Source organism: Gopherus evgoodei, chromosome 2, assembly GCF_007399415.2.
Source record: "Gopherus evgoodei ecotype Sinaloan lineage chromosome 2, rGopEvg1_v1.p, whole genome shotgun sequence".
Classification (NCBI taxonomy): domain Eukaryota; kingdom Metazoa; phylum Chordata; order Testudines; family Testudinidae; genus Gopherus; species Gopherus evgoodei.
In genome coordinates, this window is record NC_044323.1 from 136,328,886 (window position 1) to 136,473,064 (window position 144,179).

Below are 144,179 nucleotides of genomic sequence, written 5' to 3' on the forward strand. Positions count from 1 at the left end.
ACCATCAGCTATACAACTGAACCATTGAGAGAAGGCAGATATGCCTTGCCAACTACAAAACCAGTTTCTCCTCCCTTGGTTTTCACACCTCAACTGCTAGAACAGGGCCTCATCCTCCCTGATTGAACTAATCTCATTATCTCTAGCTTGCTTGCATATATATACCTGCCCCTGGAAATTTCCACTACATGCATCTGACGAAGTGGGTATTCACCCACGAAAGCTCATGCTCCAGAATGTCTGTTAGTCTATAAGGTGCCACAGGAGTCTTTGCTGCTTTTACAGATATGCCTTGTAACCCAGTAAAGTATACAGGGACTTGCCCATGTGACTCCAGACTCCATTTTGCTGTAATTTTCCACAATAAGAACAAAGAAGTGTTCTTACACCTGGAAAAGACTATAAAAGGCTGGTGCCTTTCCTCCATCTTGTCTTCAATCCTGCTTCTTACCTCTGGAGGGACTTTGCTACAAACGGAAGCTTTACACAAAGGACTGATGACCCACCCCAGCTGGGGATGTACTCCAGAGACTTGATTTGAACCTGCACTTTATTCTATCACTGCTACAAGACTAAACCAAAAACTTTGCCATTACTATATGTCATTGATTCCATTTAACCAATTCTAGCTGTCATCTGTATCTTTTTCCTTTTATGAATAAACCTTTAGATTTTAGATTCTAAAGGATTGGCAACAGTGTGATTTGTGGGTAAGATCTGATTTGTATATTGACCTGGGTCTGGGCCTTGGTCCTTTGGCATTGGGAGAACCATTTTTCTTTTACTGGGGCATTGGTTCTGATAACCATTTGTCCCCATAATGAGTGGCACTGGTGGTGATACTGGGAAACTGGAGTGTCCAAGGGAATTTCTTATGTAACTTCTCTGTTTGGCTGGTTTGGTTTCCCTTAGGGTGCATAGAAACCCCAGCCATGGGCTGTAACTGCCCTGCTTTAAGCAATTTGGCCTGAACTGGCACTCTCAGTTGGGTCCCTCCAGAACCAGCATTGTTACAAGGTCAAATATTTTCCTGCAAACCTAGGGAGGGCTGTGCCTGTTAAGTCCTCAGAATCATGTCCTGGAGTTAATCCCCAGGGCACTTCTGGGTGCTAGGCAGATCCCTCAGAAGTGGGATGGGGAATCGTCCCAGGTGTAAGCAGCAAAAATCTGCTAATGGAAAATAGTGTCATTTAATTCCTTGGGCTGGAATCGCACCAGAAAACTCTGGCATCAGCACTGGGTTTGCAGTGCACAGTGTAGAGCCCTGGGCATCCAGTTGCAAACACAGCACACGGCCTTCAGCACCAGATACTCTGGCATGTGCATCTGACCTGGGGACCCCTCCCAGGACCCCAGTGTGCTCACTCACCAGCAGGGGGGACAGCACGGTGCATGTGCCCTGGCTCACCAAGGGAATTCTGCTCTCTTGGGTGACAGCTTCACCCACCAGCATGAGGCTTCTCAAAAAAGCAGATCTGACCAGTGGGTCCTGGGCTCAAAGGCAGGAGGGGGAGAGAACAATGAGGAAACAGCCACAGACAATAGAGAACAGAGACACAAGGCTACAGGGCAAGTCTCTACAAGGGAGCTGCTGTCCCAGGCTGGATTGCCCTCACGCCCTAAACAAAAGGACGTGGCTTGCTGAGTGGAACATCTTTGCATTCCCTAGGGACCATCTCTGGAGATGGATGCAAGGAATGGGCTGTTTTCCAGAGGTGCTGAGCACTTGCAGTTCCCAGAGCCATCAATGGGCCCTGGGGCTGCTCATCTCCCCTGACAATCAGGTCGTAATTATCTGATCTGGGACAGGAATCTGCTGCTCTCTGGAGCTGGCTGGGCTCTCCCTACTAAAGGCGTCCATTCTGCCAGGGGAACATTCAGTTCAATGAACTAGCATCCTCTCTCCTTTTCGACTGGGATGCGCATCTGGGCATTGAACCAGTGCAGGACTGAACGGTCGGCTCAAACCTCCAATGGCAAGAATACAACCTAGAGTTATCTCAAAAATCCCCCTTCAGCACCAGAGCCTGTCAACCAGGCTAGGGGCCTGAATCCTCCGTGCGCCTTTTGTGCCCAGCTACACCATCGACTGCAGCGTGTGGGGAAACAGGTCCTAAATCTTTATCTTCTGATCCCTGCGTGCAGCACAAGCCAAGAGGTACCAAACAGGGAACAGTCGTCTCTGGGACAATACCACCAAGTGAAGCTCAGCTACACTCTAACAAGGCCCAGGTGGGAGTTCTTTCATTAGCTTCCATGGGCCTGGAATCAGAGAAGAAGCTAATCCAGATGGGGGAGTCACAGAGAATGGTGCTGTTCCCATGTCTCCTCTCCCTCCTTGGGCAAAGGGCCAGCCCTTGGAGCTGAGTTTATGCAAAGACATAGCTCTGTGTTGCTGTGCACGGCCCGGGTAGGTGCTGCGTGGGCGGTCAGGGGAGGGCTCTGACTTATGTGTGGGCTCAGAAAATAGTGTTGCCACATGAGAGACAGGATCTTGCAATCTGTGCTTTCTAGGATGAGATCCGTGGGGCCTGAGTGGACCACGTGCCCATAGGTGAGGAGCAGGAGCAGGAGCAGGAGGCTTCTCAGCTGCTCGATGGAAGCTGATTCCTGAGAATTGCAAAGGAAAGCGTGAGGAGACGGGATGGCCTCCAGCTACTCCTAACTCACAAATGGGGCCAGGGGAGGAGTTTTCACTCAGCCGACTTAGCAACTAAAGGCTACTCTGCTGAGATGAATTGCCTGGACTCTGAGGCCTTTTCCAACTCCCCGGGACTGGGGTTGAGGTGACCCAGCAGCCGAAGGGGATGCACTAGCAGCTGCTTTAATTCACCTAGCTCCAGAGATGTCACTGGGACTACAGTGGATTGCCCAGGCCCAGAGAGTTACTGGGAAGGTGGTGGTGGTGGTGCGAGGGGAATGTCAGACATGCCATCCCTGGTGAGTCTGCCAGGAAGGTCTGTGAAATAGCCCAGTTCAGGGGAAGACCAAGAGTCTGTTCTGCTGAGAAATGTGTCAGCTGGAGCCGATGGCATGGCAGTGTCTTTTGGGCCTTCTCTGAGCCTTGTTTATGGGGCTGCATGGAGCATGTCTGAGCTCCCCAAGAGATACCCTGGAGAGCTTATACAACAGGACCCACCTTCCCCCCTGGATCCACCCCATTGTGCTGTGATTGCAGCTCCATGGAGGAGTAAGGAAAGGGCTTCCTCAACAGAGGCTGAGCCACTGCTTGGAAATTCAGCTCTTCGCTGAACAGGCTTCTGGGAACCAGAGTCCTCCCTGGCAGGTCCCTTTACCTGCAAAGGCTGGTGAAGGAATGGATGAAAGAGCAAAGATGCTAGGTGGGACTGTACCTCCAGAGAGCCACCGGCAGAAGGCTGGAGCTGCACCCTGCTGATGAACTCCTTCCAGTGCTCCAGGATGGCAAAAATCTTGCCTAAGTGTTGCCTGGCACACAGCCCAAGCGCTCGGGCGAATCTCTGAGAGACAGAAAGATGGAGGTTGGGAATGGTGAGCAACAAGCCAAGGGGGCCAGGATTGGCACAGAGATTCCTCTGTTCTAGTATCCCCCAGGACTGTAAATTCACCACCCCATGGGAAAGGGGGTAGGAGGATGAATGGCCCTAGCTCTCTAAGATGGCTAGCAGAGAAAGGAACATGCCTGTACTATCCTAACATGCAAGACAACATGCATATTTCACCTGTGTAATGGGGTTTCAGATCACTCAGAAGTACAAATTACATATTTTGATCAAGTGTCCACCATTTGTGCCTTTACTTATATTGTGTCACCTTCAGAACCACAGGTAATGCACCTCAAAGTCATTGCCATGGGCATGGGTATAAGGAAGATATTTTAAATCCACCAGACCTTGTCCAAGGCAGAACATACACATGTAGCATCAGGGGATTGACAAGGAATGAGGGATCTCTTGACCATGGAAGAGCAAAGACCTCACTTCTCTTTCCTCTTCTTCTTGGAAATTGACTATCTCCACCAGAAGCCATAGCTGGGGCTTGATACTCTCTGATGGAAAAAACATCAGCACGGTGCCCCAGCACTTGTAGAGAAAGCTCTGTGAAAGAGACACCATCATGCTGGATGCATTGGGTACAGCCTGGTATGCACAGAGCCACTGGGTATAGTTGTCTGCTTCACTGGCCTCAAGCTGCCCCTGGGTAGCGACTGCTGTTCTGAACTAGGCACTGACCCCCAATTCCTTCCAGGACACTGACATTGTCACCAGACCGTTTATCACTGTGGGCAGCTGGCGCCTGATACTAGCGATGAACCAACCCAGCCAGGTATGGTCCGAGATGAAGACGGCCTTCCAGGACCTGCCAGGGAAAGAAGAGTCAGTTAGATCCGAGAGGGGCCAAGAAACTGGTCGTCTCAATAGCTCCAGCCAGGAACCCACCACAGCTGGGAGGGAAGGGGAAGAGGGAGCATGTGCTGTAGCCCCTCACGTCTCTCCTAATGCTTGTGAATCCTTATGAGCTGCCCCTGGTGCTTCTCCAGTTGTACCTGCTGGGCTCAGCCCCTTCCTCTGTCCCACAATGCAGTGCTGTTGAGGGGCCTCTTAATCCTGCCTCAGTGTGGGCGGGCTGGACTAGATGACCTCTTTAATTCCTTTCCAGCCCTCCATATCTCTGATCCTTACGTGCAGCAGCTGCTGCTCCCTCTCCCTCTGGCAGAAGCAGGTCTTGTGATCTGGAAGAGATGGGCAGGTCAGTTTCCTTTGTGTTTAGACCCTTCTACTGGGGAGCAGCCTACAACACAACTACTGTTTGGGGGAGAGGGGTAAGGAGGAGCTGCCGACTCACGGGCCCCAAGCGGAATCCATGGCTCTTTGCAAATTGCTGATGGACAACAATGCTCCTCAGACCCAGAGCCCTTCATGTGAAATACCCAGAAGTTCTGCTTGCCAAGATCCTTCCCCAGAGTGTGAGGGGTCAGATGAAGGTTAAATACGGTCCCGGAAAGGATCCTTCCTGTCTCAGCACAGGGGGCTGGGCTCGATGACCCAAGGGATATGATCCTGACATGATCCTCTCTGATTCCAAGGTCACAACATCATATTATCCTGAATTCAGAGGGAGGCCCTAGTCTCTCCCTCTCTGAGCCCAGCACCACAGTGTCCCCTCCCTTTGCTCCTGCAAGGGGAGACACTACCTCCTCACCTTCCAGGTAGAGGAGCATGTCCGTCATGTAGTTATCCCAGAATCGGCCTGACCCGGCCTGGAACATGCTGATCAGCTGGAAGGGGAGGAACATGGCTGCCCTTCTGACCTGCACCATCATGTACGAAGATGCAGCGAGCACTTGGCGGACAAAGAGGCAGAGGTGGCTGTACCCCTCCCTTGCAAGGTAGTGTGAAAAGGGAGCTCCCACAGGTGCAGGGGGAGAGCTCAGTGATGGAGGGAAGGAGACAGCAGAGAGGTGGAGCTGACAACCAGGACAGGACTAAGATGGATCTTTCAGTTGATCAGGGACAGTCCATGGACCAGCTATTGGCTCCTTCCATCCTCTCACTCCTGGGTTGGCTCCAGCTCAGATGAAAGGAGAGAGGATTATCCAGAGGCCGTCAGGCAGCTGCTGGGTCAGACCCTTGGCCTAGGTCAGAGCAGCACAAGGGGAGCTTGAAGCAGCCCGAAAGAGGCAGCTGAGCTATAAAGGGAATCTCCAGCTGCCCCTTGGTAAAGGAGGATGCTGGAGGCCTGGGGGCAGGAGGGGGCCTGCACAACACTCCCTAAGGGCTCATTCCAGCTGGTTTATATTGGAACCGTCCGAGGGCTGCACTAACTTGTGCTGGGAGACCTGGTCCAGCCCCAGGATCAGGGGAGCCAGGAAGGTGGCTGGCTCAGAGAGCTTGCTGGTTCTGTTAAATGCCTAGAGGTGCTGGGTCGATGTGCAATGAACCAGCAAGATTCCATTAGAGATTTTCGCCCAAGAGGCCAGGACTTCCCCAACTCTGCCTGTCCCCGCTTCTCTAGTTAATGACAGATCTCCCGCAGGGGACAAGGAGAGTACAGACAAGGCTGGGATGGCAGTTCTGCATTGGGGTCCCATCAGAGAATTGCCTGCCAGTCTACAAAGGCTAGAAATGTCTAGGGGTTTAAATAAAGCTAAACTGCTCCAAGGAATCTTGGAGAAAACAAACTTCCTGACTCCCCAAGAACATGGAGATTTATTTCATGCAGATTCCCAGTAGTCCCCTGCAGGTACCTCTGCACAGAACAGCAATGTGGGGAGAGGAGGGTCCATTTCTGGGCAGAATTCCTACTCACCTACAGACCGGACCAGCAGTTGACAGAGGTGACCGTAAAGATCCATCACAGCTCCTAAGACAAGAACCAATATGAATGAGTCCCTGGGGCTTCCTTCCCATGACACAGACCTCACCATATTCACACATGGTTCTAGATGGGCCAAGGAGACCCAGACTTAGGTTTTTTTGCTGCCTGTCTGGCTATGAGGTGGTGAGACCTCAATATTGATGTAAAAAATATTAATAGCATTATTATAACTTATTTTTATAATGTTAGGTCATTACAAACGTTTGTGCCTTTACTGAACATTCATATATACCTATAAGTATATTATCACCAGGATGCTTGAAAATATAAGAGTAGCCCAGTTTTAGTTAGCTAGGTTATAAAATGTTCACACTGATCAAAGAAATTGCAGAAGGCTTCAGCTTTCGGTCATCCAGAAATAAGCAAATGTCCAGAAAATAACATCTCCTTGACCGTAAAACTGTCTTGCAAGAGTGTCTGTACAAGCTTAAAAAGGCAGCTGTCCTCATTTTAATCTGCTTTAACTTTTATACTATTTTCTTTTTGTGCTGTGCTTAAAATATGTGTTGATTATTGGCATTTGTGTTTTGTACAAAATATTTAAGAGAAGTTTAATTGCTATAACAAACCACTTGTAACTCTAAGGAACTTGGGTCAAGAATCAAAGCACCCAAAAGAGTCTTTTATCTGCACCAGAACACCTCCCTCTTCTATAAGCTGCCCATTTATTATAGATCCAATCCTTTATCTCAGTAAAACAAACATAAAGACAAACGTAAAGATAAATGTTTTAGGAAAGATTTGGCCCCGTAGGAGAAGGTGAGGATGTTCTTTATGTTGGATATTCCAAAGTGAATTTAGGGATATGTTAGAACAATAAATCTAGGCTGTAAAGTGGGCTCTACCATCCCCTCTTTGCAAGAAAACCCTCCGCTTGTGTCCTTAAATTTTTAGAGAAAAATGTGAGTAGTTGAGAAAAAGTTTTGTAGGAAACCTTAGCTGATTTCTAAAATATTGCAATGGCAAACTGTTGTGGAGGGCATACTTGCAAAGTATTGTAATTGAATGCAAAGTCTCCACTGTGGTTTTCTAATACCATTGCTACATGTGGTAAAATGCATTATGTACTAACATGAAATCTAATGACCTTGCTCAGCTGATTACCAATATAAGAAGACATTTAAGTCTAGACTATTTATTATATTAATGGGGAAGTAATTAGTTACTGGCAGAGCTCTAGCCACTCCTTCTCCCAACTCAGAAAGACAACAAGAAGCATCATCCACAATTGTTCTAGAGAATCAGCAACTTCTTCAATCACTATTTAAGCTAAAGACTTGTTAAGAATGATTGAATTAATATCTCGGAAAATGAACTGAATAAGTTAAGAGTTAAAAGACTAAGTTTGAAGATGCTCTGAGAATCTCTCCAACAAAAACAAAGGAGCTATAACTGTCAGGAAAGACTTACAATCCTAACACATATAAGCATTAACAAACTACCTATCCATAAGATGAAGAGGCTCCATGAATATATGGAGCCAATGAAAAGGCGAGAGAGGTGTGTTTTCCTATAATTGCAGAGAAATAGGGAAGAGACAAGTATAAAAACTTGAAGTGAGCACACTGCACATGCTCTGCTACCCTGCTCAAACTCAACTCAACCTCTCCCTTGCTACAAGCAAGCTGACACAGCCAGACGAGAGAAGACTCACGAAGACACCAGACCAAGGAAACCTCCTCAAACCAGCCCCTAACAGGAATGTTTCCCCCAGATCAGCCTGCAGAAAACCTGGAAGATCCCCACTTCTCTGTGGAGTATCTGGAAAGGTCTCTCACCCCTGTGCTGGGATGGTCGAGCCACAGAAGAATTTTGATGTCTCACAAATAATCACAGATGACAGTGAGGATGTGGATTCCTCTGCGAGTTCTGTGTAAACAGGTGCTATACACTCCAAAAAATGCTCCCATTCGTCTGAAAAGCAGAGCCCAGACAGCCGTGTGCTCCCTCCTCCAGCTCCCAGAGCACACTGAGCCACAGGCTGCCTACCCCCTTTGTGACACAGGGCCACTGCTGACATCACAGAGGAAAGATGGACTGGGGCTGACTGGCTAGGGCACATGGCACCAATGCACCTGGCCAGCTTTGCTGTTCTCTGACATATGGGTAAAAAATTCTTTCCTCGCCCCTCATTGACCATGGAATCCCTGAAGCATGAGATTGGACTGGCCGTCTGTCTCAGCGTGAGGCGCTCCAATTGCTAGTCCAGCCACAGCTGCATCGGTGCCCTGGGCTGAGAGAATAAGAGGGCTGAGAAGATTCTTTCCTAAGGATACACACAGACACTAAATCCCATTCCTGAAGGCTGCAATAAAGGCAATCAGAGCGCAGGATCCATGGGTATTTATTGTGTCCCAATGGCATGCTGGGGACTGTACAACACAGGGGAGGGCACAGGCCCGACCCCGAAGAGAAGCGAATCTCTTGCTTGGTTTATTTGATTTCCCATTCATCTGAGCAGGATCTTGTGTAAGAAGGAACTTGAAGGAAGAGAGGGAAGTTTAGGGCAAGAGAAAGAGAGAATAATGTTAGCCTGAGGAGCAGAATAGCAGTGGGTTGGCAAGGGAGAGCCAGGGAAGTACCCAAAGGGAGTGGCTGGGAAAGTGGCGGGGGAATGAGCCCGGAGAGTTAGGTGGCGAAGAAGTTTGCAAAGACTCAACAAGGAGCTGCAGTCGGGTGCTGAATGGAGCTGAGTGAATCAGTGACTTTTCAGTTTGGGGGCCAGTCGGAGAAATATAAAAAAATGTAAATATTGCTTTGGTTTTGCCTGAAACAAAATTGTTTTGGTTTTTCATTTCAGGTTGTTTGTGAGTGTTTTTCAAACACGCTCTCCCGCCCCAAGTTTTTTAAGTTGCCTCTCTCCCAAAATGAAAAGTGACATTTTTCTGTGGAATGGTCCAAACAGACTGGTTTGACTTTTAAATCAAAACAAAACATTCCCTTTTTGAGTGTGGCTGAAAGAATTTGCTGAATTCATGCCTGATTTGGGTGGCCCTGAGAGATTCTTTTGGAGGAATTTGCTAGATCTAGCACAGGACCTGCGAGGGAGCCAGGGGAGGGATCAGAATGGGCTGGTCTGATGGGTGAGATGATTTTACAGAGGGCTCTAAAAGGGAATGAGAGGAGATGTGGGGGGAGGGCAGAGTTAATGAGATGGGTGATGAAGGCCTGGAGCAGGTGGGCTGGAGAGGACGAGGGGGATTGTAGAGATGTGGTAAAGGAAGGACTGTTCAGGAAGGGTAGGCAGGGCAGAAAAGGTGGGGGAGTTGCACTGTATGTAAGAGAGCACTATAACTGCTCAGAGCTCCGGTATGAAACTGCAGAAAAACCTGAGAGTCTCTGGATTAAGTTTAGAAGTGTGAGCAACAAGAGTGATGTCGTGGTGGGAGTCTGCTATAGACCACCAGACCAGGGGGATGAGGTGGACAAGACTTTCTTCTGGCAACTAACAGAAGTTACTGGATCGCGGGCCCTGGTTCTCATAGGAGACTTCAATCACCCTGATATCTGCTGGGAGAGCAATACAGCAGTGCACAGACACTCCAGGAAGTTTTTGGAAAGCGTAAGGGACAATTTTCTGGTGCAAATGCTGGACAAACCAACTAGGGGCAGAACTCTTCTTGACCTGCTGCTCACAAATTGGTAAGAATTAGTAGGGGAAGCAAAAGTAGATGGGAACCTGGGAGGCAGTGACCATGAGATGGTTGAGTTCAGGATCCTGACACAAAAAAGAAAGGAGAGCAGCAGAATACAGACCCTGGACTTCGGAACAGCAGACTTTGACTCACTCAGGGAGCTGATGGGCAGGATCCCCTGGGAGAATAATGTGAGGGGAAAAGGAGTCCAGGAGATCTGGCTGTATTTTAAAGAATCCTTATTGACATTGCCGGAACAAACCATCCCGATGTGTAGCAAGAATAGTAAATAACAGTGCAATCCTGGCTGATCTTAAACACAAAAAAGAAGCTTACAAGAAGTGGAAGACTGGACAAATGACCAGGGAGGAGTATAAAAATATTGTTCAGGCAAGCAGGAGTGAAATCAGGAAGGCCAGATCACACTTGGAGTTGCAGCCAGCAAGAGATGTTAAGAATAACAAGAAAAGTTTCTTCAGGAATGTTAGCAACAAGAAGAAAGTCAAGGAGAGTGTGGGCCCTTTACTGAATGAAGGAGGCAACCTAGTGACAGAGGATGTGGAAGAAGCTAAAGTACTCAATGCTTTTTTTGCCTCTGTCTTCACGAACAAGGTCAGCTCCCAGCAGGGCCGGCGCTTCCATTAGGCGACCCTAGGCAGTCGCCTAGAGTGCCAGGATTTGGGGGGTGGCATTTTGTGCACTCCCCATGGGGCACACAGGAGCTTCCAGTTCCACTCCCGTCGCACAGCCGAAGAAGGACCTTCTGCTGATGTGCGATGGAAAACAGCCGCAGGCAATTGAGCAGCTCAATGACTGCTGCTGTCGCCTGCGGCATTTCGGCAGACGGTCCTTCTTCGGTGGTGCAATGGGAGTGGAACTGGAAGCTCCCGCACGCCCCGTGGGGAGCGCACAAAATGCCACCCCCGGAATTCTTCCTAGGGCACCAGGAACTCTGGCACTGCTCCTGGCTCCCAGACTCCTGCACTGGGTAGCACAGCATGGGGAGGAGGTGACCAGCCCTCTGTGGAGAAAGAAATGGTTCAGGACTATTTAGAAAAGCTGGACGAGCACAAGCCCATGGGGCCAGATGCGTTGCATCTGAGGGTGCTAAAGAAGCTGATGGATGTGATTGCAGTGCCATTGGCCATTATCTTTGAAAACTTATGGTGATTGGGGGAGGTCCCAATGACTGGAAAAGGGCTAATGTAGTGCCCATCTTTAAAAAAGGGAAGAAGGAGGATCTAGGGAGCTACAGGCCAGTCAGCCTCACCTCAGTCCCTGGAAAAATCATGGTACAAGGTCACCAGGTCCAGGAAGGACACGGGGCCAGAGGGCAAGCTGATCACCGACCTGCAGAGGGCACTCCAGGCTGGAAATTGAGCTAATTCCCTGAGAGACCAGCAGGAGGCACCGCAGGGGCGAGTCCGCATGTTTACACCCTGCATGGTTCTGTTTGGGAGTGTGTGTGTTTCACATCTGTGTGTGTGATTTGCATCTCTGCCTTTCTGTAGTCTGTCTTAGGTACTCCTGTGGCCTCAATCCTGAAGGAGCTGAGCACCTCCCAATCTTTAAGGTCTTTTTCCTCACACCACCACTGGGAGGCAGGACAGGGCTGTAACCCCCATTGCAGAGGTGGGTAACTGAGACACTGAGAAGGTAAGACTTCAATGGGATTTAGGTGTCTAAACCCATGAGGATCTGGGCCCAAGTGACTGGCCCACCGTGGCACTGGGAACCTGCAGCACAGCAGGGCCTCGTTCCCATAGCAATGCCAGGGCTGACCCCATGGCTGTTCACAGCCGGCAGGGTCAGCCCACAACATTTTGGCACCTGAGGCAGGGAGCTCAAATTACACCAAAATTTTGAAAGGTCTCAATTCTGCCTTCTTCCTATTCTACTCCTCTCATGGTACTGTTCTGCTACCTACCCCAATAAAGGAGAACTAACAACTTAAAATGCCTTGTTCAAAAATTGTAAGTAACACTTAACTTTCAAATGCCTGAACAGCAAAGGTAACTTTTCTTGTCTGCATAGTAAACACTGGCATTTTTATCTGTTTGAATAATCAAAGTGGTGCTTTCCATGCCTTCTTGGTCGCAAAGATTTGAACTGCTGAAGGTCCACAGTCTGGGCCAGCTCATGCTCTATTGAGATGGTTGCAACATTGACCAGCCTCTCCTGTGTCATTGTGGAGCGTAGATGTATTTTTATTAACTTCAGCTTGGAGAAGCTGCATTCTACACTTGCAACTGTTACACGAAGTGTTAGAAGTATGCACAGAGTAACAAAAGCATTTGGAAAGAGGGTGGTCATCTTATTTGGGCACATATATTCCAGAAGAGCCTTTGGACTTGATCCTGCTGAAATGTATCTTGAAAGGGCTTTCAGTTCATCACCTAAATCACTCACATCAATATTGCGCATGTCATCATGTGTCAACACTATCTCCAGTGCACTGCATTGCTGGTGTAGGTCTTCTTCAGGTAAAGTGAAGAGTTTTGGAATATCATACAACATCCTAAATGTACTGCTGTGTTCCTTGAGCTGCATGAAACGTTCTTCAACTGACTGTATTGCACAATCTAGCACCTGGTTAAAGAAATTCAACTTTGAATTGTTGTTTGGGGTCTCTTATGGGATTATCCCATGCCTCGTAATCAAAATGTCTTCTTCTGCTTCTTGCTTTTTTGAATGGGTGGGAAAATAGCTTCAGTGTGAAGTTCCTCTGCCAACTTCTGTGCACTCTTCAAAACATTTTGAAATCCCTTATCTGACCGGGAAGACTGTAGGTATGACTTTGCTTTGTCCAGTTGTTCCATTGCTCCAGCTATACCAAGGTCAACACCTCAGAGTCTCTTGCTTACAACATTAATTTCAAACAGTATGTCATGCAACAACACTAAGCCACGCAGAAATTTGAAGTTATGTACGTTTCTGGTGATTCCATTTCCCTCTGCCACTGTTCTCCCACGAACAGTTCCTGTCATAGCATTATCCTCCATAATGGCAAATATGGCATCATCTATCATCCCAGTTTGATAGGCTTTATCATCTCCGCTCAACTTTCCCATTGTGTGGCACTCATGGTTTGAGTGTCAGAGAGGATGTTGCTTTGAAATTTGCCATTGATGAGTTGATGCAGAGAAAAATACATAGATACTTTGAATTACATTAAAAAATTCAGCAGCCTCACTAGAAGCTGATGCTGCATCACTGACCACCTAGTTCAATGAAAGAGAACTGCACGGGACAAAAAAACCTCGAGGGTTTAACTCTCGGATCCGTGTCTGCACTCCTCTGTTCTTTCCTCTCATGTTGGCACCATTATCATAGCCCTGACCTCACATGTCAGCTATTGCAATTCCCATATCTTCCAGCTTTTTAAGACGCACATTTGTCATACCAGCTCCTGTAGTTTCAATGTCAATAAATTCTAGAAAAAGCTCTCTGACTGTCACTATTGCAGGGACATTTTCACTAGGTTCTGTTGTTGTTACAAAACACGCCATTAAAGTCATTTGTTCCATATGGCTAATGTCAGGTGTGCAGTCCAGAATAAGAGTAATATCTTGCTGACTTCAGATATGCCACAACCTTCTGTTTGACTTTTGTTGCCAGTAACTGTATGATCTCATTTTGAATTGTTTTTCCAAGGTAGTGAGGTGTGTACATTTCTTGGGTGGTAACTCTATCTAGATGCTCCTGGAGTACAGCATCAAATTCAGCCATCAGCTCCACAGTTTTAAGGAAGTTTCCATTGTTTGGCACATACAGCTGATGTGAAGTGCCACATGGTGCTAGTTTTTGGGTAGCAAGCATTCTCACAATGGCAATGAGCCTTTTCAGAACATTTTGCCAGTAAAGAGACTCTGATGCAATCTTCTCTTGATGCTGATCATCTATGGTAGCCTTTAACTTTAGTCTCATCTCAAGCTCTTTCCACCTATGGAATGCTCTCTGGTGATTTGCTGCCTTCTCATGGCATGCCAGATTTCTAGCCAGATTTTTCCAGTCCTTTGTTCCTGTAGAACCCACATGTGTCTGGAACATTAGACTGGAAGAGTTTGCAACCAAACCAGTATGCAGCATTCTGGGTTTTTGAGTACATAAGCCATGGCCTCTCCACTTTGTCACCATTGGGGATTTCACGCCAGTAATGTGTTGGATGGAAACTTCTATTTTCATTGTCTTTGGGGAACAGGAAGTTTTTCACTTGCTGAGGCCTATGCAATACAAGGAAGTCCCTCAGGCTACTGCTCAAGTGGACCCACAGTCCTGGATCATCTTGACTTAAGGAACTAAACTTAGCAGCAGCTGTTTCTTGCGCCTCCACAACACACTTCTCTGATCTACACTTTTCTTCAGGAATGTGCACGGTTACATCCATTTGAGATGGAGATATGGATGCTGCAGTAGATGCCAGGTCACCTGCACTCTGACTAACTGGAAGATCAAGCATCTCCTCACCACTCACATCCTCACTGGGGCTGGAAGGCTCACCGTGAACATTTGTGTCTATGTATCTCAAGAGAGCTCCTTCCTGCTTGGATAGCAAAGCTTCCTTTGCTTGCTTTCTCTTTCTGAGTGCTGCCCCAGAGGGGCATTTTCTCCTTTCATTCATGACTGCTGTTCTGTGACAGCTATCATGGCTCTCTTCACTCAGTTGAAGGGGACAAATAAGCAGGCTGGTAGCAGAGCCTGAGTGAGGGAAGATATCAGCATCTTAAGGGCCTAACTGGCTGCTACTACTTCAGTTGACTGCCTGTTCTCCTCAAGTGGGTTCAAGGAAGCAGCAGGAAACAGGAAGCTCCCTGAGAAGCTGGTGTTAATCAGTCCAGGCTCTTGGAGGTGCTAGAGAGGTACACAAGAGACTCCTTCTCCTCTCTCTCCCTGCAGCTCCTGCTGCTTTCTATTATTCCCTCTCACCAATTCTCCTGCCTGCCTGTTACATCTCTTGTGCCCTCCTTCCTCCAGCATAGCACTCCACCATCTCTGTGCATCTAGAGCAGAGAGAATACATATGCACCAGCACCAGACGCAGTTTTCTACACTCTGGGTCCTAGTGACGCCTGCCCTCCCCCGTGTCTGGCACTTGAGGAGGCTGCCTCAGTTCGCCTCCTGGTAAGGCCAGCCTTGACAGCCAGGCCGCGGCCCTTTCCCAGAGCAGTGCGAGGGACCCCTTTGGGGTGTGCTTCCCGCTCTTTCCCTGCAGCAGCTGCAGGGGGGAGCCCAAGCCAGGAATCTGGGGCAGGGGAACGGAGGAGGAGCCCAAATTGCCCATTGCTAGGTGACAGGGAGAGGCGGGACCCAGGCCCTGCCCCCGAGATGGTCACTCCTCACCAGGCCCCGGCACCGCACATTCGCAGTAGCCCAGAGGGACCAGCTCCCCCTGTTGCATGTTCCAGCTGTGGGGGTCAGTGCCTAGTTCAGAACAGCAGTCGCTACCCAGGGGCAGCTTGAGGCCAGTGAAGCAGACAACTATACCCAGTGGCTCTGTGCATACCAGGCTGTACCCAATGCATCCAGCATGATGGTGTCTCTTTCACAGAGCTTTCTCTACAAGTGCTGGGGCACCGTGCTGATGTTTTTTCCATCAGAGAGTATCAAGCCCCAGCTATGGCTTCTGGTGGAGATAGTCAATTTCCAAGAAGAAGAGGAAAGAGAAGTGAGGTCTTTGCTCTTCCATGGTCAAGAGATCCCTCATTCCTTGTCAATCCCCTGATGCTACATGTGTATGTTCTGCCTTGGACAAGGTCCGGTGGATTTAAAATATCTTCCTTATACCCATGCCCATGGCGATGACTTTGAGAGCCCATCCTGGCCCCTTGGCTTGTTGCTCAGCATTCCCAACCTCCATCTTTCTGTCTCTCAGAGATTCGCCCGAGTGCTTGGGCTGTGTGCCAGGCAACACTTAGGTGAGATTTTTGCCATCCTGGAGTACTGGGAGGAGTTTGTCAGCAGGGTGAAGTTCCTGCCTTTTGCCGGTGGTTCTCTGGAGGTACGGTCCCACCTAGCATCTCTGCTATTTCATCCATCCCTTCACCAGCCTTTGCAGGTAAAGGGACCTGCCAGGGAGGACCCTGCTTCCCAGAAGCCTGTTGAGTGAAGAGCTGAATTTCCAAGCAGTGGCTCAGCCTCTGTGGAGGGAGCCCTTTCCTTACTCGTCCATGGAGCTGCAATCACAGCACAATGGGGTGGATCCAGGGGGGAAGGTGGGTCCTGTTGTATAAGTTCTCCAGGGTGTCTCTTGGGGAGCTAGACATGCTCCACGCAGCTCCATAAACAAGGCTCAGAGAGGGCCCAAAAGACCCTGCCATGCCATCAGCTCCAGCTAACACATTTCTAAGCAGAACAGACCCTGGGTCTTCCCCTGAACTGGACTATTTCACAGACCTTCCCGGCAGACTCACCAGGACTGGCATTTCTGACATTCCCCTCGCAGCAGCAGCACCACCACCACCTTCCCAGTAACTCTCTGGGCCTGGGCAATCCACTGTAGACCCAGTGACATCTCTGGAGCTAGGCTGAATTAAAGCAGCTGCTAGTGCATCCCCTTTGGCTGCCGGGTCACCTCAACCACCCAGTCTTGGGGAGCTGGGAAGGGCCTTGGAGTCCAGGCAATTCAGCTCAGCCGAGTAGCCTTTGGTTGCTAAGCCAGCTGGGTGAAAAATCCCCTATTTGTGAATTAGGAGCAGCTGGAGGCCATCCCGCCTCCTCACTCTTTCCTTTGCAATTCTCACCAGCCAGCTTCCATCGAGCAGCTGAGAAGGCTCCTGCTCCTGCTCCTCACCTATGGGCACGTGGTCCACTCAGGCCCCACGGATCACATCCTAGAGAGCGCAGACTGCAAGATCCTGTCTCCCATGTGGCAGCACTATTTTCTGAGCCCACACATAAGTCAGAGCCCTTCCCTGACCACCCATGCAGAACCTACTCAGGCTGTGCACAGCAGCACAGAGCTATGTCTTTGCATAAACTCAGCTCTGAGGGCTGGCCCTTTGCCCAAGGAGGGACAGGAGACATGGGAACAGCACCATTCTCTGTGACTCCCCCATCTCGATTAGCTTCTTCTCTGATTCCAGGCCCATGGAAGCTAATGGAAGGACTCCCATGTGGGCCTTGTTAGAGTGTAGCTCAGCATCATGGGGTACTGTTGTCCCAGAGATGACTGTACCTCTAGGCTTGTGCTGCACTCAGGGATCAGAAGATAAAGATTTAGGGCCTGTTTCTCCACACACTGCAGTCGATGGTGTAGCTGGGCACAAAAGGCGCACGAAGGGATTCAGGCCCCTAACCTGGTTGACAGGTTCTGGTGCTGAAGGGGGATTTTTGAGTGACTTCACAAGGGCCTTTGGCAGGAACTTAGCCTATTGGGCAAAGGTGGCGAGGAGGCTGTGACCTCACACAGCACCCTTAACCTTAGCTAGGCAGGACAGGAATGCAGGGTAGGGGGAAACTCAGAGACCCCTGTAGCCTTGCTGCAGTAAGCCTCCTTCTTGCCGTCTTAGTCCTCTAGGAGAGAGGAATTGTGGTCACGCACCTGAGTACCAAGGAGGAGCTTATTTGGGAGTGTTCTCCTTTCTGTGTTGATTGTGTAGAAAGCAGACATTCCCTGTGTAGAAGATTCTCAGTGAGGGTTGGAACCTGTTCAGCTGTCCATATGTTGCCAGCCGAGTTTTAGGCTCGTAAAACAGAAAGTAAGTTGGCAGAAAAATGTCCCACCTAGGACTCCGCCCCTTAGTAACTGGCTACTTAATAGGTCTCAAAACGTAATTGTGAATAAGGAATTATCGAGTGGGTGCCTTTCTAGCAGGGTCCTGCAGGGATCGGTTCTTGGATGTACACTAACATTTTGATCAGTGACTTAGTAAAGTTATTTAAATTAAATAATAAATACTAAGAAGTCCATGTTTGCTGCCAAGTTTTAATGGAAATCAAACCACTGAACTCGTGGCAGTCTTTAGCTGGAACCAGAGTTTGCTGAAATGGTAAACTAGCTTTTGACAGCAGCAGCCTCTTCTGCAGGCACAGAAAGTTTTTCTTTTTTTTCTTTTCAGTTGATTCAGTTAGTTGAGTTCAATAACAATATCATTCAAATTTCAGAAACTGACAAAGGGGAAAAAGAAGGAAAGCTTGTTTTCCTCTTCCAGTCTATAAATAAATACTAGACCTGAGGGGATCAGATCTGTTAGTTCTAAAATCTGACAGACATGATGACAAAATATGATCAGTTCATTTCACTAACTGCAGATACTTCCTTAAATCACTTAGTTTTCGATGAAAAATATATTTCAGTAAATCCAGCACATTGAAGGTAGTTTTATTCAATTAATAAACAAATGGAAAATGTTGTTTTTGTGCATTTTAAGTGCATTTGAATTTCCATCGAAACAGTGCATAGAGTAATTACAAGTTAAAAAATCCATCATCATCTAGGAAGTAAATGTATCATTTGCCATTTTCCAACATAATTAAAATGTAAACATTAGATACAAGAATTGTATATTAAGGCATATAACTGCTTAAATATATGTACATAGATATACTGTACCATCATGGTTAGTGAAAGAAAAAGCACCACATTTAGTATAAATACTATATTTAGTTGCAAGTCAAGATTTTTTAATGATTCTTAACTAATGAGAATCAACCTATCATTAGGAAAATACCTAAAGTACAAATTGAAAAGCTGATTAATATCAATGGTGTAAATCAATCCACCTGGATGTCTACTTCTGGGATTCTGAACTTTAGAGGCCAGACTGAGACCCTCATTGACTAGGAACAGCCAGGAACCCAATAACAAATTCCAGTCCTGCTAGTATCCAAGGCTCTAAATCTAAAAAACAATTGAAGGCAGTAGACAATTGAGGGGTGCTGAGAATTTCCAAACCCAAACGTGATATTGGCTCTGGATGGGGGAGAAGCAGGAAGTCACCAGGGATTCTTGATAAATCACCCATTGTCCTTTGGAGCTCAAAGGTGTCTAACACTTATGACCGACTCAAATCATACTACTGCTAGGAGTTAGAGAAGAGTCTCTATCCCGAACAGAGGTGGTGAAACAGAAGTAAAGAGCAAGAGTTGGTTACACAGCAATGCTTTGGCCTAGCCAGAAAGAGAAGCATAAGAAAAATATTCATCAAAAATGCTTTGCATTTAAAACTACCTGATTTCTTATAGCAAGGAAATACTATCTGTAGTTAGTGAACTGAATTGATACATTCTGGTCACCATATCCTTCCAGATTTATGAACTGGTAGATCTCATCCCCTCACATCTAGTGTTTATTCCTAGGTTGAAGGAAGAAAACAAGTTTGCCTTCGTTGTCAACTCCCAACATGTTTCTTCAATTCAATTAACTAGTCATTGAACTAGATGAATAAATCGAAAGGAAGCAAATATTCCTTCTGCACTTCCAGAGGAAGGGTTACTGCTGTCTAAAGCTGTTCTAGCACTTCCACTAACTTTGGTTCCAGGTGCTTCAAGTAGTTTGATTGTCCTTAAAACTTGACAGTAAACATGGACTACCTAATATGGACGTTTTTCTACTGTCTTGAAATTATTTTAAGAGATTGTAATAAATTTAGGCCTTAACATAGGTTGTCAAATTCAAATTGAATTTTAAGCAGGTTTATTTTTAACGAAAAACCTGTGGTGAGTTTAATTTAAAAAAACTCAGTTCCTATTTTAAAAATCCTCTATTGTTAATCCACCTGGCTAGGGATGGAAAAGCCTCCTGGCTCATTTCCCACCCCAGGAAGGGCTGAGCCTCGATCCAAGGTCAAGGGCTGGGCTCCTCACTCTGTACTGGACTGAAAGCCTAGATCTAAACTCTAGGAATTTGGATCTGATCATTGATGGCCAGTGCTGCATAGCACTCACAGAGCGGCTTTTCCTGGGTAAATCTCACAGCGCTTTACAATAGTGAGAAAGTATTAGATCCTCATTTTACTGCTGGGGACTGAAACACAGAGAAGGGAAATGGCTTGCCCAAGGTCCCATAAGTCAATAGGAAAACTGCCAATGAAAGCCAGGAGTCCTGACTCCCAATCCCCTGCCTCAGTAGCTCCAGCAGGTCACACTCTCTCTCAGTACCAGGGAGACTGGGAATAGTGTCCTGCTTGCAATTGCCATCTCTAGAAATGAATGTTCCTCTAGTGATCAGTGCAGGGTCCTGGACACTGGACACAGGCCTCCTTGGCTCCATCCCTGGCTCTGTCACTGCCCAGGCCACAGTTTTCTGGAAGGAGGAGGGCCAGGGACAGACCAACACTGAGCATCTTCCATCGAACACTGTGCCATTTAGAGCTAGTGAGTGGCATAGAGCATTTCCTCAGAGGCTTCCCTGTTCTGCTGGGGGAGGGGCAGAAATGGGAGTGGGGGATCTCCTCCAAATGAGACTAGATTTATTAACACAGCCCCTGCAGCCCTTCACTCTGGGCTTAGGCAGCGTGTCACTTGCAGGGTGTTCTCCAGAGCCAACTCTAGCATGGTGGAAATAGCCCAGCAATAGGGCTCCCAGCCCTTCCCTTGTAGGAGACTGTTCCCCAGGCTGAGAGTCTCTGGGCGGTCAGACCCTGCCAGCTGCTGAACAGCCACAACCCCAATCACTGGGAAGTGAGGGGGACTCATGCCTCATAAATTGGGAGCTTGTGAAGTTTAGCTGGGGATGAGTTCCTAGGAGAAGCTCAGATGCCTTCCTAGGTTCTGTTCTTTCTCTAGCCTGGGAGGGCCTGTGATCGGGGGGTGGGGGAGGAGGTGTCCAAACAGCCTGAAAACCCCACTGCTCTCAAAGGATGAGAAACCTCCCCCGCCCTGTTGTCACAGTGCCTCAGTGGGGAGGGGGAACTTTGGGAGCAGCCTCTGTTGTGACCTGCTGCCAATGTGTGTAGATTGCAGTTCCTGTGACCTGTGGTGGGGTGTCAGTGAGGGGATGCTGCCCCAGCAGAAGGGAAGTGGGGGAAGAGCAGGCAGGCCCATTAGTGAGAGGCTGCCTATTTCTCAGACTCATGGCTGATCCCCACTCAGTTCCAGGATGGATGCTGGGGAAGAAGGCTGTGCAAGTGGCTCCAGAACCAGAGGGAAGCAGCTGCTGCCTTCCCCAGGAGGAGAGCTGCCCCTCTGTCCCCGCTGGTGGGGAAGCAGCTTGTGGCCAGGAGTCAAGGGGGAAAGGGCTCGGACAGCCAGGGGTTCCTCACCTCCATAGCAGGCAGCTCCCCTCTGCCTGGGGAGGATGTTTAGCTTGGGACTAACTGGGTTCTTGGCTTCCCAGCTCCAGGACTGCCTGGGGAGGCTCAGCAAGAAGGCTGCCCTGAAAGAAGCAACTGATAGGTCAGAAAAGGGCTGGAGCTCTACCTATTATCCCTCCCTGCCCCATGAGTCCGGGGCCCAGTGCCCCTAGGACCCATCCCCGATTTCAACATTCATTTGAAGGGGACAAATAAGCAGGCTGGTAGTAGGGCCCCAGCGAGGGAAGATATCAGAATCTTAAGGGCCTAACTGGCTCCTACTACTTCAGCTGACTGCCCGTTCTCCTCAAGTGGGTTCAGGAAAGCAGCAGGAAACATGAAGCTACCTGAGAAGCTGGTGTTAATCAGTCCAGGCTCTTTGGGGTGCTAGAGAGGTACATAAGAGGCTCCTTCTCCTCTCTCTCCCTGCAGCTCCTGCTGTTTTCTGTTATTCCCTCTCACCTTTTCTCCTGCCTGCCTGTTACATCTCTTGTGCCCTCCTTCCTCCCTTGTCAGGAGGGGTCTAGGTGCATCTCCCATCTGCCCTTCACTGCTGAAGCAGGGGTGCCTTTCATGAGTCAGGCTGGATACTGCACGCTGGTTCCCCAAGAACACAGAGCTGACTGGTATCACTGGGGGGGGAGGATGGAACATTTTACAAGTCTGAACTTGTCATGGTATAATTCCCCAATCTGAACCTTAGAGTCCAAAAGATGAGGCACCAGCATGAATTCCTCTAAGCTTAATTACCAGCTTAGATCTGATAAGCTGCCACCACCCAAAAATATAGTGTTTTGGGGTACTCTGGTCCCCCCAAAAAACCTTCCCTGGGGACCCCAAGACCCAAATTCCTTGAGTCTCACAACAAAGGGGAATAAACCATTTCCCTTCCTTTCTTCCTCCCAGATCTTTCCCGCCCTGGATACACTAGGAGATCACCGTGATTCAAACTCCTTGAATCACAACACAGAGAAATCAGGTTTTTTCTCTCCCCTTCCCAGGCTTTCCCTCCCTGGGCTATCCTGGAGAGAGAGACAGAATCAAGCTCCGTGAATCTAAAACAAAGGGATTCCACCTTTCCCCCCTCCCTTCTCTCTCCCTGTCTCCCACCAATTCCCTGGTAAGTACAGACTCAATTCCCTTGAGCCTCAACAAGGGGAAAAATCAAACAGGTCTTAAAAAGCAAAACTTTTAATAAAAAAGAAAGAAAAAAAGTAAAAGTTGTCTCTGTAATTTAGATGGTAAAAGTTACAGGGTCTTTCAGCTTATAGACACTAGAGAGAAGCCTCCCCCCAGCAAAATACAATTTAAAATACTTCCAGCAAAATACACATTTGCAAATACAGAAAACAAGCAAAAGACTATAACCACCTTTTCTACTTAATACTCACTATTCTGAATATATAAGAGACTGTAGCAGGGAGATTGGCAAGAAACCTGGTTGCACATCTAGTCCCTTTCAGGACCCAGAGAGTACAAAGCAAAACCCAAAAAACACAAACAAAGGCTTCCCTCCACCGAGATTTGAAAGTATCTTGTCTCCTGATTGGTCCTCTGGTCAGGTGTTGCAGGTTCACTGTTTGTTAAACCTTTACAGGTAAAAGAGACATTAACCCTTAACAATCTGTTTATGACAGAACTTTACCATCTTTCTCACCCACACCTATGTATTTACTTAAAATACAAAACCTCATAAAACAACCAAACGAATAAGCAAAATATATTTTACTGGGCTTCATTCATCCTTCAGTCACTGATGCTGGTGAATTTTCCTTTTCAGCTGTCTCCTTCCTTTTTCTTTTGAGCTTGTTTACCCTCTGGTCTAAGGATCTCTCACGTTTTGACTGTACTGTGGAGCAAACACCATTATGGTAGAACATATGAAATCATCATGTAAACTTAAAAAATAAAATATTCATTAGGGTGTTTTTCTATTTAAAAAGTCATAGCTTTAAAACAAAATAATCCATTTCAGGCTGTACAACAAACACAGGTTTTGAGTTCATTTCTACCACTTTAAAAAAAAAACCCACAAACATTTTTTTTAAAATACATCTCATTTTGCTGAATAAAAACCAAACTTCTTTTAATATCCATTTAAAAACACATTTTGCACAAAAACCCTTGTTAGTTTGAAACACACATACCACTAGTTTAAAGCACCCATAGTTTGCAACCAAATACTTTTCAATAAACCCACATGCATTTAAAAAGCACATGGTCTGCCTCCCCGCCCACCATGTCTGTTTGAGCCTTCAGGTTAAAGAACAAGAAAAATGTTTGTTAGTATTATCCCCAAATGCATCAAACCCCTATAAACAAACAACCCATTCTAAAAACACAGCACATTTGCACATTAAAATTATATATCTATATCTATCTATCTATATATATAGATAGATATATCTCCTATTAAACAGTTTGCAACCAAATACTTTTAAATAACCCATACCTATGTTTTGCACAGACCTCTCTCTCACACACAAAAAGAGCAGCTTTATAAACACACCAAACCAAGTTTGCAACCAAATACTTTTTAATAAACCCACATGCATTTAAAAGGCACATGGTTATTCTGTTTCCCCCATGTGTTGTTGGGCCTTCAGATTAAAGAACAAGCAAAAATGTTAGTTAGTATTAACCCCAAATCCCTATGCCCAGGCCAATGGGAGCTGCTGGAAGCAGCATGGGCCAAGGGATGTATTGGCTGCCGCTTCCAGCAGCTCCCATTGGCCTAGAGCAGCAAACGGCAGCCACTGGAAGCCGCGATCAGCTGACCCTGCTGACACGGCAGGTGAACAAACTGGTCTGGCCCGCCAGGGGCTTTCCCTGCACAAGTGGCGGAACAAGTTTGGGAACCACTGTTCTAACTTAATCCTTTTTGATTTCTTACAAATAAGTCTTTTTCTTAAGCAGGGTTCTGTCATTTTTGTGTGGACTAGATGGTCAATATAACACTGTAAGCAGGCACCTTCCGGTTTGGTCATGTTCTTTAAAACACGGTCGGGATCTCCACTTAATTGCACAGCATTTAACAAGGTCACCTCCTGCACTGCATGTTCTTGGGTCAGGCACAGACACTGCATAGCATAACCTATGGCAATAACAATGTTTAATAAGCTTTCCAAACACAGCTCAGCATACAGGCCCCAGAGCTTGCAGTTTATAGCCACTGAAGTCCAAGTCACACAGTCATAGTGCCAGTGGGCTGGTGCATCTATGACACAGCCCTCACAATCTTCAAAAGGCTTTTCCCTAAGGCAGTGTTTAAGGATAGCATAAAGAGCAATGCCTACAATAGTTCGCATGATTTTTTTACGCTCACGACATGGCATTGGTCAGTTAGTTCCATGCCAAGCCTCCTTCTGAACGCCTCATAGCCATCATCCTCTTCAACAATTTGTATCGGCGTTGAGCAAAAACAAGGTGGGCCCAGTTCATCTTCGCTGCTTGATGCAATGCTGTTCAGGGTCTCTGGGGGCTCTAGAAAGGCAGCGTCGAGCTGTTGAGAGATTTTTGGACAAGAAACAAGTGTAAGTTCTTCTTCGAGTGGTTGTTCATGTCCATTCCAAGCAGGTGTGTGCGTGCCGCGTGCACGCTAGGTGGAAGATTTTCCCCTAGCAGCGTCCATAGGGTTGGCCCTGGCGCCCCCTGGAGTGGCGCCACTACGGCGCCCTATAAAGGGGCCGTCGACCCTCCACCCCCTCAGTTCCTTCTTACCGCTGGTGTTGGCTAGCTGGAACTTCTCTTGCGCATAGCAAGTTAGCAGTGTCCTATCCTCATGTATACTCTGTGTATATAGTTAGTTTACTTAGGTCATTTGTATATAGTTCTTGGTAGTTGGGGGGTTCCCCCCTACGTTTCATCACCTGTTGGGGCCTGCCTGGGTCCCCCGGGTTTAAACTCTGCAAGGACTGCGGGAAATTCATGCCCAAGAGTGACCCGCACTCTGCTTGTTTGAGGTGCCTCAGAGAGAGCCACCAAAAGGACCGGTGCTCTATCTGCAGAGGCTTCTGCCCAAGAACTCTCAAATACAGAGCTCAAAGACTTAGAGTCCTCCTGATGAAGGCTGCCCTGCAGCCACCCTCGGACCCGGAACTGGCTGAGGCGGTGCCCAGCATGTCTTCCTCGGTGCAGAGCGCCCCGGCACCGGCATCAGAACTTAGGGCCCAGCCCAAGTCTTCTAAAACCCGGCACCGAACGGAGTCAGGTCATAGGAAATCGGTCTCAGTGCGGCACTGCTCACTGTCTCCAGTGCCCGCTAAGAAGAGGAAACTGGTGAGGGAACAGTTACCCCATCAGGACCCCCAGAGGCCAACACTGTCCGCGGGCGCAAGCGGACAGGCTGGGCTACAGCTCTCAGCTGCTCCATCGACTCCCGCACCTCAGAGAGGGCGGTCGAGTCCGGATCAGCCTAGATCCCCGGACCTCAGTGGAGACTTGCGCCTCCCCTCGACACCAGAGGCATTCGAGATGGCCTCAGACTTGATGGGACTCCCGGCGCCGGCCTCCCCGCACCGTAGTAGGGAGCTACCTACCACGGCCCGTCCCCCAGTACAATCGAGGGGCAAGCCGGCCATGCTGTCGCCTCCCTCCCCACCCCGTGGTGTTAGGGTGGCACCAGACCAGATAAGAGGCTCCCCGCCGCCTCAGCATCGCTCTCCAAGGGCACGGGGTGCTGCTCCCCCCAGGTCCTCTTACTCAGAGACTTCAGACTCAGAGGCAGACTCCTACCGTTCCAGCCGGTTGCGGAGCAGGAGATCGATTTCGGGGGTGAGCCACCAGCATTACCCACAGTGGCAGCAGCAATGGCACCCCCCCACAGTGGCTATTTTGGACCCCCTGGGCCTACCACCAGTCGGTAGGCCAGGTGTTTGGTCCTCGATCAAGGTCGGCCTCGGTCTCCTTGGCGTCAGTGGCCCCGGCGCAGTTGCCTCCTCCATCGGCACCGTTGCCAGGCAGGAGTGTGCCATATTCAAGTTCAGCACCCCCTAGCCAGGCAGCGGCACCGGCAGTGACTACAGTTTGGGCTCAACAGGCACCACCCAATATGCCAAGCCGCTCATTGGCGACCCCGGTATCAGTCCCAGTGCCCATTTAGAATCGGAACCGGCCCTGCAACCACAGTACCGTGTGCCTCAGGACCCCAAAGGGCTGCATGCACCTGAGGAAGGGCTGATTCAAGTAATTTCCTTGTCTTCCTCCCAGACAAAGCGGTCTCGGGCATGACTGCGGCACTGGCTCTGGAGAACATTCGGATCCTCCAACAACTGCTCAGGTGAGCAGCAAAGAGCCTCGCAATCCAGGCTGAGGAAATAGAGGTGGATGCAGATCCAGTAGTAGACATCCTGGCTCCCTCAGGGCCATCCAGGGTGGCTCTTCCGTTAATCAAGACCATAGCGGATATGTCCCGCACATTATGGCAGATGCCAGCCTCACTGACCCCTACTGCCAAGAGAATGGAACGGCATTATTTTGTCCCCTCTAAGGGGCATGAACACTTGTACACCCCTCCCCGGACTCTCTGGTGGTGGACGCAGCCAACCAACGGGAGCGTCAAGGGTTTCAGGGGTCAACACCAAAGAACAGGGATGCAAAAAGATTCGACCTCTGGCAGGCCTACAACTCCGTATTGCCAACCAACAGGCGGTCGATTGTAAGCCGATATGGTCATAACACATGTTCAGCCATGTTGAAATTTACGGAGCTCCTCCCCCAGGACTTGAGGTCAGAGTTTTTGGCCCTGGTGGAGGAGGGGAAACTGATCTCTCGAGCATCTCTCCAGGTGGCCCTAGATACAGCGGACTCAGCCTTGCGTACCCAGGCCATGGGCCTAGTCATGATGCGGGGAGCCTGGCTCCAGGTCTCAGGTCTTCCCTATGAGGTCCAGCAGACCATTCAGGACCTCCCCTTTTAGGGGCAGATGCTGTTTTCAGATAAAATGGACAAGCGTCTCCATAGCCTAAAGGACTCGAGGGCCACGCTTCACTTGCTGGGCTTGCATACCCCTGCGACCCAGCGCAGGCAGTTTAGGACGCAGGCGGCCCCACGCCTCTACCCAGCCTCAGTCTCGCCAGGAGCTAGGGCGCAGGCATGGCAGAAATGGCAGGAGGCGTCACCAATGCCACCCCTCCAGCCAGGTGTCCAGTCAATCGAGACCGTCATTGGGGCCTAGGCCCCCTGTTTGATGGTACGGTCAAGTGCGACCTACCTATCGAGACTCTGGATCCTTCTACCCCTACTTTTGGGTCATGTCTGTCCCCCTTTTACTGTGCCTGGTCCCAAATCACGTCAGACAGCTGGGTGCTACGCACGGTAGAGAGGGGATATTCTATCCAGTTTTCCTCCCTCCTGCCCCACCAACGCCCTGCCCCATCCCTCTTCAGGGACCCATCTCACAAGCAACTTCCAATTCAAGAAGTGCAGTCCCTCATGGAGGCAGGGCCGGTGGAGGAAGTCCCTCGAGAGCTCAAGGGCAAAGGCTTCTACTCCCAGTATGTTCTAATACCGAAGGCGAAAGGGGGCCTGAGACCCATCCTGGACTTGCGGCGACTGAACAAGTTTGTATGAAAGCTCAAGTTCCGCATGGTCTCCCTGTCCTCGATCATTCCCTCCATGGATCCAGGAGATTGGTACGCCGCCCTCGACATAAAGGACGCTTATTTCCACATTGCCATAATTCCCCGACACCGTCAGTACCTCAGGTTCATCGTGGCCGACACCCATCTGCAGTTCACGGTGCTCCCGTTTGGCCTGTCAGCTGCCCCAAGGGTCTTCACAAAGTGCATGGCAGTTGTGGCGGCCTTCCTGCACAGGCGGGGCATCGAGATATTCCTCTACCTGGACGATTGGCTCATAAAGGGCCACACCAAGGAGCAGGTGGAGGCTCAGGAGTTGTTCATCAGGTGGACCTTTCTCAATCTCGGCCTCCTCTTGAATGAAGCCAAGTCCACCCTGTCTCCTACGCAATGGATAGAGTTCATAGGGGTGGTTCTGGACTTCACCCACGCCAGAGCGTTTTTTCTGGAATCCAGGTTCCACGCGATTTCCAAGCTCATCCTCGGACTGCAACGTGCCCCGATTACCACAGTGCCGAACTGCCTCCAGCTGTTGGGTCACATGGTGGTGTGCACCTATGTGGTAAACCATGCCAGACTCTGGCTTCGCCCGCTACAGTCCTGGTTAGCAACAGTATACCGCCCAGCCAGGGACCCCTTGGACTCAGTGGTGTCCATTCCCCACTTGGTGCTGAGTTCGCTACGGTGGTGGCTCGACCTGCAGGAAGTGTCCATGGGCGTCCCCTTCGCCGCCCCTCAACCCTCCCTCTCTCTGGTAACGAATGCCTTGGATCAGGGTTGGGGAGCGCACCTGGGAAATCTCAGGACACAGGGCTTGTGGTCGCCGGAGGACCTTGAGTTGCATATCAATGTCCGGAAGCTGAGAGCAGTCCACCTGGCTTGCTTGAACTTCCGGTCCCATCTGGCCTTCAGATGTGTGTCAGTCCCCTCGGACAACACATAGGCAGTCTCTTATATCAACAAACAGGGGGGTGCACGCTCCTCTCCCCTGTGCAGGGAAGCCCTCGCGTTGTGGGATTTCTGCATCCACAATGCTACCCACCTGACAGTGTTCTACCTTCCGGGGGAGCAGAACAGCCTGGCGGACACCCTCAGCTGCTCATTCCGGGGTCACGAGTGGTCCCTCCGACGGGACGTGGTACACTCCATCTTCCAGCTCTGGCGCTTTCCCCAGTTAGACCTGTTTGCCTTGAGGGAAAACAAGAAGTGCCGACGGTTCTGATGACAGCGGGGTACGAGGAGTTGTGATCGGGGCTCCCTGGTGTGTGGGTCCCTCTCAACCCGATACAAGCGGTTCTGTCGCAACTCGAAGTGTGGCCACCGGGCAGCTCATCTGGGATCGAGGATAGTCCCATCCACGGCGGCGAGCTGTTCATATGCCTCGCTGAGGGTGGGGTCAGCTCTTTGGTCCCGGCAGAAGTCCGTGGGGGCCGAGGGATCCCTGGCCTCGCCCGGGGAAGCATCGTCCCCATCCTCGGCGGCGGGGTGCTCCGGAGGGTCCAGCTCATCCTCTTCCATTTCTGGGGGCCCCCGCTCATCGTCCTTCCCTTCTGGGGCCTCTCCTTCCAAGGCCGGTATGGGACCTAGGCTGCTTCCGGCATGTCGGCGTAGGACGGCCGGAAACCCAGGCCAGTCCCGGCCCAGGATCACTGGGTATGCCAGACTCGGTGCGAGACCTACCACCATCCATTGGGTCACCCCGTCTATTGTCAGCTGGGCCCAGGCGCTGGGGTACAGCCGTACGTCGCCGTGGATACATTGTAAGCGAATTTCCCCCAAGCGTGCATCCGCCAGGGGACCTAAGTGGTTGCGGATTAATGTCTGTCCGCAGCCGGAGTCGAGGAGGGCCATGGTCGGGTACCCCTCAACCACCACGGGCGCCGTAATCTTGGCGGGCTGTCGGCGACGGGCTCGAGCCTCCCTGGAGCAGACTTGGCCAAAGGTACACTCCATTTGGGGGCAGTCCCTCTGGAGATGTCCTGACTTGCCGCAAGAGAAACAAGGCCCTAGGTCGGGTCGTCCTACTCGGGGCCGGGTCCTGGGGAAGTCCCTTGCAGGGTTCCAGGGCACCTTCCGGGGAGCGGGAGTTGGGGCTTGGGCCGGCCGTGCTGGTGGGGCTGCAGCCCGGGTGGGTGTCGCCTTCTTCTCGGGGTTGGGGCGTTCTGGCCCCGGTGGGGTTGGTCGGCCTGTCGGGCCCACCGGGGCCTCTGCCGCCAGGAAGTCCTCCATCAGGGTGACAGCAGCGGCAAGTGTTGCCGGTCGATGACGGAGGACCCAGGCTCTTCCTCGCGATGGAAGGATGTGGGTGAACTGTTCGAGGATCACCTGCTCTGCTAGCTCTTCCGACGTTCGACGTTCGGGCTGCAACCACCGCCGGCAGGTCTCCCACAGTTCCTGGGCCACCATACAAGGCCGGGCCCCCGTGGGGTACGTCAGGCCCCTGAACCGCTGTCGAAACGTCTCCGGGCTCACATCGAGGGCGTCCAGGATAGCGGATTTCACCTGCCTATAGTCCTGGGCAGCCTCGGCAGACAGGCCTCGATAGACTGCCTGAGCCACTCCTATCAGGTACGGGGCCAGGATGGAGGCCCATTGGTCAGGATTCCACCCTGCGACGGTTGCCACCCGCTCAAAGGTGACCAGGAAGGCCTCAGGGTCATCACCAGGGCCCATCTTGGTCAGTCGGATCGGTGGGCGGGGCCCCGGGCCGCCATCGGTGCTCCCCGACTGGACCCCCTCTCGGGGCCCCCGCTCCGCTGCAAGGTGCTGGAGGCATTTCAGCTGGAACTCCTGCTGCTGATGAACCAGGTCCTGGATCAGCTGGCGCTGTTGAGTCCCCAGCTGCTCGATGAGCTGCTGCTGCTGCTGCTGGAGCTGGGCGGCCTGCTGCTCCTCTTGCCGTTGTGACTGTGCCGCCTGCTGCCGATCCTGGTTCTCGGTCAGAAGGGCGGCGAGTTGGGACAGGTCCGTCTCGGGGGAGGGAGCTCCCTCTCCCGCAGCCCCTTGTTCACCGGTGTTAAGGGTCCATGCCCACATCCTGGGCGAAAGTCCCTAGTCAGGTGCCACGTGTAAGCCGGTCGTGTCGGGGCTCGTCCCTCTCAAGCGGGGAGCCAGGGCGCCTCCTAGCGCTGCAGTCCGGGTAGGCTTAGCCCCTCCGCAGGTGTTGAGGGGGTTACAGGGTCTGCAAACAAGGTAGAGCCCCGGCCCTCTAGCCGGGGTCGGGGCTCTCACAGTAAGTAAGCCCAGCCCTTGGGCAAGGCGGGGCAGTAGCAGTTCAAGCTCAGGCCTCTAGCAGGGGCTGAGCAAACACAGTATCAGCCCAGGCCCTAGGCAGGGCGGGGCAGTAGCAGTTCAAGCTCAGGCCTCTAGCAGGGGCTGAGCAAACACAGTATCAGCCCAGGCCCTTGGCAGGGCAGGGCAGTAGTAGTTCAAGCTCAGGCCTCTAGCAGGGGCTGAGCAAACACAGTATCAGCCCAGGCCCTTGGTTCGGGCGGGGCACCAACCACAAGTCTAGTTAGCTCTGGCCCTCTGGATCAGGACAGAGCAGTGGCAAAGTCAACGGGGCCCAGCCCTTGGTTCGGGCGGGCACCAAACACAAGTCTAGTTAGCTCTGGCCTTCTGGATCAGGACAGAGCAGTGGCAAAGTCAAAAGGGGCCCAGCCTTTGGTTCGGGCGGGGCACCAACCACAAGTCTAGTTAGCTCTGGCCCTCTGGATCAGGACAGAGCAGTGGCAATAGGCGGGAAGAGGGGGAGTCTGCCACCCGGTTACGGGTGGCAGGGGAACGCAGGCCCTCCCACTCCACTGCGTTCCAGCCTGGGGCCCTAGCAGCGGTCAAGACCCGCTGCGGTCAGTGGGGATCCTGGCCGCAACACACTGACATGGGTTCGGGCTCTTCAGGAGCCAAACCAGGGTCGGCTACCCCCGGGCCACTTCCAACCTCCCCCTCTCTGGGTACCTGGTCCTTGCCAGCGTCATCTGGGGGGTCCCAGACCATGGGCTCCTCCAGGTACCGGTCGTGGGGAAGCTCAGGCCACTTCTCGGGGTGTCGGGCACACGGCAGGTCGGGCCGACGTTCCTCCGGGTACCGGGTCTGAGGCAAGTCCAGCCAGCGTTCCTCTGGGTAATGGGCGCGGGGCAGGTCCGGGCAGCGCTCCTCCGGGTAATGGGCGCGGGGCAGGTCCGGCCAGCGTTCCTCTGGGTAGTGGGCACGGAGCAGGTCCGGCCAGCGTTCCTCTGGGTAGTGGGCATGGGGCAGGTCTGGCCAGTGCTCCTCTGGATAGTGGGCGCGGGGCAGGTCCGGCCAGCGTTTCTCTGGATAGTGGGCGCGGGGCAGGCTGGGCGCGGCGGGAGCCTGGGTACCAGCGTCTGTCCTCTCCAGCAGCCTGCGCCTAACTGAGCGCTGGGGCCGGGCTTTTATACTTCCTGTCCCGCCCTTTGACTTGCGGGGGGTGGGGACAGGCAGTGCTGACTCCGCCCACTGAGGCACCTGCTCTGGCTCGTCCCTCTCAGGCGCGGCGGGGAGCCAGGGCGCCTCCTTACAGGCCTCTATTTCACAAACCACGAAATTTCACACCTTTACCCTCATAGTAAGCCCAACAGCTTGTGTTTCACTAAAACACACCTGCCAGAAAGACATCCAGGTGTGATGTGAGGCCATCAGGAAACAGAGAATCCATGTCTTCCCTTGGTAATTTGTTCCAAGGGTTAATCTCCCTCACTTCTAATTTAGGACTGGGTATTTGCTATATTCAAATGTGTTTTGTTTGAATGGGCTGCCTTGTCTTCATCATTATTTACCATGACACCAATCCTTGTGCCACCTGCAGATGTTACCAGCTGTGATGTGATATTGACTTCTGGATCATTGGTGTAAATGCTGAAGACACTTAGTGGCTGACAGCCTGTTCACCCCCCAGGCACCACGCATCCACACCCCCATAGAACAGGAAAAGGGCATCCAGTTCTACTCTCATATGGGGTCAAAAACATAATTTTTTTTTTTGAAGGGTGGGAACGCTCCAGCCAGCAGGGCAGCCCAAGCAGACACAGAGCACTCCCGGTACCTATTGGGTGTCTGGGAAGTGGGCGGGCACTACTAAAGGATCCTCCCCCAGCCTAAGGGGAGGAGCAACAGGGCCACAGAACCCACTGAGTGCGGGGGACAACTAATAAAAGAACAGGGACAGGAGTGAGGTCAAAGGGTCAGAAGGAGGGAACCTAACGGGGACACCGAGCAGAGAACCCCAGACAGCGCCCACTGCTCCTCGAAGGCATCAAGGGAGCCAGTGGACACAGCCCAGAGGAACTCCGCCCGGATGCGTGATCGGACCATGGAGCGGAAGCAAGCCCCACAGTCACCGGAGTCTCCATCGGCCAACCTCCCCTCCCTGGTCGCGTGGATGGCCTTTTTCGCCAGGGCGAGGAGGAGGTTGACCAGGAGGTCCTGGGACTTCGTGGGGCCACGGATAGGGAGTGCATACAAAAGGAGGTGAGGGGAAAAGTGTAACCAGAAACATAAGAGGATGGCTGTGAGGAGCCGGTGTAGGGGCTGCAACCTGGCGCACTCTAAGTAAACATGCGCCAGGGTCTCCCTCACGCCGCAGAAGAGGCAGGTGTCCGGGACAGGGGTAAACCGCGCCAAGTACACGCCCGTGCTCACGGCCCCATGGAGGAGCCGCCAACTGATATCCCCAGTGGGCTTTGGGACCAGGGTGGAGTAGAGGCTGGCCCACCGGGGCTCCTCACCCTCCAGAGGTGGCAGGAGGTCCCACCACTTCATATCAGGGCGGGACACGAGGGTGAGGAAGTGAAGGGTGTGGAGCACGAGTGTGTAGAGCTGTTTCCTCGGCGCGGTTTGGCAGCAGGATTACCTGCATCACCTCAGCCCCATGTGATAAGGATTTTCAGAAGGTATTGCTAAGCTCAGATAAACAAAGCAGCTAAAATGAGGTCAGCGCAAAACACAGCACAATGGTAACAATGTCTCAGTCCCAAAGCTGGGATCCAGGGATAAGGGATGCTCTCAGCCAGGCTATGTACCAAGAACCTGATTTTTGTCCCAAATGCAATTGCCCAGATGAGAGTGTGGTTCCTACCTCCGAGGGAATGTGTGGTTTTCCATCTAAGCATCACTGAGAGCCAGCTCTTCCCGGTTTGACAAGATGAGGTTATTACTCCCCAGGCTGGGCCAGCTGCAGACTACATTGATGTAGGAGTCAGAGACAGATCCCAGAGCCTAGAAGCCAGAGAGGGGAGGAAGCTTCTGCTGATTTCCCATTCAGAGACCCCACTGAAGAAGGGCCAAGAAGGGAGGGGAGAATGAAGGGCGGGAAGCGAAGCTACCTCTGTGGGGAAGGCACTAGAGTAGACTCCAGTTCGATTCCCAGATCCCCCCCACGTTTGTATGTGTGACCTTGGAGAGGTCACTTTATTGCCTTCATTCCCTATCTCTAAAATGGGGGTAGTAGTGTCCTCCCCTGCTCAGGAGGGAAGGGGAGGACAGTCCCATTGTGGACACTGTGGGCATGGATTGTGCCAGAGTGAGGGAAGGGATCCAGAGTTTGTTCCACTACAGCTGGGGGTGGAGGATGGGATCAGGAAGTCAAGGTGGGGGGATAGGGCAGGAACTGCTGCCACACACAGAGCTTAGGAATTCGGTCAGTCCCAAGGGCTCGGTACTTCCCCTCAGCTAATCGTTTCCCTACCGAAAAGACTAGCCCCTCCTGTCATTGGCAGTCTGCATGCTATTGACGTCTTTCCTAGTGTCCTCTAGGTGCCCCCTTAGTTCTTCTTGAATGTGGGTGATTCATTGAACCAGGTCACTAGCCAGGAAGTTCAGAGAGGCCACTGGTAGTGTAGGATGAAATCAGGGGGAAATCTATAGTTAGCAAAAAAAAAGAAAAAAAAAGGTGGTGTTGACATTGTGGTTTGCAAATTTGGAGCTGATCTGTCCTCTCAGCTGAAGGTATGCGGTCACAGGGGGGTGAAGCATGCCATCTTCAACAGATAGTCAGTTCCACCATGTGGCCATTTGATTCAGGGAGTTCTGCAATGAAATCTATTTGCACTGGCGCCCATGGCTGGGGCAAAGACATGAGGTGCCAAGGTATTTGGTGTGTGGTGTCTTGATGCAAGTGCAGAATTCATGTGTGTCAACATATATCTGAATTTCAACCCACATCTGACACCACCAAGCAAAGGAGGAGGTTATGAGGCACCCAAAGCGTTATGCCAGGGAGTTGTCCTTGTTCAGATGTAGTACTTTCAACCGGGGACATCCTGGCAGAACATACAGGTGGCCCTTAATAAATCTTATTGCGTCCCACATGGAATGTTGTTTCTCATTCTCAGCTCCTGATTGTTTGAATGGGTCCCCCATTCCCCGGCCATGAGTTATCCCAGGAGACTGATTAAATTAGCATGGTTAGAGCTTGAGGTCTGGTAGTATTAATCACATTGTAGGGCTTGAGGAGGAAGGCCTGTTCCTCCCTAGCTTTCTCCCTTCTTGGTTCTATTCTGCATTAGGGAACGAGGCACCGGCCTGACCATTCTTAGTTCCCGGGCCGTAGTTAAGAAATCTTGAAATTGAAGCAGGAGAAGAATAAGGTCTAGCTGAATTGTCCCTGATTCAGTGCTTTGGCTTTTCACAGATACTGGAGGCTTTTGTGATCAGTCTAAACTTGTGCTGGGTATCAAGTCCCCTTCAGCTACTGACATAAGTCTTCAAATGAGGATTTTATCAGAACCCACTCATTGTCAAGGATCTCCTAGATTTGGTCTGTGGGGTGAGCCTCCAGGAATGTTATGCACAGGGGCACAGCAGGTGCTGGGAGACATGCCTGAGCGAGCATGGCCCTAATTGTCATATTAGATGTGTCAACTTCCATGATGAATGCTTCAGTTGGATTGGTGTGCGCCAGAATAGGTGCAGCAATGAAGGCAATTTTGAGCTGTTGAGGGCTTATTGGCCCTTGGGCAACCAAACAAATTTGACAGTCTTGTGGAGGAGAGCTACCATGGGGCTTCTGCGCTCTGAGAACCCTGGGCCGAAGCAGCAGTAAAACTGGGGAAAACTAGAAAGCGCTGCTCTTCTTGAGTACTTCAAGTTCCTCCTAGTAGTGAATGGCTTCCACCTTATTTGGATCATTCTTAACTCCTTCTGCGAAGAGGATGTACTCCAAAATCTCTGTGGAGAATTGGCTAGAGGTGCACTTTTCCAGTTTTGTATAGAGACCATTCTGCCACAACCTCTTCAGGTTCTGATGTGGGGCGTGAACTGCTCTGGGTTTTCCAAAGAGAAAAGTATGTCATCTAAATAGATGAGAATGTAGTGATCCAGAATGTCCCCAAATACATCACTGATGAAGTGTTGCAAGGTCACAGGACCCTTAGTCAGTCCAAATGGCATTACCAGACAGTTAAAGTGTACATAATATGTTTTGAAATCTGTCTTCGATTTGTCCCCCACCCAAATGAATGTTAGATTGTAAATCCTTGAAGGTCTAGTTTGATGAATACCCATGCAGGTTTTATGTGATCCAACAATTCTGGGATTAAGATTAGGGGGTACTGGTTCCAAACTCTCACTTTGTTCAGGGGCCGGTAATCTACACAGAGGCGTAGAGTCCCACCTTTCTTCTTCCCAAAAAGGGCCAGGGCACCTGTGGGAAATGCTTAGTAGTGAATAAACCCTTTGGGCTGGTTTTCATGGCTGTACACAGGGAGAGTCACTAGTTCTGGTTTGGACATTGCGTAAATACGGCCAAAGGCAACTTTTGGGCAAGGCTGTAGGTCAGTCATAGTCTCAGTGCAGAGGCAATGTGTCCTTCTTTCTTTCGAAAATGTCCACAAAATCCTTGTATTTATTGGGAATGTTGGGTGTCAGAGCCAATAATGGAGGAGTAGGTCTAAGGAGGGAGGCTGGTTAAGGAAACCCCTACATTTTCAGTCATCTCCATTGAACCACTCTGGTAGGGGCACCACAGTGCTAGTCTCATGTACCAAGGCCATGGTTCACACCTGGTGTGAGATGTCTCTTTTTCAATAGCTTTTCTGCAAACGGTTGCACCACCTGATGTCACATGCTACATCCAATAATTAGGTCTAGTGGTTAGAGCGTACATCAAAGCTAGGTGTAGGATTGCGCCTAGGCTAAGAGTGGTGCTAGAATCAAGCTTCAGGGAAGCGACAGGATCAAAATTGAGACCAGAGTCCAAGACAAACCAGAATCAGAGCCAGAGTCCAAATACAGGCGGAAGTTTGAAGCCAGGCAGTCAGATCCGAGGACTTGGGGAGGCTCAGGAGGAGGAGGCAAGGCTGTAGCAGGTCGGTGGTGGGGCTGGAGTGAGGCTAGAGCAGGGCAAAGACAATATGAGCTAGAGTTGGTAGCTAACATCAAGAACTGAGAGCTACAGCTAGGTCAGCAGCCAGAGGCTGATCTGAGTCTCAAGCTGTGACAAAGTGGGACTGTTCTTGGTGTTTCTGGAGCAGGATTAAATGCAGGTGCCATGACACATTGAGAATGTGTCTGTGTGCATGAGCCTGGTATTCTCTGGAATGTAGCTCACAAAGACCACACAGGACCCTCTACTGCTTCCAGTAGTGATATCTCCTGGAGCTCACATGCTAGAGTTATGGGCCTTTCAGAGCTTTCTCCATTCCCACTCCCCACCCCACGAGCCTTGCATACAGTGCAGTAATTCAGCCCTGACCCAGGTCCCAGGACAGGGGCAAGTTCTGCTTCCTGACTCGCGATGGTGCTGGGTAAACCCCACACCCTTCCGGTGCCTCCACAGGGTTCAGGGAATCCAACGAGGATCTGGTCAGACAATAGCTGATGTCCTTCCCAACTCACTGACCCAGTGACTCCCCTCTCAGACACTTGGGTGTCAGCCAGGGAGTCAGTGAGCAGAGCCGGATCCCATGAGATACAATCCTCCATTAACTCAACACCCTCCACCGGGGATTCCTTTCATGCTACACAGCAACGGATCCATCTAACACACACAAACCATGGTCGTTAGCAAGGCTCCAATCCAGAATCCTCAGCCTCTCGCAGCTGAACACTGTCAGCTGGAAATAAGTAGCAGGGTTTTATCCTGCATCCAGGACACAGCCACTGCAGGGGGAGACACAGCTCCACACCTGAGCTGGTGCAATGAACTGGTTGAGAGTCCTTACCTCCCCCATCCTGGCCATATTCCTTTAGCCAAGGCACTTGGTGTCCTGAAGCCCGTCCCGGCACCACAGCTCCTTGGCATCTCTGATGTGCAGCCCTGGGAGAGAAAGACACACACATTTGTGAGGTTTGGTGTTCTGGTTTTAGTGCCTGTCCCCTTCTGTTCCCACTGCTAGGTGCACACTGGCTGGGGCCTTTGCAGCATCCATGCCACAATGGAATTGCAGGGTCACCACCAGGCGGTTTAGTACCTGGAGGTGTATTTGTCCCAGTCATCACAGATATCATGTGACCCTTACGGCCATTGTGTTCTGGGAGTGGTGGCCTGTTAATGACGGTGTCTAATGCTGATGACCCCTCACTCCCACTGAAGTCAGGCTTTGACCCTAGGTGACCAAATGGTGACATCCTACAAGTTTGTATCCTTCTCCTGTGGTCCCTGCTCCTGTTCCTGACTTCCCTATGGGCTCTTTCCCTCCATGTGTCTCAATAGCTCCATTCCTGTCCCCTCACCAGCTGGCAGCCCTGTGGATGGGCTGATATCCCTGGGGTGGGGGACAGGGCTGGACTCTGAGATAAAACAGCCAATTTCCCTCGCACTTTCACACTCATTTCCCTGATTCAGGGAGCAGGGAAGAGAAAGAATCAGTATCTTAGCTGGGGTCAGTCTCAGAGGAGGGTTTTTTTTTCTATAGGTTCCCATTGCCCAGCAGAGTGAGTCTCAAATGAGGGGCCTTGTTTCTACTGGGGTCCCTCTGCCCAGCTCCAGTTGGTCTAAAAGGAAAGGCCTTGGTTCTCTAGGAGTCCCAATGTCCAGCTGCAGTTAGTCTCCAAGGGGCTCATTTCTATAGGGTCCCATTGCCCAGCAGTAGCTGGTAGAGCCAGTAAATCCCACCCCTGGCTTGCCAGCTGATGTCATCTGCTGGGTCAGTGATATACAGACCCAGCTGTGCCACAAGGTAGCCCACCTTGGGGAAGTCAGATGAGCTCTGATGGAAGGAGAAGGAGAAGGGCTGGTACCTTCAGATCTCCCCCTGCCCTGGGCCAGGAGTCTCTCTTCTCCCACTCCATTTGGAGGAGGTGCTAGGGGAGAGGAGCTACAGCTAAAGAACTCAACCTCCCTGCCCCCAGGGGAGCTTAGAGCAAAGGGACTAGGGCAAGGGCCCTCTATGAGGACTTACTCCCCAGCTGCTCCATAATAATAAGGGCCCTGAGGCCAGACATGAATCTGTCAGCCAGTGGGCGCTGGAACACAGTCCCTTACAGACCCAGAGGAAACCACTTAGCCAGGAGAAGAGGAACCTGAATCAAGCATAGTTGAATCTCAGTTCTGACAGTGACTACGCACAGAGGTCAACAAAATCTAGAAACCCTGCAGCTGAAAATCCCACAGCCTGCCAGAGCCAGCCCTGACTATTCAGGATGCTGGGGTCAAAGGTCACTTACATCAAATCTGGGGAGGCAAGTAGCGAATTTGAGCAGGGCAGTGCTGCTCCATATGGCCCTGGCTTTCTTCTACTTCTCTCTGAAGTACATCCAGAAATTGACATGCTGTGGGAGAATGAGACAAGTGAGGGTCAATGGGCACGTGAACTGGCTCTACAAACAAGCCTCTCTCTCTCCCCATGGGGCTGAGACATTGTGCTCAGGGTGGAATAGCTGACTGGCTGATCTCAGAGCTTTAAAAGGGGTTCTTGCACCCAGGATGCTGTCCATGCCCTGCTGGGCACAAGCTGTCATTGTCTCACCACACTGGGACAATGTTCAGACTTGGGGCTGGTCCATCCTCTCTGTACTCCTGATCCATGAACAGCACATCTGGATCAAGGCACACGCCCTGGGCCCTCCCCAGCTGCAAAGGCCTTGGTAGGATGGAGGAAGTGACCATGAGGACAGTCCCTCTGGGAACTGCAGTGCCCGTATGACAGAAGAGCGGATTCCCTGAGGATCTTCCTGTACTCAGGGTCTCCCTAGAAAGGAGCCAGTGACTTTTCTCAGAGGCCCATGTCTTGGATCTCACAGGGGTTTCAGTCTCTCAGTTCCCAGCCAGGCCTGGTGCCCACTGTTAGTGCTTAACAGAACCATTCAGAGCTCTGGCCTCAGCGTGGGCGGGCTGGACTAGATGACCTCTTGAATTCCTTTCCAGCCCTCCTTTTCTCTGACCTTTACCTGCAGCAGCTGCTGCTCCCACTCCCTCTGGCAGAAGCAGGTCTTGTGATCTGGAAGAGATGGGCAGGTCAGTTTCCTTTGTGTTTAGACCCTTCTACTGGGGAGAAGCCTACAACATGGCTCTTGTTTGGTGGGAGGTGAGGAGGAGCTGCTGACTCACAGGCCCCAAGTGGAATCCATGGCTCTTTGCAAATCGCTGATGGACAGCAATGCTCCTCAGACCCAGAGCCCTTCATATGAAATACCCAGGAGTTCTGCTTGCCAAGATCCTTCCCCAGGGTGTGAGGGGTTAGATGAAGGTTAGATACGGTCCCGGAAAGGATCCTTTCTGTCTGGGCATGGCGGGGCTGGGCTCGATGAACCAAGGGATATGATCCTGATGTGATCCTCGCTGATTCCAAGGTCACTGCACCATGTAATCCTGGATTCAGAGGGAGGCCCTGGCCTCTCCCTCTCTGAGCCCAACACCGCAGTGTCCCCTCCCCTTTCTCCTGCAAGGGGAGACACTCCCTCCTCACCTTCCAGGTAGAGGAGCATGTCCATCATGTAGTTATCCCAGAATCGGCCCAACCCGGCCTGGAACATGCTGATCAGCTGGAAGGGGAGGAACATGGCTGCCCTTCTGACCTGCACCATCATATACGAAGATGCAGCGAGCACTTGGCGGACAAAGAGGCAGAGGTGGCTGTACCCCTCCCTTGCAAGGCAGTGTGAGAAGGGAGCTCCCTACAGGTGAAGAGGAAGAGCTCAGTGATGGAGGGAAGGAGACAGCAGGGAGGTGGAGCTGACAATCAGGACAGGATTGAGATGGATCTTTCAGTTGATCAGGGACAGTCCATGGACCAGCTATTGGCTCCTTCCATCCTCTCACTCCTGGGCTGGCTCTAGCTCAGATGAAAGGAGACAGGATTATCCAGAGGCCGTCAGGCAGCTGCAGGGTCAGACCCTTGGCCTAGGTCAGAGTAGCGCAAGGGGAGCTTGAAGCAGCTCGAAAGAGGCTGCTGGTCCATAAAGGGAATCCCCAGCTGCCCCTTGGTAAGGAAAGATGCTGGAGACCAGGGGGCAGGAGGGGGCCTGCACAACAGTCCACCACACATTGCATGCCAGCTGCAGGCGTGGCCCCTTCCCACTGAAGCTAAGGAAACCTCCTGGCTGCGGGTTACTCACCAGCAGCCGAGCCAGCAGCTCCTGGGGTAGAGTGGCCCTGGGGCTTGACCAACACCCTGTGAACAGAAAGGGGGGACATCTCATCAAGCTCGGGAGGGATCTTTTGCATTCGTCTCTGAGCTCTACCTGGGCCCTTGACGGCTGGCTGTGTCCTTGCAGTGAGCCGGAACCAGAGCCAAGAGCTGATCCCCACCCCCACCTGGGGGCAGACGCCTCTCACTACAGAAGGACTAAGAGCGGGTGGATAAAATACTGGGACTCACCTCTGTTCTCCTTGCCGCACCTCCTGGCTGAGGGCAGCCTGTCTTCCTCCTGCATCCTCTTTACCACCCTAACCGATGTCTGCAGGAGGAGAGCCAGGGCTGGCCCCTGGGCTGCTGGGTTCAGCTGAAACAGCAGCCCAGGCCATAAAACCTGCAGAGCAGAGAAAAGCCATTTCAATATGGAAATATCCTCTTCCTGCACCAGCTCTTTCTTTCCTACACTAGACAGGACTCCTGGCCTTGCCACCGCCAGCCAGACCTCTCTACCCAGCCTGAACCATGCAGTGATCCCCGCCCCTTCACACCTGTCAGTGTCTGCCTCCAGCTCCAAATCACGTGACACAGGACTGACCCCCCCCCAACCCCCACCTTTTGTTGAGTGCAGCATCATCATTGACAGCACAGTATTTCCTAACTCCAGTCCCACTTGGAAAGGCTGTATTCTCATGGCCTGAACGCAAGACACCAGCTTGATCAATAAAGAGGAGACTAGGAAACCAATCCTACCAAGTGAAGCCATAACAGGCGCTCAGGGAGGTTTGAGCTCTGACCTTCACATCCCCACACAGACCCTGCACCCCTTAAACCACACACGCAATTGCTGTTTGCTGTGTGGGCAAGAGAGGGACTTAACACACACTATTCCGGAGGGTTACACAACTTTTTGTTAGCCAGTGTAAAAGAGTGGAGATCAGGAACCCCCGGGGACCTATTCCCACCTGTAGTAACTAAAGCACGTACATTTGGCATGCTCAATCTGAAAGACAGTGTAGCTGAGTGCACAATACTTGGGTCTGTCTTGTTAGAAATGTGGCTTCTAGTCTCAGCTCTGCCTGGAGTGACCTTGCACAACGTCGCTGTTCAGTGTAGGGAGGGGGCTGGCTAATACTGGACTGCTCAGGCTTTCGTTCTGAGACCTGGTCAGTAATCACCTTTGTGCCGTGTGCGGAAACCTAAGCAACAGTCAGCAGAGATGAGATCTGGATGTAGTGTCTCCCAGCTCAGTGGACTGTCCCTTGGGCACTAGGATAGTGTGGATGAGAGGCAGGAAATCCTGGGCAAGGATTGGCATTTTCAAAACAAGAATGTGATGGGTTGTATAGATCCCCGCCCTGGAACAGCCGGGAAAAAGTTAACAGAGGGACCGATGAAGAGGGACTGAGCTATGGAAGCTGCAGAACCAGCATGACTGGCCACTGGGTATACTAGAGCAGAAGAGCCCCTGTGACACCAAACCCTGGCATGCAGGGGCACTCAGCCAGTGAATGGTCCCTGTTCCAAAGAACCAGGTCTGGCTCGGATCCGGGGTCCATTTTCCCCAATCCCATGATGTTCTGGAGCAGGGAAGCTCAGATAAATAAGTTTGGTTGGGGCCTGTCTCATCGAAAAGCTCAAACTCAGAGAGGCCTGCGTCCAATGGAGAGGGACAGGGTCACTTACATTGGCCATTCTGGGGGAGTCACCCAGGGACTGCAGGGTGCTGGAGCACAGCTGGTGGACCTTGAACTCCATGGTGCGCCTCCCGTCTGCTTCCCCCTGAGGGTGAGAAATAAGGGAGACACCAGAGAGATTTAGATTCAGTGGAGATCTCCGTGGCATGGTAACTCTAGTGGGCATGGCAGGGGGTGAAAATGGGGCTTGAAGGGAAAAGGCACAACCCTGGCTGTGACTGTGCCAGAACCAGCCCAGGGTCTGGGTGGAGCCAGGTCTAGGTTCCACCCCTCTGCCTGGGGAAAACCAGATCCATCATGGCTTAGTCTCCTGTAGGGTGGATGATCACAGTGGGGCAAGAGAAGGAGGAAGCCAGTGGTCCTGCCCTCCCAGGGTGAGGGACAGAGCCCGGATGGCAGCTGGGAGAGGGAGCAGAGAGAATGGGCTGGGAGGAAAAAACACTGTCTTCCATCTGTCATCATCTTCCATCAGTAGACAGAGGGCACCGTCTCCAGTTCCATCTGCTTCCCAAGCCCTATTTGCTGCCTATCACCTGCCCCTCCCCATCTGCAACTGCCCCTTCTTCCCTATCCCTTGACCCCATGTTCTGCCCCCTTCACGGACTCCCATCACTAAAGTCTGTGTGGATTCTTACCGTGCTATCGAGGGTTAGGGTGCACTGACGCAGCAAGAAGTCAGTTAAGGGTCTTGATGCAGATTTCTCCAAGAGCCCATTGTCCGTATAAAAGATACAAGGGCTTCTCTGACATGCCAGACCCAGACAGAAACAGAAATGATTTGCACACAGTGTAGAGGGACCTTGTCCCCTTCCAGTTCAGGCTGGGATCCTTTCTCAGCGGGGTGTTTGGTGAAATGCTGCTAGGCAGCCCAGAGATGGAAATGCAGCCAGAGCTCTGCTGTGATTCTTTCCCCCACCTTCTGTCCTACACTATGGAGCACTGATGGGTCATGTGTTTCTATGCACAGGGTCCCAGCAGGCTCTGCACTGGCAGGCAGACATTCACTAGCTTTGGCCTCTCCTCTTCCTTGGGATTCAGCAAGGCGGCTCTGTCCCCTAGAGCATTTGGTTCCATGAGGTATTTGAGTTTATGAGGTATGTTCTGACCAAGAAGTTACCTATTCTGGCATGTACAAGGGTTTGCCGGGGCTAGACCCCTTCCGGGGTGGCGGGGAGCCACACCGGTTTACTAACCGCAGTTGACACTTGGGGAATTAGTCTGTCTACAGAGTCTTCCTCAGCAGCCCTTGCGGTACTGGAATGAACACCATAAGCCCAGGCCCTGGGTCAGGGCGGAGTAGTGCAGCGTCAGGCGCTCAGGCCCTCAGACAGGGCTGAGCAATAATAGTAGTCCCCAAGCCTCCAAAGGCCTGGGAGAGGGGATGATGGCCACCCCCCGAGTTGGGTAGCAGGGGGGACGCAGGCCCTCCCACTCCCCTGCATCCCAGCCCGGGGCCCTAGCAGCAGCAGGAGACCCGCTGCTGAGTCAGTGGGGATCCCGGCCACAACACACTGACATGGGCTGAGGGTGTGCTACAGCCAGACTAGGGTCGGCTACTTCCAGACTCCCCCTTGGGTAGTACCTGGGTCAGGGGGTGTCCTCTGGGGGGTCCAACACCATAGGTACCTCGGCGAGCAGCAGGCTCGGCAACTCCTCCGGGTAGCGGGCGCAGGGTAGGCCCAGGCAGGCCTGGCGGCTGCCTTGGACCACAGGGTTTTCCCAATCACGGGCTAGATTGGAGGTGTCTGGCCTCTCCAGCGGCTTCGGCCTTACTGAGTTCTGAGGGCTCTGAGGGAGAGCCTTTATACTTCCAGGTCGCCACCTGACACTCTAAGGGGCGGGCTCAGAGCTCCCTAGCCCTGCTCACCCCAGCCTCCAGATGGGCTCTTCCCCCTCCGGGGCAGCGGGGAGCCACAATACCTCACTATATGGCCTACCTCACTGCACAGCCCCAAACCAGCAGTGCTTGAAACAGCATCTGAGCATGACTTACAAAGCCATTTGTAACATACATATGAAAAACGTGAGCACCTTGAGGTCTTTAAACCATGATTTGAGGACTTCAGTAACTCAGACATAGGTTAGGGGTTTATTACAGGAGTGGGTGGGTGAGACTCTGTGGCCTGCATTGTGCAGGAGGTCAGACTAGATGACCATAATGGTCCCTTAAGTCTATGAGTCTGTGAAAAATGCATTGGCCTCTGTTTCCAGGAATGGAATGTGTGTGGCTTCCAGCCACAGCTGTGATTGCTAGACACAGTCACAGATCACAATGATTGTTTGCACAAGCAGTCACTGCAACTGTTTGGATAATTGCTGCAACCATGCACACAAGTTAATAAGCTGTTATGGGCATCCTTCTGAATTCTGAGGCGGATGAGACATTTACTCTCATAATAACAGTTGAGATTCTCTAATCAAGCACCCAGAGTTTATATACCCCTGTTCACCCAAAAGGATCCCACAGGAACTGTACTGTTTGCACAAGGTAGAACTAAACATTATGTTAGTTTTGGTGTCATTATATAATGCCTGCATCTGTAATTTTCACTTTATGCATCTGAAGAAGTGTTTTTTTACCCACAAAAGCTTATGCCTAAATCAATCTGTTAGTCTTTAAGGTGCCACCGGACTCCTTGTTGTTTTTGCGGATACAGAGTAACACGGCTACTCCCGATACTAAACATTATGTTAATTCTGTAAAAGACATTGCAGACGAACAGCAACTTTGGCCTTGGAAAGGAATTCTGGCTGTGTATCACGGTGCTTTCTGCCTACCTGGACCAGGAGACTCTGTGTCAGGTGGGCTGCCATCTCTGGCTGACACTGCAGTCTCTTGCACTGCTGTGTCTGTCAACAGAAGAGAAGGGTTAAATTGCTCCATTAAAGGTCTCTGGTTGAACCCCCAGGGGAATGAGCTGAATGACAGTGTTGAGGGGAGGGGAGTTTTCTGTACCCAAAGCAGCAGGTTCCAGTCCTCTTGTGACACTTCAATGAACCTGATTTCACTGAGTAACAAATACAGTCACATCTGGGTCACCAAAGAACTTTCGCAGTTACACAGAACACCTGTGTGACCCAGAAAGGAGCGATTCTCTAAACAGAGGCAAAGCCACCCCAGCTCTCCTTCTCACTGTCACAGGTTGGTGCCAACAATCACAGCCCCCGACTCCCACACAGTGCGTGATGGGGTCTCAGCAGTGCAGAAGGTGGGGACTAGCTTGCAGCAAACACAGCTTGGATGATTTAGAAATCTAGCGCATGCAGTTCCTAGGGAGGGAGAACTGCAGGGGGATGGAGACTCCAAGTGCCCTCCTCATTCAGGCAGTGCAGACCACAGGCTTCTGGAAAAGTCGAATGCCGGGCAGAAGCAGTAATTGGAAGGAGGGGGCTGACCCACTGGAGGGCATTGGCAAAGGGCAAGTAGAGCCTATAGGGAGCGCCCTACCAAATTTATGGTCCATTCTGATCAATTTCATGGCCGTAGGATTGGAAAATCAATTTCAGGCTTTCAGAGGTTTACATCTGAAATGTCACAATGTTGTGGTGGGGGTTCTGCCCCAAAAAAGGGAGTTGTGGAGGAGTCACAAAACCGTTGTAGGGGGGTTGTGGAATTGCCACCCTCACTTCTGCACTGCCTTTCCAGCAACCGGGGTATGTACCTGGAGTGGGGGGGGGGTCTGATCTCCCCCGCGAGGCCGGCTGTGCAGGGGAAGTGCCAGTTCCGTCCCTCCCCAGCTCAGAGGGGACTAGCAGCTGGAACCAGGGGCATGGTAGGAGCCTGCCCTTCCCCACCCCTCCAATAGCTAGATTTCATGGGGGAGGTCTGATTTCATGGTCCATGACTTTTTCATGGCTGTGAATTTGGCCTACCTATGGGATGGTTTAGGGTAAGAAATAAGTAGAAAATAGGTTTTTGGCCTAAATTAGCTTAAGTGTAGAAGAGTTTAGAAAACTGAAGTTGTTTGTGTGAGGAAAGTTAGCGGTAAGTTGGAGATCCTGTTATGGGAAAGTAAGAGTTAGCAAGGACATGGCTCGGGGTTATGCTACTGTTAGGTTTGGGTTATAACTGGCTTAAGCTGGGTTTTTAATGAGTGGGTTTGAGCACTGTGACTCTTTTATTCAAATGTTATCTATACTAATAGTATGGGAAGGCTATTGGTGCAGCTGTTAATATAAACCACATGTAATGTAAAGAGTCAATAAGGCGGCGATGGAAATATAATTAGTGTAAGGGGCAGATGCACGTTCAATAGTAAGAGAATGGTTTCTACTGGGAGTTGTTCTGTTAATTCAGTGAGCGCTCCAATTAACACCCCAAGGGTACCGTTATGTCCCAGGGCTCTAAGGCTGTACTTCACGCTGTCGTCAGTGGACTGATCCCGCATTGATCCACAATACAACAGTTAGACACACACTCAGTGATGACAGTGTAAGTGGTAACTGCACACTGATTTGCTTAACTAATCATTTTCCTTTTGAATGAAGTTTGGTTTTATTATTCATAGTGTTGCCTAAATACATTTTCTGTAACCGACCTAGATGCTTGAACCTGGGTTTTGTTGCAGCCTTATCTGTAATGACTTACTACAAATTGGAAACATTTCAATATCAAGGTTACAGAAGGTTACGTAGGGAAAGGGGTGAATTTGAGGAGTCTGTACCCCTGTTTTCTACTTACCTGAAGCAGCAGGCCCAGTCAGAGAAGGGCTGCAACACCCAGTGGCTGCTGTATCCTCCTTCCCCTGGTCTGTGGCTGTGGATAAGTGCAAAGAGGAGGAGGTCATTTCCTCCTTTCCTGGTCAGTGGTAGCAACCCCAGGGGGTGAGATAGACAATACAGCCGTGTGGGGAACTTATCACACTTCACTACACCTCTGGAGAGGGACTGCCACCAGTTACAGCATTTATATTACACATCCATCTCCAAAGCATTTGACAAACACCTCACCCCACAGGTAGGGAGCTGAGATAACATGGGCAGGGGCAATAGGGGCCAGGAGGAAGTTTGGGGATAATCTGCCCCAAATTCTTCCCCAACCAGCAGGATTCCATTAGAGATTTTAGCCCAAGAGGCCAGGACTTCCCCAGCTCTGCCTATCCCTACTTCTCTAGTTAATGACAGATCTCCCTCAGGAGACAAGGAGAGTGCAGACAACGCCGGGATGGTAGTGCTACATTGGGGTCCCATCAGAGAATTCCCTGCCAGTACACAAGGGCTAGAAATGTCTGGGGGTTTAAATAAAGCAAAACTGCTCCAAGGAACCTTTGAGAAAACAAACATCCTCCATCAGGAGACCCTGACTCCCCAAGCACGTGGAGATTCATTCCATGCAGATTCCCATTAGTCCCTTGCAGGTACCTCTGGAAAGGACAGCAACGAGAGGAGAGGAGGGTCCATTTCTGGGCAGAATTTCTACTCACCTACAGACCGGACCAGCAGTAGGCAGAGCTGGTCGTAAAGATCCATAATGACTCCTAAGACAAGAACCAACATAAATGAGTCCCTGGGGCTTCCTTCCCATGACACAGATCCCACCATACTCACACATGGTTCTAGATGGGCCAACGAGACCCAGACTTAGGTTTTTGTGCTGCCTGTCTAGCTGGAGAGAGAAGACCGCTGTGAGGTGGTGAGACCTCAATACTGATGTAAAAAAATTATTAATAGCATTATTATAACTTATTTTATAATGTTAGGTCATTACAAACATGTTTGTGCCTTTACTGAACATTCAAATAGACCTATAAGTTTATTATCACCAGGATGCTTGAAAATATAAGAGTAGCCCAGTTTTAGTTAGCTAGAAATTGCAGAAGGTTCAGTTTTCTGTCATCCAGAAATAAGCAAATGTCCGGAAAATAACATCTTGACCGTAAAACTGTCTCGCAAGAGTGCCTGTATAACTTTAAAAGGCAGCTGTCCTCATTTTAATCTGCTTTAACTTTTATACTATTTTCTTTTCGTGCTGTGCTTAAAATATGTGTTGATTATTGGAATTTGTGTTTTGTACAAAATATTTAAGAGAAGATTAATTGCTATAACAAACTACTTGTAACTCTAAGGAACTTGGGTCAAGAATCAAAGCACCCAAAAGAGTGTTTTATCTACACCAGAACACCTCCCTCTTCTATAAGCTGCCTGTTTATTATAGATACAATTCTTTATCTCAGTAAAACAAATGTTATAAAGAGAAATGTTTTAGGAAAGATCTGGCCCTGTAGGAGAAGGTGAGGATGTTATTTATGTTGGATATTCCAAAGTGAATTTAGGGATATGTTAGAACAATAAATCTAGGCTGTAAAGTGGGCTTTACCATCCCCTCTTTGCAAGAAAACCCTCTGCTTGTGTCCTTAAATTTTTAGAGAAAAATGTGAGTAGTTGAGAAAAAGTTTTGTAGAAAAATTTAGTTGATTTCTAAAATATTGCAATGGCAAACTGTTTTGGAGGGCATATTTGCAAAGTATGTTAACTGAATGCAAAGCATCTAATGTGGTTTTCTAGTATCATTCCTACATGTGGTAAAATGCATTATGTACTAACATGAAATCTAATGACCTTGCTCAGCTGATTACCAATGTAAGAAGACATTTAAATCTAGACTATATATTAATGGGGAAGTAATTAGTTACTGGCAGAGCTCTAGCCACTCCTTCCCCCAACTCAGAAAGACAACAAGAAGCGTCATCAACAATTTTTCTAGAGAATCAACAACTTCTTCAATCACTATTTAAGCTAAAGACTCATTAAGAATGATTGAATTAATATTTCAGAAATTTGAAGATGCTCTGAGAATCTCTCTAACAGAAACAAAGGAAATATAACTGTCAAGAAAGACTTACAACCCTAACACATATAAGCATTAACAAACTACCTATCCATAAAATGAAGAGGCTCCAAGAATTTACGGAGCCAGTGAAAGGGCGAGAGAGGTGTGTTTTTCTAAAATTGCACAGAAATAGAGAAGAGACAAGTATAAAAACTCAAAGTGATCATCCTGCACACGCTCTGCTACCCTGCTCAAACTCAACTCAACCTCTCCCTCGCTACAAGCAAGCTGACACAGACAGACTAGAGAAGACTGAGGAAGAAACCAGCCCAAGGAAACCTCCCCAAAACCAGCCCCTCACAGGAATGTTTCCCCCAGATCAGCCTGCAGAAAAATTGGAAGATCCCCACTTCTCTGTGGAGTATCTGGAAAGGTCCCTCACCCCTGTGCTGGGATGGTCGAGCCAGCCACAGAAGAATTTTGATGTCTCACATATAATGACAGATGACAGTGAGGATGTGGATTCCTCCGCAAGTTCTGTGTAAACAGGTGCTATACTCTCCAAAAAAATGCTCCCAACGGTCTGAAAAGCAGAGCCCAGACAGACATGTGCTCCCTCCTCCAGCTCCCAGAGCACACTGGGCCACAGGCTGCCTACCCCCTTTGTGACACAGGGCCACTGCTAACATCACAGAGGCAAGGTGGGCTTGGACTGTCTGGCTAGGGCCCTTGGGGTTTGCACCCCCCCAGACTGGTTTAAGGGAAGATTGCTCTTAGATTTTGTTGGGAATTTTAATTCAAGGGAGCCCTGGGGCTTCCTCACAAAGCCTGTCTGTATAATGTGTCATGAGAAAAGGAGATTCGACCACAAGGTGCAAACCCATTCTGTGTCAGTCCACTCCAGTATCTTGCCTCTTGCCGCAGCAATGGGGAAGGTGAAACCCCCACAATGCACCTGGCCAGCTTTGCTGTTCTCTGACATATAGGTGAAAAATTCCTTCCTCACCTCTCAGTGACCATGGAATCCCTGAAGCATGAGACTGGACTGGCCGTCTGTCTCAGCGTGAGGCGCTCCAATTGCTGGTCCAGCCACAGCTGCATTGGTGCCCTGGGCTGAGAGAATAAGAGGGCTGAGAAGGTTCTTTTTTAAGGATACACACAGACACTAAATCCCATTCCTGAAGACTGCAGTAAAAGGCAGTCAGAGCGCGGGACCCATGGGTATTTATTGAGTCCCAATGGCATGCTGGGGGCTCTACAACACAGGTGAGGGCACAGGCCTGACCCCAAAGAGCAGCGAATCTCGTGCTTGATTTATTTGATTTCCCATTCTCCTGAGCAGGATCTTGTTTAAGGAGGAACTTGAAGGAAGAGAGGGATGTTTAGGGCAGGAGAAAGGGAGAATAATGTTAGCCTGAGGAGCAGCATGGCAGGGGGTTGGCAAGGGAGAGCCAGGAAAGGACACAAAGGGAATGGCTGGGAGAGTGGCAGGGGAATGAGCCCGGAGAGCTAGGTGGGGATGACGTTTCCAAAGACTCAAAAAGGAGCTGCACTCAGGTGTTGAATGGAGCTGAGCAAATCAGTGACTTTTCAATTTGGGGGCCAGTCAGAGAAATACAAAAAAAATAAATATTAGTTTTGTTTGGCCTGAAACAAAATTGCTTTGATTTTTCATTTCAGGTTGTTTGTGGGTGTTTTTCAAACCCTACCGCCACCCCTCTTTTTTTAAAGTTGCCTCAATTTCAAAATGAAAAGTGACAACATTTTTCTGTGGAATGGTCCAAACAGACTAGTTTGACTTTTAAATCAAAACAAAACATTCCCTTTTTGTGTGTGGCTGAAAGGATTTGCTGAATTCCCGTATGGTTTGGGTGGCCCTGAGAGATGCATTTTTGAGGAATTTGCTAGCTCTAGCATAGGGCCTGTGAGGGAGCCAGGCAGGGGCAGCTCTAGGTATTTTGCCGCCCCAAGCACAGCAAGCAGGCTGCCTTCAGCTGCTTGCCTGCGGGAGGTCCCCAGTCCTGCGGATTCAGCGGCAGCCTGCGGGACGCTGAAGGCAGCCTACCAACTGCCCTTGCGGCAACTGGCAGAGCGCCCCCCGTGGCTTGCTGCCCCAGGCATGTGCTTTGCATGCTGGTGCCTGAAGCCACCACTGGAGCCAGGGGAGGGATCAGAATGGGCTGGTCTGACAGGTGAGATGATTTTACAGCAGGCTGTGAGGGGGAATGAGAGGAGATGTGGGGAGAGGGCAGAGTTAATGGGATGGGTGATGAAGGCCTGGAGCAGGTGGGGTGGAGAGGACAAGGGGGATTGTAGAGACATGGTAAAGGAAGGACTGTTCAGGAAGGGCAAGCAGGGCAGAAAAGGTGGGAGAGTTGCATTGTATGTAAGAGAGCAGTATGACTGCTCAGAGCTCCAGTATGAAACTGCAGAAAAACCTGAGAGTCTCTGGATTAAGTTTAAAAGTGTGAGCAACCATGGTGATGTTGTGGTGGGAGTCTGCTAAAGACCACTAGACCAGAGTAATTTATGGTATACCCATACAATAGCCCTGATTTACTCCTGGAAATAAATAACTCTAGCCTGTGCTTCAGCAAACAGTTAAGATAAGGTGCAGGAAAAAGAGAGTGTAATACAGTTACACATCTTTCCTACTTGCTATACATACACAGTTTTCTGTAAGCAGTCTGTGCACCTATCAGTGTTAACGCCTCAGTACCCAGAAAGTCACACTTGCACCCAGGATTACATCAGACTTGACTTGCAAGACTGCTGAAGGAATAAAAAAAAGTCCAGCCATTTTTTCTTTTTAAAGATCTTTCCTGCTTGTTCTTGTCATGATATTAAATTGTATATCTATTCTAAACTTCGTTTTTGAAGATCCTACTGATTTACATCATACTCTGTTTTTGACAAGTGACACTATGATTTCTTTTTTAGCATTTCTCACTGTTTTTGTGCTGTTACATTTCATGCTCCCAGTAATTATTCAAGCACTTTGGTAATTCCATATGTGTGCTCATTAACTCAAATAACAGTTTATTTTCATTTAGGAACATAGCTCTAATATCCCTTTGGTAGCATTGTCATGGCCTGTGAATATTGTATTGTTCAGTGTGCTTTATTATGATCATGTGTCTGAAAATAGTGCACTTAATATATGTTTAAATATTCTATCTTTGCAATGATCAAAATATGTCAATAATATGTGAAATATCTTCTGTGACAAATACTCAGGGAAATCTGTTGAGGAAAGAATTGTGCAGGCTTTGAAATACAAAAAGAATAACATACATCTTGAAGTAATGAATAAAAACCAGAACCTTAGCCTGCGTTAATATTCCGCTGACTTTCATTGGAAGGTGAGACATAATTTTTATTATTTCAGTTGTAAAATATAATGAAATCTTTAGCATATAGTTGATGAGCCTGTTCATTAACCACTGAAGTTATTTAGATTTGTAAAATTGACATCAGTGGAATTAGGAGCACAATCTACACAATAAGGTTTTAGCCTTAATAATCAAGCCCTTAAGGTTTATATGGATGTATAACTTCTTATATACATAATCTCTTAAAACTAAGTAATATTTTTTTACTGCAATAATGGATGTCATCATTACATCTTAATCTTTTGTGATTGGCAGAAAAGGTAATTCTTTTGCGTAAGTTGAAAGTTGTGTACACCAAAAAGCAAGCCTTAGAACTGTTCCAAATGTATCATGACAGTTGAACAGGTGTACATAATGTTGACTGGATTTTACACTTGGCCAGAGGACAAGTCTCAGGAACGTCTCCCCCCTCCCGTGTCTATCATCAGGGTCTTGTTTCCCCCAAAGGAAATAAGTTAGGTCTTATTCTTCTTCCCTGTGTCATAGTGGGTGGATATCTGAGGCAGGATCAGAATGGCAGATGACAGCTCATTCTTGCATGCAGGTAAGAAACTCTCCCTAAAACCTTATGCATGGTACTAGTGTCTACCCTACAAGGTAAGCAGTAGCACTCTGCAGCACTCTGCCTCTCAGATGGACAGCAGCAGCGGCAGCAGCACACACTACCTCCAAAATGGGAAGTCCCATCTGACAGACATGCTGACTCTTTTATAATGTTCGGTTGACGGGCAGATTAAGGTCAGGTGACCTACCCAGCTTCCCGCCTTCGGGGAAAAAGGGTTCCAAAGGTGTAATGGGCTGAGGAAGAAGGGGAACCAATATGGATTCCCTGTTGTTAAAGGGATCCAAGATGGTGTAAGGGACATAACAGCAAAATAATTTTTTTCTCCTTATAGTAGTGGAATATTCAAAACAAGACTGTCAATGAATTCAAGTTATGACTGGCTTGGAATGACAAATGACATCCAAGAGTGGATATTGTAACTAAAGGAAAATTCTCAAATATTTAATTTTAATTTAAATTCTACCTTCAAATTAATTTAGAAAAGAAATATGTTCATAAATTAGATGTGAAAATGTAAGCTCTCCTTCCCTGCCATTATTTTTTCAAACATGTATGTTGATGATGTCACATGTGCTTTTCAAAACTAGGACACAAGTGGTTTGCATTGTCAGAAAGGAACAAAATAATTTCATATAGATACCATCTTGCAATGCATTAAGGTGCATTTTAAACTCATACATGTCTCCTACCTACATTAATTAACAAATGTAGTTATGACTTCATTCTCAAAGCATTATGAATGTTTTGGTTGCAGACTACATCCACATGATAGGCAGTATGAATTTTTTTCTTAGAAACAACTCAGAAAACATGCAAATGGTAACCAGGTTAATTGTGTAATCCTTTTGCCAGGCCAAGCTGATAGAAGCAAGGGCTGGGTTCAATACATAGAGGTCTCCTCCCAACAACGTAACGCAAAACCAGCTCGAGCCCCCACCCAGTTACCTGGGAAAATCTTACACACACTCCTGGGCATCTCAAAGAAGTGATACTTCTCCTCTCGCAAGCACAATCCCAGTGTTGCAGATTTTTTTTATAACATGAGGTAAATGATATCAGCATTAAATTGGGAAAACATCACAACTAGGGTTCATAGACCAAGCCATGAGCAAAGACCCACTCCAGCAAATTGGGCCGTGCCCTTTCCCTTTAGTTCTTGAGTCCAGCAACCTAAGAATCACCCAAAGTCCCAAAAGTCCAACAACCCTAAAGTCTCAGTCCCTGGTCAGTGCAGCCCCAGAGTTCAAAAGTTTATCTGCAGAGTTTACTACCCCTCCCCTGCACCCACCCTAGGTGGAAATAGGCCCCCCCCTCACAGGGTGTTAAGGGGCACCTTACATGGCCCAAGACTGACTGCCCCACCTCGCCATGGGGTTCTCCTTCAGCCTTCACCATGAGCTGCTCCAACCATCCCACAAACTGCTCGGCTCTGCCAGCCGATTAGCAATATATCTTCAGGCCTCCCCACTAGTTAATACAGAACTTAGTGATTTCAGCTTGCAGCAGGGGATCTCCAGTGCTGGTGCACTATTAGCCTAACATGAATTCAGCTCAGCAGCCTGTAACTTGACTCCTAATGGAATCAAAACTAGGTCTGATATTTAACAGTGAAGAGAGGAAGCAAGGCAATTAGTGTTTCAGGCCCTCAAAAAGGGCCTACACCACCAGATACAAATCCCCCCAGCCTCTCTCAATTCACTGGGTTTTGGAACCCATGTCTCTTGACTAGTGAGTGCTACTTAGTTGATGGCAAGTCCCTCTGATTCACATAATCAGGGTAACAACACTTTATTCTTCCTACTCTAATAACAGAGAAACTGGGGCTCCCACAGCAGCCAAAGTGACCATTTGGGCTGCTATGAGTTCATGCTAGGTGGGGTGGGTGTGCCTATGAAAACAAGATCAGCCCTCAAAGTTCTTTTGGACAACTCACCACAATTCACCACCAGATGTCAGCGTAGAGCTCATCCTGACTCAGTTTATATCTGCATATCATCTGTATTTATTACTACAACAGAATAAAGCATCTAATGGTCAGTAACAAGTGAATACTACTGAGACAACTCATTGCCACAATGATTTCCTTTGCTCACTACACTGGCACAGCACATTCATTTAGAAATCAATAGAACTCACTGTGGAATTGTTGTCTTAGTAACAAGCAGGTGCTCTTGTCAATCCTGGATCTGGTACTATTCAATATTTTCATTAATGAGATGAATAATGGAGTGGAAAGTGTGCTAATAAAATTTGCGGATGACCTCAAGCTGGGAGGAGTTGTAAGGACTTTGGAGGATGATGTTAGAATTTAAAATTGTCAGGATTGATAAACTGGAGAATTGGTCAGAATTTAACAAGATGAAATTCAATAAAGGTAAGTGCACAGAACTTCTCTTAGGAAGGAAAAATCAAATGCATAACTACAAAATGGGGAATAACTGGCTAGGTGGTAGTACTGCTGAAAGGATCTGGGGGCTATAGTGGATCACAAGTTGAATGGAAGTCAACCATGTAATCCAGTTGCAAACAGGCTATTATCATTCTCAAGTGTGTTAAAGGGAGCGTTGTATGTAGCACATGGGAGGTATTTATCCTGCTCTGCTCCACACTGTTGAGGCTTCAGCTGGAGTACTGTGTCCAATTCTGGGCACTGCTCTTTAGGAAAAATGTGGACAAATTGTTGCAAGTCCAGAGAAGTGCAACAAAAATGATAAAAGGTTTAGAAAACCTGACCAATGAGGAAAGGTTAAAACATGGAGCATATTTAGTCTTGAGAAAAGAAAACTGAGGAGGATCTGCTAAGTCTTCAGATATGTTAATGGATGTTATAAAGAGGATAGTGATCACTTGTTTACCATGTTCACTGAAGGTGGGACAAGAAGTAATGGGCTTAATCTACAGCAAGGAAGATTTGGGTTAGGTATTAGAATCAACTTTTTAACTATAAGGATCCTTAAGCTCTGGAATATGCTTTGAAGGGAGGTTGTGGAACCCCCATCATTGGAGGTTTTAAAAAACAGGTTGGACGAACACCTGTCAGATTAGTTGGTTCTGTCTCAGAGCAGGGGGCTAGATTTGATGCCTTTTTAAGGTCCTTTCAAGCCCTATCTTTCTGTGAATCTATGGAAGATGTAAATGAAGGAGTTGTTGACTAGCCTTATACCTATGTTATGTACTTTTGAAAAAGGGATAACTATTATCCAAACCATTTTGTTCTCTTCGCTCACTACATGTTACATTATGAAAAAGATCGTTGGAAGAATTCTAATTGTAATTCTACTCTGTATTAATGTACATACATCATTAAACCATGGGAATTGGTTGGAATGGACTTAATCAGACCATTCAGAGCAGCAGAGAAAGGGTACTAGTATATATTGACAGCTACTAATTTTACAAGATAACTGAAAGCATTTTCAATTAGAAACAAGACAGCACATGATGTGGCAAGGAAGCTCTGTGAAGTTATATACTGACCTGCATGTCCAGACCGGATTTACCCAGATCATGGTTCCAAGTTCAGTAATTAGGTAATGATTCACATTTGACAAATCATAGTAATTATGCATAAAATAAATACATATATTGGAAGGAAAGTTTATTGAAAATGCTTTTTCCCCAGCTTTCCCTGTGTGAAGCACTGAAAATAGAACATAGCTTCACAACCAGATACCAAAGGTAATTTTAGAGAAAAGATTTTAAAAGTACTCATAGTATGTGTAGCTGAGGCCTGGCCTGACATGAGTAATTAACACAAGGGGAGAGGCCTTATTTTTTGGAAATAGGATTTGGGAGGTAAATAAATTATTAGACTGAAAAGAGGACATTTGTGCTAAATAAGAGAAGTAAATAGGTCAGTAGTCTAAAAAGACAGAGTGTCTGAGCCAGCTAAGATAAGAGGGAGAGCACTCAAACTATTTACTATGAACTAGAAACAAGACAAAATAAGTTAAGAATATAGAGAGGGGGTAAAGAGGAAGATGAAACATGGACAGCACATGGACAGCGCATACTGCAAAGAAACAAAACCATTCAAAAAATGTATGATGCAATTCATAATAAATTGCAATGGGATGTATAATTGTATACAAAAAGAGAGTTTCTGTGTAACATTAGGGCTGTGATATACCCTGCATCCCCCTTCCTGTGTTTGAGTCTGATCAATTCAGCGTAGCATTGGTGCGTGCCAAATAAAAAATATCTGTGTGATGAACTCTGGAGTTGAATTGAGTTCTTGGGAAACCAAGTGGAAAGAGGTCTTGGAGGGAATCATAACAGTAAGTACAGGAGATTGTGTCATAAATTGAATATTGTGAGCAAATCTTCCAAATTGAATTATTACACTGAAAATGTTCCTATCTTCTGAAATTTAAGACAGAAGTTAGTCATAGCAATATACAATGTGCTGTGCTTCCACTTAATATTTTGCACAATCTATATCAAGCAGATAGCTCAAGACATTTGCTTATGTACTTGTTTTAACAAACCAAGTTATCCTTAAATGTTTACAAAATATTAAGGCAGATAGTCAGTGCTAACCGAGAGAACTGGGATGAATTTTTGGACGAACTTTACTTTGTTTGCGATTGAAACATCAGATGTTAAAAAAAATAGCACCCTTTGTCTTGTGTATGGCTGAGAAGCCAGGTTTCCAGAGGATTTTTCATCCTATTACCTGGTATGTGTCTTAAATCACTAGTAGCTTTAAAATAAGTTAATTTGTTATTATTCAGTTACAGAACACAAAACATTTTCCATTTCTTGACACAGTCAGAAATGTTATGGTGTCCAGATAACCAGATACACCATTAGTACTGTACTACACTGTAATAAAAAATGGACACTAAGGCCTGGTCCACACTATGAAGTTAGGTCAAATTTGGCTGCATTAGGTCAATTTTATAATGAAAGAGTCTACACAACCAACCTCATTCCACCGACCTAAAGAGCCCTTAAAATCAACTGCTGTACTCCTCCCCGACAAGGAGATTAGTGCTAAAATCAACCTTCCTGGGTCTAATTTGGGTAGTGTGGACGTAGCACTGTCCAATTTGACGGCATTGGCCTCCGGGAGCTATCCCAGAATGCTCCAATGTGACTGCTCTGGACAGCACTTTTAACTCTGATGCACTAGCCAGGTACACAGGAAAAGCACCGGGAACTTTTGAATTTCATTTCCTCTTTGGTCAGAGTGGTGAGCTCAGCAGAACAGATGACCATGCAGTTCCAGAATCGCAAACGAGTTCCAGCATGGAGCGAACAGGAAATACTGGCTCTGATTGCAATATGGGGAGAAGAATCTGTGCAGACAGAACTCTGATCCAACAGAAGAAATACTGATATATATACCAAAATCACACAGGGCATGGTGGATAGAGGCTACACCAGGGATGCACAGCAGTGCTGCATGAAAATTAAGGACCTCAGGCAAGCCTACCAAAAGACAAAGGAGGCAAATGGTCATTTTGAGTGAGAGCCCCAGACACACCACTTCTATGATCAGCTGCATGCCATTTTAGGATGGGACCCTACCAGTACCCCAACACTCTCTGTGGACACCTGCAAGGTGGCAGCCTCATGCAACATGGATGAGGATTTTGTGGATGAGGAAGAGGAGGAGGAGGAGGAGTGTGCACAGCAGGCAAGTGGAGAATCCGTTCTCCCCGGCAGCCAGGACCTTTTCCTCACCCTGGAACCAATACCGTCCGAGGGTCTATTGATCCCAGACCCTGAAGGTGGAGAAGGTACCTCTGGTGAGTGCACATTTGTAATGACACTACAGGGGTGTGCTGCACATCCACCCTAAAACCACTGCCCCTCCTTTTAAACGTAGTCCCTCCTTTTAAACAGCAAAATCAACCAGCATTGGTTGCTATGAGAAAGGAGGGCACTGCAGTTTGAAACCATTCCCACATATTATGAAAGCAGAAGAAGCCAACCCACATACCCTTTGGCTTACCATGGCTCCCTGCAAACTGAATTCTGTTGTCCAGCTGTGTGTGATGTGTCAACATACTGGCCTCTGGTTTCCACCAATACAAGTGGTGCTCATTAGCTATAGTAAAGGAAAGGGACATAACTGTGTAGAAGTTCTTTACCATCTCACTGTTAGTGGCTGGTTACAAGGATGAAGCCAGGAACAAGAGAGGTGATTTTAAAGTAAAACTCAGGCAGTGGTTCATATTAGTAAGTGATATTCATAATATGGGGTTATCCCTCCACCAGGACCAATATATCAAGTGCCTTCTCTGTATTGCTACAGAACCGGAATGAGCAAAGGATCCTTGACAGCTTCTATCCCTACACTGGAGCAGAGGATTCCTGTGTGCCTCTCCACCCATTCAGTTAATTCCACATGTGCTCAACAAAATCACAGCACATGGCCAGGGTGATAGTGCCAGCAGAGACCAGGCAATTCTGGTTTGCAGAATTACTGGAACTGACCAGCCAACCTCTTCTATCATCATGTCAAGATCTGTTACAGAGAAATGGTAATATCCTATATTCAGACAGTCTCTGAATCTGCCTGTTTAGGACATGGGTCTTACAAATGGTTTCTCCTGCTCTGCTGAGGTGCAGGAGGTCCTCATTCACTGCAGATAGGACTCCATTCACATCATGTCCACACAAGTGAAAACAATTTAGTGTATGAAAAGCCAACAACAATCTTCCTCCAATCTACTCCTATACCATCTGTCACAGAGTGGACTGTTCCTTTAAGGGTATGTGGGTTCAGTCTCACCTGTGCCTAGTTATCCACTTCCCAGGTTAAAGGGGTTGGGCCAGTGGTTGGGTCTGGTGACCAGGCAGCTTATGAGAGTAGCCTGGCATAGGTGGCGCATGAGTCTTTCATTTGGGAAGGCTACTCCCAGGAGTGCTGGAAGCTCCCTAGAAGTAGGGGGAGACCAACACCTGGACTGTGACCATGCCCCTGCTCTGCCCTTCCCCTCGAGTCCCCGTCCTTGCTCCCCCGCTTTCCCTGTGAGTCTGCTCCCACTCTGCACCCTCACTCTGCCTCTTCCTGCCCCTCCTGCCTCTTCCCCTGAGACCCTTCCCACCACTTGCTACTCTCCGCTCCCTCCGCCTCTATTTCTTTCTCTTAAGGGGAGGGGAGGGGCAGATGTGGGGAGAGGCCACGGTTCAGGTGCCAGTGGCCCCCACTTCTAGGAAGGTTCCAGCATTTTTGCTTCCAAGGCGCAAAGGCGGTGGGCCAGTGCACTTCCAAAGGGAGGTGAACTGCATCCGACATTTGCCCCTTGCATGGCCAGCCATTTTTATTTTGGGTAGGCTTATGAAAGGGAACCTGCTCTGTCAGAGAGATGACACCAGGGGTTAGGGGAGAACTCTGTGGAGAATCACAGACAGTGAAGGGGGCCCAGCAGAACTCACATATTCAGATAGATCAGGAAAGTTGAGAGAGTTTGGGCCTAATTCTCTGATTCAAGTGTAACAGGTAAAGAACCTGCAGAGAAAATGTAAGGGATCTAGAGGGGGCCCAGGGTCAGAGGGCGTGTATTGTGGTGAATTGCTTCCAAAGGTCCTGAGGTACTGGTTTCACAAACAGAATGCCATAATACAGTTTGAGATAAGAAAGTACACCTCTATCTTGATATAACGCTGTCCTTGGGAGCCAAAAAATCTTACAGTGTTATAGGTGAAACCGCATTATATCGAACTTGCTTTGATCCACCAGAGTGCGCAGCCCCGCCCCCTCAGAGCACTGCTTTACTGCATTATATCCAAATTCGTGTTATATCAGGTCACATTATATCGAGGTACAGGTGTATATAGTTTTGTGTTTTTTAAATCCATCAATTACAAGCTTTGTGTAACTCAGTCAGAAGTGCCAGACACCAATAGCAGTATCACAACAGTTAGAGGAATAAAGTGAAGGGAATGTGTAACTATAGAAGAGATAGGGAGGGAAAATATCTGTAGATTACGCAAGCCCAAAATAATAGCCTGAAGGCCTCCTGCCCAGTATGTTCTACAGGAATTCTCCAGTATTCACAGTGGCAAAGATGTCAAAACCTGTGATTCTGGTGCTGCATATAAGAAAAACAAATTGGCAGGTTCTTTTAAAAAGAAAAAAGCTAATATTTTCTTAAGCCTGAAAGGAAGAGGCAGCTATAACAGCAGCAGAAATGAACATTGTGTGCCATGCAGTAAGGCATCATTGGAGCAATAATTCCTTTTATTGTTGAACAAGCTTTCATCTCAATTGTGGAATTGTTTTCCAACCTTCAAAGTGCAGAAACAAAGCAAAGTCATTGGATAAACATGGTATGGCACCAAAATCTAGTCAGAGAATTATTCAATACCTGTCCGGAGATTATAACATTTTCTGCTTGATTTCAACAGACGCATTAAACAAGGGCAATACATTGTTTCTTTCTGCATTACATCCTTTAATCTTTGCACTTCACCATATTGACAAGTTACTCAATTTTGTAAAGGAGTGCTATGAATTGTATCAGAGCATTCCAGATACTGGCAACAATTCTTTACTATTTCATCACCGAAATGAAGTTGTATTTCTGCATATTCAGCAGTCAAAGTGAATAGTTGTTTCCATGATTGACAGTCTGCTTAACAGTGCTTGAAAGCAGAAAATGAGCATATAGTTAAAGTAAATGGCCCTGTGTATATTATCCAGAGTATACTTAGTTTATGTAGGGCACAGCTAACTGTGAAAACCTGATTATGAAAATCTATAATCCTTTAGCACCCTTCTCCAGTGTTATTTCAATAAAGCTGGGGGCTGCCACTTAAATCTATCCCTGTGTCTGTCTTCATTCACCTCCATGTCCTGATTTTCACTTTCAAAGTCCTGGAATTTGACAAAGGTGGTGAGCAGAAGAGTATACCTCACAGAAATTAACACACTCCTTGTATCAAGAAATAAGTCAATCAATAGAATGTATTCCAAAAGATGTCCAAGGGTTTATGTGCTGGTGCATGAAGCAAGAGATTGGACCAACTTGAGTAAAGGTGAAACACACATCATCAGTCTTTTGTGCAGGAAGCTTAGTAAGGGAATTAAGCCTGTTTAGTTTCCTGTGCTGTCTTTATGAAATTCATCACTTTATGGAATAGGCCTTAATTTGGAAAAAAGGGTTGCATCATGCTACATGGTATTTGGATAATTCTTTTGTTTGCAGGTCGGGCCAACTCAGGAATATGTGGGATCTTAGAAGGTGCTGATGGTTAGGTTACAGGGGAAATATGGAACCTCCAGTATCCAATTTTGAAGAGCAAAATGGCAACCTATCCACTGCATGACCTCATATACACCATAGGTGTGCGATCATGCTGCACGAAGGATGCACACATCCTGCACACAGTGTGACCTCCTATGTGCTAAGTCACACTGTGCAACAGATGCCATTTTGCTCTACAAAATGGCATCCTCCGTACATTGTGATCTTGTGACCTCGCATGCACCCAGGGATGACAGTAACTTAAAGGATTTACTTGTACACTGGAGTCCTGAGCAGGGGCATGGCCTCAACTGGAAGAGGTGTGGCCTCAACCAGAAGAGACGGGACCTTTCAATATTTAAAGTCCCTGGGGTGCCAGCTGTGGAATTAAAGGGCCCAGGGCTCTGGACTCCGCGGAGCACCAGGCCCTTTAAATCACCACAGGAGCCCTGCTGCCACCACCCTGAGGCAGCAGGGCTCGGGCTCGGGCTGGGGTAGTGATGGCAGGGCTCTGGTAGTGATTTAAAGGGCCTGGGGCTCTCCGCAGCGGCTAGAGCCCTGGGCCCTTTAAATCACCGCGGGGGAAGCCGGCTCAGTCTGGCACGGCACCGGACCATACTGGCTTACTTTCACCTCTGCATGCACCGTATGTGCGAGGTCACGCTGTGCAGAGCAAAATGGCATCCTCCACACACTAAGGATCACTGTAACCCCATCTGCTGATAACGCAATCCCAAACAGTTTGGGAACAGCTGCTCTAAATGATGCCTGAGTGGAGACTTTTATAAGCCGCCTCCCTTTGCTAGAGGACCCATGGAAAGCGTGGGTGGGTCCAGGGGCTCCAGAGTGCCATTTAAAGTGGAAGAGGCCATAGATTTGCCCCCCTACACCCTGCCTGTGAGCCCTTAAATTCACCCCCTCCCAGGAGTCTCAGCTTTTCAGGTAGCCCTTAAGGTAGCACTCCATCCCCTCCCAGAAGCCCTTGCCCCCCCCCCACCCTGCTCCATACCTTACCCCTCCAGAATGGGCAAACCTTGCCCTCAGGTGATGCAACTCCACCTGCACACAGCAGATTATATCTCTTGATAGGTAGCTGACAAGACAGTAGAAAAACTGGCCAGGCCAGTCAGAAACCAGCTGGGTGACAACTCTATTTTCCATATACCTGCTTAAAAGTGGTCAGACCATGACCCTGGTATGCTGCCCTCCACCCCTTTCCTCTCTTGGCTCCACAGCCTATGGATGGGTCAAGAGGGACATAAGGCTACTCCTTTGTTTCCATTTTAAACAACCATCTGGGCTGGAAGATGTGGAAGAAGCTAACGAAAGGAAATCTGGGTAGAGGAGGTGCATTGTGCAGGGAGCTGGGCATATTAACTATACTGCCTGAGTGGTTGTTCTGGTGTTTGTTTGTCATTACTGGTTCCATTTGTTGTCTGTAACATATTCATCCCAACTTTTCATTCTCCTCACCCTTTTCTTAAATAAAGTGCCTCCTTCTTTAAAATGCAAACTGCTTATTGAGTTTTATCATGGTTTGCACTTGTTGTAGGTGTCATTTGTTTCTTTGAATTTACAAGTGAAGGGCACCACAAACCCAGAAATCAGTTACACAAAGGGTCCCTGTAGCAACTTTGTGTCTGGGGATCACTACAGTGGAAAACTTGCAAAAATTAATTTTTGGGTGCACTCTGGGCCCTTATTTGATATTTGAATTTTGCCTCTTGTGTGGTGCCCCCTAATCAGGGCCTTTGGTTTGCAGTTTGAGTCAGAGTAATGTAACTGCTCTGCTTCACTAGAGTCACTAAGGAAATGAGGAAGTACTTAGGAACACAGAAACCGTTTATGTGGGTTTAACAGGATATCTTCGGGAAGAACCAAACTGAATTAACTTGCATGTTGAATTTCACAGTGAATAGTGCCTCTAGTGATGGTGCTTGGAGTGGGTCTGGCAAGGGCTGATAAATTATATTGCATTCTTTAATTTTTCCCTATCTTTTTGCAATCACAATCACTTCCCACATCCAAATTAGAGATTCTTTTTTGGTGTAAGAGTTATGCTGTTGTCTGCATTGGCAGCAGCCTGACAGTGATATCCTAGGCAGTAACTCAGCTCAAGGGCTGATTTCAAAGCTTAAAGCTTACTATTTATTTCTCTTTGAATCCTGTGTCAGTCCAGATGCTTGGGGATAGAGACTCCCGGCCAGCAGACAAAGACAATACACAAAACATTTTCATCTCTGTAACAACTCCTTCTTCCCCCCAATTTAATGGGCTTGCCAGCTCACAAAGCCCCAGCGCTGCTGTCTCCAGAAGGTGGTCATCCCATACTTTTGCTAACTGACCTAGAGATTGGAGAGAAAAGAAAGGCCTGTGACTACAAAACCCCTTTTAGGACTGGGACAGCCTCAATCTTCTCATCTGGTGAGTTGCTTGTTGAAGGACTTGGCATATCTGACTCCCACAGGACCCACAGTGAATCCCAGAGGATGCCAGGACAGCTGCATCTGTCAACTGCAAGAAAATGCCAGGTGATCACCTCCTTATTGTCCAAAGGATCGTGCTCAGGACCAGCACTAGGGTTTTGAGCGCCCTAGGCGGATGGCAATTTCGCTGCCCCGCGTGCTGGTCCAGCGGCTCCGGTGGAGCTGCCGCAGTGGTGTCTGCGGGAAGTCCACCGGAGCTGCCTGCCGCCCCCTCCAGATACCCTGGACTGCGGGCTGCCGTGGCAGCGCCCTGACCCAGGGGACACCCTGGGCTGCCAGCTGCCGCTGGCAGCTCAGACTCCCTCTCTGTCCCAGCAGCAGCAGATGCTCAACCATTTTAAAAAAAATTGGCGGGAGCTTTTTGGTGCCCTCAAATCTCGGCACCCTGGGCAACCACCTAGTCTGCCTAAATGGTTGCACTGGCCCTGATCGTGTTCATGAAGTAAGTGGCAATACTGGGGACAAAGCACCATCTGCCCAAATCTCCTTAACAGCCTAAGTACCCTCAGCACTCTGCTGAGCTAACTAGCAAGTGTGGGGAAACCCTGGGTCCAATGAGACCATAGGGATTCCCCCTTCTCTCTGTGAACTAGGCTGCCTTCCCTTAGGGCTGAAGTGCCCATCCCTTTCCTCTGCTGCTCAGGAAGCCTCCAGGCTTCGTTACTCTATGATATCCCCAATCTCCAGAGGGCAGAGAGGCTTTCTCTGGCTCTTCTCCAGCTTGCGATTGCCACTGCCACCACTCCCCCGCCCCTACCAGTGTGCAGGGATGGGGCACAACATTAATATTCTGTGGCAACTGCAATTAGGGTTGGATGAGCAAAGTTAGTGATCAGCAAATCACACACTACCCTTCGGCTAGGACTACTCTTGTTCCCACCTTCTGGCAGTGACCGCTTCCAGCCTCTCAGAGCGAAGCCAAGTCCCCACTACTTCCCCCCCTTTCCCAGCCAGCCCACATCCTGGCTGGGAAAATTCCGTCCCAATTCCCTTCTAAGTAGGATGACCGTACATCCTGTTTTGGCCGGGAAAGTCCCCTTTTTAAGCTTATTAATGTCCCTGCCATCCCTCTTTTTTTTTTTTTTGACAAAAATGGGCATTCGTCGAAATTGATCAGTTAGCAAAAGCAAACAAACACCCAGTTTACCAGAAAAGTAGGGTGTGCCCCCCCAAGGGGGGCATGGAGGAATGTTGGGGGGGTAGTGACGTGAGGTGCTGGGCAGCAGGGCTTGGGGGTGAGTTGCAGCCCCAGGTAGCATGGGGCGCAGCCCCATCCCTCGGGGGGCCAGTCCCAGCCGTGGTCAGCTCAGAGGTTGGTGGGGATCAGCCCCAGCCCCACACAGCGTGAAACTTGAGGACGGGGGGGAGTCTGTCCCAGCTTCAGCCCCAGCCACAGGCAGCATGGGGTATGGAGCTTGGGGTGGGGGTCACCCCAACTGGAGGCAGCAAAGGCCGGCATGGGGAGTGGAGCTGGCAGGGGGGAGCTCAGCCCCAGGCGGCGCAGAGCTTGGGGGGGGTATAAGTGCTGAAACTAGGGGTGTGGGGCATAGGCGCCCCCTGACTTTAAGTGTTTTCCATTGTATACAGAGTTTACAGTTTGGTTCATTGGCCTTCAGCATCCCCACTGTACAAATTGTTCCAGGACCCCTGGGGGGTGAGGGAGGTAGTCAGCCCCATCCGCAGGCAGCATGGAGCTCAGGGAGAGGTGTGTCAACCTGGCCACAGGCGGCATGGGGCACGGAGCTCGGGGGAACTCAGCCCCAGCCCAGGGCATTGGGGGAATGGTGCCTCTGATGAGTCCTGTAGGTGTGTGGGGTGGCTCAGGCGAGCCCCAGCTAACCTGGTTTTACTTTAGGAAATATGGTCACCCTAGTTCAAGCCTTCAAACTAGAGGTTATGTGAGTCATGTCTGGGTAATAACTTTCTTACATGAGTGCTAGTACATGTAAAAACATAGTCAAGGTGACTTCTATTTCACACTTCAGTGTTTGAATCTAGTCTTGCAGTTTAATACACTCACTCGTCCTTGGGCAATTGCATTTTCTATAATCTCTCAGTGAAATATTTAACTTTGGCACAGGAAGTGTTTAAAAATTATCCCCTTTTCAGGACCGGCGCTAGGGTTTCTCGCGCCCTAGGCGCAGGGCCATTTCGCCGCCCCCTGCGCTGATCCCGCGGCTCCGGTGGAGCTGCCGCAGTCATGCCTGTGGGCGGTCCACCAGAGTTGCCTGCCACCCCCCCGGCAAAATGCTGCCCCCCAAATAATCCTGGCGCCCTAGGAGATTGCCTAGGCTACCTAAATGGTAGTGCCGCCCCTACCCCTTTTGAAATTCCAGCTGAAGTGTTTTTATGTTCTTTTAGTTAAAGAACCACAAAAGGCTATGGTGCTTAGCAAGGTTTTTTGGGGGAAGGCACGACCAGTTGTGGGACAGGGGCAGGAAAGTCCCTCTGCCAAAAATACAAGTTGTAAGAAAATCACTTTGATTCGTAAGTTAGTTAATACAGACAGAGAAAATATCTTAGCATTAAACCTACCTAGTAATACTTTAGATTTGAACAAAATAAAGGTTGGACTACTAAACCAATTACAAACAAGACATATAACAAGCATGTATTTTTAAATGCTTAATGTAGAGCTAATTCTAGGAGAAATACATAACCTAAAGTATAAACAGCACACCATAAACACTTTGGGCCAAATGGATTCATTTCTGGAAGCTTACAATAGTCGACTAGAGCTTGTCTTTTCAGTGTTTTTCCCAACAGTCAATTCAATTAAACAGCGTGATTAATTTGGTATTTATAGCTCATCAGCTTTTTCTAAAACACCCGTGTGCGTTTGGTAACCGTAGTGAAATACAGTAGATGGGGATTTACATATCCACTTGAAGCCTATCTTGTCAGTGGGAAAGAGGGTGACTGCAGCACGTGATAGCGGCGGGCGTGTGAGCTGTGTGTGGCTGTAATAAGCAAAGGTTTAACTAGTTACCCTTCGAATTTATTGTACTCATGAGAATTGTACACAACAACAACAACAACAACCCCCCACGTGATAGAAAAGATAATTACATGGGCAGACGTTGAAGTATGTCCCGTCGCATGAGAGGAAAAAGCGAAAGTGAAAGTGACTGCATCGAAACTAGTAGGAGTTTAAGCACCGAGACAAGACAACGCGTAAAGAAATATATTTTCCCGTTTATAAATGACATGGTGATTTAGGTTGAAAAATGGAGGTAATTGCAAGTCTACACAGCAAGGAAGGCCGATGGAAAACCAAATAAGGTACAAAACTGCCTCTGTTTTAATATTCAATAAGGGGAGAGAGCAAAATCTGCAATTGTTTTTGTCTGAGAATTCAGGTTTGAATCAGGAAGACATAAGAAAGAAATGTGACTATTTTACCCAGGATGGGAGCAGAGATAAAAATAAACCGGAGTCAGTTAGCAGCTAACTCTCTGCAGCAGTTTAAGTACAAAGGATAGTTTTATACCTTTAAAAAGCAAACCGTTTTAGTCTCAACTGTTAAGAAATAGATTGGATAGCTAATCATGAGGCTCTGGGTTTGGAGCTGCAGTCACTTGTCTGAGCAAACGAAGATATTTTGGGAGGGATTAAACAAGCAAATGTTTATTATGATGCCAGGGTTGTTGGGCTTTTTATTTTAATTCAGAATTTACTCAGGATAAGGAGCCAATAATGTCTACAAAATATTTTACTAAAAATTCTTATCTGCCAGTATTTTGAAGGAAAAATTGAATTTAAAGAGGGATCAAGGGAAGTAGATGAGAAGTAATTATTGAAGAGAATTATGCAACTTTTTTTTTGGAGGGAGAGTGTCTGTATTTCACTCTGGGAGCTCTTCTTCTGTTTTAATATTAATTAATGCTAATCATGGCTTTTTATTGGGCTATTTCTAGTTTCTCTCTCTCTCTCTCTCTCTCCTGCAAGTGATTGTGGGTCTGTTTGGGAGTGAGGCTGGAGCTGAGTGGTGCTGCTTTCTCTTTGTTTGATACAAGGTTTGGGGTTTTTTTTTGTTTTCTTTAGGATTGGTGTTAGTTGTGGATGTAGTTTTGGCCTTGCAGGCACTTACTGCCATGGAGTGCAGACGCCACCTATTCTCACAGATGATGAGGTTCTTGATCTATGGTGATGATTTACAGAGCTCACCTTCAAAAATCTGCTTCCGTGAAGGAGTGTGCCCTGGCAAGGGGAAAGCAGTTCACTTGTAAGAATATAATGTATGCCTCCTGCATGAGCAAAGCTGTTTGTTAGCACACTGAGCCTTGTTAATCTGGTTGCTGTGTGATGGCCACCTCTGTGTCCCTGTTCTGCCTCCCTTTGTGTCAGCTGTTAGCATCACCATTTCTCATGTATTCCCTTTCTTAGGGAACTGAGCTGCTGACCAGAGATTTTACAAGATACCGTTAAGTCACTAGTCCCATTAGAAGAATCCCTTTTAATATATAAAGGCTCAGCAGGGCCTGTCCTTTCATAGAGAGGTTATTGAATACTGCCTCTGAATCTTTGGAAGCTTCCCTAGACTTGGTGATTGATGATGTTTTGGCCTGGTCTTCACTGGGGGCGGGGGGGGGGGGGGAGAGGAGGCGAAGGATTGATCTAAGATACGCAACTTCAGCAACAAGAATAGCGAAGCTGAAGTTGACGTATCTTAGATTGACTTAGATTGACTTACTTCGCGTCCTCGCGGTGCAGGATCGACAGCCGCCGCTCTCCCGTCGACTCCGCTTCCCCCTCTCGCCCTGGTGGAGTTCCGGAGTTGATGGGGAGTGCGTTCAGGGATCGATGTATCGCATCTAGATGAGACAAAATACATCGATCCCCGATAGATTGATCACTACCTACTGTCCAGCAGGTAGTGTAGACATACCCTGTGTCTATGGCTGAGGCTATGGCTTGCTTCTAAGTGGGAGCTTGACACGTTTCATCAAGCAGCCTTCTGAGAAGAACCAAGCAGCCACTAGGAAGAATGCACCTGGGACTGAGGTGGCATTTATGAAAGGCTCTGGGCACAACTGAGAGACATCTGAATGAAGTCCCACAATGAATAAAAATTCTAACAGCAGAGAGAACCCTGTGCTTTGAAGGTGCTGCAAAGTGGTCAGTTTAGTCTCTGGAGTTGGGGAGCACAGTATTCTATGAACGAAACTAGCATATTCCGAGCGTGCTACTGAATGCAGTGTTTTGGCTGAGGGTGTGGGGATTTCCCAGCAGCCAGTGTCATCCTCCCAGTCCTTACAGCCTCCCCCCATTAGTCACTTTGTGGCTACCTGAGATGTGGTGACTGTGGGCCTGGGACCAATGGGGATGATGACCTCATGGACCATCTGGGTCCTGAACTGAAGATGCCATTAGCAGTTTGCTTGATGAGAACACGGGTTAACATGGGTGGACATGAACAGTATGATTTCTAAGCCTAACCTGATTTTACTGTCTGCTTGGTATACTGTGCAATATGTTCTGTCTGAGTTTGGCAGGACAGAAAGTGATGACCCAAGTGCATGTTTCCTTAATCAGTAGTAATGTCAAGGGCTAGTGACCCTGTGGTTTATTTCCTTTTTAGTTGGGTCTCTGGATTTCATTGTCCCGTCTTTCTCTGTTTCCCCCATGATGCATGCTGATCCAGTGGACAATCTAACGTGGGTCGCTGAATGTCATTGGGTGCAGGGATGTTTAAATCCTATGGCTTTTTAAAAAATATTTGTCCCAGAAGAAGGTTGACAATTTATTTATTTATTTATTTTGCAATAGATGCACACAGATGGTGGCAACTGAACTGATTAACTTACCACCTGGAAGGGAGAGGTTTTTCTGTGCCCTATATCCACAGTGACTGCAGGCATTGTATTTCTTTTTAGTGTTCCATATTGGGTTGGAAAAACAGTGTAACATATCTTGTGACTATTATCTTGGACTAAGTGAAGATATCCATGTTGAAGAGCAGAAAATATAAACTGGCTCATTCTGTTATTAGTGATGCTCTTTGTTGTTTGCTTTTTTTAGTGTTTTTAAGACTTCCTGTATGATCTTCATAGGCTAAGCTTTGGTCCATTGAAAATTAACCTTATCATGTTGTAGGTGAGAGACTTGGTTTGAATTTGGCATTACGTTGTTTCTGTATTTTATGCTGTGACTTTATTAAGCAGTTTTTTAAAAGTCTCTCCCTATATATTACTTAATCTAGGCATTTATAGATGGTTAAATCTCCACCTTGATAGCTATTCCTGTTTTGAACTGACACTCGGTCTCATCTATTGCTAAATTGACACTTGACTTGTATTTGATCTTTGATACCTTTGAAAGCTTTATAAGAGAGAGGGATGGATGGTAAGGAGTTCTATTGAGTTCTAGATTGCTGCAGATTCAGCCCAGATTGACACCTGTTTGATGTCCCTTGTGTAAAGTAAGTTTGGCATTGTTACAATTCTAGAAGACCAGCATCCCTATCACCAAAAACTACCATCACAGTTAGCAGTCTTGGTCTCAGCAGAGGCCAATGATTTAATGGTAAAGAAGACTGAATTACCTTGTCCCTTTAGGGGGTCCCTCCAGGTTCCAGCACAATGGTGGAGGTGCTCTGCCTATGTACGTGTTCGGTGGTAGAAGACGTTTTACTCTAGGACTGGAACTAAAATTAACAAGTGGTACAGAGGTAACTGACTTTTCTCCTGGGCAAAATGTGAAATCCTCAGGCTTACCTCAGAAAAATGATCAGGCATCTCATTTGTTTTCTTTTTGGTAGTGCAGAGAGTGCGCATTTGCCTATTGTGGACTGCTACTTAAGACAGCAATTTTTCTCATGGGTTAATTCTCTTCCTAACCTCAATTCTAAACCCTCCCTGTAGACTACATGAAAAGTAACATTACAGCAGGCTAAAAACAAACCAACCAACCTTACTTCAATGACATGAATGAGGCATTTGCTTGGTTATGTTCTCTGTTTCTGTCTGTTTTTATTTCCATTCCCTCATTATAGGAATTTCACATTTAATACCAACCAATCTTCTATTTATTATTTCTTCAGGTCTATGTTTGCTTCTCCTCCTGGTTTTGTGTTACGTGGAAATTTGTTGAGGTTCTCTGGGGGAAGGTGTATTGTGTTATATTGAACACAGGGGTGAAGAGGGTTTGAACGGAAAGCTCCTGGAGAGAGGGAGGTGGTAGTGTCCAGGATCTCTGGATAGCATGTTGTATTTTTGAGAATACTTCTCATGAGCAGAGGTGATTAGTTTTTCAGCTTTTCATTTTGTTTAGATTATAAACAGTAGTCAGTGTGCTCTCTTTATCTGTCCAGTTCTTACCCTCTTTCTTCAGAGCATGAGAATCCTGGCCAGGTATGGTCTTCTGTGGGAATAAGATGTGAAGAGGCAGTAGGGAGAAAGAGACATTTACTTTACCCACTCCTCTAACACAGGCTGTTACTCATCTCTCAGCATGCAGCTGCCAATCAGCCTGAAGGAAGCCAGATCCTCCCAAAAAACATGGCTATCAAATTTGCCAAAATATGCAGTGCAGCTGCAAAATAACATACACACACACACACACTGCGTTATTGCGGACCATATATATGACAAGCAGAACCCAACTAGAGAAAACACAATCCGTGGTCACCCACTGATTTGGACTTTGAAGCCAAAATGAGATTTTTGGGGGGAGGTTTAAGTTTACGTAGGCGCAGAGAAGCTCTACTGTATATAAAATAAATAATTACATGTTTATAATTGGTAGAACATCTTCCATACAAATTTGATCACAAAGCATTTTATAGAACTTTCATAAATAAAGCCACTTTAGAATAATAAATAATAGCAGGGGAAAGAATGTGCATAGTATAGCAAGGGAAAACAGATACTTTTAGCTAAGGTTTGAAATGACTGCAAGTTGCTGAAGGAGAGAGACACAGGAAGGCTTTTTTGATGGCAGGAGTAGCAGAAGTAACCTCACTTGCACTGAGAGAGACAAAAAATGGAGGATCAGAGAAGTCTGGTGAACTACTGATGGGCACAATCTGTAAGAAACCATGTTAAGTGAAATCCTGAAGATGTACAGCCTGCTAGATTAGACGCTAATACCAAGTAGGCAGGGTGGAGAACTAAGGGCTAGTCAGATTACTTAAAGTTCCTAGAAATGCGTTATCAAATTCCTCCTACAAGAACATAAGAATGGCCATATTGAGTCAGACCAAAGGTCCATCTAGCTCAATATCCTGTCTTCCAAGAGTGGTCAATGCCAGGTGCACCAGAGGGAATGAACAGAAATGGTAATCATCACGTTATCCATCACCTGTTGCCCCCCAAAATAGATTATTGCAATTGTTTAAACTATTTCATGGTGAGAAATTCTATGTGAGAAATGTTCTCTCTTTCACATTCCATTGCCCATCCATAATTTCCACCAAGGAAGTGTAGAATATTAAATAGCAAATTGTCAGTGTGTGTAGAAAGCTCTATATATCTTTAGCACAAAAAGTGGAAGGCAAATCTTTCTGGAAACAGATCTGCAAATTGAAAAATAAGAAGGAAAAAAAGTTTGTATAAATCACAAGAACATATAATGTATCTTGTATTACACCCTTTGTATCCATTAGTGGGTATTTCCCATCTATTTTCTCTCACGGGCATTCCCCAGAAGTCATAAGCAGAATTAGTCACTCCTAGAAATTCAAACTGTGCTCCACAAGACTTCGGAGCAACTTGTTAAGTAGTGTACAGGAGCCAGTTTAATGAGGAAGGAAAAAATCAGACCAACCATCAGATGGATTAAGTAGGATAAAATTAAGTAATCAGAACTACTAGTTTCTTTGCTGGGTGTCATTTTAAATGAAAGCTTAGGCCTGTGTGTCCACTAAGCAAAAACTGACAAGTACAGGATGCTGACTCATTGAAGCTACTGTGGTTTTATTTTGCTTATGGGAGTGCATTAGAAGTACAAAATTAGCCACAGTATTCTGTTAAATTTTGCATTGTGTAGCATTGCATGTGTAAATTTCTTAAACTTTAAAATGGTGCTAAAGCCATTCGATGAGTGTGTGAGCCAATCCCTCTCCCGTAAGTTTTACTAAAATCAAATGAGACATTGCAACTAACACCCAATTTGTTCTGTCTGTTCTGCATAGATATTCAAGCTTCCATGGAAATGTTCACAAGAGAAATGGCTTGTCTGTGTGTCATTGGCCAAAATTGAGCTCTCCCACAAAAATGTCTAGTGCTGGCTGCTGCCTTTCACCCATCAGCTGTCCGCATGTCAGTGGCACTATATTTATATAATATTTAAAAATCTGAGCCTCTTTCAGGTGGAAAGATTCTGTTTTGCATAAATATCAAATATGATATCGAAATTTTATTTCAACTGTATGGCACCCATCACCATGGTTATCTAGGTGCCATACAAAGCTTGAGCTGAGACAGTCAAGATCTCCGAGATGAAGCAGCGTGCTTCCCTACAGGTGTACCAGTTAGCTAGAAAACCAAGATCTCAGCAGCTGCAAGCACTTGGACAAAAATATGTTACCACAGTATTTATTTCAGTTCTCATATCACTGATTTCTTCTTTCTCTCTTCCTCTTCCTAATTGTATGTGGATTTTCTTTTTTTAATGTATGCTGTGGTATGTACTTTTATTAGTGAAGGCAAGGTCAAACAAATGTGCCTTGCACTTAGAATGGAAGATAGTGAAGCTTAAAATAGTTCTTAGATTCTGCCAGAATTCATTCTAGTGTTGGATCAGCCTCCAAGAAAGCTGTCTCTTGCATAAGTGAATTATTCTTCCAGTACACAATTCCATTGCACCCGAGGAGCAAGGTTATAATGGTGGTCCTCCTGGTGTTTTAGATGATTTTTTAGGTATTGTAGACCCAAATCCTAAAGCATTTTGAAAGTATGTGTGGAAATCTTCAACTAGATAGGCAGGGTGGATGCAAGGATGTTTCATGCCATAGGCGAAACTTCCAACTTGCACTCCTTCCAAGCCCTGTGGCAGCTCTCCAACTTGCACCCCCTCTGCCCTCCCTAAGGTGCCCCCCCATGGTAGCTGCCCCCCTCCGCCCTGAGGCCCCCTCTCCCGCCCCCGCAGCAGCTCCACCCAGCCCGGGGAGCCATGCGGCAGCTCCCCCCAGCTCACCTCTGCTCTGCCTCCTCCCCGAACACGCTGTTGCTGCTCCACTTCTCCTGCCTTCCAGGGAGGGAAAGAAGCGGAACAGGGCGGCGTGCTTAGGGGAGGAGGCAGAGCAGAAGTGAGCTGGGGTGGGGATCAGTTCCCCTGTGTGCCACGCCCCTCCCATACTTGCTGCAGGTGGCCCTCCCTGCGCCCCCCTGCCCCAGGTCCCTCTGCCTAAATGCCGCCGCCGACTGGGGCGGCCGAAGATGCGGCCACCGCGGTTGGTGCTGAAGGACCTGAAATGCCACTCCCCAAATGCTAGCGCCCTAGGCAGCCGCCTAGGTTGCCTAATGGGTTGCACCGGCCCTGTAGATAGGATATTCTTTGGCTAGCCAATGTAGTGATTTGAAGATATCTTTGAAGTTTGTCCACAGTATTAGTTGTAGTTTCCTGTGGGCTACTGTTTCACGCCAAAGTAGGCGACATTGCTGTAGTCCAGTTGGGAGGTAACAAAGGCATATATTATTACCAAGGCCTAATCATCCGCCAGTAGTAGGGGCAGACTCTCATTCAGCTATAAATGGTGGAATCCTAGAAAAAACATACTCCAGCTAAGGCCTCACCAGTGCTGAATGGAGCAGGACAGTTACCTCCCACGTCTTACATGTGACACTTTTTTTAATACACCTCAGAATATTAGACTTTTTTCGCATATTGGATCACATTGTTGACTCATATTCAATTTGTTATCCACTGTAAATCTGAGATCCTTTTCAGCAGTGCTACCACCTAGCCAGTTATTCCCCATTTTATAGTTGTGCATTTGATTTTTCCCTGACATTGGCCACTCTCAGAAATCCCAGAGATCCTCCACACCCAAAAGAGCAGTGTTCCCCAGTTTTACCTTAAACCATCACCCATATAAACTACACAGCACTTGTAATTAAATGAAAGAAGGTTTATTTAAGAATGAATAGAGATCCCACTAGGAACAACAGAGAGTGATGCAAACAAATGATTATAATAAAAAACAAAATCATAAAACACAAACTAGGGCCTACTCTTTAAAAGTTTCCTTTTCTATCTAATAAAGTAGATTTCAGTCTGTTGCAGAGCTGGTTGGCTTCCCAGGAACCAGGATCCAAACTTTCATGAAAGTTGCTCAACAAAATGAATGGATACAGAGTGTTTCTCTCTCTCTCTCGACCACAATACTGTGCTTAATTATCTATGAGATGACAACTCCAAATGTGGAATTACATTTCCATACATTTAGTTTTAAACAATTTTATTCTTTTCTTTATTTGTTCTGCATGGTTTGTTTAGGAGTGTTTTTTGCATTTATTCATTCCACTTTAAGGGTAAATGAAATAGTATATTTGGTTTACTATTCAGTTATTGCAGACATGGTGAATTTGTACAAGAATAGTGCTATCTTAAGTATCTGTTCTAATAGTGATCTGTGACCACTAATAAACACCAAATAGTCATGTGGCGATTGTTCAGATCTTTGGTGTGAGATAACTAGCAAGTGAAAAAGATTACAGCACACATTGTGTATAGGGTTGCAAACTCTGACTGAAGCTTTCTAGGAGATTTTTTTTCCCCAACATGACATGTCATTTTCTTAAAATATCCTATTAAAATCTCCTGGATTGCTTTCAGTAGTCACCGGGAGATCGATGCCGATTCTGGAAGACTCCAGGCCAGTCCTGAGGGTTGGCAACCCTAATTGTGTATATGGCATGTTCACAACAGTAGTGCATGGCAGTCTAATCAATGCAACCACTAACACAGCATTAGATTGACTTACATTTCAGAATTTGTGAAGGAAAAACCCGAGTTGATTAAACATAATCAGTGCCTTGTGTAGGCCTGTGTGTCATGTGGGGATAATTTCATAAAGAATGAACAAAAAATTTGCAGATACAATCTTTTATGGTAACCAGGTCTCAATATAGTAGATTCTATCAGTGACAATATAGCAGTATATTACTAGTTAAAAAGTGTATTATTCTCCTTTACAAGTAAGAAGAATTACCTAGCTTGCATCCTCCTGCAGATTTTAAAGCCCTACTTAATGAGATACTCAATACTACATTTGGACAGCTGTCAACAAATTAGTCTGTACTCCTACATGTGTGTTACTGTTAAAATGCTGGTGATAAAGACTACATATTAAGAAAATAATTAAAATCTTAGAAAATGTTGACTTCAATAATTCTAAAGGCATTGAAATATAAATGTTATTTATAGAAATATGGGAAACACTTGGGTATGTTGGCATGGCTGCCAGAGAACGAGTAACCCAGAAGTAGCGAATGGTGAACAGAAAACCATGTTAAAACCGAGGACTAGGTCAAACAGTTGTTCAAACCGAGACGTGCCACAGGAGAGCGATCTACAATCATGTGAAGAGGAAGCAAACAGAGATTTAATCCAGGAAAACCAAGATGGTAACATTTCTGAAGACTCTGACAAATTAAGGTAACGTTTGGGGTTTTATTATATGTGTTCCTGATGGAATTGGCTTCTATTTGAATGTCTCAGTATATTCAAAACATTTTAAAAAATGAATATTAAAAACTAACCCAGCACCCTATATTTGTCTAAACAGATAAGCACATTACTGTTTTACAGAGGATCATGCCATACCAGATCATTTTGACTTCAGATATCCTTATACAGGTGGCTTCCTCTTTAAATATTGTGTGCTACATATGTGGCAAATGCTACCGTGTGCTAGATGTATATCCATTCTCTAGTTATTGAAGCTCTTTTTCTCTTTTTCTATATGAGAACATTTTGAAACTATTGTATGAGTATTTAGTCCTCTTTTTATTCTCACCTATATTATCTAGAAATATTGTATCCCTTTGAGGGAAAAAGATACTGCGTGAAAGCACAAGTCTTTGTTATTTTCTACTACCAATTTTCAGCTTTGTGGGTGCTTGTGAATTTGATGCTTGTGAAAGGAATAGGATTTAAAATAGATCTGTACACAGAACAGGAACAATGGCTGTGCAAATGTAGATTTACCAGTGTTGCCCCCACTATGCACCATAGGTGCTGGAACTAGGGATGTTAGGGGTGCTGCTGCAGCCCTGGCTTGAAGTGTTTTCCTTTCTATACAGGATTTACAGTTTGGTTCAGTGACTTTCAGCACCACCGCTATACAAATTGCTCCAGCACCCCTGCTATGCACTTCAGTCCCAGTGAACTAAGTGGTCCAGCTATCGCACTGAACATAATGCACTGTCTGACCCTTTGATCCTTGGCCTCAGCTTAAATTGCCAACGAGGATCCTAATTGTGATTAGTTTTTATGATGCAAGCACCAATTCATTAGGAACTAGACTAAGTCCATTAACTCGCTTTATATAGGACACAGAGTAGCCATCAGATTTGTTTACCTGCCGCGTCCGCAGGTTCAGCTGATTGCGGCTCCCACCGGCTCACTGCTCCAGGCGAACGGGGGCTGCAGGAAGCGGTGCGGGTCGAGGGATGTGCTGGCTGCCCTTCCCGCAGCCTCCATTGGCCTGGAGCGGCAAACTGCGGCCAGTGGGTGCCGTGATCGGCCGGACCTGCAGACATAGCAGGTAAACAAAGCGACCCGGCCCACCAAGGGCTTTCCCTGGACAAGCGGTGGACCAGCTTTGAGAACCACTGCTGCAGATCACAGGCAGGGGGTGATGCTGGTGTAGTGTTTACAAACTGCTCCCGGCACGATTTGTTCCAGGTAGCAGTTACTGATCTCTGGGTATTGGTTTTTGCTGCCCTGTCATAATTTGTAGTCTGGCTAAGAATATAAGAATGGTCGTGCTGGGTCAGACCAATGGTCCCTTTTGACAATGGCTAATAATAGATGCTTCAGAGGGAATGAACAAAACAGGCAATCATTGAGTGATCCACTCCTTGTCCACTCCCAGCTTCTGGCAAAAAGAGGTTAGAGACACAAGGATGTGGGCACTCCAGTCACAAACTGCTACCGTTGTGAAATCTCTATTTTAAATTTAGACACAAATAAAGAAAGGTATTTTTGCAGTTTGGAAATGCATTCTACAGAGCTAATCCTTAGCACTATTAGATATAAAACCCTGGATGGAGATGATATTCTTTATTAGTGTCTTTCTTTTATAAATTAGGCCATACAATTTCTATATTAAACAAACACTGAATGGACACAAAACACTGAAAACAGCATAACACATTGTAAACAGTATTTGGAATACTACGTATACTTTTTAAACACAAGCTATTAGGTAGAAAAATTACCATTGTTCCTTATACAGACTTCCCCCATTGTCACTGTTATGCCTATTGAACTACTAGTTTTCAACACAAAATTTGCAGTTCTGCACACATGAGCACACTTTCCTCTGATCTTATTTCAGCGATATTTTCTCAGGCCTTTTCCTCACTGTTAAAACTGAAGTGCCTTGACCTCACTATGTTTTTACCTCCGTATAGCTCACATACCTTAGTTAGTTTGAGGTAAAAAAAAAAAATCACTCTTTTTAGCAGTGAGAAAAGGGCATAACGGCTAGATTCATACAGAGACTTAGTGTTTATCTAGAAAATCACAGGAACAACGCTGCAATTCACAAAAGCTGTGTTAGGTGCCCGTACTCCCTACACAATGAATGAGGAGAAATTGGCTTCTAAGAATGTGATTCACAAAAGCCAGCTCACTAGCTGGACTCCCCCAATGTAGCCAGTGGAAGATGCCAATGAGAGGCACGTGTCCTAAACCTTGCCCCTCTCACAGAAGTTGGGACTGCAGGGAGGCATCTATCCCTGCTAGCTATCCGCAACTGGGAACCACTCTCCTGGACTCGGGGGTCTTAGGCGCCTAAGCTGTTTTGTGTCAGAATGAGCTAGGCAGGTGCCACTTCCTGTTTTCCCCCATGACCCTGCCCATGCTGCTCCCCTTCCCGACCTCCCTCCGCCTCCCTCCCCCGAAGCATGCGAGACCTCAAGGCAGCCTAGGCTGGCCCAGGACTCAGGGAGGTTGGGGTCATCTTGTGGGCCAGTGCTCAGGTCAGCTCAGGGCCTGCTGGCCAGCAGGCTGTGGATCCGGCCAGCAGCCCGGAGTACTACTGTTTGGGCCAGATGGTGGGCCAGAGCTCAGGGCAGCTGTGGCGGGTGGGCTGGGCCTCGGGCCTGCTTGGGCATTAACTCACAGCTTTAGCATGTCTATGTAGACCAGCCTTTAGTAAGTAAAGGGAAGAGAATAAGGGAAATTGAGTGGGGGAAACGCACATGCACGTGTACCCACACACACTGCAGACATTCAAATGCAAATACTTTTGATTATGTCCTCCCCAAAATCAGTATCGGAGTTGTCAAGCCACAAACAATAATGGTGCATTTAACATTTCTGAGTCAGCATTATAGTGTGTCTCCTCGCTGATAAGAAAATGTTTTTACTGTGGGGTAATGTTAGTTGGGAATTAGTCCTGCTTTGAGCAGTGGGTTGGACTAGATGACCTCCTGAGGTCCCTTCGAACTCTGATATTCTATGATTCTATGACTCTGTGAACGAACATGCATTAGCTTTCCCATTGTAAAAACATAGTGGAGATAAGACACGATAGTTTCACGAAATTCAAACTAGGTTAGGTCAACAGTGTGTCCCCTGCCAAACCAATTCAAATGCTGCCCCCTGACCCAACTGCTTGACCCAGCTGTGCAGTCAGTCCACCCTGGCCCTGGCCACACAGCAGGGAATGCGGCCTAACCCTGCCCACGTGAGGGCACCGGGAAGCTTCAGTGCATGTTACTGAGCATGCTCCGTATCAGCAAAGCGGCTTGTGAGGTCACATGGACACTTGGAGTTGTTGCCAAAAACTTTGGACACCGGGTAAGAACAAAAGGGGAGAGGGCCCTATGCGCAATGCGTTTGCACTGGGTGAGGGAGCGCTGCAGTTTAACCCCTTGGCTGCTGGTAGATGGCTCCTTTCTTTGTCCGCCTCACATCATGGTTGCCGCATGGGGTGGCCGGTCTGAGCTGGGAGCACCCCTGGCTGCAGAGGTCCGAGTGTGTCGGAGGGTTGTCATGGTGACTGGTAACAGGGCACTGTTGTAGCAGAGGATCATGGGCCTGACATCGAGACCCCCTTCTCCCCCATCTGCTGATGTGAGGCAGGGGGCTGAGGAAACGGGTAGGAGTAGGCCCTGTGTTGAGGGAGCTCCCTTGCTCTGTCCCTGGCTGCCACATGGGGGTGTGTCTCAGCTGAACTGGGCTGGTCTGATCAGGTGTGATGGTGAATGTAGCTGAGCCGGTTCCATGGCCCCAGTGGAGGCAAAGCTCCTCTAGGCCCAACTGGCACCAGGGCTGTTCATCTGCCTTGAGGCTAGGTCACCTGCCACTACTGCTCTCCGGGCCAGAATGGTAGAGGAGTGGGACTTTCAATAGCTGGGAGCCAGGTAGATAATAGTGATGGTCTGTTTTAAGCACTGTGGTCACTTGATGTTTTCACACTTGCAGGAAATTGTGTGCGCATGTGAGGCAATAATTATTTAGTGACCATCTCTGATCAGTTCTCAAGCAGTGTTTTTCTTACATTGCCTAGCTGTACATTTTGATTACTATTGCTGGAAATGTTTTTCTATTGGTCGGTGCATGTACAGCGAAAACAGTGGTGACTCATGTTTACTGATAAAAATCCTTCCAGGCTTAACGACCGACACTAATGTTCCTGTTTCAGTAACTCTTTACATGTTGCAGAGCTCTCTGACATGCAAGCTCAAATCAGTCACCTATGGAAATGAGCAAGGGAGTGTTTCTTGCCAAGTCTCAAAAAAATAGAAATGGCTCTGCCTTTCAAAACAAGCCCAACCCATTTCAGAGGAAGGGAAGTGGGAATATTTATACAAATTCCATATTTTTATTACTAATGTAAATACACACAAATGTAGTATTTTATTAGGTGCAATGTGTAACAATGTTGTATGCAGCAAAACTAGTCCTAGAAATAAAAAAAGGGGTAGAGGAGTGGGACTTGCATGCAGAATCTGCCCCCCACGCAACCTTCAAGGAGCTTGGGTAGAGGAGTGGGACTTGCATACAAAATCTGCCCCCCACCCAATCTTCAAGGAGCTTGGGTGGAGGAGTGGGACTTGCAATGCAGCATCCATCCTGCAAACTCAGTGGGTTTTTCTGCATCTTTTCCGGGCTGTAGGGGGGAGACTGTGGGTTTCACCCCCCCCCCCTTACTTGGCTTGGGAGTGCACCCCTCAGTGCCGCCTCGCAGTCACAGGCGCACCGGGGAACAGCTGCACCAGCAGTTTTGGGTGAGTGCGGCCCTCAGAGCCCCACACAAACACCCGGAGAATGCAAATACTGAGCTCGTTATATGCCCCGTGCAGGTTCCGGGGCGGCTGAGGAGGCTGGAGGCGGTGTGTGCTACTCAGCTTCCCGGGTTCCCGTGGACTCCCAGGAGGGGACTGGCGAACCCGGGAAGCTGAGTAGCACATACCGCCGCCTCAGCCACCCCGGAACCTGCATGGGGCATAACAAGCAGCCAACACTTCCGGCGGAAGCGGGCTCGCGGCCGGCCCTAGCCCCGGCCCCCGAACACCGAACTCGGTGACATTTAGAGCAGCTTTACAGACGCACGAGCCCCGGGCTGCGTCCCTGCGGGGGAGTGCGGGCGCGAGGCGGGCGAGCCGGAGCCAGCGCGAGGCTGCCCGAGGAGAGGGAAAGTCTCGCGGGGAAGCGGCCCGTGAGGCGGGCGCGACTCCTGCTTCCCAGGCAGCAGCAGCAGCAGCAGGGATCCCGGCTGAGCAGCAACCGACGCGGTGAGTCCTTTCCCCACTGCGCGGCCGCAGGCGAGAGAGACAGAAACGGGGTTTTCTTCAAACGCTGCTTGGGGTTTGTGCGGCTCTTTAAAGTCACCCTGGAAGAGTGTTCGCGGAGGCTGTTTGACTGGGTGCTCTTTTGCCTTCGTTTACTCCTTTTCTGTGTCAGGACTGAATAGTCTATAAATCCGTACTAGGTTGGAACGGGAACCAGATACACAGACTTGCGTGATTTTGCATTAACCTTGTTGGAAAGTTTTATAAACGCTATAAAGAGTGTCTTTTCTGCTAGAGGTAGATTTAGCGTATAAATCAACTAGAATATTGCATTCAGGTATTTTAGTGTAATTATAAATCTTGTCATTTTAACATTTACAGGTAGGTTACAAACATCAATTAATCCTCACCACACCCATTTTAGTAACCTAACCTCAGTTTAATAAGTGAAGCACAGAGCTGTCATGTGACTTAGACAAAGTCTACTGTTTTGTTCCCTTATTGAGAGTCAACTAATAGCACCAGAGCATCCTATCCATGGGTAAGTGTCTGAAGAGTAAAAATGAAAACAAGAGAAGGCTGTTTTAGGGTTATTAAAGAAGTAAAAACCTTCCTTTTTTTTAAATGGAGACAAACTTAAAACTTGTTTGTACATATTTTATCTGCTGCGAGTACGAGATGCAAGTGATGCTGAAGATCACTTTACTATCTCAGTTATGGTAGATACAGACATTTTTCCATCTGGTTTAGTTTGTATATAGTCAATTTCACTGTTGCCCTATATTCAGTTTGCCCTGTTTGGGGTCTTCAGATAACATTTGTGAGAGAGACTTTTTTTATTTAAAGATTCGGAGACCAGAAAATTGACAGTGGGGTCCAAGGAAAATCTGGTATCTGAAACTTTTGATTCATTTTTCTAATGCTGATCAGATTTCAGTGTCCTTTTATTTAGAGCTAAAAATGTAAATGGCATTTCAATAACTGTCCATTCCCTCAGAAAGTTCGCAATCTAAAGGAACGGAAAAGTAAAATACATAGAACAAAATGGTGTTTGTCAGGTTTAGCAGAATATGTAGATTTTCAGAAATGTCCTGCAGGAGTTGGACTCAGGATTCATTAATTGAGAGATTGCCAAAATGATAGGAGTGATTAAAGGCAAACGCTGAAGGGAACGATAGGAGAGGTGCTAAGGTACAATGTATAAAGCTGGGAGAAGTGTAGCAGAAAAGAGGTGCAGTCCATGTCTATTATTGTAAATACACTTCACAATATTAGAAATGATTTCTGGATTTGTATTTTTATTTCTGATGCGTATAACTTTTTCTGTGCTATCTATAAAGGACTAGAAGTCCCTTCTCTGGATTAACTTAAAACTGAAATGGATAAAGCAATGGAATAATGATTCTTAGACTTGTGCATGACTGTTGGTTAATCCCAATGGCGTTTTAGGGTATACTTGGTATATGAAAGAGCAGGCGTCTAAGAGAGCAATTTTAGCTTAAGCATTAGTTTGTAGAATGAAAAAGTTTGAGAACCACCATGTTAGGAAATAGACATTGTAGCTAAGAATCTTGCACTGGCTAGATGATCTCATACATCTTCATATCGAAATTTTCTGACATTGAGAACATCCAGAAGATATTTTGTGTCAAAATATTGTACCTTTTGGCAAAAATATACTCATTCATCCTCATGAATGTACTTACATATTTATGTATTTCAAAGCCAGGGTATGTTTCAGCGAAAGACAAGCAAGTCCACTGGCCCTTTGGCTAGTGCAGAAGAGTCACAGAAGAAAAATACTGCAATGATAAATTTGACTAGACGTGAAAAGGAAAAATATATTCCCAGTGATGAACCTTCTTCAGCAAGTGCAGCTGGTGACCAGAAAGAGAAACCTACGTTAGGAACCAAAAAAGAACGTGCACATTCAGGACACGGAAAAGCTGCTCAGGCACATCAACTGAAGGCATCCCCTATCAGCCCCGATTCCCATAAAAACTGTGAAGTAAAGCTGTCGGCGTCAAGTAGCTCTTCAGCAAAGGAATCCTCTGTAGACAAGTGAGTTTTTTATCGAAAGTTAGCTGTAAATCAGGTATTTTAATTTCTGTTTTTAATATTAATGTAACTAAAATAGGCATAAATGCCAAAGGAATTAATAGTTGCGTGTAGGTAATTAGTGTTCATTATTGCTGCATGACACTTAGCTTGAATCTTTCACTTCCTGAGTTGAAGGGATTTGGCTGCGTCTCAGTAACCTGTGGGTAGATGGATCTCTTGGTACTCCATAGCAGTCCCCTTTGCCCAGTCTAGAAGAAGTGCTGATGAGTTTTGAAGACCTTTAGGCTGGATGCAGGGCCTTGAGAATTGTAGGAACACAAGGTGGTACTGTAAACCAAGGGACTAATCTTATAAACATGTAATTCTAGGTGCAGAGCTAACTACTGGGAATAGGAATATATTTTATTATCTTTAAAACTTTTAGTATCTGTTATGAAAGAATGCTTTGTGCTCTGATGTTTTGTACTCTGTGGAAGTTCTGTCTGCAAGGACCGCAAGAGTAGATGGGTTTAAACATCATCTGCAATCTTTAAAAGGAGAAATTAAAGAAAAATGGGGAGGTGGGCAGATGGCAGGATGGGAACTAGTCGATCATTTTGTGAGCACCCTCTGCTGGATCTTCAGGATTAGTTTAATTAACTAGTTTTATTCCAAGAACTTTTCCAACCCTGTGTATTTCTAGAGTTTTGATCTGTTGACCCTGACCTTTTAAAGAAGGGTTTGACTTAAATATAGAGGAATGCTAGTATGTGAAGAAAGAACATTTTGCTTCCCTCAAGAACAAAGGCAAAACTCTAAGACCTGGTGTACACTAGAAAATTAGGTTGGCATAAGATAAAATCCACACCCCTGGGTGGTGTAGCTAAGCCAACCTGAGTCCCTGCATTGACACTGGAAGGATTCTTCCAACGACCTTGCTACTGCCTCTCAGGGAGGTGGATTACCTACACTGATGGGCGAATCTCTCCCATTGGCATAGGTAATGTCTATACTGAAGTGCAACTGGCATAGCTGCAGCAGCAGCACAGCTGTGCTGCTCTAGCATTGTGAGTGTAGACAAGCCCTTATTGAAATTAGAGCAGGATCAGAAATAATCCAATCTCTTTCTCTATATCTATATACACACACCTTTACCTCAATATAACGCTGTCCTTGGGAACAAAAAAATCTTGACCACGTTATATCGAAATTGCTTTGATCCTCTGGAGTGCACAGCCCCCCTCCCGCACCCGAGCACTTCTTTACCACATTATATCTGAATTTGTGTTATATCGAATCGTGTTATATCAGGGTAAGTGTGTGTGTGTGTGTGTATATATATATGTACACACACACACACACATCAGGCGCAAATCCGTGATCTCTTACTTGCATAAGAAGTAGGATAAAGTTGGGGATTTGCTTCAAAGACTCCATAAGAGAAACTGGTATCCTCAAAGTGGGAGGGCTGTGGGAATCTTTAGGGAAATGAACCTATTGAAGTTTTAAATTGGTATTTATAAATAGTGGAAAGTGAAAAGAAAAGAAAAAATATGGCTGCTCCTTTTCCTTCATATAGACTGATAAAATGGTAGAGCAAGGGAGTGCTTTAGCCTAATTATTCTGTGACCCATGCCTTTATTTACTAAACAACAATGTGGACAGTAAGTACAAAGTTATTCATTTCCTGATGATATTTTCTAAGGTGCTTATCAAAAAGCATTATTTCTAATTTTAGTTGAGAAAAGTGAATAAATATGAACATTGGCTTGAAAATGCGACTTCATGTTTTCACAAACTTGCCATTTAAGTAAATTAATCCCCTTAAACAAGTATTGCAATTTTATGCATTTGAAACTTCTAGCATGTAAATAGTTTTTCTGTTTTCTCGTAGATTGATCTCATAGACTTCATGAAGTCAGCCTCCTCTATTTTTAATTTATTTTAATTTTTTTAATTAGCTGTTGCTGTATAATAAAGGCTTTTGTGCTTCCATATAATTTATGCAGTTGAGTATCTAGACTTATCAGTATTATGAATAATACAGCTAATCATCACCATCATTAAAAAGGATTTACATAATCCTCCCTTAAGATCTCATTTTAAAAATGTAAAATAAAAATGGTAATTAACTACTGAAAATGGAATAAAACCAGAACTCTTCTCTCTCTCCCCTTCCTCCCCTCCCCCATACAGTATTTTGAATACTGTGGTCTCTGTCCTGGTAACGCTTCTTTTAGTCCAGTTGAAGTAAATGGAGACTATCAGATTAATTGTTTTGCAGGATTGGGCTATTGTGTCGTTGTCTCCGTCTTCATCCCGCCCCCCCCTCACATTTGTAGGGTATTAGTTTGTTTGTGTTTAATTTTTTTACATGATCATTCTTTTTTCTTTGGCCACTCTGAAAATTCTTGGTCTGCCTTAATTTGTGGTATTCTCATCCTTACCATTTCTCCTCTTTGAACTTCTGTTACATTATCTGTTAAGATTCCTACAAATATCTGGGGTTATTTTTATCCTGGTGTGTAAACATGCAGATCTCTCTCCCCCTTTTAAAGTTCTTGGATACCATTTTCCTTCCTGACTGTTTTTACAATAGAACAAAATCTGCTTCATCTAAATGTTGTTATGTAAGAACTACTATTAATGTATGTTTGACTTTAAAGTAGAAGATTTACTTACAGGCTGTTTGGGGTTCTTGTTCTATTCAGGTAATCTTCCTTTATGCCCATAGTATTCTCAAGTTTTCTAATAGCACCTGTTTTGAGAAGAAATTTCTGCCTCTTCCTTTGACCCAGATACACTGAGAAATTGCAGTGGGGGCAACCTTTTTTGTGTACACTCAACCTGAGACTGTGTTTCGCTCTAAATTTTAAAGCAAGTGATGCTCACGCCAATTTTGCAGATGCTCTGCAAGCGGAAAGTGGGGCAGTATCCTAAAAGAATTGGATATTATCTTGCCCTGAAATCAATAACTATTACATTAAAAAAAAAAAAGTTCCTGGAAAAAAAACATTTTTTAGACTGCTAAGTCGAACACTGGAAATGTAGTGTCAGAAGTTAGGTTGCTCATTTAACTTAAGTTCACCTTTTCTTTTTCTTTTGTATACAGGCTGTTAATTAAAGCCTGTATTCCAGTGCATTTTTTTTCCATAGGACCCTGCCTCATTCAGTGCACAGATTGGATAGTGATAAGAGAATGAGGTAGTGGTCCAATATTTTTATTCTTATAACTCTTAGTGATCCCGTATCTTTTTACTGATCACCATCCAAAGCTGCTGTCAATACAGAGTTATTCATTTCCTCCTGGCCTTTTGTAGGGCACTCATTCCCGTAATACCAGAGTGCCTCACAAACATTAATGAATTGATCTCCACAGAGAGATGAGCGCATTATCCCCATTTTGCAGATGGAAACTGAGACAGAGATTTGCCTGAGGCCACACAATGAATGAGTGACAGAACCAGAATAAGTACTTGGGATTTTTAGACTCCATAGTAGGAGTTGTAGAGAAAAACAACTTGCGAGAGTAGGACAAATGTGTGAGTGCAGTTGTATTACAAGCTTGTTTGTAATGGTAGGGGGCAGAGCTCAGCAGCCCTGAGGCTCACTTCTGGTTTATGTCTCATGTTCCTAAAATCTCATGCTTCAGGGGTTCAGCTGGCCACCTGCAGGGCCCAGGAAGGGATCCTCCCCCTCACCCCACAATGTATTATGATTTTTTTTAAATTGGTCCTTTGAAGAATAAAAGATGGCCACAGCTGGAGAAATGGGACGCTGGGCAGGGTGGACCAGTGCTCTGAGGTGGCACCGAGCATTCTCTCTGGCAGGCAAGTTCTTGCTCACATGCTCAGGATCTGATTTCATATGTAGAATTGGGAAGAAATTTTCCCCCTATATCAGATTGGCAGTGCCTGCAAAGGGGGGGTTCACCTTCTACAGCATGTGGGTGCGATCGCCTGCCATGATCATCTAGGTATATCTCACTTAATCATTTCCCTGCCATTGTGGGGTGCTTAGATCTGTGGTGCACCTCGGTCCTTCCTGTTCTTTGCCCATGGCACACAATAGGCCGGTCTCCTGAGGGTGTAATACTTTAGGCTAATTTCAGTTGTTGGGTTTAATGTGTGGATGGATGCAGCATCATGTTGGTGTCCTGTGATATACAGGAAGCAGATGATCCATTGGTTTCTTGTTCATTTTTCCAGACCATACTGCCTTACTGAGAGAGATGCTAAACATCTGCAGCTCCCATTTACTTCATCCACAGTTGTTTGTGAGTACTTGGCACTCCTGGAAAGCAGGCCCTGGATGATTTAAAGTTGGGCACCTGGGAAATTTTGGAACACAATTACCTGGAAACACTTTGGATTTAAGTGACTTACTCAATATCATGTAGAAATTCTGATGGAAGCAGGGATACAAATGACTTCTGTGTGGTGTTCATCAGTCTTAACCATAAGACTGTGCTTTTTCGTCCTTCAGTCCACTATCTCATTCACTACACACCTCTCAGCTTCTGCAGCAGATGAGGCAGAGATCTTACAAACAACTTTGTTCACTGCACAACTGAGTTCCATCCATCCTGTGCACTGAATTGAAAAAATAGCATGTGATCATGTAACTATGAAGTATCCTAATGTATATGCACAGGAAAGCATAGCATTTGAAAGTTTAGAAATGGCAGAGGTGCTGCTTTGTTTTGGTTTTCACCAAGAAGGTTGGTGGTGACTGGACGTCTCTCATATGAATGTGAGTGAAAATGAGGTAGGATCAGAAGAGGCAGAAAAAACTAGGGGCAGAAAAAGTTAAAAATTACTTGGACAGATTAGATGTCTTTAAGTCACCAGGGCCTGATGAAATGTATCCTAGAATACTCAAGGAGTTGACTGAGGAGATATCTGAGCCACTAACGATTAACTTTGAGAAGTCAGGGAAGACATGAGAGATTCCAGAAGACTGGAAAAGGGCAAATATAGTGCCCATCTATAAAAAGGGAAATAAGGACAACCCAGGGAATTACAGACCAGTCAGCTTAACTTCTGTACCTGGAAAGATAATGGAGCAGATAATTAAGCAATCAGTTTGTAAACTTCTAGAACATAATAATGAGATAAGTAACAGTCAGCATGGATTTGTCAAAAACAAATTGTGTCAGTCCAACCTGATAGCTTTCTTTGACAGGGTAACAAGTCTTGTGGATGGGGGGGAAGCAGTAGACGTGGTATATCTTGACTTTAGTAAAGCTTTTGATACTGCCTCGCATGACCTTCTCATAAATAAACTAGGGAAATCCAACCTAGATGGAGCTACTATTAGGTGGGTGCAAAACTGGTCAGAAAACCATTCCCAGAGAGTAGTTGTCAGTGGTTCACAGTCATGCTGGAAGGATGGAATGAGTGGGGTCCCGCAGGGATCAGTTCTGAGTTGGTTCTGTTCAATATCTTAATAATTTAGATAATGACTGAGAGAGTATACTTATAAAGTTCGCAGATGATACCAGGGTGAGAGGGGTTGCAAGTGATTTGGAGGATAGGATTAAGGTTCAAAATGATCTGGACAAACTGTAGAAATGGTCTGAAGTACATAGGATGAAATTGAATAAGGAAAATGCGAAGTACTCCGCTTGGAAGGAACAATCTGTTGCCCATATACAAAATGGGAAACGACTGCCTAGGTAGGAGTACTGCAGAAAGGGATCTGGGGGCCATAGTGGACCACAAGTTAAATATGAGTCAACAGTGTAATGCTGTTGCAAAAAAAAGTAAACATCATTCTGGAATGTTAGGTGTGTTGTATGCAAGATACAAGAAGTAATTCTTCCGCTCTACTCTGCTCTGATTAGGCCTCAGCTGGAGTACTGTGTCCAGTTCTGGCCACCACATTTCAGGGAGGATGTGGACAAATTGGAGAGGGTCCAGAGAAGAGCAACAAAAATGATTAAAGGTCTAGAAAACATGACCGATTAGGGAAGATTGGAAAAAAATGTGGTTTGTTTAGTCTGGAAAAGAGACAACTGACATAACAGTTTTCAAGTATGTAAAAGGTTGTTAAAGGAGGAGGAAGAAAAAAAATTTTAACCAGAGGATAGGACAAGAAGCAGTGGGCTTAAATTGCTGCAATTTAAACCCATTGCTTCAAGGGAGGTTTAGGTTGGACATTAGGAAAAACTTCCTAATGGTTAGGGTCGTTAAGCACTGGAATAAATTGTCTAGGGAGGTTGTGGAATCTCTATCAATGTAGATTTTTAAAAGCAGGTTAGACAAACACATCAAGAATCATCTAGACAATTAGCCCTGCCATGAGTGCTGGGGAGTGGAGTGGATGACCTCTTGAGGTCCCTTCCAGTTCTGTGATTCTATAAAATGTCAGAATTTCAAGTGGTCAGCTTTGCATCCTAAATGTCCTTCTTTTAATATAGTTTTCTTACATGTAACTTACTACCTTTTTTAAAACAAAAAAGGGAAAAAAAATTATGTTCATTGGTAACATACCTTCCTCCCAAAAGGAAAATGGTGACTCAAAGTTTATATGTCAGTCAAACTGAACAGAATTTTCAAGGACAAATAAAAGGTACTTATCTGGCATCAGAGCTTTCTCCCTGTGACAGACTCAGGATGGGGAGGGGCGTGGGGTAGGGTGTAGAACTTGCAAGTATCTCTTATAATGGAAGGAGTTTGGTAACCTACATATATAGGTCAGTATCAGCCTTCCCTGTAATAGAGTAGGTTTCCAAAGAGAACTTGTAGAAAACGTTTGAGCTTTATTGTCATCGCTCAAGATCAAAAGGTGCTGTGAAACTTTAATATGTCTAGCTACGGATACTTGATGAAATACTATTCAAAGTCTTTGTACCTGTTAACTGCGGATTACTCTAGTGGCTGCCTGAACACCTCTGAGTATGTATACTGGAAAAAGGAGCCTGTCTATGATGTTTCTGTTAGAAATGTTTCATCATATCTTGGTGTGTACAGAAATCTATTTTCAGGTTCCTAAGTCACAGCTGGTGGAGAGTGTACTCCAAAATATATAATCTTTAATGAGAATCTGTTTTATGTGATTAACAGCTTTCCCCTTAAGACAACTCAGTCTTACCAAGATTTGTCACAGAAAACAATTGTCTATTTATAATCTATTTGCCTGAATTTTCAGGAAGAAGATTTATGGCTCTGAGTATAAATAGTTAAATAGGACTATTTAAAAGCAATTAATATTCAGATAATATGATGCTAACAATTTGGTGTCTTCCAAGGTTGTTTGAGCCTCCTTGAAGAATCTTGGTTGAGTCCTACTTTATACATAGTACAGATAATCAGTTCTATCACAGATATGAGATTAAAATTCATAAGCATAGATGTGTAAACTTGGAAATTGAATAGCATTTAGCTATGCAGACTTTCAGTCACTTAGTTTCAGGTCTTAGTAAAGTCTAAATTGAAACTGTTGTAGGTCTTCTGCTCTATAGGTGAAAGTTTGCTAGCCTCCCCTATGCTTGGCCACAGCTGAGTCTAATTTTTTTTTTCTGGCCAGTCGAGAGCAATGTTTTCTTGAAAACAAATCTTATAATCTATGCCATAACATTGTGTAACAGGCTGTTTATGGTATTACTGTTTTCAGAATAAAAGATCCCTCCTCACAATCATGGAAACTGTCCTAAAACCCTGATAACTGTACTTTTAAGCACAGTTGTGATTAGCATGTTCAGACTGGTGTGGAGAGGACTAATGAGTTAGGCCGTGAAGGTATTTCTGCAAATAATTTCAGACATTGTAGTTCATTTTTGTAAGATAAGTGGGATAGACTTGAATAAAAGAAATAAGAGCTATAAATAACAATGTTATTAAGGCTATAAATAACAAAAACCATGTTCTTTAAACTTTACCAGAGCATATCCAGTTACTACCTGACCACATCAATCCATTTGTTGTTCCTTTTCCCTCTGCCCTTCAGCTGTATGTCTTGTTCAGGGTGTAAGCTCTTTGAGGCAGGACACTACTTTTGTTTCTGTTTGAATAATGCCAGGCATATTGTGGATACTCTACTGGATGCTAATTAATAATACACAGAAGCATAGACTAGAATAATTCCTAGTAGAGACTAATTCACAGCAGTCTTTCTCATGGAAAGCAGTGTGGGGGTGTTAGGATTTTGAAGTGCAAGTAAAAGTATTTTTTTCCATTCTAGTAAAGAGCAAATGAGTAGATATTCGTGAAGTTTTCTACGGCTGAGATTATGTTACAATCAGATTATTATGTAATTTTATGCTGAATGCCTGGCAGAATCAGTTAGAGGAATATGCAGTACATCAGTATTTAAGACATGCTTTTGTCTTTCAAGTTCATGACATCCAAATCAATCATGGATTACTGGCTCCTACTCAGTATGACACCTTAGCATGCTTTTTACTGCCATTCAATCCCTGTTAAAGCCTGTGCATAGGGTCAAGGTAAGTATTGTATTTTTAATTTATTATATATTTTTGCAGTACCTGTGTTATCACACATGATAAATAAAAGTAATTAAGGCCCTTTAAACATAGCTAGAGCTGGCTAATATTGTAAAAATCAAGAACTGAAAAATAATTACAAAATAAAGGGGACATATTTTACCATTCCATGTGGTCTTCAGTGGTATTCACATCACCAGCAGTGCACGTGTTAGGGCAGGAGGCAGTAATCTATTACTGGCATGGATGTCCTGGAAATGAGAATATGATCTACCTAACTCTCTTGTTTTGGGGGAAGCATTCACCACATAATTAAGATTTTGATTTCCTTTAAAAATGCATAATAAATGTAGATAATCTTAAAACATTGAATTTTCTAGCAATATTTTTGAGAATGGTTTACATTACTACATCCAGTGGTAAATGGAGTAAATGTCAATGCCAACCAGGTCTATGATGTTACATGAAGTGTGTATCAATGTTATTTCAGTGAGGAAGACATGTATCGTGATGCAGAAGAAATAGAGAGAGAAAAAACATTACCTGTTTGTGAGACAGGCTCCTCAGGTACATTTGAACTTTAGTCTATGTCGTTACACAAATATAGTAGAATAGCTTATTATAACAACGCTTCTAGCTTTGTTTCCCTCCTCTGCAAAGATCTTGTGCTCAACTATATCTATGTGTAAATGTGGTGGCGGTTATTGCTCACAGTTGAACACAATGCACATTTTCATCCAGTGAAAACTATGTAATATAAAATCACTTCGGCTACAATCAGGCGTTTACAGTCTACCTGTAATTTTTATCTCCTTCACTCTCAAAATTTCTTCACAGCCAATTGAAAGAGTTGATGATGGATGACCTTTGTGTGTTGTGCTTGTACATGTGTAACAGGGCTTGAAAAATTTATCAAACACTACTAGCTAATAGGCAATATGAAAGTTCCTGCTGCTGGGATCTATGGTCAGTGTTGTTCACTGCTAACGCATCACTACTAACTACTTGAAATAGAAGTTTGTGGGTTTCCAGGAACAGTTGTGTTCCTCAGCCTTGCCTGGGGAAATAAACTTCTCCTACCATACTTAACTAGTAAGTGTTTGATAAATGTGGGTGGGGTTCTTGCACCTCTGTTTCTTTACTTTTTGAGGGAAGGAAGGGAAGCTCTCTTTTCATTCTCTCTGGTTGCTGAGGGATGGAGAGAGTTTACCAGTCTCCTCTTTCCTTTTCATGCTTTTTTATTTTGTTTTGTTTTCCCCAGGAGATGGGAGGGGAGGAGGAGGAGGAGTTGTGGGATCCCTTCCTTGCTGGATCACACCATAATTTTTGCTTGCTCTCAGCTTTCCTGAGCTTTTTTTTCTTCTGATACTAACAAGATTTTTTTTTATTAGCTATGAGCTCTGCTACATCAACTTCTCTTTGATTAGCACTAGTTTTATTTTTGAGTGTATTGATGAATAAAGTAAACCACTTCATTGTGTAGCTCTGTTTTATACTTTTCCTTAATTTAATGTGTATTATATGTGATCAATCTTGGCAGAAAATAAACTCAGTGTTGCACCTGAAATGGACATCATAGAGTACTGCCGAAAAGAATGGAGAGGAAATACACCGGTGGCAAAACGTATGAAAAAGGTATGCCTTCCCCCCGCCTGCCCCCTGGAAGGGTTTTTTTGGTAACTTTTTTTGCCAAAATAGGCCCATATCCTGGAAACACATATTAAGTGCATGATTCTTTTATGTTGAGTTGGCTTACAGGTATGAGCTACGTGCTGTTCACAATAGTTTAATCATTACATTTCTTTAACTGCTAAGGGCAGTGACAGAGTTTTGAGAGACTTTGTTTATTAAGGTTTTATATCTACAAAGGCACTTTAATTGATGCTGTCATGAAAATGTTAGTGGTACCAGGTCATTGAGATGATTCCTGCACACCAATTTAAAACCCTTTATCTGTGTATAACAAATAGCTGCCAACACTTTATTTGCAGTTTGAAAGCCACTGAGGCTGTGTGGATGACCAGAAATGATAACTTCTAAAAAGAAAAGTTTGAGACTTTAACCTGAGCCTTTATTTCTCTCATCAACTCTCAGAGATGAGAGCGATCTTTGAACTTAAGTAAAAAAAAAGTCTCATTTAAAGGGGAAAAAAACTATTTTATAAATCGTGTATATTCTGTTAATGATTTTGCAAACTATTTATTTAGCAATCAAAACAGATAATCCAAGAACTAGTTAGTTAAAAAAATTCAGACAGATTTGGGATTTTAAAAATCCTCCCATTCTAGATCTACCTGAAAGTAATGCTGTACACCTAAAAAAAGATTAATATAAGCAAGAGAACATGTGAAAAAACCCTGCCATTTTTCAAAAGAATTAAAGTCCAAACTTTGCTTTAGCTGTAAACGCCATTGACTGTAGTATGGGGAAAACAGAATCTAGATCAGAGGTCAGCAGCATGGGCTGAGGGATGTGCTTGCAGCAGCTTCCCGCCACCCCCATTGGCCTGGAGTGGTGAACCACGGCCAATGGGAGCCGCGATTGGCCGAACTTGCTGACGTGGCAGGTAGGTAAACTGGCCCAGCACGCCAGGGTGCTTACCCTGGTGAGCCACGTGCCAGAGATTGCCGACCCCTGATCTAGATTTAGGGTCCTCCTACATAAGCAAAGGAGGAACTAATCTTCAGCTTAGTCTTAGTTCTTTGGCCTTGCTTTCTCAGTATGAACACGTAACATATATGTATTTTGGGTGGGGAGAAATTTACCAGAGCATTTCAAATACACACACTTCTTTGCTGGAGGGAGAATGAACCACAGGTGGTCATGTTGCTTAATGAACTGCTGAAAGATGCTCAGACTATAGGGATTAGAATAGAATAAGAACGTAGAGAATAGAGTTCTTGTTTTAAATTTGATTTTTTAAAATTCTTTAATCTAAACATTGTTTATTTGAGGTCCTAAACAGTTTTTAGTATTTTTAAAGCAACTTTTAAAAGCTTTTTTATTGGCCTTGAGTACTTGTTACTTGGCAGTGGGCTTTAAGTGTCATTAGGCCAAATTCTATTCTTGCAATTTATTGCAAGATGAGAGCAGAATTTGACCCGTTGAATGAAATTTGTAATGTTGCTGGGCTTCAGTTCAGGCCTGACCAAGAAAACTCAGTGAGGGCAGAATTGATTATAAGGTATCATGCCTCAGGGAAACTTCCCTTGTTCTGCTAGTGAACATTGGTAGAGTGCACTGCAACAGAGTGACTGGCTATACTCATAGAAAAAATCCCAAGAACGTGTGTGTGTGCGTAGTTTTTAATACAATTAAAATTACCTATCTTGAGGACATCCCAAAACAAACTGTGATACTGGATTAGAAATACAAGCAGTGTTAAATAAATATACAATAATACAAGCAGGCATTAAATAAAACAAGTGTGTGGTGTAAACAAGACACACCTTTATGGCAACTTTGCTTCGTAACAGCTGAACTAAAGCAAGGCAGTCTTTTGTCATATTTGTGCAACTGGGTGTCAAAACACTGTCTGCTGTACTTTCATACAAATCATACAATCCTCTGGTATCTGCCAATTTCAACAGGAAATAAAAAATCTGCTTAGAGCCATTCAAGGTTTTTTCTTTTCAATCAGTCTGTGTATAGTTCTAAAGCACCCATTGCCATAATTCTCTGCACTGTCATGCAGGATGTCTTGTGCCAGTGGGACAACCATCCTGCATCATCTTTTTGGCTTGTTTTTTCTGTCTTTTGCAATCCTCCCTGCCCACCCCCAACCCCCAATAAAAGTTTATACTTCGATGGAGGAGGCATCTAACAAAGTGGTTTTTGGGTGGAGCGAGGGTAGCTGAACAAAGGGTATGATTAAAAAAAGGCGGGATATGTCAGTTTTTGCATGATTGTTGAAGAATCTACTTTTTCAATATGTAAAATAAACAATTTTGTTAATTTTAATGCTGTTACAAAACTGGAGTCCTCTATATTTATGCAGAAATGTGCTTCAGGCTGTGTCAATGCACATGTCTCCACACTTACCTTCCAGGGAGCCTCAACTCCTGCACTGAGAACATCTGCAGGTTGTAAGCGGCTGGTTCAGGATCATTCTATATGTTTAAATTAACATGCTAGTTCTGATGCTGATATTTCACATGGTCCAGCCAACATCTTTAATGTCCTTTGGTCCAAAAGGTACAATATATAGCATTTTCAAAAGTGCCTAAGAGATTCAGGAGCACGGGTTTCAGTGACAGTCTGATTTGTGCTCCTTAAGTTACTTTGGCAAGTCCCTGAACCTTGTAATAAACTCCTGCTTCTAATGATTGGTTTGGTTTCTCACTTCAGCTACTACAGGTGGGTTGTTTTGTTTATAGCTTCTATTCCTATTAGATTTCTCAAACAAAGGCGTTTGAGCTTTCTGTGTGGAATATTAGGCCAAATGCTGTTGACTGTTAAAATGATCTGTAATTTGGGCATTTAATTTGATCAGTTATGTCAGGAGTAATAAAAGTTTGATGTATTTTATGCATAGTTATTGCAATTTATTTTGTATTCTTATATAGGGATATGAAGCAGTTTCTCAGAAGTTTACCTCTATAAGGAGAGTGCGAGGTGATAACTATTGTGCTCTCAGAGCAACTTTGTTCCAGGCACTGAGCCAAACTTCTGAACTTCCTGACTGGCTTCGGAGTGAGGACTTAACGTTGGTATGCTTCAAACTTGTATCTTCTGATAAGTAACAACTAACATTTTTGTTCTCTATTGGGCAATTTTATGGCCTCGTTGCTGTACTGCATGAGCAATGCAAAACACTGAAGCTATCATCACAACGTGCTGGTGAAATCAGGACGTACTAATGTCACAGTTTCAGAGAGAACTGCACCTATATTCCTTTTCTGTGCTCAATTCCAGGAGTGATCAGGCAGGGCTCAGGTCTCCAGCCATCACATGTCTCTGGGAAGGGACCCTTGTCCTACTTCCTTTTGATAGTGGTTTTTTTAAGGCTGCAGAGCTGCCTGCCATATGTGTGGTATCCCCAGCAAGCCAGTCTTCCTCTAGGCCAACAACATGGCTTTGCTTTCTCTAAGGGCTGTGAACAGTCAATTGCCAGCATTTACAAGTTACCACACAGCTCTTTCTCAGCAGGTATGTTTATTCTTGGGACAAAAGCTTTGCATAGAATACATACAAAAGTTTCTACATGCTTATCAATAAATACAGCAGAAATAGCCCCTCTGTTTTATGGGCCTAATGGATCAACATCCTTCCAGTGCTCAGCGGGTAGTGATCAATGCCTCCATGTCTAGTTGGCAGCCAGTATCAAGTGGTGTGCCCCAAGGGTCGGTCCTGGGGCCAGTTTTATTCAATATCTTCTTTAATGATCTGGAGGATGCCGTGGACTGCACCCTCAGCAAGTTTGCAGATGACACTAAACTTGGAGGAGTGGTAGATATGCTGGAGAGTAGTGATAGGATACAGAGGGACCTAGACAAATTAGAGGATTGGGACAAAAGAAATCTGATGTTCAACAAGAACAAGTGCAGAGTCCTGCACTTAGGATGGAAGAATCCCATGCACTGCTACAGACTAGGGACCGAGTGGCTAGGCAGCAGTTCTGCAGAAAAGGACTTAGGGGTTACAGTGGACGAGAAGCTGAGTATGAGTCAACCATGTGCCCTTGTTGCCAAGAAGACTAATGGCATTTTGGGCTGTATAAGTAGGAGCATTGCCAGCGGATCAAGGGACGTGATTATTCACTTCTCTTCAGCATTGGTGAGGCCTCATCTGGAGTACATTGTCCAGTTTTGGGCCCCACACTACAAGAAGAATGTGGAAAAACTGGAAAGAGTCCAGCGGAGAGCAACAAAAATGATTAAGGGGCTGGAGCACATGACTTCTGAGGAGAGGCTGAGGGAACTGGGATTGTTAGTCTGCAAAAGAGAAGAATGAGGGGGGATTTGATAGCTGCTTTCAACTACTTGAAAGGGGGTTCCAAAGAGGATGGATCTAGACCAGGGGTCAGCAACCTTTCAGAAGTGGTGTGCCGAGTCTTCATTTATTCACTCTAATTTAAGGTTTTGTGTGCCAGTAATACATTTTAACATTTTTAGAAAGTCCCTTTCTGTAAGACTATATAATATAACTAAACTATTGTACGTAAAGTAAACAAGGTTTTCAAAATGTTGAAGTGTCATTTAAAATTAAATTAAAATTCTGATCTTATGCTGCCAGCTTGCTCAGCTCGCTGCCAGCTTGGGGTTCTGTTCACCTAGGCTGGCAGCAGACTGAGCAGGGCCTGTGGCCAGGACCCCAGACTGAGAGGGAGGGGCGGAGGTTTCAGGCATCAGGGCAGAAGGCTGGGTGGGGGCCAGGACCAGCGCTAGAATTTTTCGCGCCCTAGGTGCACGGCCATTTCGCTTCGCCGCGCCGCTCCCGCGGCTCCAGTGGAGCTGCCGCAGCCATTTCTGTGGAGGGTCCGTTGGTCCGCGGCTCTGGTGGAGCTGCTGCAGCTGTGCCTGCGGGAGGTCCACCGGAGCCGCGTGGGACCAGTGGACCATCCGCAGGCATGCCTGCGGCAGCTCCACCAAAGCCGCGGACCAACAGACCCTCCGCAGGCATGACTGCGGCAGGTCCACTGGAGCTGCCTGCTTTCCGCCCCCCTGGCAAAATGCCGCCCCCCAAAAATCCTGGTGCCCTAGGCGATTGCCTAGTTCGCCTCAATGGAAGCGCCGGCCCTGGTGGGGGCGGTGCAGGGATCAGGGCAGAAGGCTGGGTATGTGTGGGGGTTAAGGGTCAGGGCAGAGGGCTGGGTGTGTGGGGGGGTTCAAGGCAGAGAGATGGGGCTGTGGGGATGCAGGGCAGAAGGCTGGGTATGTGTTGGGTTGGAGGGGTTCAGGGCAGAGGGCTAGGAGGTGTGGGGGTGCAGGGCAGAAGGCTGGGTGTGTGTGGGGGGGTTCAAGGGTCAAGGCAGAGGGCTAGGGGTATGGGGCTGCAGGGCAGAATGCTGAGTGTGTGTGTGGGGAGGGTTAGGGCAGAGGGCTGGGGAGCTCAGCTCGTAGGGGTGCTCCCACCCCCTGCCCTGAGCAGCTCAGGGCAGGGGACTGGAAGGGATATGCCCTGTTCCACCCCCTCCCTCAACGCCCCCTCCCTACCTCTCTCTGCATCCTCTACAGAGCTGTGTGCATACTGCTGCTCTTCCCGCTCCCCCTTGCTAGGGCAATCAGCTGATGGGCTCAGGGAAGGAGAGGGGGCAGGGCAGGAAAGCACCATGCTGGGGGAAGAAGCGGGGGAGGGGGAAGCTTGGCTGCTGCAGAACCAAGCTTCTGCCTCCTGCCCCTGCAAGGGAGAGAGATGGGTGGGGAGGCCGAGTTAGGCTGGGGGCCAGGACCGCGGCAGGCAGCTGCGTGCCACTCAGAATTGGCTCGCGTGCTGTGTTTGGCACGCATGCCGCAGGTTGCTGACCCCTGATCTAGACTGTTCTCCGTGGTAGCAGATGACAGAACAAGTAGTAATGGTCTCAAGTTGCAGTGGGGGAGGTTTAAGTTGGATATTAGCAAAAACCTTTTTCACTAGGAGGGTGGTGAAGCACTGGAATGGGTTACCTAGGGAGGTGGTGGAACCTCCTTCCTTAGAGGTTTTTAAGGTCAGGCTTAACAAAGCCCTGGCTGGGATGATTTAGTTGGGGATTGGTCCTGCTTTGAGCAGAGGGTTGGACTAGATGACCTCCTGAGGTCCCTTCCAACCCTCATATTCTATGGACCCTTCAGCAGGATGGCGACCCCCTTGGACAAAAGCTCAGATTCGTTTGCTGGACGAGAAAGAAAGCCCTCTGACAGTTCAAAACTCACCTTATACCAAAGTCACTTTGTTTGAATCTCGGGAAAACTCAGTTTGAACCATCTATGCAAACCTTCCGAGGGAGTGATACATCTCTAGAGTTGCTGTAATCTCAGTGATATGCCTTAATCTCTCTCACACACAGTTTTTAGTTCCTAGAGGAGCTGTGGTAACCCTCTCCCATGGAATAGCATAATCACATATAAACCATTCACAAATTTAATACAGTGGTCCATGAAGATACTGCATGGAGTTGCAATATCTGTCACAAATATATTAATCCAGATTTAAAGAGGGGGGTGGGAAATTGAGGCAGAGAGAGATATTAAGTGATTCTTAGAGCTGGGCACTAAACCCAAGTCTCCTTAGTCACAGCCCAGTTATTTGACCACAGGACTATCCATCCTCAATTACTATTCTTGGTTCCTTGCTTTTATATAGCATGAAAGTTACCTAGTTACCATGTTATTTTGACAATATTCAAAAAAAAATACCTTAATTTCAATTAAATATTTGAGATTTCTATTGAATTAATCTTCAGTGCAACTTCGACAGTTTGTGAATAGCTACCTTGAGATTAAATGTATTGTTCGTCTTGGAAACTTATCTTTTGGTATTAAGGAAAAGATGTATTGAGTTCAGTAACTCCCTCGTACACCTATACATCAAGTTGGAGGTGCATTTGTAGTATGGTGAAGCTTATGTCAAAAATGTTTCTGTATTCTGTGGATAACTAGATTGTTTCAGCTTTTGATACTTGCATTCTGTTGCTTCACCAGCAGTAAATTCACTTTTCAAAAAGTTTGCTACTAGAAACTGTGCAGATTCTGTGGACTAATACACAATGTTCAGAACCCATGACAGATATGTTTTTCTTTGTTTGCAGAATTTGTTTAAATTATCCTATGATGTTCTAATGCAAGCCTAGCCAAAGTAATTGGCAGTTGAACAGTGCTCTTGTTACAATGCTATTGTGAAACATTCTGATTTGCTTCAGATACTTCATTAATGAGACACGTTGAAAGTACCTTTAAAATGAGGAACTCTTGCATGTTTTGAATGTTATTTATACTTTACCTTGAGGTTTTTATTACAAGTGCATTTGGCATTACAAGTAGTAAATGGATATTTTGTTTGCTTTATTGTACACTCATCATATATTTTAATCACAGGACTATTTTGGTATAGAAAGGATCAGTGTCCTAATTTTCTACTACTTTTGATACAATAAAGCTCTAATCCCTTTAATTAAATCCAGTTTTAAAACTTCCAAAATGTGATAACTTTGTCAGTGTACTTCTGCTGAAAAGCTGTCTTGTAACTTCTGACAGCAATACTGCCACGGATTACATCTGCAGCAACAGTACAATACAAAAGACTTCATAAAAATAGTCTCTAGGGGTACCCCACTGCCTGCCTCCTACAAAGGAAACCTCCCAACATGCACTTTGAGGGGTTGTATCAAAGAGCATTAGAGCACGAGAGCTTCCTAGAGGTGTGTAATTCGTACTTGGTGGGTTTTTAAATATATTGACTTCATATTTTCTTAACTTTTTCTACCAGTCAAACTGTGTTTAAAAAAAAAAAAAAAGATATTGAAAATGTTGAACTATATATCATTGTGGGTTTTTTATTTTTTGCAATTTTTTAAAAGGGCAGATTACCAGAATAGAATAGTAAGGTTTGTGCTATGCTGAAATTCATTCAGCAGTGGGTGTAAAGAGAGTAGCAGTGTGCATGCGAGTGAGGTGTATTAGTGACAATTAGCAATACTTCAATCCTGAGTTCAAAAAAAATTTTTTTTTAAATTAAAAATATACTGATTTTAAGATTCTGATATTGCATGTTGTCTTCGAATGGATATTGATATAATTATTTTCTTTTTTGGGGGGCATAAAATTTTGGTGGCTCTTTGAGTGTCCCTTTATATAGTGAATTATAGTTACTTCAGGTTGCCCATGCACTCCATGTGCCCAGGAACAGATTTTTCTGTAGCAGTGTCTGTGTGGTCTGCATATGTGCTCCCACTCTCCTGGTGCTCCACGTTAAGGGAATAAAAGGGGTTGCCGCTGGACCACCACTGTCTTCATCCTAGATCCTAAGAACTGAGCTTCAGTGTTTGTTCTGACTTCAGCTTTTTCTGTAAGTAGTTTTTAAAATTTTCATAGCAAGCTTTCAGGGTTGGTTCTCTATTTTGGAACACCCCACCATAACAGGGAGCCGTTTCAATACTCCCCCACACTCTGAACTCCCAGTGGTTGCAGGGGAGTAAGCCAAAGATCCCCAGCTTCAAAAAATCACTGTGTGTGATATAATCCCTGTCACAACACCTGTCTGCACTCCTTGAGGGAAGCCTTTGTCCTGTCAAGGTATGGCATCTGCAGGTTGTTCCTAAGTGAAAGTCAGCAGTCCAGGGAAGTTTCTGCTCCAAAGCTTGCTCATGAAGGAGGCCAGGAAGACAGGAACACCCTCTGGCTAGGGACCCCTGCTATATGTCAGCCTGAAGAAGGTAGGAATAGTTGCTCGTCTACAGTCCTGAGCAGTTCCAAGATCTTTGGCTCCAAGAGATTCTGGAGAGCAGAGCCAGGGCAGGGAGACATAAGCACTCCCATAAAAGCAAAGGTTAGGGCGGTTACCCATCCAAGCCTTTTTAAAAGAGGCAGAAATTCTTTGTCCCTTACCAAGTCATCAGGAGCATCATGCTCTGTATCGGGATGACCTGGTACAAGGAAGGACTGGATTGGGCTCCTTTTGAAGGGCAAAACTGCAGCACCCTCTGCTACTTGGACGATTCCTTCTGATGTAGTCGTGGTTGCCATTGGAGCCAGCACCCTTTTCTTCTGTGACCTGAGCTGTGGAGCTATCTTCACTGACTCCAGCATGCATCTCTGCTCCAGATGACCATCTGCTTTTTCTGCCAGCTTTCTATCTACCTTATAGTCCATTCATCCAATCCATACCTTTTTTAACTTGCTGGCAGGAACACTGTGGGAGACGCTATCAAAAGCTTTGCTAAAGTCAAGATATATCACATCCACCGCTGTTCCCATATCCACAGAGTCAGTTATCTCATCATAGAAGGCAATCAGGTTGGTCAGGCATGACTTGACTTGCCCTTGGTGAGTCCATGCTGACTGTTCTGATCACCTTCCTCTCCTCCAAGTTCTTCAAAATGGATTCCTTGAGGACTTGCTCCATGATTTTTTTTCAGGGACTGAGGTAAGGCTGACTGGCCTGTAATTCTCTGGAGTCTCCTTCTTCCCTTTTTAAAAAATATTAGCACTATATTTGCCTTTTTCCAATCATCCGGGACCTCCCCCAGTCGCCATGAGTGTTCAGAGACAGTGGCCAATGGCTCTGCAATCACATCAGCCAACTCCCTCAGCACCCTCGGATGTATAAGCTCTGGCCCCATGGAATTGTGTATGTCCAGCTTTTCTAAATAGTACTTAACCTGTTCTTTCATTGCTGAGGGCTGCTCACCTCCTCTCCATCTTGTGCTGCCCAGTGCAGCAGTCTGGGAGCTGACCTTGTCAGTGAAGGCTGAGGCAAAAAAACGCATTGAATGCTTCCGCTTTTTCCACATCTGTCACTAGGTTGCCTCCCCCATTCAGTAAGGGCCCCTCATTTTCCCTGACCTAGACCTTGTTGCTAACATACCTGTAGAAACCTTTCTTGTTACCCTTCACGTCCCTTGCTATCTGCAACTCCAATTTTGCTTTGGCCTTCCTGATTACACCCCTGCCTGCTCGAGCAATATTTTTATACTCCTCCCTAGTCATCTGTCCAAGTTTCCACTTCTTGTAAGCTTTCTTTTTGTGTTTAAGCTCACCGAAGATTTCTCTAAGGCATGCTGGTTGCCTACAATATTTGCTATTCTTCCTGAACTCTCAGTAAAGATTCTTTAAAATACAGCCAGCTCTCCTGGACTCTTTTCCCCCTCGTATTTGACTCCCTCAGGGAACTGATGGGCAGGATCCCCTGGGAGGCTAAGTATGTTTTTTGAAGTCCAGGGTCTGTATTCTGCTGCTACTGTTCTTTTTTTTTCCCTTCCTTTTATCAGGATTCTGAACTCAACCATCTCATGGTCAGTGCTGCCCAGATTGCCACCCACTTCTACTTCCCCTACCAATTCTTCCCTGTTTGTGAGCTGCAGGTCAAGAGGAGCATGGCCCCTCACTGGTTCTTCCAGCACTTGCACCAGGAAGTTGTCCCCCAGCACTCTCCAAAATCTACCTGGATTGTCTCTGCACCAGTTGTTCCTCTGGATCTGCACAACCCCTCGGGTTCTTCATTTGACACTATGGGAGCTCCCTGGTGAGCATGCACCCTACACACCTTTGATCATAGAGATTCATTAGTAGGGTCTGCTCAGACTGCACATGCACTGATGATAACTTCGTGCTCCAGACTGAGCTGCATGGGCAGATTGCCTCTGTTCCTTCTCAACTGCCTCAGCCTGAGACGGAGCTTAGTGTGTCGTCTTTGTGCATGCCTCAGCTGCTTGCAGAGTTTGTTCTCCTTCGTTTATTTAGTAATAGTTAGCTACCCGCTGCTGAAAAGGTTTGTTTTATTTCCTCTGTGAAAATCTTCCATGTGAGGGACATGCCTGATTCACTGGGGTTTAAATGTTGCCTCGCATGTAGAGAGGCTATCCTGGTCAGTGATGGACGCTCTCATACGTTTGCTGCCTGGAAGAGTCGCATATTCCACAGAAGTGAAACTTCTGTTTTGGTGCTCAAATCCAAGACATGGAAAAGCTGGAAAATCAAGATGCAACTGTTAATGATGGAGCACTCCCTTTTCCCCACTTCAGAGCTAGGTCAGGACAGTCACTTGGAGGAGGAGGATGGGTTATTCACCTTGCAGTAACTTGAGTTCTTAGGGGTGTATTACCCCTCTTGTGTAGTGCACTACTCAGCCTCCTTCCCCACTGCCTGGTTTCCCCCTACTGAGAGTTAACAGTAGAGAAGTGCTAAGGTGGCGGCAGCCCCCTTTATTCCCTCAACGTAGAGCACAAGGAGAGTGTAGGTACATGCATAGACCACATGGACACTCTTAGGGAAAAGTCACTGGTCCTGAGTCCACGTGCAACCTGAAGTAACTGAGTGCACTATTCTCTAGGGACAACACATCTTGAACTCAAGTAACTTCAAGGTGAGTAAATCATCTTTCTGTGCTGTTGTGGTAAAATTTACATATTTAAGAAATCAGGATCTATGCAGATGTGGATGCTAGCATCTCCTAAGTTATCCCTTTCTTTTCTTTCAAGGGAAATCTTAAACCAAGTCTGCCTTTCTTTGATCATATGTTAACTACTTCTAGAGTTCAGTTACACCAGATACCTTGGGTTGAATATGTATTTCTTTGGACTGTTAGTTTTCTCAAGCCACTTAAAATTTAGTCCTAAATCAGTTTCAAATACTATATTATTTCAGCTCATTAGTATTTGACAATTAATACACAATTGCTGCAGATCTTTGACTGTTATTCAGCATGAGCATAAGCTGTGCTGATAAGGTTTTAAGAAACCCCTTACGTGCAGGTTGGGCATGTAGGCCAAAATAAAAAGGATAAATAGAAGGCAAGAGTTAGTTACAATATTTTGCTATTTTTCTAACTCTTTTTGCCTTCCTTCAAGAATAGTGAAGCCTACAAAATATTCCTAATATGGGGGGAACTCTTGGCCTTACCTTAGCTTTATTTAGGTGGCCTAAGTCTATTAAGTTTTGGGTGTTTTGCCACAAGCCAAGTCCTCATCCTCATTCAGTCCTTGGCCTGTCTACTAAGAATATCTTTTTATATGGAACTGAACCAATATTAATTTCACACAATCCCTCAAACCACTAGTAGTTGGTGATTGTTACCATTCACCTGTGCATTAATTACATTTGTGTCATTGGAAAGGATTTGTGGCTGGCTCATGGCCTGGTAATGGGCTAATCTCCCAGCTGCTGATTTAATTCCAGCTGTTCTCCAACAAAAGATGCAACAAACTCGTTCCCTTTTTTAAAAAAGGGGGAAAAAATGGTGGTGTGCACTTGTACACAACAGCTTTTTTTGAAGAATGAGGATACCATTGTAAGCAGCAATACGTAGCAATATCTTCAGTAAAATATCACAATTTGACAATTTTACTTCCAGGATTTGACTTAATAAGTTGCTTGTTTTTCTTTCTCAACTTTGTAGCTTCCAGAAAATCTACTGAGCAAATATGATTGGATCCAAGAGTGGCAGCTAAGACAGAAACTGGGCAGGAAGATGGGAGAACTAAGTGACGAAATTAAAGACTACTTAATACTTCTAAGGAAGAAGGTTGGATAAATTATATGTTCACTTTCCTTAGTGAGTTACAAATAAGTATGTTTAGCTCTCCACCGATTCAACCTAAATTCTAGTAGAGTAAAATTATTATTCTAGGAAGGGTAATTAATTATTTAACGTATCTGGAGTTTATGACACTAGTTAAAGGCAATAGAAAACTTCTAAGAATAGTAAATGGAATTTAGAATTCTTTAGTATTAGATTAATATTTAAATCTTTGATTTCACCCCTTCCATGTTAAGGCATAGTATTTCTTTGCCTAAAAGCACAAGGAAAGTGGAAAGACTTTTAACCTATTCCTGGAGCAGTTTTACCAGGATATTCCTGCCATACAGTTATGGAACTGATCAGACCTTCATATTATGATGGACATAATACACACATAATGAAGGAGGTAGCTTGAGACAATGTGGGTTGTATTACTGCAACACAAAAAGTGTTGCACTAACCTTGTGCCACAATTCATGTTATATGGCACTACTTGGTAGTGTAGCACTCCTGTGAGGGTGACTCAGCCTTTCACTACTTAAGTAGATAATTGTGTTCTAAGTAAGAGAGCTCATTTGGGGAAGAGCTGTGTGCTTTCTGGATGAGACCTCGCCAACTGAGGACATTTCTAGTCTTCATGGGCATGGAAAAATCCCTTGTTTCTAAGGAGTTGGAGGTTTTTCCTGGCACTCTGGTCCAATATTTTCCATCTACCCCCTCACTATTGCTGTTGAGCAGTCTACTGGCACTCCACCTAGCTGTTCTCAGTCTCGGGTGAAAGGATTTCCTGCATTTATGTAGTACCACATAAAGTGTTTTTAGAAGCCTTAGCGATGAAAGATGCTATATAAATGTAAAATACCAGAAGGGTGTGAGGAACTATACTGCACCACTACAGTATGTGACACTTTTAATGAATTTTCTTGTTTCCTAATTTGTGGGAACTTTCTTTTACCTCCTTGAATTAGCTGTTGCATAGACTAGTCTGTCAACATAAAATTTTAATACTATAAATACATAGTTCTAGGTTCACTCTCACTATTTCAGTTGATGTTTACTGTACATCCTTAGAGCAGAGGTGTGTTCCCTGTTGAACAAGTGCTCTTAGTATCTGAGAGACAGTGGGGTGATGGATGGCTGCAGGCAGTGATAGAATGACTGACTGAATCTTTACATAGCAAAATGATCCTTTACGCCCCTTATCATTTGTGTGTTTATGTATGTACGTATAGCCATTATAGCATTTGTTATCTAACATTTCCCAAGTGCTGTACTCTTTACAGATTAGCATTTGATTTTTCTTATTACAGTATGGAATCTGCTTAGTCCAGGGGTTCTCAAACTTCATTGCACTGTGACCCCCTTCTGACAACAAAAATTACTACATGACCCCAGGAGTGGGGACCAAAGCCTGAGTTTGCTGCCCTGGATTGAGGGGCCCAGAGCCGAAGCACCACTGCCCTGGTTTGGGGGAGGGGCTAAAGTCCAAGGGCTTCAGCTCTAGACAGAGGGCCTGTAACCTGAGCCCTATGGCCCAGGGATGAAGCCCTTGGGCTTCCCCTTTGTCACCAGGCCATGGGGCTCGGGCTTCACCTTCATCACCAGGTGCCAGCAAGTCTAAGCCAGCCCTGGCGACTCCATTAAAATGGAGTCATGACCCACTTTGGGGTCCTGACCCACAGTTTGAAAACCCCTGACTTAATAGAATGTTTTAATGGTTCCATTATTCATGTCTTCTGTGTGCATATGTTTATATTTTTATTTTAAACATTTTAAATAGGCACAGATCTACTACTTCAAATGCTAATATTTGCTTATATGCATATTTATGTAACTTCTGTGAGAATATTAGGAGCAAAATAACTAAAGCACTATGGGTATTTGAGATGCAGGGAGAATATGAAAATTATAGGTATTGTTACAACCTATGAAAAGGTTACTGCCTCTCTCCTATCAGAATCTGGCTCTCCACCCCATTCTCCTTACTTTTTCCTCTTTCTTTTTCTTTCTGTTGATTTTGGCCTCATCAGATACTTTTTGCTACAGGAAAAAGACAGCAGCAGCTACAGCTATGGGAGTATTTAAAATAGATTTTATTATTTTTAAGTTTAAAAAAAAAAAGGTGTGAGAGCCCTTTATACATCTAATTCAAAGTAGTTATGCTGAAAATGTGGCAATCTACACTTAAAGAAGGTCCTTCTTTCCTTTTGCAATTATGAGTGATATGCTGTCACTTATGTTGATAATCCTATGTTTGCTTTTTACAGTGGGAGAGTATGAGTGAAATGAAAAGTCCTGTAGAGAGACAAGCAGCTTGTGATGAATTGTTTACAAATGAAGAGGAGGAGTACAGTCTCTATGAAGCTGTGAAATTTTTGATGCTGAAGAAAGCTATTGAATTATATTATGATAAAAAAGGAAAGAAAGTACCAGTGTTCTCATGGCTATTGTTTGCCCGGGATACATCCAGCAACCCCAGTCAGCTAATGAATAACCACTTGAATCAAATAGGTCACACTGGAGGCCTTGAGCAAGTAAGGAGAGCTATTTATGCCTTCTAGTGTACGTGGAGTTTTCTCGTGTCTAGGACTTTCCTGCTGTGGTAGCAGCAGAACTAATCTGAACACGAAAACGTTTTCTGAAATGCTTTGGAAATCAGCAAAGCTGTAGCAGCTTAAGTTTGATGTGGTTTGATGCTTGTAGAAAGGTAGCTGCTCAGTAAATGGAATAATAGCAGTACTTTGTTAATGGTGATCTAGTTAAGGGTCTGTGCTTATAATTGTAAACCCCCGTTTTCTGGAGCATATAACTCCTGGATAACACATTTTTCTCATTTTTATACATATAGTTTTTTAATAAAGTAAATGAAGTATTAGATTAATGTCTTCTATGATTCTCATTGTACCAGAACAGGCCACTACTCTTTAATTATTTAAAATGTTGATTTAAAATGTCAAAATAAAGATAAGTATATATGAAAAGCTAGCAGTACCAAATTCATTACATAAGGGAAATGTATATGAAACAAGAACTGCATAATAAATCCATTTTCTGACTGATAGACATTTTTACTGGTCTTGATTTATCTGAAAAAGGTGTAATTCGTCCTTGAGGAATTGCAGCTACCTAAATGAACCATGACTGATATATATATATCTCACAAACTGGCTAATAAGGCTAATGGTGTGAAAGGTAGTACAAACATTTAAAAAAAAAAAAATCAAAAAAAAATCAGGGAGCCTGATCTCAAAAGGAGACCGGATTCCTTGAATGAGTAAAACTGCCCTCAGAAGTGTAGTTGCAGGATACAATCTCCATAAGTGCAGTGCTCAACTGTGCATGTGTTTTAATAATAGCTAAGGACCAGGTCTTGTTCCCATTTAAGTGTTTGTACTAAACTCTCATTGACTAGGTGCTTAGGTTCCACCTTTTCAAGTAAAGTTGGCTATCACCTGCCTTTAACTTGTTGACTCTTCCTGGGGTTCAGCTTTGTCACCATTACTCACACCGAGTTGAACTTTACTCGGTGACTAATCCTATTGAAATCAATGAGACTGTTCTGATAAGTTATGACTAGAACAGGGTATGCCTGGCCCTGTATGAGTTCTCAAGACAGGTGGGAAGCAATGGGGGGAACTCTTCCTCTGCTACCTCACATCCATGAAGGCAACAGGCTTAATAAGGTTCTTATACTTGCTGAGCACAAGGACCACAGAGGCTAATGCTGCTGACAGTGCTAGTCTCTACCAGATGGGGTGGGGGCAATGGCTGTAACGTGCATGCAGACACAAATTACCATCAGCCTTGCTCCAACTGGCAGAATTGGCTGGGTGCAGATGTGAGTGGATGCCCATAGTACCTTCAAGTGTGGTGGTGGCACAACACTTGTGTTCTTCCTGGCATTTCCTGGGGAAGTACAATGCGCTAGAGCTTTTACTGAGCAACATATGTCTGCACTGCTGCTGTTGGGGCACAATTCAACTCTATTCCAGCTATTTATGCAGTCATATCCTTATTTAAATGTCCCTCGACAGAGTGAAACTATCTAAAGATGAGTTGGGACATGGATTCTGAATGCATAGGCATTCCCTTTTTTTTGAAATTGTATGTTTTATAAAGAAAATGCTACTGCTTTTAACATGTGTAGCACCAGAAACTAAAGTCCTGAAATAATTGAACTTATACAGCACGAGGAGTGTCAAGCAGAGGTTCCCCCTCAGCCTTACAATTCTCTTGTGTAAATTTAAAAAATAACAGGTATTAAATACTGCTTTAGTTATACTAAAGCAAATGTATATCAAAGTGCTTTAAACAGTTCTTGGTTTTTAAATGTAAGAATTTAGGCTTTGTCCAAGGGGAGTCAAATCTATCGGAACCCTTGTAATTACATGTCTTAGACTAAATTCTGAACATCTAGTGCACTTGGACTGACTCCTATCTGTATCAGTGAAGTAAAGGAGCATTCAGTGATTGGTAGCCTCTGTTCAGGAAATGATACAGGTATAGGTCTACGATTTTCAGTCATGAATGCTTAAAGTTAGGTACCTTAAGCACTGAAATAAGTGGCATTATTTCTTCCGAAAGCCTTGAACACACACAGCTGTAATTTTGAAATGAAGTGGCTTGATTTTCAAACATTCGAACAAACTATTTCACTGCCTTAAGATTAAGACTTGAGATTAAAATTTTTGGCTATATTGTGTAATGAGCACACAGTGTGAAATTGTTGTGTACTTGAGCCCTGAGGATGGCCTATCCGTAGGATGGAATTTCAGCGAATTTCCCCATGCAGGGGAATCTCAGTATCTGAGCTTGGTTCTCCATTTTAAGGGTGGTCTTATACAGAATAACACTCTGAAAAATACACATTAGTATTATGCATTACATTCTAATTGATTTTTTTTCCCCAACCTAGGTGGAAATGTTTCTTCTTGCATATGCTCTGCAGCATACCATCAGAGTTTATCGATTGTATAAATACAGCACTGATGAATTCATCACACTTTATCCCAATGACCCAGAGGAGGACTGGCCCGTGGTGACTCTTATAACTGAAGACGATAGACATTATAATATTCCAGTCAGAATGTGTGAAGAGACTAGTTTGTAAATGAGATTTTGACAGATTTATAAATTTGGACATTAAATTTCCAACACTATATTTTGAAATAAAGTCATGATGAGATTTACATGATGAAACCTACAGTACTTTGGATCTCGAGTTAAAGGTTTGAACTGAAATTCCAAATAGGATCTTTGTAGTGGGCTGACTTGGGGCTAACAGGCCTAATGGGCATGCCATGACTCAGCAGTCCCCAGAGTCCTGAGATGGCCTTGCTTGGACAGTCCATGGGCATGGTGGCTGAGTTAGTCTGTTGTTCCCTAATACTCTGGATTTTCCAGACCAAAGGAGGGGAGAAGGTAGAAAGACCTTGGCCCTCCCCCTCCACTAGATCCCAGCCCAAGGAGAAAGGGGAGAGGCTCGTCTCCTGCTGATACATCCAGACCAGCTTTCTCTGGGCCCCGTTCTCTCCAGTTTGGAGGATGATTGCAGCACTCTGCCCCCTCCCAGAGGAGAGTTCCCCATGAGTCTCAGCAGTTCAGATAGTCAAACTTCTCAATGTTCAGATATTCTCCCTTGTCAGGGAGCAGGGGAGGAAAAACCCTCCCAGTTAGGTCTTACCCACAGTCCAGACCCTTCTCCTGTGGTTTGCTCTGTCCCAGAAGCTGCAAATTGGCTTCCTCCATGCAGACAGCCTCTCCTTCATTCTTCCCCCGCTTGACTGTCAGAGTCCTCTTTTAAGCAGGCCCTCCTTTTGGAGCATGCTCTACAACAGCTGAGAGGCAGGGCCTGGTGGGCCCTATTCTGCTCCTTCACTCCCTTAGCCTTTTTGTGGGGTCTGTAAACCCATCACAATCTTCCTTTAAAGAATACCTGATTGGGAAATAAAGTTGGTCTAACACCGTTGCTTTGTGTAAATGAATTTTCATGGCACTCTCTGGAACAAATCTCTGAAATGGATTATGTGTAGTAGAATATAAAATGTGTAAACTAAGGAGCAGGTATGATGGAAATTAAAATTCTCTTCCACCCCGCCCCCCCACCAAAAAAATCATGGCAGAGAGACTTGATAATTGGGGGTTACAGAATAATTAGCCTGGAGGTCAACAGTTTGGATCCTACTCAGCTCTCTATTGTCTGAAAGTCATTTAACATGTGGTGGCATTTTGGGAAAGTACATGAAATAAACTAGTGTCAATCCAGTTCCTAGTGACCACATGCCCATATCACAAAAGCTGTTGTTATAATTGGCATATTTATGGGAAGCCTCAGTGAAGAGGCTAAGGATTTGAATGGATCTGGAGACTGCACTAGAAACCTGGCTAGAGTTGAGCCAAATGGACATGCAATGTGAATCTAGCCCTACTGCTGCCTCTGTTTTTTCTGAGGGCCAGCCATTCTTCAGGGCTTTCAATCTGGCGCCCTTCACAAGTGTTTTTAAAAAATAAACCGGAATAGTAATGCAGCAGTGCCCTGCAATGGGGTCATAGTTACAGGATTTTCTGTCATAGCCATATAAATTGGTTTAAAGCTGAAATGTGGCCATGCAAATAATCAGAATAGAAGTAGAAATTACTTTAAATGGAATGCAAACCAGACAGTGATGGTTGAGTATCTGTCTCCTTCTAGGAAGCACTCTTTACCTAATAGGATTGGACCTGTTAGGCTGATTTTTTTTATTATTATTATTTAAAGGTGCACTAAAAAAACAAAGAATGTAGAAAATTTTGTTGTGCTGTTCCATTTGAATTATCTTTTAAACTTACCTTGCATGTTTAGTCCATAATAACTGCTTTTTGAAAACAGCCTGATGATAAATCCTCAGTTTACATGGGATTTAAGGTTGGGGTTTTTTTTGTTTATTTTTTTTTTAAATGGTGAGGGCCAACTTCAGTTGTCAGTTATTTCTGATTTTTCACCTGCTTAAAGGGAGGTAGAATCTGGTCCCCAGTTCTTAACTAGTGTCTGAAGTAGTTACTGTGGGTTTTTTTCCATGTAGTGTTTACAGGCTTCTGGATATTTTGAGTGTAGTGTGCTTACTATAGTTTACAGTATATATTGACCACATTTCGATATCACACACTAGCAATAAATAATAGAGCCATTATTTATTGCTATCTTTTTGTTATATCTATATTGAAAATTATTAGCATGATTTGTGTTAGATGGTTCCTGGAAGCTGCAAGGGCAGAGCATAACAAACATCAATAAAGAATATGTTGAGATCAAACAGGGTTTAAGGCTTGTTGCAGTTTCTATCAGTTTACTAGTGACATGGGAATAACCATGAAATTGCCTGAAAAGTTACTGATAGCAAAGGAAAAGGAGAAGACACTTATACATTAAAAGTTTACATTAGTTGTTACATGTCACCTGGACTTTGTAATGGGAAAATAGTATACAAGTAGTTTTTTCTGATTAATTTTCTATCTTGAACATTGCTGTCATCTCCTTCTTAAGAAGGGTTGTTGTACTTTAGGCTCACACATTTTAGTCTCAACAAAACTTTTTATTAAAAATAAATAAACTTTTAGTTATGCAATGTGCAGGCATATTTGGGGTGCAGACTTGCAGCCCTTACTTATGTGAGCAGTCCCGGTGCCTGGAGGGCAACATGTGAAAGTAAGGGTTGTGGCGTCAAGCCCAAAAGACTTGCATAATTGATATCCATAGAATGTGATGGAAGCCTGAATACTGCTAAACACTTAGAATTTACTTCTGTAGAGGTCAGTGGCAAAACTACCACTGACATCAGTGGGAACAGGGCACTTCAGGATATTCAGAGAATAGAAACAGCCTTGCATGTTACACACGTGAAAATATTTTAATGCAAAAAACTCAGTTTTCAGCTACATTGTATACATATGTTCAACTAAACATCGATTTCAAATATATTGGATTTAATATTGACTGCCTGTGTTTCCTTTTATCTGATAATCCAGAATAGACAGTTATTCGCTTTCAGATCCTTATATTTTCTTTGCTGAAGAAGCCTACAGTGTGGTGGATTCCACCTCAGTGGAAACAATAAATGAAGAAACTAAGATCCAGTTACTCTTGTTCCCTTGAGTATTCTTCAGTGGGTGCCTACCCATGTCAGCAACAACTGTTCTGAGTGAAGATTGCAGGGTTAGGCCCTTAGGTGGCAACAGTTAAAATACTGAAACTGGAACATGGTGGAAAATATAACAGATTTAGCTAGTTATCCAGCTATGTAGCTAGGTACTTACATGACTCCTATTAGTGTAGTATCTGAGCATGTAGGTGGTAGAGATGAGAACTTTGCAGTTTGGGTTGGATTAGATGATCTCTTGAGGTCCCTTCCAACCCTAATGATTCTATGATTTCTATGAGTTTGGTGTCTGTTTTTTTTGTAGTTTCCACATAGTCTGTGCATTTCTTCCCTCTAGTCTTACTATTTCTTACCTGTCTTGTATGCGCAACTGAAAAATTAGAAACTTTTCAGTGGTGGGACCATCTCTCTATTTTACTTGAAACAGCTAGCACAGGGGTCAGCAACCTTTCAGCAGTGGTGTGCTGGCTCTTCAGGTATATGCTCTAATTTAAGGCTTTGCGTGCCGGTAATACATTTGAATGTTTTTTAGACGGTCTCTCTATAAGTCTATAATATATAACCAAACTACTGTTATATGTAAAGTAAACAAGGTTTTTAAAATGTTTCAGAAGCTTTATTTAAAATTAAATTAAAATGCAGATCTTATTAGTTTAGTGTGATCCTTGCCCTTGCTTTTCCTTGCTGAGTTTTCCAGTGTCTAATGGCAGGTATTTAGATACTTTAAGCTGCACACAGGCATCTGAGTTATAAGTTGATAACCGGCTGGCAGGAGGTCAGCAGCTGAGGTGAGTGGAGCTGGCGGCTGGTAGGGCTGAGCAGGGCCGGAAGCCTGGACCCTGTCTGGCAGGGGGCCTGCGCTGGAACTCCAACTGGAAGCAAGGTGAGTGGGGCTGTGGAGGGGACCTCGGCTGGCAAGGGGCAGCAGCCAGAACTCCAGCAGCGGGCTGAGCGGCTCAGCCCACCGCTGCTCTGGGGTTTCAGCTGCCGGCTCCTGCCAGCTGGGGTCTCAGCCTGGGCTTCCTTCACTCAGGCCAGCAGCAGGTGCTGAGTTGGGCTGCGGTGGGAACCTGAGTGGCAGCAGGCCGAGCAGCTCAGCCCACTGCTGCTCTGGAGTTTCCACCACCGGCTCCTTGCCAGCTGGGGTCTGAGCCCACTGCCAGCCTGGGATTCCTTCCCCCGGCCGGCAGCGGGTGCTGAGTGGGACCCCGGCTGGCAAGGGGCCAGCAGTGGTAGCGCCCTGAGCAGCTCAGCCTGCTGCCAGTCTGGGGTTTCCACCATGAGTTCCTGCCAGCTGGGGTCTCAGCCCGCTGCTAGCCTGGGGTTCCATTCCGCAGGCCAGCAGCTGCTGCTGAGTGGCACTGGGGGCGGGACCATGGCTGGCAGGAGCTGGTGGTGAAAACTCCAGAGCAGTGGTGCGCTGAGCAGTTTAGCCCTCTGCCGCTCTGGGGTTTTGGCTGCTGGTTCCTTGCCTGCTGGGGTCTCAGCCTGCTGCCAGCCTGGGGTTCCCTCCCCCAGGCCAGCAGCAGGTGCTGAGTGGGACCCTGGCTGGTAAGGGCCCAGCAGCAGGAACCCCAGAGCGGCGGTTGGCTGAGCGGCTCAGCCTGCCCCGTGTGCCATCAAAAATCGGCTCGCGTGCTGTAGGTTGCTGACCCCTGAGCTAGCACACTTCTGGGTGCTGAATAAAAATATATATTGGCCTGATTCTCCTCCCATTTAGTCAATGCCAAAGTACACATTGATTTGAGTATTTATTCCTAGTTTCTTTTTAAAACACTTAAATATATATTTGTCAATAGAGCACAAAGGTAACAAAGCAGCTCTTTAATGCATAAAAGTGCTTAATAAAAGAAAGAAAATGTAGGTGGGGTGATCTTTAACCTTCCCAGCACTTGAGTGGGTGCTAGCTGTGAAGGCTTCATGACATGGTATCTCTAGACCAGTGGTTCCCAGACTTTAACAAGCTGTGAACCCCTTTCACTAAAATGTCAAGTCTCACGAACCCCCTCCTAAAAATGAATATTTCCAGGGATTTTCTCGTTTACCTGAGTATAAATTGTAAAAGCAGTGATCTTAGAAATATAAAATTTGTTTTTATGACATGCTTATTACACTCTATCATTACAGTATTTTTATTACATTATGAAAATGGCAGTACTCTTCCAAGATCTCACTTTCATAGCTTTGAATAAGCCTGTTATAAGACAAGGTGCCTGTGTTTCATCAAGGAGTATCAGATGTGAAACCACATGAATGTATTTAAGAAGCCAACTCAGAGTTCCTCCTACACAAGCATTCAGGTCTTGAGCAGTCCAGGCAAACAACGCACATTACAACAAGCTTAAACTTGTTCTTCGTAATAATTTTTAAAACAATACTAGCTACCTATTTAATTTTAAAAACAGCAAAAAGTATCCAGCTCCCTTTCCATTTCTTATAAGGAGTCTTGAAGTTTAAATCTCCTTAGTGTGATAGATATGCTTGCTTTTATCTCCTGAGCTCTTGGAAATCCAGGGGCTCTGGGCTGCTGGCCCCACGCTACCCGGGGTTCCTAGGGACAGCTCTGTCTGCCATTAGGGAATTTTTTTTCCTGAGAACCCCTGTAACATTTGCAAACCCCCAGGGGTTCACAAACTCCAGTTTGGGAACCACTGTTCTAGAGCATAATTGAATTATTTCATTTTCATCCTTTGTTATATTAAGGAGGCTAAACCCCGTTCTAAATCTATTGTATGAGTGTCTCCGTTTCTTGTGATACCATAGGTTTTAGGTTGAGTCTAATCTAGGAGATTGCAAAAACAATTGACAGTATATTTTTGCCTTGTCTACATCTCTTTCCCAGATTAGACGGAAAATCTTAATCTGAAAAAATTGTTCCTGGCCCAAAAACCTAAGACATGCTAAGTGTGAGTTCTGATCTGACATTGGTTTAGTGAATTATTTAAAGTCTTTTTATCTGAGCAAATATAGTGGAGCATCGCTTATCTTAATTTTAACTGTTTTACTAATACACATACCGAGTCAGAGTGCATTATTAAGGAATAATGGGATGGAGTTAAGGGTTGCCTAAATGCCTGAACTCGGTGTTCAAAACAGCTTCCCTTTTGTGCTTCACTTCCACTGAAAATGCCCACTTATGAATGGCCTTTACTACTACTAAAACATTCAAATAGTGTAACTCCAGGATTTCCAGTTTGTTTTTGTTTGGTTTGAGGGGAAGAAAGGGGACTAAAATGGACCAATTAAGGTTCCTGGTGGACTAGGACTTTTTCACTCACATTTTACATCAGTGAGTGATTGTAGGTCAAGATTTCTGTAACCAGTGGTGCACCTTCAGCAGATAAGGAAGGTCTTAAGTGCAGAGCAACTCTAGTAGTTCTGCTACACATTGAAGCCCAAGGGGATCCAGTGTGTATAGGACTATGCAGATCCTCTGTCCAAAACGAAGTGCTTAAAGTACTCTGAAAAAAATGGGGGAGAGGGTTCTGTCAGAATCTGTGAGCAGTAGCTTGGCAAGACTGTTTAAAGTGCATCCCTCAGTGACCCGGCTCAATTTTTAAATGGTTTATTTTTGGGGGGGTCAGTTGCTGCATCTTGAGACTCACCTCCTCCCTCACTAAGACTCACTAAGCACTGCCAACGCCCCATACTGCATTGAACAATAGGATAGACTGCAGCAGCTACTGCACTTCTACTCTGCCCTGCAACTGTGGCATTAGGGGAGGAGAAAAGATTGTTCCCCTCTATCTCCCACCCTCAGTCTGTGGAGAGCTGCACAAAAATCATTAACTTTAGCTTTGCAAAGGAGACAAAGAACTGGTGAGCTTGTACCTACTTCCTAGACAGTTAGCTTTTACTGATTGCCAGCAGATGGCACTGTAGGTGAGAGAGAGAATGGAAAGTTATACAGCTTTATTTTGCCCTGTTCGTTCATTGATTCCAGTGTGACACCGTGATCAAAAGAGCTGATGTGATCCTGGGATGGGAATCTTGAGTAGTGAGGACATTTTTACTTCTGTTTGGCACTAGTGCAACCACTGCTGGAATGTGCTGTCCAGTTCTGGTGCCCATAATTCAGGAAGGCTGCTGATAAATTGCAGAGGGTTCAGAGAAGAGCCACAAGAGTGATGAAAGAATTAGAAAATATGTCTTGGAGTGATGTGTATTGAGCTTGATTACAGTCTACATGTAGCTACATGGGGAACAAATGTATAATTAATTGCTTCTTCAATCTAGAAGAGGAATGGCTGGAAGTTGAAGCCAGACAAATTTGACACTGGAAATGAGGCACAAAGTTTTAACAGGTTACTTAACCATTGGATCAATATACCTAGGGTTGTGGTGGATTCTCCATCACTGACAATTTTTCAGTTAAGACTGGGTGTTTTTCTAAAAGATGTGTTCTAGGAATTATGCTGGGGAAGTGCTATGGGCTGTGTTATACATGAGATCTCACTGGATGATCATTGTGGTCCCTCCTGGTACGTTGCGTATGTTGCTGTTTCCAGTTATCATATAAATCTACTGTCATTTAAACTAACATGTTAAAATTAACTGAAAATAACGCCTTCTTTAAGTCCAGTGCCATAGCCTTTATTTGATACAATTCTCCCCACTAGTTACAGTGGGCAGGTTTGCCTCAGTAAGAACTGAAGAACCAGGCCTTTCCACTGTTTCTGAACATTATCCTTTTTGCTATAAAATGTGGTTTCGTGTAGAAGGCTAAGAGAAATAGTTCAAAAAAAATCTGCAGCATGTGTCTGCTATTTTCGATAATACAGTCAATGTTGAGGACCGTGTGAGAGCCTGAATTGTTGTCTCCTCTCCTCCCCCACACCTTTTCTGGGATTTCTCTTCTGCAGTGGACTCCACTTCTCAGCATTTGGGCAGTGCTAAATTTTGAGTGTTTACTCCAGTGAATGAGGTGGTTGAGTTGAAGGGGACCCTGCGAGTGAGAAATTCCTCCTTGCTGGCTTTGTCTGCTTCATGTCTCTGAGGTTAGGTGATTGGCTTAGAAGTGGGTATGACTGGACCAAAGGAGCATACTCTTTCTTTTTTTGTGTATAGCCAAGCAGGAATTGATATGGTATAACTGCTTCTGTCCAGCTGTCACCTGAGCTAGCACTTAGAGTGGACATATTTTACATAGCTGTGGGCAGGAGAGCTGGCAGTGAAACAGCTAGTAAGAGAACACTACTGCCGTGGTTAACTAATGGTGTTGAAAAGAGGGATGGTACATTAAAGGGTTAATCCTTTATTTTTCTGCAAGTGCCTTCTGCATGTTTCCACAAACCCTTGCTAGACCAGGAAAAGGCTCTCTGAGATAAATAGGCCCAGCTCTGAGATAAATAAGCCACACAGAAGAAAGAAGGGCCTGAATCTAACTGAAGCTAGGTATTCAAAATTCCCTCTTCTATTTCTCAAGCATGTCACCCCTGCTAGCCAGAACACATCTCCCCAAAGAGAAGAGGGGTGGCAGCCTCCCCACGCCTACTCTAAAATGGATCCTTGACTCCCTGAGGAGGAGGCTAGTAACTAACTCTGCTCCCCCTGTGAGGGCACAAGGAGGAGGATGGAAATGATTTTTTAAAAAGAATCAGTTGAATTTAGTGTGTATCCTCTCAGGCAGAGCATGAAGCCATTCCAGATCTACACTCCTGAAGGCCCAAAGGGCAGTGCTGGTGCAAATGGCAGCTGCATCAGACAAAAGAGAAGCTGACCCATATGAGGTGAGCAGGAAAACAGTGTTTCCTCTTCTGCTGGGTGTGGCTAGGGAGTTTTCAGAACATGTGAAACTGATTGATCGAGCAAGATATACAGAACATTTTCTGATGGGTTAAGAGGTTGTCAGTACTGTTGATATTCAGCCTGCTCAACCACACGCATGACAGCCCTTTAAGAGAGCTGCTGCTGCTGCCCAGATATTACTGGGCTCATCTGTTTAAGCAGGATCATGTTGGAAAATACAGACCCAGGAGGGGTCAGGCGAGCAAGAAGAGTCATGTAGCTAGTAGGATTATATGAAGGAAGCCAGTAGCTCAGTTAAGAGATAAGGAAGTGACTACAGAGAAGGAAGGCCGGAGGAGGAGTTCCGCATTAGTGTGCTACGGAAATGAGCACTGGGAATGAGCTGTCCACATAGAAAACAGCTGAGAAAGGGCCAATGAGGAGGCTTGCCCTGGATACAGGTGAAGATTGAGGAGGTATTGCTAGACTGAGGAAGCTACATAAAGGTGGCATAGGAAATGGCCCTGGGAAACAAGGTCAGGGCAAAGTGGGAAGCTAAGGCTGGGCAATCTACCTACAACAGAGGGTAGGCATAGTTCCCCCTATGCTACCGCCCCAGGAGATGGTATGGTTATCTTGTTGGTGTTTGGAGCCCAGGAGGTCTGGAAGCTGAGGCCCAAAGAAGGGCTAAAGCATCCATTGAAGAGAACAGACCCATAGAGGCAGAGCTATGCTCTGAAAAGAGTATGAGGTAAAAGACTGTTTATTTGAATTTGCATTATTTTACATTCTGGAAAGGTGAATTTCCATCTCAGTGCTGTGACTCACTGGACACCTACAATGGCCTGTCAGCCTGGGAGAAAGGCCTAGACGGATGCAAAGCAGTAGGGAAATTGAAGGAGCAATGTCCTGAGAGGTAAGAACTTGTTACACACACCATGGTTCTTAACATCTTTCAATGCCTTGAATTCATGAGTTTAAAAACCAAACCAAAACCACACGCGTGAGAGAAAGCAGTATTATTCTTCAGGACATTAAATCCCCCTTCCCCTGGTTTCTTTGACACAGCAGAGATTGCAGTGCCCAAACCTGAGACTGGACTTACTCTGTCATGTTACACCTGTGTTGACTTTTCAAATCTATCAGTGTAGAAACTTGGAGGTAAATCCTAGCAGAATCTAGTCATTCAAGTCACTATATCACCAGTGTTTTCCAGAAATGATTCTACAGCACAACAATGTGCAAAAGAAAATGATTTATCACAAAACATAGGAACCAGGAATACCAGCCATTCTCTAATTTCTCCAGGATGGTCTTCAATTTAATACAGGATTCGGTTTCTGGAAGATCATAGAAATGAAGGGCTGGCAGGGACTTCAAGTCCCAGCCCCCTGCCATGAGGCAGGGCTGAGTAAACCTAGACCAGTGACAGGTATTCTTAGACCTCCAATTATGGGGATTCCACAACCTCTCTTGGTAGCCTCCTCCAGAGCTTAATTGCCCATATACAGTAAAAGCTGTTTTATCTGGCACTTCACCAGCCGGAAAGCTCTATAAACTGGTATTTCTGATCTTCACTGAAATTCGTTTATAGTCGGGTTGGTGCGAGGCAGCAGCGGGTTGGGCGGGGGCGCTCCTAGGTGGAGGCATGGCAGGTGGCTCTGCGTGGTGCCCTCACTCCACCCTGAGCACTAGCAATGCAGCTCCCTTTGCCTGGGACCCATGGCCAATGGGAGCTGTGGGGATGGAGCCTGTGGGTGGAGGCAGCGTGCTGAGGTGCTTGCTGCGCCTCTGCCTAGAAGCAGCTGGGACAGGTCACTGCTTGCAGAGAGCCTATGGAGGGTGAGCAGCCCCCTGAGCTGGCTCCCCCCTCACCTCCTCCCATGCCCCAAGCCTCTGGTCTGAGCCTCCTCCTGCACTCAAACTCCCTCCCAAAGCCTGTGCCCTGCACCCCCTACTCCCTCGCTCTTAGTTAACCAGCATTTTTCACATACTGGCATCCCCACGTTTCCCCACATGCTGGATAAAACAGCTTTTACTGTAGTTAGAAAGTTCCTAATATCTAATTGAAATCTCCCTTGCTACAGATTAAGCCCCATTACTTCTTGTCCTACCTTCAGTGCCCACCATCCTCTTTATAACAGCCGCCAACATATTTGGAGAGTGTTATCTGGTCCTGCCCATATCTCCACCCTGGGCCTTGTTTTCTCAAAACTAAACACGCCCAGTCTTTCTAACCTTTCTCCATAGATCAGGTTTTCTAAACTTTTTATCATTTTTGTTGCTCTACTCTGGACTCTCTCCAACTTACCCACACCTTTCTTAGTCTGGCATGCAGAATCAGACACATTCCTCCAGCTGAGGCCAGAACAGTACCAGGTAGAGGGGGACAATTATCTCCATGTCTTATATACAATATTCCTGTTAATACACCCCAGAATGATGATAGCTTTTTTTGCAACTGTATCACTTTGACTCTCATTCAATTTGTGATCCCCCAATTGCCCCTCAGAGCCTTGTCAGCAGTGCTGCCACCTAGCCAGTTATTCCTCATTTTGTTGTGCAATTGATTTTTCCTTTCTATGTGAAGTACTCTACAGTTACTTATCTTTACTGAATTTAATTTTCTTGAATTCAGACTAATTCTCCAATTTGTCAAGATCCTTTTGATTTCTAATCCCATCCTCCAAAGTGCTTGCAACCCTGCCCATTTTTGTCATCTGAGAATTTAATAAGTACACTCTCCACTCCTTTATCCAAGTCATGAATGAAAATATTGAATAGTACTGGACCCAAGACTGACCTTTGTGGGGCCCCATTAGCTATGCCCTCTCAGTTTGATAATGAACCATTGATAAGTAGTCTTTGAGTATAGTCTTTGAATCAGTTGTGCACCTGCATTATAGTAATTTCATCTAGATGGCATTTTCCTACTTTGCTTATGAGACTATCATGTGATAGACTATCTCAAAAGCCATACTAAAATCAAGATAATCCATGTCTACTACTTTCCCACTATCCAGTAGGCCAGTAACTCTCTGTCGAAGAAGGAAATTAGTTTGGTTTGTTCTTGACAAATCTATACTGGCTATTCCTTATGATCCTATTATCCTGTAAGTGCTAAGAAATTGTTTAATAATTAGTTCCATTATATTTCCAGATATTGAAGTTAGGCTGACTGGAATTCCTCTTTGTTCCCCTTTTTTAAAGAGAAGTACTATGTTTGCCCTTCTCCAGTCCTCTAAGTTCTCAAAGGCAATTGCTAATGGTTCTGAGATTGCTTCAGCTAGTTCCTTAAATACCCTAAAGCAAATTTCATCAGGCCCTGCTGAATTGAATACATCTAACATATCTAACTATACTTTCACATGTATTTTCCCTATTTTGGGCTTGCATTTCCCCCTCCCCGTTGCTAATATTGTGTTGTGTATCTGGTCATCATTAACCTTTTTAGTGAAGACTGAAGCAAAACAAGCATTTAAACACTTCAGCCTTCTTGATGTAAATCTCAGCCCCAAGTCGTATCCTCAATATATAACTACTTCCTTATTCTGATTCCAGAGGTCAGTCAAGCTCAATCTCCATGACATCCTATTTTCTCAGCAAGAATCAAGTTAAGATCTCATCTGTCTTCACTTTGGCACTGTTTGAACCTCTAATCTAGACTTGTATTTCCAGTCAGTTGAAGCTGGCTTGTGTAGTACTCACAGTACCAACATTTATATCTAAAGTCAACGTACCTTTTCACAAATCTCAAGAAATGGTGCTGTTCTCATTTTGTTCTCACCTGGAACATGCATATGAAATATTTTGTGTTGAGAGAAGTTCAAAAGCTCCCAAAATAACCTAACCTACTCTCTGCAATTTAGCACTTCAGTATTGTTCCTTAGCATAAATGTGTAAGAAAATATAATCCTCCGTTGCAACATGGATGCGATGCTGCCCATTGGAGGCTCACAGCACTTCAGGAAAAACTATTCTAAGAGTGATTCGCACATTCTGGGCACAGAGAGTGTTAGCACACCTCTTTGCAGTTTTGATGCTAGGTGTGGCCTGGGATCTGCAGATGCCTTCATTTGAGAGGCGAGTGTTCCAGTAAACAGTCTCCAAAGGAAGGCCTTCTAAGGCCCTTTCACCCTCTAAAGCATTGTCCTCTACTACTCCACATTGAGGCTTAGTAGAAGTATTGTGCAGAAAAATGGTAACTTATTGTCTGCTCACTTATGTGCTTTGAGTAATGTGAGTAGGATACTTCGCTGGAGACTTGACATCTAACTCAGAGGATTATGACTCTACTGAGCCTCCTTGTTGGCTTAGGGAGTGGTTCAGACTTTGTGTTTATTGTGACTTAAGTTCAATTATTGTAGAATTTCAAGTGAGATGTTATTGCAAATTATTAGCAAAACACTGCTAGTTAAAGGAGGTTTTCACAGCTTTGGAAGAATTCTTCTGATGGTTTGTCAGATGGGTGGGGTCAACAGCCACAGCAGCTCTTCAAAGCTGTTGAGCTGGCCCTGATATGAAGGGAAGAAGAATGGTGGACTATTTTTTATACATTGACTTTCTAACAGGAGGAAAAATGCTTTTATCTTTGGGGTGAACAAAACAAGTAAGTTGTCCCATATGCTTTCATGTTCATAACTTCTAGGGGCTTTGTGAGGTACACAGCTGCTCTTGAAAGCTTTTCTGAGGCCTGGGCAGAGCTCGTTGACTTCAGATTAGGTATTTGCATCTGGCAAGATCACACCCTTAGCTGGAAAGCAATTGCAAGTGTCTGAGTTGTACTCTATTGGAGATGTTATTTTACTTACTTGACCCAAACAGGGATACTCTGACATCAGCAGAAGTAACAGATGAAGAAATTAAAAGGTATCAAATCAAAAGCAAATTGTTTGAACTTTACTCGAAGTAAAATTAGAGTATGAAAACTATTTGACAATCTTGGAGCACAAATCCAAAAAAGAAGAAAGCATAGATCATTTCTTTAACAATGCAAAAACATACATCTCTGTTAAATACATAAACAGCACTCAATTTTAATGCACTATATACTTTATGCTGACTAACAGTCATTTAATAATCAAAGGCTGTACAAATTTATTTTTACCTTGATGGTTTTCTTTAAAGTAAATCCACAATTTGAAACAAAACAAATACTATGTGTTTATTAAAGTGACACTACAATGTATGTACAGATTATAGAATCCAATGTTTTTTGTTTTAAAAGAAATCACCTGGATTTCTACAAATGTGACACAAAATGAAGCATGAGGTAACTTTTTCAAATTCTAGGATCCCTGTACCATGCTTCCAAATGGTGCTCTGACTTGACACCTGCAGTCTTTGGAAAATTGACTTGTTGAAGTAGTAATGAGTGGCCATTCACTAAAAATACCACTTGACATGAAGATTATCTGGTCCTGAAAAACTTCTATTGTATGTGAAATACACATCTTCCTAGTTTTGTCAGCTTGAGCCTTCTTTCTATCATGCAGCAGAATTGTAAAACTTCAGCTTTTTTAGAGGTATGTTAAGTGAATTGAACTGGGTCTTATTCATATTGTAGCATCCCCTAAAGTATGGCCTGTTGCCAAATCCCCTGCTTTGCAAAGATGCTCTAAGAACAAACTGTATAAATGCCCCCCTCCCTGCCCTCCTGCTTTTGTGAGCGGGAGTGTTCAGCATTAGCAACATGCTTCAGTGAGAAGTTCACTATAACACCCTTAGGGGCCACCCATTTTAAAAATATATACTGTGATGAATTTGCCACTTAGCTTAAAAACAAGCCAATTTCGGAGACTCCAAAGGCACAATTAGAACACAAGACTGTTTGTTTATAGGCAGGGCTGTGGTGCTGCTCTCTGTAATATCCAAGTACCACACCACCACTTGTAACTCTTTTCTCACAACACCCCTGTAGTTAGAAAGTGTGAGGCAGGAGAATCTATCTCCATTACTATTTTAGACAGCAGCAGCCCTTAACATCACAAAATTTGGCCAAACCTGCCTTAAGCTCTTCACTGAAACTGATACCGTTCTGAGTCATTTTCCACAGGGCACTCCTGTAGCACCTATCCTGACAGACCATCTCAATACTGGTTCCCTGTTGTGAAATTTGAGTGCCACTCTCCTTCCACGTCCTCCTTTAAGTCTTAGCCCTCCCCTCCCACCTTCTTTTAAATTTCAATGTGAGGGCTAGGTACTGGCTGACCTTGCACTAGTGCATAAGAAATGATGATAGGACACTGGGTGGAATGTGCTTCCTTCCTTCTTGGCCAGAGACAAAGAGGCAGCTGCAACTTCAGTGTTCCTGCCATACAGCTTGCGTTTGTCTAGTGCCCACGGTGCTGTTAGACACTCTGAAAGGGAATGATAAGGGAGAGGGTCCTTCTGCACGGGCCAGGGGAGTAAAGACACATGTATTCTGTACACTTTCAAAGGGTAGCAAGGCTCCTTCATGTGGCATTCATGCCCTAGGAGCTCCCAGAAAGATCCTGCCTGAAACTAAGATAGCAAGAGTGCCTTGGGAGCCGCTATGCTGCACTGCTCATCACTCACAAATAAATGCCCACTGTAAAAAAAAAAAAAAAAAAAAAGGCAGAATTTAGTGTTTAGTTTCAGCCCTAGGTTGGGATTCTAGATACTGGGGCTGTGGGTGCTCCTATAAGTTCTTTGCCAAAAGAGCAGTGTGAGAGGATGGACAGGCACAATCCCAAGAGCTAGGCTGAGACACTTGTTAAAAGAGGCAAGATTTTCACTACATGCTCCCCTGAGGAGCTGACTTGAGGGAGGACCTCTAATCAGACTGCACAGGTTGAGGGGAGGGTAAGGCCTGAAGCAGGCAGGGGAGGAGAAAGTTATAACGCTTAAGCATTGTTCTAAAGTGACTACCAGCTTCCTGCCCCAAGTCCTTCTAGGGGGAGTTCCCAACCTTTTCAGTGGACAGATTCTAGGCAAGTATCAGAGGGGTAGCCATGTTAGGCTGGATCTGTAAAAGCAGCAAAGAATCCTGTGGCACCTTATAGAGTAACAGATTCTAGGCAGTTCACCAGCCCAAACCACACCACCATCTGCCTTCAGAGCAGCATCCACAGGCCCCAGTCATCAAGCAGGAAATATTTTGGGTTGCAAATCCCTAAATTTGATCTAAAATTGAACACTAACAAGAAAACTGACAGATCAAAACTTTACTAAAGTAGCAGTGGGAATACAAACCACCACCTACCTTTTATGATTTCTTTACTCTTCCCAGTTTAAAAATAGAAGCTGGGGTCCTAGTCATCTTGTGCGTTTTCTATACAGTAATTAATATACAATATATTGCAGCAAGCTTAGGTCAAGTCTGAGTTTAAGCAAAGTGCACTGTCAACTATATTACTTAAAAAGTGACTTTTTAATATATAAAAAAGCTTGTTGATACAGACTAATATGTAATCAGACTCCACCTATAAAAAGGCATATGTACTATCACCTTTTTGATCTACCTGTAAATGAGGTGAACAAATCAGTAATTGATAAGAAAATACGAAAGTTATCAATGGGAGCCTCGCCATCATTTCACTCTAGCTCAGGGGAAAAAAAAAACAAACCCTCCTTTTAGCCTTACTCAGAGGCCCCACCATAATTACATTTGCATTGCCTTTGAAGAAAAAACATTGAGTTCAACGATCGATAGTGATATGGTATCAAGCTCTCTCTATCACTCTCACACATACAACCCTCTAATCCCCACCCCACAGGCTCAGTCTAGTTTGATGTTATATTATTTCTGAAAGAATTGCCAATTTTTTCTTTCTTGTGCTTGCTGACTTGTGGGTAAAGTTATTATTCCAACTATAAAATAAGGCACGGCCTAATATTTTTAGTTGTCTTTGGAACTGGATTTATTCCCTCCACCCCCACCGCAAGGTGTGTGGGTGGGTGGGTGGGTGGAATTGAAAAGGGAAAAGAAAATGACAAGAGTGCTTGTGGAAACAACGGTTTCCCCAAATTTTCTGTGTGTGCTGTTATGCCGTGTGACAAAGGAACATTTTCAGAAATATGTTTTTAAAAGTACATCTGCTGATAGAAAGTTTAACTTGCTGGGTAAACCAGATGCTGCTTTGCATCATTAGAGCAGCAAAACACAGTCAGCCCAAAGTAATGAATGTGGACCAAGACTTCTAAAGTTAATATTCACTTTTCAAAAGCTCCCTCTCCCTGCACTTATTTTTTTGTCCTCCTCCCCAACTCAGCACATTAAAGGAAGTTCTTTTCTGGATCCATCTATTTATATATTAAACTTTTAAATCACTGCATTACTAGACATTAATCACCACAAGGACTATATTTTCTTTCTTGGCTTAGGCTCTCATTGTGTGATGGCTTTCCTTAACAGGAGCCTTCAAAATAGGGAAGGGAAGAAACTGAAGCTGACAAATAAGAAACAGTAGCAAAGTTGGTGAGACTACTAATAAATATAAGACTTTGAGTTAAGCTGATAATTTACTCTAACAAGGTCTTGTATTGCTAGAAAGCAGTATTTTCCCTGAAAGGGTTCAGAGACTGTAAAAGCATATAGAAAGCAATAGTATGTTTTGCCCATGAATTTCTTGGTGATTATGAAATGTTGAGCTTGACCACAGTGGAGCCTGCATATCATTATTTAACTACAGAAGAGATACAACAGCCAGCAATCTTCAGTTCACCCTGTACTACTCTGCCAATGTACCTCCACTCTGATCTTCAGACACCTCCGTGGAATGAGAGCATTCTTTGGTCATGGCCCATTCAGGCTCTGGCTTTTTTATTGAGAGGGTGCTAATTACTGAATCCTTGGGGTGGGGGTGTGTGGTTTTAGTGACATGGGCATTTAGTTACTGAGAAAACTGGACTCAGCTCTCCAAACTAATTTTTACACAGTTCATCCACAAGCTATCAGAAAGCTACATTCAATCGCTGAGCCCGCTGTTCTCTCCCTCTTCCATACAGTTCAGTTGTAGTTTAGACAGAAAGAACAGCAGTGTTGTCACCTAGCGTGTTTGTGGTTGCTCTGTGAGATGAAAGTTAACTGTGTCCCAGTTGTGATGACTGTATCTTCATGTCATGACATTGCATCGGTGTATGACTGAATCATGCCATAGCTCCCAAAAGAGACATGTGAGCCTCTATTTCATATGGACAGGAGAAGAGTAAGACCCTAAAATATTGGAATTGTCCCAAATTTACAGGGATGGATAGTGGAAACTCTTGTCAAGAGCGACTTGCAGGGGTGTGACATTTATTTATTTGTATTTGTGGTGGTAACAGCATGATTTTAAAAACAAAATAAAATTTGTGAAAAATGGTAGACAAATACCACTAGCGCTGTGTGAGATGTGATGTTAGGCTAATTGTGGGATGCGGGAAATGCCCATGATCCATTTCCGTAGAATAATCACTATTAAAATCATTACAGTTTTTTACCTTTTCCTTAATGAACGTTAACATGGCATTCCCATAGCCATGTAAAGCTAACTCCTTGCAAATGGGTAATTATGTAACTCTTAACTTGCAAACTGTAAAGGCTTTAATGGCAACTGCTGTACGAGCATGATTCTGCCTGACTAGCACTTCACAGTGCTTCAGCCCTGTTCTCGCCAAATGCTATGGCTCAATTCCCTCTTTTAAAGAATATTTTCTCCCTGCTCTTAAAACAAAAATTCCAATAAAACTCCCCAGTTCTCAGCAGTGGCCAGTAGCTCTGCAGTCACTCTGAATACTGTAGTAGTTGTCTTGGCTAAGGTTTTCTTTCCCTGAAGCTTCCCTCCTTGAGCATCTCTCTACTGTGCACAGAGCAAGAATGGCAACCCTCAGAGAACAGCTTGGGCGCCCTTCTAACCCCTGATTGGCTACCCACCTCATGTAGTTCTCACTCCCCCTCAGCCTCTAACTGGATGCCTATAAAAGAGTTTTTCGTTCCCCTTCAGTTTAGCAACCTAGTGGGCTCTGTCTACAGGACTGGTTTCTCTGCAGAAAGTCATTCAATATACTCATTTAGAACACTTCTTAAAAAGTGCCTGAAAGTCCATCTAATATTAATACCATGGTTTTCACGTAGTTTGTATCCATGCATCAATAATCTCTACTAACCAGACCTTGGTTATAAATATAAATTATATAAAAGGGGTTTGTGAGGTTCTGCCCATTGCTGATGAAACTGTTAATTAAGCCCTGATAATCCACAGCTGTTTCATCTATCACATTACAAAGATAAAACCCTTAACTGGACACAGAACTGACACTCTAATTCCCAAATCTCTGCAAAGTGCCTTTAAATGAATAGGGAATTGTGTAGCCTATTGATGGCAGAGAGAATAGGTGGCTGATTCTTGTCGAACAAATCGATGCCAAGGCCAGCCAATGATACAATAGCACATTCTGGCCTAAACACTGCTAGCCAGCTTAAATTGCCTCCCATCCGCGATGACAGGCCATTTCTAAATATTGGATCACAAATCTCTAACACAGCAGAAATCAAAGCAATCTCACCACACTAGTTAAATAACAGAAGCTACCCTTCAAAACGTTGGATTTTAACGAATAACCTTAAAAACAATTGTTTCTTTTCATGCACTCCTGGCATTCATCAACCGGCTGCCTATTTTTGACCTCTTTTGTGTCTGTAAGATGCCGCTATGACTAAGCAGAAAATAATACCAAGGCAGACAGCAAGATCTGTTCCTCAAAGGAAAATATTTATCAGACAGCAAAATAAATTAACTCAGGCTGAAAAGAAAACCCACAATCCTCTGTTATTCCTCCAATCCTATGACCCTGTGTGTGGAGCTCTAGCTATCAAGCAGACAGCTTACTGATCTTTCCTTGCACATCTGTGCACAAAAACGAGAAGTTGAGCTGTTTACTGGGAACCATATGGTGCCCTGTCATGTACTTGCCAGGAAACCTAGAGCTTTCTCCATCAAGCCCATTGTTCAGTAAGTCTAAGAAAGCTGCTTCGGGCAGTAACCAATGTTCCTTCAGTATCCGAGAGTCTTAAAGGAAGGGCTCAAAGAAAGTAGCATAAACCTGTGTATATATTAAATATCCACACCTCTCTAAAAAAAATTATCAGTCATCAGCACTCATCTTGTTTTCAGTCATGTAATGCATGTTCACACTTGGTCTTACATTTGAGCTGCAGAATACAAATCAATTTTGTTCCTCTTGTATTATAGTTTAATTTCCATCATTTAGCAATTTTCAACAAATACATGAAAAGGCTAGTAACCCCCTGCAGGTTCACTCATGAAAATATTGTACCCTGGTTCTTTACAGTGAAACCTTCAAGGGGATACTTTTATGTTTGCCACAGTGATAGCATACTAATATTGAGAAAATCATGCATAGGGGAGGCTACTTGAATTCAGCGAAGTCCTTTTACAAAGGAAAAGGTATTGGGTAAAACTTTCAAAGGTGCCTAAATGATTTAAAGCACTGTTGACTTTCAATGAGACTTTGGTGCCTAACGGACTGTTGAAAATTTTACCATTAATGCCAAAAAGTGCGGCAGAAGAGTGTTTTTCATAAACCTCATATAGGTGTGCGTACAACTAATACATGTTCATTGCAGTACAGACTAGATATCCTGTTGTTTCGTGAAGTTCTAATTTGAACCATGTAGTGTAGAAACATGTCTGTTACTGCAACAATGCAATTTAAGGAAACACACAACACATTGGAAATGGGATTAAACAATCTGTTACACTAGCCACAGCTGGTGCTATAAAAGAACATCTGAAATCTTGCTCAAACCCTGCTGTTCCTAGATCACTGATTATTTTATAGCTTCAATATACAAGGAGTATTAAATATTTTTTCTCCACAATTGAAATTTCATCTTAGCTGCTACACTAGCTTAACACTTCCAGTTGTATCACCAAGAATTTGGCATTTGCCATATGCTAAAACTTCCAGTTAAACAAAAAGCTTTAGCATTTAAATATTAGATTTTTTTTATTATTTTTACTTTCTTGGTTTTGTGGAATTTTAACTACATAAATATTTAACGCTCACGAATATTCAAAAATACTGCTGCTTAAATTTCTAGTTATGTACCAGAAGAAACATTACAATAAAATATTTTCTCAGTTTAGCTCTGTTTTTGCCAGAAAAACTGCATGTTGAAAATTTGAACACAGATGTACTTAAGAAAGCAAAACTATGGCACTAGAGAAGACCTTGAACTGATCACTATGGTCTACATCAATCTATATACAGGGTATATACACATGGCTGTGAGAGTCTGTACTCATGAATTTTTGTGTGTGCACAGTATTCATACAGCACAAAGTTGATTTGTCTGTTTATTTCTTCTACTGTAAGGAACAGTGGGAAAAAACTCTTGATAGCATTGAAACCATATGGATTTAATTTCACCCATCCTGTGGCACTATTTTCAATAGCAATGGACTGATTTTTGCAACTTGTTCAAAATTTCATTTTTTATCTTAATACATTTGTACATATAACAAACAGTACAAACGTAGCAAATAAGATGCAATGGTCACTGATACAATACGTTTCACTACTGGCATAACCAGTACATGAGCAAACATCGGACTGTATCAGAGACATTTTTACGGAACTTGGAAAAATAGGAAGTGTACTGTAGCCTAAAATAAATTACATATTATATACAATATATATATTTATACACATATATGTATATATACACATATTGATATAGCCTTTAAAATAAGTTTTTAGAGTTGATCAGTTATTTGAAGTGTAAGGACTATCTGGTAAGTAATCTAGAAACTGAATTTGTCCATAATTAAATAATAATTCACTTCTAAAACTTACAAAAATATACTTTACTAAATAAGATTTAAAATTCATAATTTAAGGATGTATCATTTAGGATGAAATTCATCCTAATACACATCACTTGTGAAGGCCCTCTATGCTATTTAAGCCCCACTTAAACCTAACAATGCCCACCTTGTTCACACTGTACAACACTTACTCATGTGGTGAGCAGTTCTCCTCATTCCCATGGAACTATTCTCACAAGGGTTACTCAGTGTGAGCAAGAATTGTAGAATTGGATCCCTAATGTGGGACCTCAACAGGCACTCAAACTTCTCCCATACTGATTTTGATTTACTTTTATAGGGAAACGGGTTAAAGCAATATTTCTATATATTTAATAGGGCTATATGTATTAAAGGGCTATACCATGGTGTACTCTTTCAGTTATATGTATGTTTTTGAACACAGATTGTAGAAATGATTGTATAGCAGACTGTAGTGTAAAAACAAAATTATACATAGAACTTATGTCAGACCAGTGGACCAGAACTTTGGTAAAGCTTTTCTTCTTCTTTTCTTCCCTTAGAAAGGAATCTTGGGTATGTCTAATAGCAATAAATCAGCCATGACTGGCTGTGTCAGGTGGCTGGGTCAGGCTGAGGGGCTACAAAATTGCAATGCAGACCTTCCGGCTTGGTTCCAGAGTCTGAGCTCCAGCCCCAACATCTACACAGAAATTTTATAGCCCCACAGCCCGAACCCCAGGAACCCTAACATACACCAATCATGGGTGTTTTATTGCAGTGTAGACATACCCTAAGATGCAACTGCACCACTCTACCAACTGCTGCACCCTGCTCAGGAAAGGAGAGCGGAAACTGGTCATAAGGAAACTATGTATAAGACTTTGGCAACAATGTTCTATAAAACTTCTCCATTAAACGTGTACAATTTAGGAAAAATCTTACATCTCAGATAACTTAATAAAGGCTAAATAGCATTCTTGTCCTGTATTTCTTGCATCCCTTTTATTGTTTTTATGTACCATTTGCTCACTGGGGCTCATGCCTTCCTACCTTGTTTTGTAACAATATACAGCATAACACCGAACGACGAGTGAAAACAAACATAATGGCCCACTGTGGTACATTAGTTTAGCTAGCAAAATCATTGTCAAGAAAGTAAAATAAAGCTGCATTTTCAAAGGTGGTTTTTTTTTTAAATTCTCAATAAGAAAAAAAGGGAAGAGGGAAGAAGGAGGGCAGCAGAGTCAATAGAACAGAGACATAGCAGGGCTTTGGCTGACAAATGCAGATTGTCCAAAGAAGATGGATGCGTATTGAGGAAAATGCCCTTTCACATGATGCAGCCATATCTTTTGTGTTTGCATGGAGCGAGAAAACAAATTCAACTGAACAAGCAAAAGCAAAGACCTTTCTTTAGGTCCCTCATTAGTGTGAGCATACTCAGTATGCTAGAGAATTGATCTGAAGCCTTTTAAATCAAGGCCTCTTTATTACAAAAATAAAAACAAAAAAAAGTATGAGAGAAGAAAAGATGCTGAAGTATCATTCTATGTGTCCCTGCAGAGAACAATCACGTCCTGTTTATTATTCATTCTCTTCCCTCATTTCTACGATGTCTGTCATTTCTTCTATCTGTGGCATGTCAGTCATTACTGAGTCTTCGCCTTCTGTAGCTGTCTCATTTTCGTTCCGCTTCTTTTTCTAGGTCGAAAAGAGGTTGCATTCATAAGCACATGACCATCTATATTGTTCATTGTGCATCAGCTCAATCCTACAAATGTCAGGCCTTATCAGAAGGAATGTGGTCTAATGTTTAGAATGCAACATTCCTGGCTTCCCCTCTTGGTATGCTACTGATTTGTCATGTTAATTAAAAAACTTCCTTTAACATCCCCATGGGTCCATTTTGTCCTCTGAAACATAGGTATTATTGTTGCCTCTGTCTTAGAGGAGTGTTGTGAGGCAAGTACTTCAGGATAACTGGAGGGAAAACACTATGTACAGAAAGTGAAAGGTGGTGTTCTAACTTCCAAAATATCACAAGTCAGAAGCACAAGAGGTAAAAACAGTGATATCCACTAGTACAATAACATTCCTCTCAAAGACACAAGGTGTATTTACAAAGAGGAAAACTAAGGAACTAGGAAGTTAATTCACTTGGCTCAAGCTCATAAAATCAATGGCACAGCTGGGAACAGAACCTAGAATCCCTGTGTCCTAGTTCAGAACACTTAGTATGGTCTATGAGAAAGTGACAAAAGCAAAGGCCAGTTCCCCTGTAGAGTGTTTACCTGCTGACCCAAGCTCTCTGCTCACTACTGATAGGAGAAGCCATTGTCAGTATGAGGCAGGCCACTTGTGTTCCCAACATTCTGCTGTTGAGCACATGTGGCTTAATGTCTGTCTTTTCAAGACAGTCATATTATTCGTGCAGGATGTTTTGGATGAGTAAACCTAAGATGCCCTCAGCCCTAATAAGAATCAAGTTGAAGCATCTGTTCCTTATTATCTGTTTCTCAGCAGGCTGCCCATTCTGTATTGAAAACAGTTGTAAAATTCCCCCCCAAACCCACTGATATTATTGATTCAGCTGAATCAGGCATACTAATTGAGTAAGAGTACAAGGGCGGGGTATACAGAAAACCGGTTTGTGGCTCTCAAACATTTTACCTATATTGAATCTTTTAGCTGAAAATAAACTGATATGCAAAACTACTGTTGATTATGCAGAACTACTGTTGATTGTGCCATTACCACATTGGCTGGTGAAGAGATCATTTCAGATTCACTGGACATGTAACAGTTATACCTGTCAGGCAAATGTGATCATCCAATTGTTACCACTTCACTATACTAAAAAAATAAAGTAAAGTACTTTGTCTGAAAATTGTAGAGGTCAAAAATACTGTAGATGTGACAAATTATACCATGCAAATAATAAAAATATTAGTGTAAACAAAAATTTGTTGTGAAACTACAAGCCAAGAATAGCTTGGGATATAAGATTTTTCTTACTATTTTAGTGAGCAAGAAAAAGATTAACAACTACAGAGAAACAAAGTTCTCCATTTACCCACGTGTTGAATACCGCATGGGCTAAGGCAGTGTGAATTTCTCTGCTCTGCTGATGTGCCTCAAGTTTGTTCATAATTTCTATCTATGAGCTTGTAGTTCAAAAGCTTCAGCTAGGTTCTGATTTCATAATTTTTGATAAAATCAAAAGTGGTAAAAATGTGCAGGGCTTTTCGATTTTTTGCCTCTAATGGAAATTTCTAAATTAAAAAACCCCCACAATAGCAAGGATTCTTTTCTCTACACTCTCCTCCCACAATTCTGTTTAGCTAATGAGATGATTGTTGCTTCTAACTGGAGTTATGCGTCAAATACCTTGTACAGTACCCTGAAAATATATCTGTAAGGGTTCAATCCCACAGACATACTTATGCATGTTAGAAACCATACTCACATGGGGATTCCCATTGACCCTGATCCTGCAAACACTCCTACCTATGCATAATTTTTTTCATGCGAGTCCTCATTGAAATCAATGGAACTAGCCACGTGAGTTAAGCTAAGCCTAAGGGTATATAGGACCAAGGCCACTGACAGATGCATGAATACTCCACGAGTAAAGTTTCTCACTTGTACTTTGAATGTGTGTGTGTTTGTGTCGGTGGAGGGGAAAACCCATTTCCATCCAGTTAAGTGAATATTTTATTCACTTCCACATGGCCTTTACACAAAAATTGTGTTTTCTACACAACTTGTTGCCATACATAAGTAGTTATCTATGTTTGTCATGGTCACTGGTTTCTACACAACCAGTTTCCTACCTGTTTCCGACAGACATAACAAGCTGCTATTGCAACCATGGTAGATTCTCCTACAAAACCAGCTAGAAGTGATCCTACTCCTAGGGTGGCTCCATGGACCCTGAGAATGGCAAGAAGAAAAAGGTAGGATTTAAAACAAAACTAAAAATAGAAAAATTATACTTTCAGTAAAATATTGAACCAATGTATTTTAATGAACAATTTCTACATAAGGCATAATGTTGCAGGTATTTATTCTCTGGGGCAAAAATCTAGGCACTGATAGAGAGAATAACATATTACAGTAATGTTTGCTTCCTAAATAGTCTCATTATTTATTATAATCTTTTATTGCCTGAAAATGAGAGGAGACCCATTGTGAATCAAATTTTGCCCCAAGGCAATCTAAATATAGAATTTAATTGAGAATGATAGTTTTGTTGTACACAATAACATGTTTTTTTTTTAAAAAAGTAATCTACAGAAAAGATACCATTCCCTATATACTTGTTGCATAGATTTTTCAGAAAAGTAATTTCTGTATAATTCAAATAAGTTTTCAAGCATCCTGTGGGTATTGGTTTCATCTCTATTAACATCTGTAGAATTTTCAACAAGGGCCAATAGTTTTATGCCTAGCTAGAGACGGGATGTGCCTGGAACTTTGGAAGTGACCATTTACAGGAGCTTGAAACTATTTTGGTTTTATTTTAGTCTCTGCCTTTGGTGGAAACACAAAGAGTTAAATAAGGGGGGAAGATGACCTCCTGAGGTCCCTTCCAACCCTGATATTCTATGATTAAATGAAATGGGGGGAAAAAGGAGAGTGGCTCCATTACAGCTGTGGTGAGTGGAGTAATTTACCCTAAGTAAGGCAGCACAATGAGACTAGTGATGAGGACGATGATGCGCAGCACAGAGCTGGGTGCCAATACAAATGTCTTCTTTAGTGTCATGAGCCAGCCAGTCAAGTGTGCTCTAACTGTCACTGTCAGAAAAAAGGAAGAAAAAACAATCAAAATATGCAGTAGAAAATGAAGGAAGAATGAGCATTTTTTCATGTTAATGATACTGACCTCCTTTGTAAAGTGCTTTGAGATCTACTGGTGAAAAGTGATACTGAAGAGCAAGGTATTATTAATTATTATTATTATTATAATAAATACTATTTATTTAGTGTTTAGCATAAAAAAATACAAACACCATGGCCCTTGTTTACAGTTGCTTTACCTACAGTGAAACTGTCTTAACTGCAGACTAGACTCGAAGTCCAGAACTGTTTTACTGCTTTTAATTGTGCAAAAAGCAGTCAGAGGTACAGCAAATTTCCTTCAGTGTGAAACTGTCCTGCCAAAAACATTTCACAATAAGACAGTTTGACTCCATTAAAATAAAAAGCAAAATAAAAATGTGTGTGTGACAGCAATACAACTAAATCTTAGACTTCTCTTCCATATGGCAGGTGCATTCTCCTCATTAAAAATGCATAACTTCTTCTAAGGTCAGGAAGAAAGGATACCTATATATGGCAAGTGCAGAACAGACCCCCTGAAACAGAACTTCATATCTGGAGACCATAATCCTTACAGAGCTGTGCTTTTAGATATATACTGATCCATTGGAAGACTCAATACAACGTACACATGTAGGTTATAATATTTACATCAGCATTTTAATATTTGAGGGAAATATTTTGGCTAGCGGTGTAATAAACATCCATACATTATGAAGGAGAGCATTCAGTTTTATTGTTTGTGGGCCCTGTTCAGTATCAAGGGGTGTTGATATTGCATAGTTGTCCAAGATGTTGTACAAACACACAGTTAATTACAGTTGGGCAGAAGCACACAGTGCATGATACACATTCTCAAGCACTTAGAACAGATACATGTCTGCTTTTAGCTTTCCCACTGAATCTATTTAAGAAATGTATGTATGCTAAATTTGTTTGGCTAGTGACAGACCCTTGCTACAACATTGATACCTTCAGCCCTAGTGTCAACTGGTCTCTATTTTTACCTGGAACTGGGAAAAAGGAGAAGATGCGCAAAGGAATGACACACAGTTCTGCAAAGGCAAAATCGACTCCAATTATGTCAACTAAAATCTTCTCTGATGCACTCGGAGTCCAAAACATCAAAAAACAGAGCTGGAAAAGAGAACCACATAAACAACATTAGGAAGAGTTTGCACAGCAAAGCAAGGAAGGAGAAGGAGAGAGACAGGAGTTCAACTGCTAATCTACAGCCTTAACTGATGATGCAAGTATTTCCTGTACTAAATGGAGGAAGGAGATAGGTGCAGTACAATAATATTTGGCATTTATACAGCATTCAAAGATCTGTAGCATCCAAGGATCTCAGAGCAGGTTATAAACATTGATGAATTAAGTCCCATCCCCGTAAGACTGGCATATATTATTGGTACAGACGGGTAAACTGAGATAGAGGAAGGTTAAGTAATCTGCTCAAGATCACATGATGAATTGATAACCTAGAACTTCGCCAGTTCTGACTCCTAGCTACCTCCTTTAACTACCGGCCTACATTACTGCCTCTTTACATATAAATCGATGAAAGAAACAGAGAAAAACAACAAATAGTAAACCAGGCAAATACTAAGATCCAGCAGGTTATGAATCAGTCATAAATTAATAATTGATATGCAGGAAAATTTAATACAATGTAACTTTACAATGTTTGGATTCTAGAATTCCTGGCTTCTTTACATGTAAAGGGCTAGCCAGGCTAGCTAACCTAAGTAGAAATCGGGGTGAAAAGGTTGTGAGAGGTCTTCCAAGGAACCTTTCCCCTTACCACGAGTAAGAACAATCCCTGCACTTGGTGAAATGCTGAACATTCACAGCTCCCACTGACTTCAAACGAAGTTGCGGGTGCTTAGTGGCTCTGAACACTGAAATGCTTTTACCACAAAGCGTAAAGCAGAGTTACAAAAAGAAAATAGATTCAGAACGTGAAAACTTTCTGACCTTCCCTGAAATAAATCAACGACAGCCCTGGAAAAGAAAACACTGTCAGAAGTTCTTCCTGAAGACAGACACTGAGGAATTAATGTTCTTTTGTTTAGAGGACTGTGTTCATATAACCCTTCCGAAGGACATGGATACAAATGTCAAGTGTCTCTTAAGTGTCTAAATGCTGTAAATTCCTAGCTACCTCCTCCTTTAACTACAGGGGCTGGGGGTGGGTGGGGCTTAATTCATTAATATTTATAACCTGCAGTGAGATCCCTGGATGCTACAGATCTTTGAAAGCTGTAGAAATGCCAAATATTATTGTACTGCACCTATCTCCTTCCTCCATTCCAAATGTAACAGTAAAGAGTATAAAAATAGTGCATGTCTTCTGAGTTTGCACACAAACACACACAAATGTACATGCACTCACAACAGTCACATAGGAGGAGTGGAACAGTTGTATACACAGAGACACTGCCATCAGTATAATGTTGTTAACCCCTAGGAGAGCTCAAGAGCCAAGAACCCCCAGCATATGGCATTCCTATAGTGTCTGTCTGCAGCTTGTTACATTAGGATGATCAAGCATGATTTAAAAACCTGAGTCTACAGTAGAGTGCCAATATTCAGAAACACATAAACAAGCAGATTTGAATAGCTTAGTTTTGAAACTGCCTCCAAGAAAGATTTAACTTTACTGCTGATAACCAGTGGCGGATTAATGATTTTGCCACACCTAGGACCTGAAATAATTGTCGCCCTGCCTGCCCCTGGCCCCACTCTGACTCCACCTTTTCCCCACCCCCATTCCAACCCCTTCCCCAAAGTCCCGCCCCAACTCCACCCTCTCCCTGCTCCTACTGGATCCCTTCCCCAAATCTCTGCCCCGGCCCCACATCTTCTCCCAGCGCGCCGCATTCCCCTTCCTCTCCCTTCCCCACAAAACAGCTGTTTCACGGCACAAGCCTGGGAGGGAGGGGAGAGAAAAGGGGCGTTGTGGCACGCTCGCAGCGGGGGCGAGCTGGAGCAGGGGAGCTTCTCCGTGGGTACTCAAATTTGTCACCCCTTCAAATTTGCTGCCCTAGGGCTAGGCAATAATACGCCACTGCCATACCTAAAATGTATAGAAATGCGTCTGCTTTTATCCTGTACAAAGCGTCAATGCACGTTGGAAAGCCATAGTAGCCTGGCAGCCATAATGCCTCATGCTGTGAACTTGTCAGATATTATCATTTAAGAACGTTTATGGTTAGTCTGGATCTGAACGGAAAGTGTCAAAGAAAATGCACAGTGCGGTCAGAAGTGGTGTGGTGGCTCAGCATATAATGCTCTTCCCTCTCAGGAAGTATTGAACCATTGCCCCATCACAGTGGTGGGAACTCTGTGCAGTTAGCTGTTCCATCTTTGGGATGAGATACAAAACAAAAGTCCTTACTGGCAACACTTTAAAGACCTCAGGGCACTTTCTCCATAAGTAGGGACAGCAGCCTTGATGTTTATCTCTGGCATGTTCTTTGCACCTTGTAATTTAATTTGTTTTTGTTGTTAAAAATAAAGTTAGTTATTTTTCATCTTCCACACGAAAACTGATGCTGAGAAAGAGTGATCATAAATAAAACAAACCATAGCCAGAAGCCTTAAAACATAACAGTCTGTCAGATTGCAAGACAATAGAACTGAATTTACTTTTCAGTAAATCATGAGTGGTGATGTGAGCTGATGAGGCCCTTGGTATCTAATTGACTCTCTTTTACTCTATGGTGAGATTTCATGGCTCTTAGCCATTCTCCAGTTATATGACCCACATGTTCTTACACATATTTGCAGTGAAACTCTGGCTCCATTGAAGTCAAAAGCTAAACTCCCATTGACTTTAATGGGGCCAGTATTTCACCCTTGTTCTCTAGTTGCGTACCAGTGACTGTCTTTTCTAATTAACATGCAAGCAAACACTCTTCAGCTGACAACACCAAGTAAATAGCCCACTGCAGAGACACAAAATGTACTTCCACAGATGTGGATATCCGCATCTGCGGATATAAACTTTCTATCAGTGCAGGGCTCTACAAATAAGTCACTTTACCCTGTGCTACATGGAGAGGCACCTTCCTGACAGCTTAGAGGCATGGACAAAACCACTTACTTTAGGCTGCTGATTTAGCTTTATTTTTTCTTCTCGTGGACAGGAATTAAGGGTGGGATTAATTTAAGCAGCCTAAACCTCAGACTTAAGTGCCGAAGTCTGGGATTTAGGCAGCTAAATTCAAGTTTTAGGCTCTATTGTGATTCACAAAACTCCTGCCAAACACTGTAGACACCTAAACTCAGTCTACATTTTCAGGGTAAAAGTTCCCTAGGTGCCCTAGTTTCTGCCTCTGAGCATATGCATTGCTGCCTCCCTCTGACAGCCCAGAGGCTTATCTCCCACCTAAGTCCCGGAATGATCCACTAACCAGAGCAAGCTAGGCAGGCAAACACTTATCTCACCTGTGGGATCTGATCCAGTAGGCATGCTTAGCGGCTGCCTACTGGATTGAGTCCCATTCACATTCCTGGAGAGTGGGGTAGTAGCCTTATAACTTTTAGCCCAGTGGTTAGAGAATTCACCTGGGATGAAGGTTCAATTACCCCCCTCGGCCTGAGGGAAAGAAAGGATTTGAATGGGGGCTGCCGCTCTCTCAGGAGAGTGCTCTATCCACTGACCTATGGGATATTCTGATGTGCAACTGCCTCAGTTTCT

General features: G+C 45.1%; 1 protein-coding gene across 8 annotated transcripts; it reads left to right on the forward strand.

Annotated features, from left to right (window-relative positions):
* Positions 1–68,448: 68,448 nt before the first annotated feature.
* Positions 68,449–115,963, forward strand: OTULIN (OTU deubiquitinase with linear linkage specificity). Of its 8 annotated transcripts, XM_030551726.1 has the most exons (10): positions 68,449–68,724; positions 69,487–69,667; positions 77,812–78,042; positions 85,080–85,415; positions 94,331–94,407; positions 95,381–95,475; positions 98,406–98,549; positions 107,869–107,994; positions 110,259–110,525; positions 112,907–115,963. In XM_030551726.1, exons 2-10 carry the CDS (start codon positions 69,537–69,539, stop codon positions 113,099–113,101), a joined length of 1,602 nt encoding a protein of 533 aa, XP_030407586.1. In that variant the 5' UTR covers positions 68,449–68,724; positions 69,487–69,536; the 3' UTR covers positions 113,102–115,963. The 8 variants fall into 8 exon arrangements, with proteins under 8 accessions (XP_030407586.1, XP_030407587.1, XP_030407588.1 ...); XM_030551727.1 differs by lacking the exon at positions 69,487–69,667 and having other exon boundaries at positions 68,451–68,724; positions 95,372–95,475; XM_030551728.1 differs by lacking the exon at positions 69,487–69,667 and having other exon boundaries at positions 68,454–68,724.
* The last annotated feature ends 28,216 nt before the right edge of the window (positions 115,964–144,179 follow it).

Bases quoted from the DNA above. Each gene is read 5' to 3' on its own strand.
- OTULIN (XM_030551726.1), top strand. From the start codon at position 69,537: ATGGAGTGCAGACGCCACCTATTCTCACAGATGATGAGGTTCTTGATC. The intron at 95,476-98,405 runs GTATGCCTTCCC...ATTCTTATATAG, and splicing joins TGGCAAAACGTATGAAAAAG to GGATATGAAGCAGTTTCTCA. The intron at 110,526-112,906 runs GTAAGGAGAGCT...TCCCCAACCTAG, and splicing joins ACACTGGAGGCCTTGAGCAA to GTGGAAATGTTTCTTCTTGC.